General features: G+C 45.7%; 2 protein-coding genes and 1 non-coding gene across 3 annotated transcripts; all 3 read right to left on the bottom strand.

The window, feature by feature from the left end:
- Positions 1–7,734: 7,734 nt before the first annotated feature.
- FAM194C (family with sequence similarity 149 member C) lies at positions 7,735–52,708 on the bottom strand. Its single transcript, XM_027093853.1, is given in 15 exon segments — positions 7,735–8,295; positions 8,916–9,039; positions 14,693–14,824; positions 20,413–20,533; positions 21,302–21,454; positions 31,264–31,501; positions 31,504–31,547; positions 32,539–32,653; positions 37,204–37,215; positions 38,003–38,012; positions 39,380–39,498; positions 40,151–40,255; positions 40,258–40,809; positions 41,010–41,066; positions 52,597–52,708. Coding segments are annotated over 13 exon segments (1,902 nt in total). The 5' UTR covers positions 40,625–40,809; positions 41,010–41,066; positions 52,597–52,708; the 3' UTR covers positions 7,735–7,933.
- On the bottom strand, positions 50,147–73,834 carry CCDC174 (coiled-coil domain containing 174). Its single transcript, XM_027093928.1, has 11 exons — positions 73,716–73,834; positions 70,896–71,000; positions 69,870–69,970; positions 62,743–62,801; positions 60,601–60,775; positions 57,119–57,214; positions 55,989–56,131; positions 55,155–55,249; positions 54,485–54,617; positions 52,597–52,749; positions 50,147–51,175 (listed from the first exon to the last, which is right to left on the bottom strand). Exons 1-11 carry the CDS (start codon positions 73,755–73,757, stop codon positions 50,877–50,879), a joined length of 1,401 nt encoding a protein of 466 aa, XP_026949729.1. The 5' UTR covers positions 73,758–73,834; the 3' UTR covers positions 50,147–50,876.
- Positions 73,835–117,567: 43,733 nt separating this feature from the next.
- LOC113613325 (U6 spliceosomal RNA) lies at positions 117,568–117,674 on the bottom strand. Its single transcript, XR_003430179.1, has one exon. It is a non-coding gene; the product is annotated as a U6 spliceosomal RNA (small nuclear RNA).
- Between the last annotated feature and the right edge of the window lie 11,283 nt (positions 117,675–128,957).

The raw sequence follows: 128,957 nt of genomic DNA, 5'->3' as shown, positions 1-128,957 counted from the left end.
AAATAGAATTACCATATGACCCAGCAATCCCACTACTGGGCATATACACAGAGAAAACCATAATTCAAAAAGACACATGCACCCCAATGTTCATTGCAGCACTATTTACAATAGCCTGGTCATGGAAGCAACCTAAATGCCCATCGACAGATGAATGGATAAAGAAGTTGTGGTACATATGTACAATGGAATATTACTCAGCCATAAAAGGAATGAAATTGAGTCATTTGTTGAGACGTGGATGGATCCAGAGACTGTCATACAGAGTGAAGTAAGTCAGAAAGAGAAAAACAAATATCGTATATTAATGCATGTATGTGGAATGTAGAAAAATGGTACAGATGAACCGGTTTGCAGGGCAGAAGTTCAGACACAAATGTAGAGAACAAACGTATGGACACCAAGGGGGGAAAACCGTGGTGGGGTGGGGATGGTGGTGTGCCGAATTGGGCGATTGGGACTGACATGTATACACTGATGTGTATAAAATTGATGACTAATAAGAACATGCAGTATAAACAAACAAACAAACAAACAAAAAACAACTAACATTAAACTTTCTTTGGGTTATTTGTATGGAAATATGTTAATATAAATGTTTCAGATGTTACATGAAATTTCTAAAAATCTTATATATTCTGGTATAATGTTATAAGTCATAATTCTAGTTATTACTTTAAAATGTGTATCTCAGAAATAACTAAATTTCCTTGTCAACTGCATTATTATGAACTTTCATCAAATCTTTAACCGTGGTCATTTTTAAGTCTTTTGTCATTTACAGACAGTTCTGGGTGTACTCTGATGCTTATGCAAAAATGTTCCTATAAAAGGGTTTCATCTTCAAGGAATTCATGGAAAAGACTCTGACAAGTACAGGTTTCTGGTAACTGACCATACTGCTGAACTGAATGAAGAAGCATTTTCAGAACTCTAATGGAAAACTGATGAATTCATAAAAGTGTTAACAAAAGATCAAGATGAAAAAGAAAATTAATTACATGGGACTGAGTGAACTGATGAGGATGATTATAATTTTTGTGACTTTCTGTTTGAATAAAAAAAAATCCCACAAGGACTCAGAGGCAAGAAATATACAAATCAATTTTCACTGCAAAGTAAAAGAGCTGTTACAGTGGAGGATTACTGGACTGAATATCAATATTATGACATAGTATGAGTATGTTTCATGTTTGGTAATTGCAATCATTGTTGCTTTTGTTGTGGTCATCCATTTACAATGCTTGGTGTCAGTTTAGCTATCTCCTGTAAAAATAAAATACAGTGTGTGTGCGTGAAAAAAAAAAGAAAAGAAAAACGTTTTGGAGGTGGATGGTGGTGATGGTTGCACAAACAATGTGAATGTACTTAATGCCACTGAACTGTACACTTAAATATAGTGAAGTTGGTAAGTTTAAAAAAAAAAAGACGCAAAAAAAAAAAAAGACGCTACAGACATTAAAAAGATGATAAGGGAATACTATAGGCAATTCTGTGCACATAAATTCAATAATTTAGATGAAATAGGTCAATTCCTTTAAAAACACAAACTATCAAAATTCACTCAAGAAAAATAGATGACCTGAACAGTCCTGTATTTATTAAAGTAATTAAGTTTGATTTTAAAAAGCTTTCCACCAAAGGAAACTCCAGGCAAGACCATTTCACTGGTGAATTTTACTAAACATTAAAGGAAAAAAATAATATCAATTCAAAACAAGTAGAAGAGGAGGGACTACTTCCCAAGAAATTTTTAAGGCCAACATTACGCTAATAAACCAGACAAGGACATTGCAAGAAAAAACGCTATAGACCAATAACCCTCATGACTAAGGATGTAAAAAATCTCAACAAGATATTAGTAAACTGGATCTAGCAACAGAGAAAAAGAATAATACATATGACCAAGAGGAGTTCATTCCAGGAATGCAAGGCTGGTTCAACATTTGAAATCAATGTAATTCACCATATTGACAAAATAGAGAGTCCAGAAAGAGACCTACACAAATATGGGCAATTGACTTTTTATAAAGGTGCAAAGGCACTTAAGAGAGAAAAGGATATCTTTTCCCCAAATGCTGCTGGAACAATTGGATATCCATATGCAAAATAAATAAATAAATAAACTTCAACCCATACTTTGTACCTTATACAAAAATTAACTCAGAATGGATTACAGACATAAATGTAAAACATAAAAATATAAAACTTTTAGAAGAAAACTTCTGTGACATTGGGTTAGGCCAGAGTTTCTCAACTGGTACTACTGACATTTTGGACCATATAATTCTTTCCTGTGTGTGTGTGCGCTGGCGGGATCATTTTGTTCATTGCAGGATGTTTAGCAGCATCTCTGACCTCTACCCACTAGATAGCAGTAGCATCCCCTCCCCAGTCTTAACAGTTAAAAATGTCTCCAAACATTTTCAAATGTCTCTTGGGGGTCAAAATCATCTCTGTTGAGAACCACTGGGTTAGGCAAAGAGTTTTTAGACATGACATCAAAAACACAATACAGAGAAGAAAAAAAATATGATAAACTGGACAGCATCAAAATAAACTTTTCTCCACAAAAGCACTACTAAGAGAATGAAAAGTGCAGCCACAGACTGGGAAAAAATATTTCAAAGTCCCATTTCTGATAAAGTACTTAGATCCAGAGTAAGGAACTCTCAAAACTCAACAATAAGAATACAAATAACCCAATTTAAATATATGAAAAGATTTGAACAGATACTTCAGCAAAGCAAATATATGAATAGTAAATAAGCCCATGAAAAGATGTTCAACATAATTAGTAATTAGACAAATTCAAATTAAAATGATATTGAAATATTACTACATATATATTAAAACAGCTAAAATTTAAGGGGAAAAAAAAGCTGACAATATCAAGTACTGACAAATATTTGGAGCAACTGGAACCCTGACACATTACTGATGGGAATGTATAACGGTACAACGACTTGGGAAGACAGTTTGGAAGTTTCTTATGAAGTTAAGCACACCATTTACATGCAACCGAGCAATCCAACTCTTAAGAATTCACCTAAGTGAAATGAAAACCTGTGCTCACATAAAAACCTGTTCTTGAGTATTTGTAGCAGTTATATTGATAATCACTAAAAACTGAAGACAATTTAAATGTCTTTCAATGGGTAAATGGATAAATAAATTTTTGCCCACCTATGTCACATAATATATACAGAAGAGAGTTAATATAGGAGGCCTGAAGCTGCTGTTTTTAGAAGGACCTGCCTACAAGGTTGGCCCCTGGCTGGTGTCTGGGAACTTGGCACTTGAACCATTTCCTACACTATGCCTGCACTGTTTATATAAATAATGTGATTTATGCTAAACACTTGCTTTCCTTCTGGCAGTCTGCAACTTTGATATTTGTTAGGCAGAGAGTATCTACATGACTGTTACCCAATTAAAACCTTGGGCTCTGAGTTGCTAATGCGCACCCCTGGAGAGAAACATCGCACATGTTACTGCAAGTTTTCACTGCTAGAGAATGAAGCACGCTTGGTGTGTCCCGTTACAGGAGGGAGAGCGCATGGGAGAGTCTGTATATGGATTTATCCAGATTCTACCTGTGTCTTTTACCCTTGCTCATCCTATCGTGTATCCTTTCACTGTAATAAACCTTATCCATGAGACAACTATATGCTGAATCCTATGCGTACTAGTATCAATAGGTCTCTAAATGTGGGGGTGGTGTTGGGGCTCCCTGAAACAGAATACTATTCAGCAATAAAAAGAAACCATTGAGGGGCTTCCCTGGTGGCGCAGTGGTTGAGAATCCACCTGCCAGTGCAGGGGACATGGGTTCAATCCCTGGTACGGGAAGATCCCACATGCCGCGGAGCAGCTAAGCCCACGAGCCACAACTACTGAGCCTGCACTCTAGAGCCCACGTGCCACAGCTACTGAAGCCCGTGTACCTAGAGCCCATGCTCTGCAACAAGACAGCCACCACAATGAGAAGTCCTCGCACTGCAATGAAGAGTAGCCCTCGCTCACTGCAGCTAGGGAAAGCCTGCATGCAGCAACAAAGACCCAACGCAGCCAAAATTAATTAATTAACTAACTAAAAAAAGAAACTATTGATACATGCAACAACATGGATGAATCTCACATGTCTTATGCCATGTGAAAGTAGCTAAACTCAAAAGGCTATATACAATATAATCTCATTTATGTGACATTCTGCAAAATGCAAAACCATAGCTACAGAAAACAGATCAGTGGTTGGTAGGAATTACAGGTGAGGGAAGAGTTTGACTACAAAGGGGTAGCATGAGGGAATTTCTTTTTTTCTTTCTTTTTTTTTTTTCAGTCGGTGGGGAAACTGTTCCGTATCTTGGCTACAGTGGAGGTTACACCACTCTATGCATTTGTCAAAACTCATAGACTTTTACACAAAAAAGAGTAATGTTTACTGTAATTAATTTAAAAATAAATTCAACTGAAACAAAATCAATTGCCTTTCTATAACTAGCAACAAATAGAAAAATTAAATTAAAATATAATTTATAAGAGCACCAAAACTATAAAATATCATAGAATAAATCTAATGAAAGACATATAAGACCTCTATGCTGAAAATCACAAAATATTATGGAGAGATTAGAGAAAACATAAACAAACAGATATACCATATTCATGGATTGAAATACTCCAATATTACAAAGACATTAACAATCAAATTGAAATCCCAGGACAATGTTTTAAATCTACAGGATGATTCTAAAATTATACGGAAATGTAAAGGGCTAAGAATAGCAAAACAGCTTAGCACACAAAGACTGAGTACTTACTCTGCTGTATGTCAATATTCATTATAAAGCTATAATAACTGGGTCTTTCCTGGTGGTCTAGTGGTAAGACTCCACATTCCCAATGCAGGGGGCCCGGGGAACTAGATCTCGCATGCATGCTGCAACTAACAGTCCACATGCCACAACTAAGAGTCCACATGCTGGAACTAAGGAAGTCTGCATGCCACAATTAAAGATCCTGCATGCTGCAACTAAGACCTTGTGCAGCCTAAATAAATAAATAAATATTTTAAAAAGTTTTTTTTTTTAAAAAGCTATAACAGGGCTTCCCTGGTGGCGCAGTGGTTGAGAGTCCACCTGCCGATGCAGGGGACACGGGTTCGTGCCCCGGTCCGGGAAGATCCCACATGCCGCGGAGTGGCTGGGCCTGTGAGCCATGGCTGCTGAGCCTGCATGTCCAGAGCCTGTGCTCCGCAACCGGAGAGGCCACAACAGTGAGAGGCCCGCATACCACAAAAAAAAAAAAAAAAAAAAAAAAAGCTATAACAACTAGACTGTTAGGTGTTGGTAAAAGTTTTAACAAATAGGGAACAAAATAGGGACTCCAGAAAAACGACCCTTGATTTAAACATATAGAGCCCCTTGATTCATGGCAGAGTTTGCACCAAAGACTTGAGGGAAAATTACAATCATCTCAATAGGTGATGCTGGATCAGTTCAGTATATACATGGGGGAAAATAAAACTTGGCCCCTACGTCATGTCATACACAGAAATCATTTGCAGGTGGAGGATGGATATAAATGCAAAAGTTAAAAGAAAAAACTAACAGAAGGCAACTTTGGAGAATACCATCATGTTGTCTGAGTACAGAAAGTTCTTAAATAGGTTACAAATAACTAATTACAAACAAAAAGACTGAAAACTGGACATTAAACTTAGCAACTTCTGTGCATCAATAGACACCACTGCCAGAGTAGAGTGGGAGAATCATTTGCAACATGTATAACTGACAAAAGTCTTGTATCCACAATAAAGAACTCCAAAATATAAATCAAGAAAAGACAAACAACCTGTAGAAAAATGGACAAGAGGACTCAACAGGCACTTCGCAAAAGAGAACATCCAAAAACGTCAATGAACAATCGAAAAGGTGCTCAACCTCTGTAGTCACCAGGGCAATGCAAATTAAAAAACATTTCATCATTATAGAATGGCTGTAATTAAAACGATGGACAATATCAAGCACTGTGAGGATGTGGAGCAACTGGAATGCTCATACACTGCTGGTGGGAGTGGAACTTGAAACTACCATTTGGAAAACGGAGTCTCACCAGAACTACAGGATCTAGCATAACATACACATACTCTATGACAGCAATTTCACATCCAGGCATATCCCAACCAGAAATAAGGACATATACAAAAACCAGCACAATTTGTCATTACCAAAATTGTAACCAACCCAAATATCCATCAACATTAGAATGCAAAAAATTTTTAGTTTAGTCTTACAATAGTTTATTACATAGCAGTGAAAATGAGCAGTGGTTCTGCCACACGCAGCAACATGGATAAATCTCACATTGTAACCTTGAGCAAGAGAGGCCAGACATCAAAGAATACACACTGAATAGTTCTATTTAAATAGTTTAAAAATATATAAATCTATGATGTGAGAAATCATCCTGTTGGGAAGGAGGGTGGGATTATTGATAGGGAGGGGACAAAAGAGAATGTCTAAGGAGCAGATAATGCTCTGTTTCTTGGGGCCTATAGGGTATGTTCAATTTGTGATACACATTGAGCTATATAAACTTAGGATTTGTTCATTTTCTATATTTTATAAAATTTTTAAGTTAAAACACAAGAGATATATATCTTATCATTTTTTTCAGTTTTCTAAAAACCTCATGAATCACATGATGTCACTTCCTGCCTTGCAGGTACAGAACGGCTTCCTCTATAACACTCACAAGGCTACCTGATCCAGCTCCTGCCTACCTTTCTGTCCTCAATTTGCATCCCTCTTCCCCCTTCCTCACAATGCTCCACACTGGTCTTCTCACTTTTCCTCACACATACCAAACTTGTTCTTATCTCAAGGTATTTGTACTTGTTCTGTCCTCTGCCTGATGATCCTTCCTGATCCTTCTTTGTGCCTATTTCTAATCCTTCAGCCCTCCATTAAAATATCTCTTCAGAACTGCTTCCCCGACTGTCTACTGAGTGTACCACATCCCACCCCACTTTCCAGTCACTCTCCATGCCTGGGGTCAGTCAGCATTTTCTACAAAGGGCCAGACAGTAAAAACTCTAGTCTTTGCAGGCCAGGTGGTCTTGGTCACAATGACTCAAAATTTCCATCTTAGCAGGAAAGCAGCTACAGACAACATGTAAACGAGTGGGCATGGTTGTGCCCCATTGAAACATTACTTATGGATCCTGAATTTGAATTTCATATCATTTCACATGTCACGAAAAACCTGTCTTTTGATTTTCTTCCTCCCAAGCATTTAAACATGTAAAAATGGGCTTCCCTGGTGGTGCAGTGGTTAAGAATCTGCCTGCCAATGCAGCGGACACAGGTCCGAGCCCTGGTCCGGGAAGATCCCGCATGCCACGGAGCAACTAAGCCCATGCGACACAACTACTGAGCCTGCGTTCTAGAGCCCGCAAGCCACAACTACTGAGCCTGTGCTCTAAAGCCCGTGAGCCACAACTACTGAGCCTGCGCTCTAAAGCCCGTGAACCACGACTACTGAGCCCACGTGCCACAACTAATGAAGCCTGCGCGCCTAGAGCCCATGCTCCGCAACAAGAGAAGCCACCACAATGAGAAGCCCGCTCACCACAATGAAGAGTAGCCCCCGCTCGCAGCAACCAGAGAAAGCCCACGCACAGCAATGAAGACCCAATGCAGCCAAAAATAAATAAATAAATTTATTTAAAAAAATAAAAACATAAAAACGACTTTTAGCTCACGCATAAAAAAGGCAGGCAGTGGGGCCAGATTTGGCCCCTGACCACAGTTTGCCAGCCTCGGCTCTAACCCATGTCCCCGGTCTGCTTTCTTCCCAGCCTTATCCCTAACTAAAATAGTTCAGCTCTTCACATGTTTATATTCTATCTTTCCCCACCCCTAAAATTTCAACTCCAAGAGGGAGGGGCCTCATCTGTTTTGTTCACCATCACGTGTTTACTACCCATCTCAGCATCTGACACACAGAAGCTGGAAGAAGTGAAGGCCCAAGCCCACCTGGGTGTGACCGTGGCCTTGGCCTGGACCTTGATGGGTTTCTTCCGAGTGGTGCTCACAGGAGCCAACACAGGCTCCTCCTTCGAAGACTCTCCAATTGAGGATTCGGGTCGGGCTGACTGAGATTGTAATAAAAGGATTTCTCCTGAGTATAAACTCAGCTTGGTGGCGTGCTCAGGATAGGGCCCGGACCTTAATCTGGTCCGAATGATTTCTGCCTCTTCCTTTACCGGATATTCTACGGTGAACAAGCCTCTGAACAGAAGACACTGGTGTCACTCCCCGGCGTGGCCTGGCCGCCATGCCCTGCTGTGAGACTGCACAGCTCCCCCTCCAGGCCATTACTCTCGCAGTCTGCTGCCTCCCGTTGTCTGGCCCAGTGCTCCCACCCTAGTGCAGCTAGTGGATCAGTAAGTGCTAGCTGAATGGAAGAACAAATCAATCTCAGTTCTGGCCATCTGTCAAGACCCAGCTTTGATCCATCCTCCCCCACGGGCCTGTGTTTCATTCAGCTTTGTGTCCTTTATAGCACTCAATGTAGAGGCTGGGTACACTATGCACTCAATGTAGAGGCTGGGTACACTATGCATCCATGTTGTTCCCTGTGCCTCCAGACTTAAGTCATTTCCATCTATGTTCTTTGTTTTATTTTTCTTTTGCTTTCTCTGCTAGACTGGCCAAGGGCCTCTCATTTCTTCATTCACTTACCAAACATCTACTAAATGTTGGGCACTGGTCATAAAGATGACCCCATACAGGAGTTCCCTGCCTCTGGGAACTCCAAGCAGGAGTGGGGGGCGGGGATGGGAAAACAAAGAAATATTTATAACGCTAGGTAGTAAGATTTATAATCGTACTATATAGTCTCCTTACCTGCCGCCAGCAGGACGGAGTTCATGAACTGGGACGCTGTCTTCTGAAACCGCCTCTTGATCTCTGCCAGGGCCCGACTCATCTTAGATATCTTTTCATCCATGCTGCTGATTCTGCGGGTCATCTGGGGAAAGGCCGAGGGGAAGGGCATTGTCACCTGCCCCGCCAGGAGCCGTCTGCCCAGCCCAGTGACCACAAGGCTAAGCCCTGGCTTAGAGGATGTGCCGCTCCCGCCTGGGACCCACCTCTCTCCCCTCAGCCCAGTGAATCCCCACACACTGACCCAACCCACCTCAAACGTCCCCCCCCAGGGAGGTTGGTTGCACTGGGCAGAACTGTTCCTTGCCTTGGACCCTCACCACTTTCTCTATGCAGCCTGAAGACAGAGGTTAGCCCTTTGTGAAGTGATCAGTTGCGTGGGAGCCTGTCTCCCCAGCCAGACTCTGAGCTCCTAGAGGACAAGGATCGGGTTTTGGTCTCCTTTGTGTCCAAGTGCCCATCACACAGAAGGCACTCAATTAATGCTTGTTGCGCTATGAATAACTGGATGGACAAACGCCTCTCTGGACGTTTGCTGCCTGTCTCCCTCTATCGCACGACCCACAGAACCCTCTTCACCCTGCTGGCCACTCTCTGCTGAGAGACTGCCCTAGGCCAGGGTTACACAGATTGACTGGTTCCCATGGGCACCAAGGCCCAGGCCTCCAGCCTCAGTTCAGGATTACTCCGAAGGGCCACACTGGCTCCGGAGCTCCTATGGGACAGTGAGGCCGCCCTGCAGTTCAACCTCTGCCTCTGCCGGGGCGGAACTAGGTTCAGATTCTGAAGTTAATGGCAATCAGGGTGTGAGTTTTTCTTCAGGAAGGCGTTACAGACTTGCTAAGCTACCAGCAATCACTCCCCACATTGAGCTTGCACATCTGCTCATTCCTGTCCTTCTTGCCCTGGGTTCTGGTCACTTTTTACTTTCTTTATCCCTAAACTTCGTCAGCCCTGAAGGCAGGGTCCATGCAGTCTATATCTCCCACTTCACACAGAGGAGGTGTGAAATAATTTTTCCTCTGCAGAATTGAAGCCTCAGGTGGAGAGAGCAGGGTGAGTGGTGGACAGACTTTCTGAAGAGCGATAAAGTCAGCCACGTATCCCTCTTTGTCCTGTAGGCAGGGCTTCTGTAAACGATGCTCCAATTAATAGCAAAGCCTCAACCATCCTTCTGTTTGTTGGCCCCAACCTCTGCCTCTGGGCTAATTTTATTTATTTATTTATAATTTATACCCAGTCTTGCTTCCCAAAAGGATCTGAGGCAGCACTGGGCTAATAAAGCATTTAAATTGAGGCATTTCCTTGCTTCCAAAGCGCTGTCTTGATAGAAAATTTAGTGAGGAGCCTGGCCGCAGGGCTATAAAAGCTGGGACTGCCATTCTGCCTATCGCTCTGATGGGTGGTTCCTTCCAGGGTGATGGGTTTAACAAGTTTTCCACTGACAGGGAGTGTGAGGGAAGAAACCACCCTACTCCCACCCCTCAGCTTTCCTAGATGGCCACAGGTTTGCTGATGAGTGGGTGACAGCCAGCTCCAAACACACACACACACACACACACACACACACACACACACACACACACGATTGCAGTTGAATGGATTTTTAAAGTCCCAGGAGAGAAGTGTGGGATAGCTGGGTGGGCCTTTACACATCACTATACAAATTGGGAAACTGAGGCCCAGCAAGGAAAGGGAAGGCCTGAGGCCACCTCCTAGCTGAGGCTCTCTGCCAGCCTCGAGATTTCACATAAAAATATTCCAAGATGTTTAACCTGGAAGCTAGGGTCAACATTTGGAAATCCTGTTACCCACAATAAGTCTTCATTTGTTGTTGTTGATCTAGTCAGAAGGTTGTAATATACAGTACACCACCCTGCTCTCTCAAACAGAAGAGGTTAAGACGAGGATGCTCTGGGGCAAGTCAGTCTCCTTGGTCAACATCAACAACTATCCTCTAGAATGCGGTGGTTTTCAGAAGCTGTTTTAATGTATTTGTCTGTTTATCCCTACGCTAGATGTCTCCAAGATGGTTATGCTTTTTGACTTACAATGTTCTTTTTAATAGATAACTTCCAGCCTCCTTCCGCACTGTCAGCCTCTGCAAGCTTCCCTTAATGAGGATTCCACCTTTAGATCCCCACTGTTCACTAAAAATATAATGCGAACTGCATGTGTGGCTTTGAACATTCCTGAAGCCACATTAAAAACATTCTCAGGCTTCCGTGGTGGCGCAGCGGTTCAGAGTCCGCCTGCCGATGCAGGGGACATGGGTTCATGCCCCAGTCCGGGAAGATCCCACATGCCGCAGAGCGGCTGGGCCCGTGAGCCACGGCCGCTGAGCCTGTGCGTCCGGAGCCTGTGCTCCGCAACGGGAGAGGCCACAACAGTGAGAGGCCCACGTACCGCAAAAAAAGAAACAAACAAACAAACAAAAAAACATTCTCAGGGAACTTCCCTGGTGGCGCAGTGGTTAAGAATCCGCCTGTCAATGTAGGGGACACGGGTTTGAGCCCTGGTCTGGGAAGATCCCACATGTCGTGGAACAACTAAGCCCGCGCACAGAAACTACTGAGCCTGCACTCTAGAGCCCGTGAGCCACAACTACTGAGCCTGCACTCTAGAGTCCGTGAGCCACAGCTACTGAAGCCCGCGCGCCTAGAGCCAGTGCTCCACAGCAAGGGAAGCCACTGCAATGAGAAGCTCGTGCACTGCAACAAAGTGTAGCCCCCGCTCACCACAACTAGAGAAAGCCTGAGCGCAGCAACAAAGCCCCAACGCAGCCAAAAATAAATAAATAGATAAAAACATTCTCAGAAGATGAAATTAATTCTAATAACATATTTATCTAACCCAATACATCAAAAATATGATTATTGCAACATGTAATCAAAATAAATGATCAATAAGAAATGCTACATTCTCTTTTCACACTAAGTCTTTGAAGTGCAGCGTGTGCTTTCACTTCCAGCCCATCTCAGCCTGGAATTGTCACATTTCAAGTGCTCAAGAGCCATTTGTGACTCCTGGCTACCATATTGGACTGCACAGCTCTGGACCTCTGATTCTAGCTCTCTAAGGCTGCATTTAGCTAAGAAAACATAAGATGTTAATGACTGAGGGGCTTTCCTAGGCCAAGAGGACATGTTCGGTACATGGAACTTAAGAGTGATTTCTCTCAGCTGTTCATGGGGGCCTTCAATTGCTTACGTCCTGGTTCTTAGCCATGTTCCAAATTTCAGAGATTACCAGACAAGAGGTTGCCAGAAAAACAAAGCATTACTGCAATTTTATGTGAACAAAAATTTTTCTATTATCTATTGCCTTTGATAAGTAAATGCACACTTTTTAAAATACAAATTGACAGAATGGACTCATTGTCATACAAATTGACGGAATGGACTCATCAATCAGCAGTCATCTCAGCCCTGATGGACTCAAAATCCTGGCGTTGTTTTGCTCTTTGGCATGAGGAATGTAGGCTGAAGTCACTGGCGTCTGAGTTTCCTGGGTGCTCAATGAGATCCCTTTAACGAACCCACCAGCTCCCTCAGCGCCCCTCTCTCCCACACACCACACCAGTCAAGCTGGATCACAAACCTGTGTTGATGCTTTTGCCCCTTCCATTAGAGTGAAAGTATTTCAGAGACTAGAGGGAGTGAGGCTTCTTTCACTTCGACATCCCCAGCAGCCAATCCGGCACACGGCAGGTGCTAATACATGTTTTTGGGGTTTTTTTTTTGCGGTACGCGGGCCTCTCGCTGTTGTGGCCTCTCCCGTTCCAGAGCCCAGGCTCTGGACGCGCAGCCTCAGCGGCCATGGCTCACGGGCCCAGCTGCTCCGCGGCATGTGGGATCTTCCTGGACCGGGGCACGAACCCGTGTCCCCTGCATCGGCAGGCGGACGGACTCTCGACCACTGCGCCACCAGGGAAGCCCGCTGATACATGTTTATTGAATTAGCTAATGAACTAATGAAGTTGAAATGCTGCTGAAATGTAAGAGCAGTGAAAAAAACAGGTGCAACGCTTCCCTCCAGGAAAAACACAGGTGTTCTCTGTGTCTTGTTTAGATAACATGGGTCTCCAACAAATGCCAGCCTCGCGTGTCCCCATGTAAAGGGGAGACGTGGGGCTGGCTGCTCCTATGGGCTCTGCCAGCCCTGCGAGCCTGTTGGCATGTGGTGGCAAATGCCCTCACAGTGCAAACGCCTCCTTCAGAGTGACTATAATTTATCAGCCAAACTGGGACACTTCTAAGAGGGATGCTACTAATAACTCCTGGGCTGATAGGCGTAAACCGGGACTGGCCCCGGGAAGACTGGGAGGTGTGGTCCCCCCGGCTCCCACTCCAAGGAGGCTTCTTGAGTGAGCCAATCCCCTGTGTGTAATGCCAGCGGTCAGTGCCACCAAGGAGCCCATGGCCACCCCAGTCTCATGGTGAATGTCAACTATTCTCTTCCAGGCTATAAACTCCTCAGGGATCAGGGACTTTGTCCCCTCATCCTCTCCATCTCTTTCCACAATGTTGACTCTGGACCAGGCACACAGTAGGATCCACAAAGACCCAGTGAATGAAGAACTGAGTTTCCAGACTCCAACATTGGCTCACCTACCCCCTTAGCAAGTGCTTCATTTGAAGCAGTCCCTGTGCTTCAGGGCAACAGTACCTGTAGGAATCACAGGGAATTCCCACTTTGGTAGAGAAGGCTGGCTTGTAAATAAAGCAGTGTTGGAATGGAGGTGAGTCACTGCTGGGAGGGCTGAGCAAGGGGACAGGCAGACTCTACCTGGGATGGGAAAGGGGGTGGTGGAGAGGGTCATCAATACATGGGCAGTTACTCTATCCGGCATCATATCTCCCTTTTCTGGTAACAGCACCGTGATTTTCCTTTATGGAACACACTCCTGCCTAATCACTTGCCCGAGTGGTATACCTGGGGCTGATCACACCCCTCGGCTCCTGGGATGGACATGACTACTCGAGCCTGGCTAGTAAGAGCAACACACATACCTCACCACAGAGAACATTTCAGGTGCAGGAAGTAGATGGAGCCAATGATGTTGGTGTTGGCACCTCTACTGAAGTGCTTAGCAAAGAGAACTCCTCTTTTTCCTGGGGAGACCAAAGCTGGTAGAACAATAAGCCTGGAGAGGCTCATGACCATCTTGTCACCATAATAAGAGAAACTCCTTGGAAACAGAGCCAACGAAGAGGAAGGCAGAGCCAAGAGATGGGAAGATCTGATGGAATCCTTTGAGGGCCTGGATCCAGCCATGCCTGATGCTGCCTATCTACAGACTGACTTTTCAGTTTATTGAGCCAATACAGTTTCTTTTTTTTTTGCGGTACGTGGGCCTCTCACTGTTGTGGCCTCTCCCATTGCAGAGCACAGGCTCCGGACGCGCAGGCTCAGCGGCCATGGCTCACGGGCCCAGCCACTCCGCGGCATGTGGGATCTTCCCAGACGGCGGCACGAACCCGTGTCCCCTGCATTGGCAGGCAGACTCTCAACCACTGCGCCACCAGGGAAGCCCCTGAAAGACTCTTGATAGAAGTTTCACAGAGAAGGTGGTACTAAAGTCAGACAGTGAACGATGAGTACAAGTCCATTAGACAGGTAAAGAGGTGGGGCTTTGTATGGGTAGGGGAGGCAGGAAGAACAAAGGCATTCCAAAGTGACAATCCATGTTAAAACACTCTGGGGTCAGGCCTGGGTGACTGGTCTGTGTGCCTTACCCGTTTATTGTGCGATGTCCCATGTGGACAGCTGTTGGCCGATATGGGGAGTGTTACTGTCTCATTCAGGGAGGTAAAGGTGGCCATGATAGAATCCTGTCCTAGCACCATCAGCTTCATTTGCTCATTCACCTGTGGATGAAGAAACCAGGACTCAGTGGATCCCTGCTTCTGTTGTCCCACCTACCCGTTCCTGACCGGGTAGGGGGGACAACAGAAAACCACAAAACACAAAACCCCTCTTGGCTTGGGCCTAAGAGAGCTGTAAGATCTTTCTGGTTATTATGCTAGAATCCTATTTTCAGAATTCCAATTTTTCTTTGAGGGATAAGCAGAAAAAATAATGATGGTTCTTTACCCCTGCCCTTTCCCTTTCCAACCCAAACCTGTAACCAACTGTGAAGGAGACACAGGGATCCAACAGGCGAGTCAGCTTTGGCTCTGGTAGAGTTGGATAGGAGTCAGAAGCCAACACTGTCCCTGAATCTGATGCTGGGTCCACCCAGGCACCAGGTCTGACTAGGAAAGCACGCAGAGCTACCTTGGCAGGGGGACCAGACCTCACCCCTCTGCAGGTGGGTGGGCAGATGGCAAAAGGGAACCTAGCCAGGGCCGTGCCACACATGCTCATTTCCCTCTCCTGCAGTCACCAAATGTGTCACCACTCCTCCCCTGAGGAGGGGCCACCCTTTTTCATCACTTCCAAAATGGTGGGATTTCCTAGGTAGCAGTCCCAGAGAAGAACACAGGGAGGGTGAGTTGCCCTTATAGCAACTCACTCCTTACTAAGAACTCTGTGGCCTGGAGTGAGTCCCAGGTCTGCCTCTGGTTAGCAAGCCACTGGGCCTCCCTGAAGCTCCCAATCTTCAATATCAGAGTCAAAATGCTTGTGTTAGGTTCAAATAAGATAAAGATTATGGAAGTGGCTTTCTAAATCACAAAGGCCCACACCAAAGACGAGCAGATATTGTCAGGATGTGGCAGAGCAACGTGCACGTAAGGCCCTGGATGGTTCAGGTGTGCAGAGAGTTATTTATGCACAGTGGCCCCACCAGGGCCTGGGCATCTGTAGCTCTACAGCCCCTGACCTACACGTGCCCCAGAACTCCTCGGAACTAAGAAAGTGCTCTCCATCTTCACTCCTCCCATTTCCTTCTAGGATTCCACTTGCTGGTCCAAAGGTCCACACTCAATTTCCTCACCATCCAGCCCCTTCCTCATTCTCTGCAGCCTGAATGCTAGTCCCCTTCCACACTCTGAAAACATCTGATCCATGACCATCTTCCTGACAAGTGTGTGACATCTTCAAACTTGTAGATCACTCTCACTTAAGAGAGACACTACCTGCTCCAGTTCTCCTTCTAGAGACTGTAGAACAGAGCTGTGAGCTGTGGCTGGGAGCTCAAGCACTGTGGTTGGACACTTGAGGCAGGTTGCTTAGCTTCTCTGAGCCGGGGGACAATAACAGAATCTTTCTCTGGGGCACTAAGCAGATCTCACAGATAAAGTAAGCAAAGGGCTTAGCTTGGTAGAGCTGTTTTTAATTATCTTGGCCCCTGGGTGGTTTCTCTTCCTCTTCCCAATGTCCCAACGATGGTGCTCTGTGAACTCAGCCACTGCTCATCTTCCTGGGAGTTCGTGAGCCACATGTATATGACGTGCATATCATCCCCAATCTCTCGTTCTAGGTGAGGATCCCTGTCCAGAGAGAGATGTCCACTGAGCCCAATTAGCACATCAAAAACCATATGGGTCTCTGAGCCTCTCAGAAACTGCTTTGTTTCCACCCAGACACACACACTCCATGTGGAGTCATCTATAATTCCCTCCTCCTCTCATTTATCCCCTACAGCCCATTTCTGAATGCCACTGATTTATTTTACTGAAATGGCCCCTTTAAAAAATATTACTAATACCCTCCATCATGTCAAGTCTGCCTAGTAACTCCTTAACTAGTCTTTCTACTAGCCCCATCTGCTGATCTTTCCCTCTCCAGTCAACCTTCCACATAAATGCTGGATGGAGCATAGCAGCCCTCAGCTTAAAAACTAACCAGCTGGTTATACTCCCACTATAGCTGAGTCAGGTCCTAACAGGCTGATCCTCCCACAGAACTTGGAAAAAATACAAAAAACAACTACTCAAAGGCTCAGAAGAATAAGCAAAAGCAGGCAGATTTCGAAGAGTCAAAACTTAAAAGGATCAACATGGGATGAGTTCTTTCTGGCCCAAAGAACCAAAGGACAAAACCTGGGGTCAACTACAGTCACAGAAAAGTAAGGAGAGAATTACAGAAGGGACAGAGAAGTAGAGTCCCAAATGCTATGATTAAACAGTCCACAGCTTTGGCTGATCCCTGAACCATGTGTGAGCAGTGAAAACTCAAGGCAGTTTACTTCCAGGGAAACAGAAAACTGAACTGAGATTTGAGCTGCTGCCCACTGCGGGTGAGACAAAGTTTGCATTATGAGTCTAAACAAGCCCATTGCCTGTTAAAACAAAAAAAATCAACACTCTTCAGAGAAATACATCAGAACTCAGACACTCTAAAACATAACATCCACAATGTCAGCAATCCAAAATAACTCAACATGTGAAGAGCCAGTGAAGTGTGAGCTGTTCTCAAGGCAACAAATAACCAATCCTGTCTGATATGTCCCAGATGTTGAAATTACCAGACAAGGCTTTATAGCAGCTAACTTAACTATGCTCAATGAGGCAAAGGAAAATATATTTGTAATGAAAGAAAAATTAGGAAATCTCAGCAGAGAAACAAAAAATATAAAAAACAACTAAACAGAAATCATAGAGTTGAAAATAAATATCTGGAATTTTTAAACATCACAGGATTAGCATAACAGCAGAATGAAAATGACAGAATAAAGTCAGTGAATTTGGAGATAGATCCATGTAAATTATCCAATCTGAAAAGTAAACAGAAAAATATTGAACAACAACAAAAAGAACAGAGACTCAGGGACCTTTGGGACAACATAAAAGGTCTAAAATACATGTAATTGGAGTCTCAGAAGAAAAGGAAGGAGACTGGAGTGCATTCTTCCCCTAAAACAACAGCAGAAGACTCCCCAAAATTTGTTGAAGGATGTGAATTTACAGATTAAAGTAGCTCAGTAAACCCCAAACAGAATTTATATGAAGACAACCACATGCAGACACATCATAGTCAAACTTAGAAAACTAAAAGAGAAAATCTTGAAAGGAATGAGAGAAAATGAATAATGATTTGAATAACTACAAACTTCTCATCAGAAACTATGGAGGACAGAGACAGTGGAACATCTTTAAAATGCTGATAGAAAAAAACGTCAACCAGAATTCCATATCTGGCAAAAATATTCTTTCATAAAGACATTTTTCACATGAAAGAAAACAGAATTTGTTGCCAGAAGATCTCCATTTCAAGAAATGCTAAAGGAAGTTTTTCAGGATGAAGAGAAATGATACTGGAGGGAAACTGGATTTTCAGAGAGGAATGAAAATGCTGGGAACGATAAATATCTGGGCAGAAACAAACTTGCCACTGCAGCCTCCAAGACAGCATGCAAATTCCTCAGCATGACATCCAGTGCCTCTCACCTCCACCCCCCTGACACATACAGCTCTTCCCTACTTTTCTTTCATGAGAAGCACTTGTGAACTTTTAACGATGCCACCCTGAGTCCCAACTCCAAGCCTTTACAGATGATATTCCTCTATCCAGAATGCTCTCCCTCCTTCTTATCTGTATCTATGAGAATAATATGCACACACACTCATGTTACAACTCAAGGCCACTTGTGTTCCAGGCCACTCCTGACTGTACCAGCCCCTGTTGTGCATTTCTGTATGCAGCTCTAGGGAACAGAATAATGAACTAAGACACACTGCTGAAACACTTTAGTGTGTCAAAGCACCTTCCCCACCACTGTTTCATTTAGTTCTCACAAAAGCAGTGTGAGGCAGGAGGGAGGCTCTTGTGACCCACCTTGTATTGATGAGCCACCAAGACTCAGAGAAGCTGAGTGGTTTTCAGAAAGCTGCACACCCAGGGTTTGGCAAAGCTGACACTAGTACGTGGCTCCTCAGACCCTCATCCCAGAGTTCTCTGTCCACTTGGCCATACTGACATATAACATATGGTGTCTGCCTGCAACCAATTTATAATCTTTTTGGATTGTAAACTTTCATATAACTACAAAAAGTTAAATAGTAAGGCAATAACTCAATACACTCCTGGACTGGAGATCTTGGACCTGGTCAAGCAATAGAAAGACTTGTGAAAACTACAAACTCCAGAACCCATGACAGACCAACTGAATCACAATCTCTCTAGGGCTGTGCCTGGGATCTATATTTTTGTTAAAGTCCCATGGGTGATTCTGATACGCAGCCACAACTGAGAACCTCTTCATTACATGACTAATTGTACAATGACTGAAATTTGTCATTTCAGTCCGGATTACTTTTTAATCCAGACAGTGGGCACTGGGAGAAGAGAGAAATGGGTGTGGACTGGAGTGCCATGAGAACAGGAAGTCTGAGTAGGGCTTTGAAGGAGGGAAAATTTGGATTGGCAGAGAGAGAAGATGTATTATATTTCAGGACATTGGGGTAGGAAGGGTGATACACGTTCAAGGAATTGAATGTTTCTGAGCAGTGGTATGGTCTACAGGAATCGAGATATAAGAATGAGAATCCAGTGGTCAACATAGAGGATGAACAGGAAGGGCATGAGACAGGATGCTTGAGCCCTACCATGAACTGTAACAGTGCTTCTGTCTGTAACTCTTACCTAGGGTGGATTCTATGTTCTGTGATCTTTCTCTGAATCCCAATCCTATGAGCTTGTCCTTCTCTCACAGCCCTTATACTTTTCTACCACATATTCTTATTATTCCCCTAGATTTCTGAGTTCCTTGAGGGGTATTGTCTATCTTTCTATCCCCTAGATTGGTGATTTTCAACAACAGGTGATTTTTGCCCCCCAAAAACATTTGGCACTGTCTGGAGATATTTTTGGTTGCCACAACTAGGAGAGGGGGTACTCCTGGCATCTAGGGAGATACTGGTAAATATCCTACAATGCACAGTTATTAAAAGGATTATCCATCTCAAAAAGTCAGTAGTTCCAGGGATGAGAAACTCTGCCATAGGTAAAGTGACAAGCACACTTAATTGCTTTATTAGTATATTAAATGTATTAAGTTATTATTTAATATTAGTAATTAAACATTATTTAATAACTCTTTGATGAATAGCTGAACAACCAAATGAATGAAAAAAGGATTTGTGTCTATCAGCTTCCTTTACCTCTCAGATTTTTTTGTTTCACAGATAGTAAAACTATAAAAACAAAAACTGGGGAGACCAACATAGAATTACTTTTCTTATTGCCACACATAGGCATTAAAAATAAAACTATCAACTACTGTAACAGTTACTTCCTAAAATAAAGGACATTTTAACTATAAAATATAATATCATTAATAATAAAAATAAAACAGGAAGCATATTACCAAGAAAGGTCAGTACAGCAGCCAACAGTTGCTGTAGGCTGGTGAAAAGTTCACTTCAGTCAGCCCTGGACCACTGCCCATCAACGTGGGAACCTCTGATATTACAAGCTCCTTGAGGCTAGGGCTCCTGTCATACAGGTAGCCCTCTGGCTCTTAATGCTGGACAGCCCAGTGGCAAGCCCCACCTCTGCTGCCCACCCCTACCTTGTATTCCAGAGAGAGCAAAGTCTCTGTCTTGGAGGTCCAGCTCCACTTGTGGACTACATAGCCGTTGTAGTCGTTGGCGGTCCCACCTTCTTCATCCAACACCAAGACATATGGGCAGCTAGGAGAGATACATAAATGAGGAGCTTCCTCCAGGACCTGGAAGGAAGCCCCCATCACTACAGGCTATAGGCAGGCAGGGCTCTGAGACTCTGCCCCAGGTGGAGGAACTGTGGACTCTTGCAGGTGGCCCTACTTACCCAACCTAACATGGTCTGATGTCCCCTCACACCTCTTGATGCTACTGGGGAGTCTGCTGGGAAGGTCAGATCTGAAGGAGATGGTGGAGGCTCAGGCCTAACCCAAGGGGGAGAGAAATGGAACGTGTGCCCGTAGCCCAGGAGCCTGAGCATATAAGATCTCAGGCACCAAAATGGGAAACGGAACAACCGTCACATGAAAGTAAGTCAATCCCTCCTAGAACAGTTCCTTAGGAAAATCAGACAAAATCAACATTTGGCTACCAAGAATATGTGCTACCCATGGCCTCTCCTACACTGCTTCCTAGTATAAAACACTTCTCTTCCCTAAAGAATTCTTCCATGAATCTAGCTAACAGTGAAGATCTCAGTGCTCTGGCGGGAACAAGTGGAGTAGGACTTGGGGAATTTCCCTTCTCATTGGCTATGACATGAATCCAGCAAGTAAAGGCCTCAAAGCACCTATGTCCCTACAGGCACTGCTTTGGCCCTGCCACACTGTCTTCCTAGATCTCTGGACACTGCCTGGTCCATCTTTTTCCCAGGGGCTCCTACTTTGCACCTCGGTGCCCCACTTTGTCACCCTCAGAGATACTTCCATGGGGCCAAGATTCCCCCAACTGACTCACCAGGCCTTCAGGTTGTAGTGAATGCAGCCCTGGCCTTCAGCATTGAACACGGCCAGGAAGGAGAAGCTGGGTGTGTCATTAAAGAGGCAGGTGATGGCTCTCCCTCTGCAGCACATGGGGATCTGACACACGGCGATGTGTCCAGAGGGATAGCTCGCAGAAATTGTTAAGTAGAACTAACAGAAAACTCTCAGAATTCTGCTCTTAGGTGCCTCATGGAAAGCAAGTCTACATGTCAGTGTTTTAGCTGTTTGGTACATCATTCCCAGTCTTCTGCACTTTGCATAAGTAACAACTAAATGACTATGGAACCAACCATGCCCTGGGTGCTTCCCTGTATCCTCTTTCTACTCCTCACAACCACCCTGTGGTAGGTACTATTACCTTCATCTCACAGATGAGTAGGGTTTCCCTGCATGTAAGGGGTTTCCTGAGATGCATTACTTTCAGTGATAAAACCAGGAAAGTCCCAGACAAACCAGGGTAAGTTATTCACCCAACAGATGAGGAATCCAAGGTGCAGAGAAGTGATCTGCCTTACATCACATCACAGGAAGTGGCAGAGCCAGTATCTGAACTCTGAGGCCAGGATATTTCTAATGCTGTTAGGCTGCTTCCCCTTCTTACCAATCTAGAAGAGTAGACAATGTCTCCCTGTTCATTTCCTACTTAGGAGGCTGCAAGGAGCACTGGTCCTGACTAAAACAGATTTGGTGTGGGCAGCTACTATCCTTTTTGCCAGAATTTCAGAAGTGCCCCAGACAGGAAGAATTTCAGTGATCCTACAATCCCACTCCTGGGCATATATCCAGAGAAAACTATAATTCAAAAAGATACATGCACCCCAATGTTCACTGCAGCACTATTTACGATAGCCAAGACATGGAAGCAACCAACATGTCCAGCAACAGATGAATGGATAAAGAAAATGTGTTATACACACACACACACACACACACACACACACACACACACACACACACAATGGAATATTACTCAGCCATAAAAAAGAATGAGATAATGACATTTGCAGCAACATATAGGACCTAGAGATTAACATACTAAGTGAGTAAGTCAGAGACAAAGACAAATATCATATGATATTGCTTATATGTGGAACCCTAAAAAAATGAACTCATTTACAAAACAGGAATAGACCCACAGACATAGAAAACAAACTTATGGTTACCAAAGGAGAAAAGTGAGGGGAGGGATAAATTAGGAGTTTGGGATTAATATATACACACTCCTATACGTAAAATAGATAACCAACAAGGACCTACTGTATAGCACAGGGAACTATGTTCAATAATTTGTAATAACCTATAATGGAAAAGAATCTGAAAAATAATATACATATACACATATAACTGAATCACTGTGCTGTACACCTAAAACTAACACAACATTGTAAATCAACTATACTTTAATTTATTAAATTTAAAAATAAACAAATAAATTAATTATTAAACCAAAAAATAAATAAAATTCATTAGATGGATTTAGCACTATGCTGGAGCAGGAGAAGAAAAAACTCAGTGAACTTGAAGACAGAACAACTGAAATTATCCAGCCTGAGGAGCAAAAAGAAAAAAGAATGAAGAAAAATGAACAGAACCTAGGAGACCTGTGGGACACCACCAAGTAGACCAATATATGCATAACAGGAGTCCCAGAAGAAGTGAGAGGACAGAAAGAAATAATGGTTGAAAACTCCCCGATTTTTATGAAAGATATGACTCTATACATTCAAGAAGATCAACAAACTGCAAGTAGGATAAATTCAAAGACAGCCACGTTATTATCGAACTGCAAAAAGACAAAGAAAGAATCTTGAAAGCAGCAAAAGAAGAGACTTGTCATGTACAAGGGATCCTTAATAAGATTAGTGGCCAAGTTCTCATCAGAAACCAAGAGGCCAGAGGCACTGGAATGAAATATTTAAAAAGCTGGAAAAAAAAAGCTATCAACCAAGGCTTCTATATTGAATAAAACTATTCTTCAAAAATGAAGGAGAAATTAAGATTTTTCCAGATAAACTAAAGCTGAGACAGTTCACCACTAGTACACCTGCCCTACAAAAAATGCTAAAAGGATTCCTTAAAGTTGAAATGAAAAAACACTTGACAGTAACTCAAAGACAAACAAAGGAAAAAAGAACACCAGTAAAGGTAACTACATAAGTAAATATAAAATTCAGTATTATTATTTTGTTTATAATTCCTTTTTTCCTATATGATTTGAGAAAACAAATGCATAAAACAATACTTGTAAATCTATATTAATGGCAAAGTATGTATAAAGAGTTAATTTCTGTTAACAACAAAATAAAGGAGGAGGAATGGAGCTGTATAGGAGCAGAGTCTTACATGCTACTGAGGCTAAGTTGGTCTTAACTCAAACTAATACGTTGTCAAATGTAATTAGTTTCTTCAGGCTGCTGTAACTAAGTACCACAAACTGGGTGACTTGAACAGCAGAAATTTATTCTCTCACAGTCTGGAGTCTAGAAGTCTGAAATCAAGGTGCTGATAGGGCCATATTCTTGGAGGCTCTGGGGAAGAACACTTCCTTGCCTCTTCCTATTTTTCTAGTGGTTACCAAGAATCTTTAGCATTCCTTGGTTTATAGATGTATCATTCTAACGTCTATCTCAGTCATCACGTGGTGTTCTTCCCTCTCTGTGTGTCTGTTTTCTCTTCTTATAAGGACATCAGTGGATTAGGGCTCATTCTAATCCAATATAACTGCATCTTAATAATTATATCTGCAAAGACCCTATTTCTAAATATGGTCATATCCTGAGGTTCCAGGTAAACATAAATTTTTGTTAGACATTATTCAACCCATTATACCAGGGAAACCAATAAGAAAATAACTAGAAAGTGTGGAGAAAAGGAAATCAGAGAGCTACCATATAATCCAGCAATCCCACTCTTCAACATATACCCAGAGAAAAACATGGTTCGAAAGGATAAACACACCCCAATTGTTCATTGCAGCACTGTTTACAATAGCCAAGACATGGAAGTGACCTAAATGTCCACTGACAGATGAATGGATAAAGATGTGGTACATATATACAATGGAATATTACTCAGCCATTAAAAAGAATGAAATGATGTCATTTGCAGCAACATGGATGGACCTAGAGATTATCATACCAAGTGAAATAAGTAGGACAGGGAAAGACAAATATCATATGATATCACTTATATGCTGTATCCAAGAAGAAAAAATGAAAGAAATGAACTTATTTACAAAACAGAAATAGACTCACAGACTTAAAGAAGGAACTTATGGTTACTGGGGAGAAGGGTGGGAGGAGGGATAGATTGGGAGTTTGGGATTGACATGTACACACTGCTGTATTTAAAATAAAATGCCTTGGGACTACCCTGGTGGCGCAGTGGTTAAGAATCCACCTGCCAATGCAGTGGACACAGGTTTGATCCCTGGTCCGGGAAGATCCCACACACCACGGAGCAACTAAGCCCATGTGCCACAACTGCTGAGCCTGTGCTCGAGAGCCCGCGAGCCACAACTACTGAGCCCATGGGCCACAACTACTGAAGCCCTTGTGCGTAGAGCCTGTGCTCCACAATAAGAGAAGCCACCATAATAAGAAGCCCATGCACCACAACAAAGAGTAGCCCCCACTTGCCACAACTAGAGAAAGCCCGTGCACAGCAACAAAGACCCAATGCAGCCCCCATACGTACATACATACATAAAAATAAAATGCCTTTCCATGAAAAAGAAAGAAAACAAACAGCAAAATGGCAGAATTCAGTCCTCCCATATCATCAATTACTTTAAATATAAATGGATTAAACTCTCCAAAGGCAGAGATCTGCCAAATGGATAAAAACAAAACAAAATATATTACTCTATATATGCTATCTACAAGAGACTCACTTTAGATGCTAAGACACAACTAGGTTGAAAGTGAAATGATGGAAAAGGATATTCCATGCAAATAGTAACCAAAAGAAAGGTGGCTGTATTGATATCAGACAAAATAGACTTTAGTAAAAATTTTTACAAGAGACAAAGAAAGACATTATGTATTGAGAAAAGGGCCAATACCTCAAGAAGATATAACAACTATAGACATATAAACACCTAACAACAGAGCCCTAAAATATATAAAGCAAAAATGCACAGAATTAGAGGAAGAAATAGTTCTACAATAAAAGAGACTTCACTACCTTACTTTCAACAATGGCTAGAAAAACTAGACAGAAAATCAGAGGACTTGAACAATAGTATAAACCAACTAGAGCTACCAGGCATATACAGAACATTCCACCTGACAACAGGAGAATACACGTTCTTCTCAAGTTCACAAGGATTGTTCTCTGGTTTACACAGTATGTTAGGCCACAAAACAAGTCTCAATAAATTTCAAAAAACTGGAACCATAAAGAGTATATTCTCTGACAACAGAATGAAACTAGAAATCACTGGCAGAAGGAAATTTAGAAAATTCACAGACAGTGGAAATTAAGCACACACTTTTAAACAACTAATGGATAGAGAATAAATCACAAGGGAAATCAGAAAATACTTTAAGATAAATGAAAACAAAAACACAAAATACCAAAACTTATGGGATCAGGTGAAAGCAGTACTCAGAGAGAAATTTACAGCTATAAATATTCACATTATGACAGTCTCTAGGCCCAATCCATGTTGCTGCAAATGGCATTATTTCATTTGTTTATACAGTCTAGAGATTGTCATACTGAGTGAAGTAAGTCAGTCAGAGAAAGACAAATATCTTATGATATCACTTATATGTGGAATCTAAAAAAATGGTACAAATGAACTTATTTACAGAATAGAAATAGAGTCACAGATGTAGAAAACAAACTTATGTTACTAGGGGGGAAAAGGGGGGGGAGGGACAAACTGGGAGATTGGGATTGACATATACACACTACTGTATAAAAAATAGATAACTAATAAGAACCTACTGTATAGCACAGGGAATTCTTCTCAATACTCTGTAATGACCTGTATGGGAAAAGAATCTGAAAAAGAGTGGATATAGTAAATCAACGATACTTCAATTTAAAAAAAGATAAAAAGATAAAAAATTTAAAAAACTATGAGTGGATATATGTATAAGTGATTCACTTTGCTGTACAGCAGAAACTAACAACATTGTAAATCAACTACACACTAATAAAATTTTTTAAATATTCATATTAAAGGAGAAGAAAGATCTCAATTCAATAACCCAACCTTCTACCATAATGAACTATAAAAAGAACAGTAAAGTAAAACTAAAGCTAGCAGAGGAAGGAAATAATAAAGATTAGAGAAAAGAAAAACAAAACAGAGAACAGAAAAAACAATAGAGAGAACTGGCAAAACCCGAAACTGGTTCTTTGAAACGATCTGTAAAATTAACAAAACTTTAGCTACACTGACTGAGGGGGAAAAAAAAAGGAAGACTCAAATTCCTAAAATCAGAAATGAAAGTGGAGACATTACTACTGACCTTACAGAAATGAAAAAAGATCATAAGAGAATTATATGAAGATCTGTACCTCTACCAGTTAGGTAACCTAGTTGAAAAGGACCAATTTCTAGAAACATGCAAAGCAAAGTTGCAGGATACAACACCAACACAAAGAAATAAGTTGTCCTTCATGAACATGGGATGTCTTTCCATTCATTTCAGTCCTCTCTACTTCAGCAATATTTTGTAGTTTTCAGTGTACGAGTTTTACACCTCCTTGGTTAAATTTATTCCAAAGTATTTTATCCTTTTTGATGTTATTGTAAATGGTATCATTTCCTTTTGTTTATTACTTTTCTATTGTAGTTGTTGCTCATATAGCATTTCAGATCATTTGTTCCCGGTGTTCATGGATTGGAAGAATTAATATTGTTAATGGCAATGCTCCCCACAGTGATCTACAGATATTGGGCTGGACGAAAAGTTTGTTTGGGTTTTTCTGTAACATCTTAGGGTCTTTTTGGCCAACCCAATACAATGCAATCCCTAACAATCCCATCAATCTTTTTTGCAGCAATGGAAAACTTGATCCTAAAACTCGTACAGAATTGCAAGGGTACCCAAATAACCAAAATAATCTTGAAGAAAAGAATAAAGATGAAGGACCCACACTTATTGATTTCAACACTTACTACAAAGTGATAATAAAACAGTGTGGTACTGGCATAATAGACATATATATCAACAGAACAGAATTAAGAGTCCAAAAATAAGCCCATATATCTATGGTCAATTGATTTTCAACAAGGGCGACAAGACCATTCAATGAGGGAAAGAATAGTCTCTTCAACAAATAGTGCTAGGACACTTGGGAACCACATGCAAAAGAATGAAGTTGGACCCTTACTCATACTATATGCAAAGATCAACTGAAAAATGGACCAGAGATCTAGACCTAAGAGCTATAACTATAAAGCTCTTAGAAGAAAACAGAGGAATAAGGAATAGTTTCTTAGATATAAAATCCAAAAATATAGAAAAACTGGACTTCATCAAAATTTAAATCTTTTGTATATCAAAGGATGCTATCAAGAGTATGAAAAGACACCTCACAGTACAGGAAAAATATATGTAAATTATATATCTGATAAGGGTCTAGTATCCACAATATAAAAAGAACTCACAACTTAATCAAAAAATTGGCAAAGGACTTGAATACACATTTCTACAAAGAAGATTATACAAAGAAGGCACATGAAAATGCTCCTAATCATTAGTTAGTAGGGAAATGCAAGTCAAAACCATGACAAGGTATCACTTCACACCCACTAGAATGGCTGGAAATTAAAAATTGGAAAATATCAAGTATAGTCAAGGATGTGGAGAAATTGAAACCCTCACACATTGCTGTGGGAATGTAAAATGGTGCAGCCACTTTGGAAAACATTCTGAATGTTTTCATAATAAGTTAATAAGTTAAATATAGAATTATCATATGACCCAGTAATTCCACTCCTAGGTATAGACCGAAAAGAAATGAAAACAGTGTGCAAATAAAAGCTTCTCCAAGAATGTTCATAGCAGCATTATTCATACTAGCCAAATGGTGGGAGCAATCTAATGTCCATAAATGAAAGAATGGATTTTAAAAAGTGGTATATCCATTCAATAGAATATTAGTCAGCCACGAAAAGGAAGGAAATTCTGACACATGCTACAACATGTATGAATCTTGAAAACATTAAGTGAAGGAAGCCAGGCATAAAAGGCCACATACTGTAAGATTCCATTTATATGAGATGTGCAGAATAGGCAAATCCATAGAGACAAAAAAACAGATTGGTGGTTGCCCCTGGGGGTAGGCAGAAATGAGGAGTGACCAATTAATGGGTATAGGATTTTCTTTTGGGGTGAACTCAATAGAGGAGTTGGTTGCACAACACTGTGAATGTGCTAAATGCCACTAAATTGTACACATTAAAAGGACTGATTTTATGTCATGTGAATTTCACCCCAATCAAAAAAACAAAAGGAGGGAATTCCCTGGAGGTCCAGTGGTTAGGACTCTGTGCTTCCACTGCCAAGGGCTGGGGTTCAATCCCTGGTCGGGGAACTGGGAGAACTGATGCATACTACAACATGGAAGAACCTTGAAAACATTATGCTAAGTGAAAGAAGCCAGATAAAAAGACCGCATACTGTGTGACTCCATTTATATGCAGTGTCTGGAATAGGGAAATGCATAGAGACAGAAAGGAGATGAGCAGTTGCCAGGGACTGTGGGGGAGGGGAAATGGGGAGTGACTGCTTATTAGGTACAGGGTTTCCTTCTGAGGTGATGAAAAAGTGCTGGAAACTAGATAGTCGTGATGGTTGTACAACACTATGAATGCCACTGAATTGTACACTTCAAAATGCTTAAAATGGTAAATGTTATGTGCATTTTACATATTAAAAAAAATGTGCACCTCACACAGCAGTTCTGAGTGCTCAACAAATCCCTAAAGGAACAGCACTTAGCACAGTACTGGGCACATGGTGATTATGGTTTGTTTTTAATGTGGTGAGTTGTATCTTTGTATGAAAAAAGGGCTTGAGGGAAGTTTGACAGGAGACTCAGCCATTGAGGAGAGAGGTCCAAGGAGATGCTGACAGCCCAAATGAAAGCGATGCCGGGGATGGTTCTGGGGTCTGACACTGACCAGTGCAAACCCACTGGGGCTTGGAGCTTTTTGGCAATCCAAGGGCAGACACATCACTTCTACCTGAAAGTTTTGCCCAGCAGTCTCCGTGAAGACAGAATTAGCTGCCAAGTCCAGGGTTCTGTGGAACCCATGAGGGAGGGAAGTGTCTCCCAAACATTTTCTCTAATCCAGAGGGATCCAACACCTGCACGTGTGTTTTGGCCATTTGATCACAGTAACGCAGATGCTGTCCTTCAAGATCACTGGGTCCAACTTTCTCACCTTATAATGGAGAGAAGTGAGGCCCAGAGAGATGGAATGGCTTATGCAGGGTCACCAAGAAGAACTGGGCCTAGAATCCAGGCCTCTTGGGACTCCCACAGCAGAAATACATTAATGACCAAGATCACTGGGGTCTGAGTCAAGCGCACCAGCATCGATGGCCTGAGGTCTCGGGTGGTCCCAGCAGGGGGTCCTTGGGATTCTGTGGCAGGGAAGGGAACATGGATCCCAGCAGGCTGGTCTGCAGTACCTTGATCCCCTGATCTACACTTGTCCACCCCTCTCTGGTCCTGCCAATAGCAACCTAATTCACGGACACAGCTTCACGAGTTCAGGGTGATGGTCCCATTCAATGCAGTGTTGAGGAAGAAAAGGGGGGAGAGGGAGCCCCATGCCCCCCGTGAGCAGCAGCTGCCTGGGAAGGTGTGTGCTGAGTTCAATGCACAAGGTGCCCTGGAAGCAGGGCTGAGCAGAGGGTAATGAATGCACTCATTTATGGTCAGAGAAACCATAGGACTCCTTTGACAGGCACTGCAATTCTGAATTCCCAGTCAGTGGAGAGGAGGCCAAAGGAAGCGAGGGGGGCCATGGCCAGAAAGGCCTGCCGAGCCGCCTGTTGAGACGGCTCAGAGAGCCACCTCCCTCTAAGGTAAAGTGGTACATTCACTCCATTCCATTAATCATTGCATATAATACTCGATAAACATCTGTGAATGAAGAAAGCAACCTGACGCCATTCATGCTAAAATATGCATAACTCTCAGCCTTTACCCTGCATGTTAGAAATCTTAGTTTTCCTCAGTCTAGGGTTCTTGGTGCATGGACAAGCTTTGAAGGTCTGCAGACCCCCTGCAATCACAGGAAATGTTTTACATGCATGTGTATCAGTTCATATTTCTGGGAAGAGGGTCTATAGCTTTCACCAGATTCTCAACGAGAAAATGTGTCCCCTTGTGCCACTCACACACCCCAAGGTTGGGACCCAGCTGCCCACATTCTCATGAATACCGCCAGACCTCAGCTGCAGATCAACCCGAGCATGTGCCAGGTGGGGTATGTGCAGTGCGGGTTAGACTCCAAATACATGGATCTTGGGGGCAAAGTACGCAAGAACCACAGTACTCACCCATTGAGCCTGGGACAGAAGGACAAAGACCGCCCCCCCCCCAGGATGGAGGGTCTCCTATCACCTTCTCTCGGCTAGAGATGAATTGTTCTGTGTCTCCAATCTCTTCCCACCTGGGAGAGCCTCGAAGGCAGGGACTGCTGCTGCACCCCCAGCCCGCACTGACACGTAATCACAGATAGTTGGGTTCAGTACGTACTGGTTGATCAGGACTGAATTTGAGGCTTGACTCTTGGTACTTCTTCTCTGACCTGAACAAACTCTTAATATCCCAGAGGACCCGTCACCAGACTTCTCTGACCAAATGAAAAGCCAAAGGAAACACTCTGGCTTTGTCAAAGGCTGGAGTTCTCTGGGCTGAGCTGCTGGGGAGAAAGGGAAGCACCAAATAAAAGGATACTAAACGAAGAACGACCCATCATAGAAGGTGTAATGCAACTTGATGGCCTTCTTGGGTGCCTTCCATTCCTGAGAATGCCGGTCCAAGTGAAGATGATGGGCAGGAGGTTGGTGAGGGGTGGGAGTGGAAGTCTGAGCACCTGGAGGGTGCAGATGGTGGGAGCTTGGGATCTGAGCATCCCCTTTGGGGGTAGACATTAGATGAGGGGGCATCTTTGCCCTGTAGTTGCGTAAGATCATGGGTAGAAGATATTCCTCCCTTTCCACGAGACCCTTTCGGCTTCTCTGCAGGGAAGGAGACCAACATATTTTCTAGCCACTTGCCTCTCACTCACCAGGCTCTCTACAGCCCCTCCCCAGCTCCCCAGACTCCCATTCCATTTCCCTGTCCCCAAAGTATCTGTCCCTACCCCAACCCCTCATCCTTACAGAATGTTTTTAGGAAGAACTGGGAAGGTCCCCATACCCCTTTGAGACTGGCCCTGGCCTGATTTCCACCTTTTGCACAGGAGTGGGGACCCATGGAGTGGAGCTGCGTGTGGAACGGGGTGGCAGAGCTGGAGGCTTTGATCACCTCTCAATCCTGAGCTTACAAAGGAAGACAGCTTCCTTCTGGAATGTCACAGTAAGGAGCAAACTGGGTGGCTGCCCTCTACGCATATTCTACAGCTGCAGTGACAGTGGCCTGTGAGCCCCAGGACACATATATGCTTAGATGTAACTAGGTTTGAAATCCTTTATGGCCCATGGTCCAGGCCTTTGGAGGAACGCAGATTCACTTGCTAGGACTTGTGGGACACACAAAATCATAAATACCATTAATCACCCATGTCAGTGTTTTTTGTTTTGAGAGCTGTTCCTTTTTTTCTAAGAGAACATCTGACAAATTATGTCAATAATAAACATTCTTAACTGTAAGGGTGTGTAAACTTTAAGAAGCCATGCAAAGGGGTCTCACTGGTGAGGAGGCAAAGAACATTGCCCTGGGACAGGCCCATTGAGCTGTGGGACCTCAGACAATGCCTTACCATGTGCTTGGGGTACCTCAGTTTCCTCATCTGTAAAACGGGAATAAACCTGCCTTCCTCATAAGGTCATAGTAGGACTGAAAATGACTGTGATTGTGGAAGGACTAGGGACCTGTGTGTGAGGGACAACTATCACCCTGTCACTGTGGCTGGGGGCACTGGGTAGCCAACACGTCCGTGATCCCCCTCCACGCACACACAGGCTGTGCCCTCCTCTCCCATACACCCCCAACCACTAAGGTGCTCACACAATGCGACACATCTCCTGCAGCTTCTCCCGGGCGTCCGGGCAGGGGTCGCTGAACTCGATAACCTCAGAGGCAGAGGTTCCTGCTCCTCGTTGTGGGGATGTCAAGACTACTTCTTCCAAATTTGGGGGTTTGCCTGTAGCTGGAGATGAACAGGTTAGGGAGGGTTTTAGAAAATGGTTTCTCAAGACGTCATGTTCACCTGGGGTGAGGGGGCGGGGAGAGCAGGACAGCTGCATCCCTTGAGAATCAAAATAACTGTGGGAATCATTTATGCTTCCAGGGATAAGAATCCCCAGCAGGTCACTTATGAAACAGAGGCGGTGCTCTGTGAGTCAACCAAGTGTGTGTCAGGAACACTCATGCAGAGTGGTGAATCCAGCCACATTTCCCCAAGGGCGGCCTGGTCCTGGGTAGAGAGAGCACACACATGGCTGTGGTGGATGCAGAAGGGATTCCCTTGTGACACTTCTGACTTAAGACAAAAAGTCCCAGCTCCATCTCAATGGCTCAATGGCTCAAGGGCTTCAACACTTCTCTGATGCTGGCTTACCTCGGCCTTCGGCAGAGGGCAGAGTATATCAGCTGAGACTCAAGACTGTGATGTTTTGCGGGCTTTTGTGTGTGCTTGTGGTAAAATACGTATAACAAAAATTTACCGACTTAAATTTTAAGAGGCAAGTTCAGTGGTATTAAATAGATTCACAGTGTTGTGCAACCGTTATCACCATCTATTCCCGTAACTCTTTTTATCTTATAAAATTGAAACTCTGTAACAACACCCCCCCCATTCTCCCCTACCCCCAGCCCCTGGCAACTGCCAATCTACTTTCTATCTTTATGATTTTGACTACTCTAAGTACCTCCTATAAGTGGAATCATACAGTATTTGTCTTTTTTGTGACTGGTTTGTTTCATGTAGCATAATGTCCTCATGTTTCACCCATGTTATAACATATTGCAGAATTCCCTTCCTTTTTAAGGCTACATAATATTCCATTATAGGTATAGACCAAATCTTTCTTTTCAATTTTTTAAAATATTTATTTATTTGGTTGTGCCAGGTCTTGGTTGTGGCACTCGGGATCTTCATTGCAGCATGCGGGATCTTTTAGTTGAGGCACGTGGGATCTAGTTCCCTGAACAGGGTTCGAACCAGGGCCCCCTGCATTGGCAGCATGGAGTCAACCACTGGACCACCAGAGAAGTTCCAATGATTGAGTTTTATATGTTGAACCATGCTTGCATTCCAGGAATAAATCCTGTTTAGTGTCATGTTGTATAATCCTTTTATTATGCTGCCGAATTCTGTTTGCTAATATTTTGCTAAGGAATTTTGCATCAATGTTCATCAGGTATATTAGTCTGTAGTCTTCTTCTAGTGTCTTTGGCTCCAATATCAGGGCAATACTGGCCTCAGAGAATGAGTTGGGAAGTGTTCCCTCTTCAATTTTGGGGAAAAATTTTAGAACAATTGGCATTAATTCTTCTTTAAATGTTTGGGAGAATTCATCACTGAAGTTATCAGGTCCAGGGATTTTCTTTGTTGGGAGATTTTTGATAACTGATTCAATCTCTTACTATTTATAGGTCTAGTTCAAATTTTCTATTTCTTCATGATTTAGACTAAGTAGGTTTTGTGTTTTAGGAACCTGTCCACTTCATGTAGGTTATCCAATTTGTTGGCATACAGTTAGTTGTTCATAGTACTCTCTGATAATCCCTTTTATTTCTGTAGAATCAGTAGTTGTGTCCCATTTTCAATTCTGATTTTAGGAATTTGAGTCTCCTTTCTTTTTTTCTTAGTCCATCTAGCTAAAGATTTGTCAATTGTGTTGATCTTTCTGAAGCATCAACTTTTGGTTTCATTGATTTTCTGTTGTTTTTATATTGTCTATTTAGTTTATCTCTGCTCTAACCTTTATTTCCTTCCTTCTCTAGCTTTGGGTTTAGTTTAAAGTTCCTTAAGTTGTAAAGTTAGGTTGTTTACTTGAGATCTTTCTTGCCTTTTAATGTAAGCATTAATAGCTATAAATTTTCCCCTTAGCATTGCTTTCATTGTACCCCATAAGTTTTGGTATGCTGTTTTCATTTTCTTTTTTTTTTTTTTTTTGCAGTACATGGGCCTCTCCCTGTTGTGGCCTCTCCCGTTGCGGAGCACAGGCTCTGGACACGCAGGCTCAGCGGCCATGGCTCACGGGCCTAGCCACTCCACAGCATGTGGGATCTTCCCAGACCGGGGCACGAACCTGTGTCCCCTGCATCGGCAGGTGGACTCTCAACCACTGTGCCACCAGGGAAGCCCGCTGTTTTCATTTTCATTTGTCTCTAGTATTTTATAGTTTTCCTTGTAATTTCTTCTTTGATCCATTGATTAGGTGTGTGTTATTTAATTTCCACAATTTTGTAAATGTTCCAGTTTTCCTTCTGTTACTGATTTCTAACTTCATCCCATTGTGGTAAGATAAGATACTTTGAGTGAAATCTATTTCTTTTAATCTACTGAGACTTAATTTGTGGCCTAACATATGATCTATCCTAGAAATGTCCCATGTACACTTGAAAAGAATGTGCACTGTTTTTGTTGTTTTGTTTGTGTTCTGCATGTGTCTGTTAGATCTAGTTGATTTATTGTGTTGTTTTTTATTTTCTTACTTCTGTCTGTTATTCTATCCATTATTGTGAGTGGGTTATTGATGTCTCCCACTATTACTGTAGAACTACTTGTCTTCAACTGGTCAGGTTTTGCTTCATATATTTTGACAGCCTGTCATTAGGTGCATAAATGTTTATAACTGTTGTATCTTCTTACTGTATTGAAATTTTATTATTATAGAATGTCCTTCTTTGTCTCTTGTAATCTTTTTAAATTTAAAGTCTATTTTATCTGATATTAGTATAGTCACCCCTGCTCTCCTTTGGTTACTATTTGCATGGAATATCTTTTTCCATATTTTCACATTCAAACCCAATTGTGTCTCTGGATCTCAAGTGAGTCTCTTATAGCGTATAGTTGGATCATGAGTTGCTATTCATTCTCCCAATCTCAGTCTTTTGATTACAAAATTTAGCCAATTTACATTTAAAGGAATTACTGATAAGGAGGGACTTGCTTCTGTTACTGTGTTTTTTATTTTCTATATGCCTTATTAGAGTTTTTGTTCTTCATATCCTGCATTACTGTCTTAATTTGTTTTAATTTTTTGTAGTGAAATTTTAAAATTTCTCATTTCCTTTTCTGTATATTGTAGTTATTTTCTTTGTGGTTACCATGGGGATTACAACTTCAATAACGTACAAAACTTCAATAACGTACAAAAACTCTCCTCCTTTACAGCATCATCCCCATCACTGTCAGTTGTTAATGTCCTAAAAATTACATCTTTTTATATCGTATGTCCCAAAACATAAATTAACATTTCTTTTAAATCTTTCAAATTATGTAGAAACTAAGATTTGGAGCTACAAACCAAAGTTAACAGTAATACTGGCTTTTACACTAATTTTTTTCTTTAAATATATTAGTCTCTTAAATCATGTAGAAAAACAAAAAGTGCAGTTACAAACTGCTGTTACAATAATACTAGCTTTTATTCTTTCCTATGTATTACCTTTATTGAGGTCTTTATTTCTCCATATAGCTTTGTGGTTCTCTCTAGTGTCCTTTCATTTCACCTTGCAGGACTCCCTTCAGCACTTCCTGCAGCACAGATTTAGTTGTCATGAACTGCCTCAGGTTTTGTATGTCTTAATTTCTTGCTCAGTTTTGAAGCACAGTTTTCCTGAATTCAGGATTGATTCTTAGCTGACAGGTTTTTTCTTTAAGCATTTTGAATGTATTTGCCCTGTACCTTGTATCCTCCAAATTCTGATGAGAAACCTGCTAATGATCTTATTGAAATTCATTGTATGTGAGGATTCACTTCTCTCTTACTGCTTTCAAGATTCTCTTTTCGTCTTTGTCTTTTGAAAGTTTGACGATTAATGTGTCTTGGTGTGGGTTTCTCTGAGTTCATCTTTCTGGGAGCCTGCTGAGTTTCTCTGATGTTTATATTCATGTCTTGCATCAAATTTGGGAAAATTTCAGCCATTATTTCTTAAATATTCTCTCTGCCTCTTTTGATCTCTCTTCCTCTTCTGGGACTCCCACATGCATATGCCACTTGATGGTGTCCCACAGTTCCCTTAGGCTCTGTTCATTTTTCTTCAATCTCTTTTCTTTCTGTTCTTCAGACTCAATAATTTCCATTGTCCTGTCTTCGAGCTGATTCTTTCTTCTGCCTGCTCAAATCTGTGGTGGCAATGTTTTGTGCTTATTTCCATTATTTTCACAGTTATCCCCCATGGCAAGTCTTAGGTGGTATGAGGATATGATGACATAAAATTGTGGAGGTGATCATCCATGGCTGAATTTCCAGAAGCATCTATTCAGGTCCTGCCTGCTTCTGAGCCTCTGCTGCCTACTCAGCTGGAGCCACATGCTCTTCCTTGATATATGTAGGCTCATCTTCACCTTGGACTCAAAAATAAAATGAGTCTTCAGGCCAGGGGCATTGCTTAGGCTCCAACTGAGCCCTGAAGGCCTCAGAATGGAGATTTTCTCACTGTCAGCCAAGCCTCGAGGTTTCTGGTTGCTGCTTGGGTACCATGTCTGATATCTGTCACCTTCAGTGGTTCCTGGTCCCTTTCCTGACTCCTCCAGCCATGAGACCAGAGACTTGACCCTGAGGCCCACCTACCTGCTGGCTGACCTCCTGGAACATCTGCTGGCTTGAGCATCCATTTCTGGCCTGCCTCTAGTTGCTTTGGGTCCCCAAGTATGACAACCAGGAACCACTGTTGACAGATTTCTCTCAATTCTCTGCCTGTAAAGTTGGGCTGTGCTCCAGAAATAGCTGTTGTCTGCTCAGGGAGTAGGTCCAACTCCTGGAGCCTGTCTGCTCCAAGTCTGCATGACCCTAGAACTGCAAAGGGGGCCAGTTGGCAAGGTGTGACAGCACGTGTACATGGAACAGATAGCAGAGGTCCCAAACCCAAAGTGACTTAAAACCACAACGACTCTACAATATGTTCTTTAAGCTAGGGTACTTTGGAGTGAAAGTGGGTATAATTAATAGTTATGCCAGGACAACAGCATAAACTGGGACTTTCCTGGGCAAGCTAGGACACACGGTTACTTATAAACTATTAGGGAAGGTTAACCACCCATCCTAGCACACATGTGTGAGAATAATTTCTAAACAGTATCAGGAACCTATAAGAAATGCAGCAGCGTTGAACGTCCTAGTGAGAATGATGCAACATCATGGGGTAATCACATCCTTGGGTGGCAGAGGAAAACAGCCACATAGACAAAGAGACCAACAGACATGTAACTTTTGTTTTGGAACAACCTTACTCAAGGCATCACCCCTGAGGTCATTAGGAAGAAAAATCATGAAATCACTGGGTGTCCTGAGGATACTTTGTTTCCCCTCAAAGTGACTGCATTGATTTAGGGCCAGCTCAGGAGGAGATATGATAAACCAGGAGCATATAAAGAGGGATGCTGGAAGTGATGCTCACAGTGACAGAAAATGTGTCATGAGAGGTAAAGGAACAGGGGAAACAAGAGTCTGAGGATGTCACCTCCATCAGGGAAGGTGTTCCTTGTCTTAAAATCCACACATGTACCCACAGCATTCAGAACAGTGACTGGGGCTTCCCTGGTGGTGCAGTGGTTGAGAGTCCGCCTGCCGATGCAGGGGACACGGGTTCGTGCCCCGGTCCAGGAAGATCCCACATGCCGCGGAGCGGCTGGTCCCATGAGCCATGGCCGCTGAGCCTGTGCGTCCGGAGCCTGTGCTCCGCAACGGGAGAGGCCACAACAGTGAGAGGCCCGTGTACCAAAAAAAAGAACAGTGACTGACAACTAGCAATTGTTCAATAAACATTTGTTCACTGACTGAAAGGCTACAGGATCAACTTGATATGGAGAGTGAGGCCTGGAAGAAGGCAAATCTCATAGCAACCCGAGGTGGGCTCAGGAATAAAATCCAAGCTTCTCAACTTCTAGCCTTACCTCCAGTGTCTGTGGGAATCACTGGACAGTCTTTGAGCATCCCAAACTTCTGTGGATCCTCCCACCACCACTTTGCGAATACAGTCCCTCCCCTACCCCACCACTCTACCACCACAGCCTTGGGGGCCCTGGAAGTTCCACGAGAGAAAGTTCCTTCTCTGCCCTCTCCAGCCCCAACTCATCTCTCCTCCAAGCTCTGGCTGCACAGTCACTGCTACCCTGTTTGGTCTCACCTGCCACCAGTTCTTTCCTTTAAGCCTTTCCTTCTGCTCTGTGTTTTCTGCAATAGAATAGAAATGGCCTCTATGTCTGTTTTCTGCCCACATAAACTGACCCAGCTGGGGACACACGGTTAGGCTTGGTATCCAAATACGTCCGTTCAGGTACTGGTTCCCCCACTTGCTGGGTGAGTATGGGTAACATAGGTCTCTCTCTGAGAAGAGGGGGTGAGTATGGGATAACATAGGAGGTGGAAGATGTGGGTTTGCTAGGGGTGTTGCCCCAGGTGAGAGGAACCGCATTAACAGAAATGGAGCACTTGTAAACATTCAAACGATGAGACTGCAAAGTAGAGTGACTTGGTTGAGATATGTCACCTTTTATGGGACAGAATCTGTCAATAGCTGCTGGGTCTCCGGCCAGGGCAGCTATATATCCTTCCTATCAGAAAACCAAATCAAATCATCTCATCAACCTACACAGGAAATCTTCTATCCCCCTCCCCATCCCACCCCCACCACCAAAGGTAGGTCAAAAGGTCTTGCTGGGAATCACTGTTACCTGTTTTTTCTTGACTTCCCTTCCGGTTGAGAGGGAAAAGCTCAGACAGCCAGTAGAGGACTCGTAGACAAGCTGGTAAGGTGAGTTCACTCCCATGGCTGGGATGTTTGTGGAAGAATCTGGAGTGGAACAGATGGGATTCTGCTTTCAATTTTTTTATTTTAATTTTTTTAATCAAAAGTATAATAATGAAGTTTTTGTCCTAGTTGTATGGTAGACCAGATATTCTAAAGTGCCCTGTTGTTACAAAACAACAAATATCTGGAAGAAAAAGATTTTTTAATGCTGGAGAAGGCTCAGAGTAATTAAGAGAAATCTTTAAAGTTCTCTTCTACGGTGTTCTCCCAGTTCTCACGACTCTCCTGGTTCTGGCTCTGCTTGGCTCTGTCTTGCTACCCACCAACTGGCCCTCCCGATTTACCCCCTCCTCCTGGGTGCTGCCTCTCTCTACCTTGGCATCATTTCCACAAACTCCCCCTTTCAACACCTCACACTGTTCTCATGGCCAACGTCTCAACCTGGGCTCAGCAAAGCTGGAGGGATGGGAGGACAAAATGGAGAACGGAGAGGGGTGAAAGGATGATTCTCGGGGGTGGTCTCAGGAAGGAGCTGAGTTGCAAAGCTGACCCTTGGCTGCCACCTTTTCACGGCGCATTCTTGTAGACCTGTCTGGGGTGGGTGCAGTGGATACATACACACATGCCCAGGCCAGACCCTTCCAGGCCTAGAAAAATGAGCCAGGATCCGGTGAGCCAGACTTCGCTGACTTACTGGACATGGACTCCAGCGTGGCCTTCATCTTCAGGGTAAGGAGCTCGGTCAATAGGTGGATAGACTGCCTCTGGAACCTGTGCAGGGTCTCCTGGCTGGATGGCCCCGTTGGCCGTGGGTAGGAGAGTGTGTGGAGAATTTGGCCGGCCCAGTGGAAGCGGGCAGCAACAGCAGTGGTAGCACTGGCGAAGGTGGCTTGTTCTGGACAGAGGCCTGCACAGGGGCCGGTTCCATAAGCACCACGAGCGGGGCTCCAATGCTGATCTCCAGGCCCAGGATCTCAGAAGGGGTAGGGATCATGGGGTCAGTGATCAGCTCCTCCCAGGTAAACTCAAAGATGTTTCTGATGCCCTTGGGTACAGAAATGCCTGCACCCTGGCAGACGATGAGCAGCCTGAAGATGCGGGCCAGCAACTTGGGGTCCATGGCGGTGCATTGCTGGTATAGTTCTCGGTTAGTCTTGATGTCATTCATGGTCCTAGAGCACGCATACTACTAGGTAATACTGTCCATCTCAGACAAGAAGGACCTTCAGCTGTGAGGAGGCAGACACCCTGAGAGCTGAATGAGAGCCAAAGTTCTCACCTAAGGTGAGGCCTTGGGGACAGATGGAATGGAAGTGCTGAAATGGCCCTTACAGGTCATTAAGCCAGGGCATCCTATGCGGGAGGATAAATAATTGGTCACTCTCTCCCACAAAGGGATGCCCCCCCGTCACCCCACTTCCCTTCCTGGGGATGCGTCAGAGACCACGTTAGTGAGTCACTTTGGGAGGGGCCTGGGGATGAGCAGGTTCCCCAAACAGACCCTGGGCTGGAGTAAGGAAAAGGATGGGGAAGGGGAAAATGTTCCATCGCACCTTTTGTAGTCAGAGGTCTGAGGGTGGAAGATCTGCTTGTGGTCTCTCAATAAAAACCTGCAAAAACAAAAAGATGTTTCATTGGTTCCTTCTGGGGGTAGGTGATGTGGATGGAAGCTCCTGGTTGCAACGCAAGGATGGGCCTGGATTCAACATGTACATCCAAGGGCGAATGAGAAAGGAGGATGATGAATTTTTTTAGTCCAACGACTAATATCGTTTACCACATCTCCTCAAATCTAGAACTTCTGACAACTCCTGCTACCGCAGCCTTCCAGTCATCAGTTCTACCTGACAACCACTCCCCATGACAACCATCCTGACAACCACTCCCCATGACGTCCATGGCCCTCTTCTCCTGCCAGACAATCCTCATTCTTTCACTCTTCAAACTGTGTCCTCTGGAGCCACCCCAAATTTGCCATTCCAGAACTGCACCGCTGGTGCATACCCTCAGCATTTACAGTGCGGCTGCCCTGGTGTGAAAAGGCTATTATCTTTCTGGTTTCACTGATGAGGAATCGAAGGCTTATAGAGACAGAGCTCTTGGTCACCAGTTGCCTGCCTGCAGACTCTTGGCATAGAGACCTTTCCAAAGACAACACGACTTCCTCACGGGCTTCCAACTGAACTGCCCATCCACCAGCAAAAAAATCTCCTAGGAACAAGAGTCCCACAGAGCAACCCCTTCAGACGTTCTGCTGGTTTGCAGATAAACTGGCTTTCTACATCTATTTGCTAACTCCCTGGCATCTCTATTCCTCAGCTTTGGAGACTCAGAAAAATAGGTTCGTTTTTGAAATGATAAGTCTACAGAACAAAGAGACCACTCAGAATCTTGGTCATCTGGGCAACCAGCCAGAGGGATCTGACCCTGACCATGCAGGGCAGATCTGTTTTAAAGCCAGGATTCAAATGAAGAGAAGACGAATACAATCCTTTAAATGTTAACTGGTTTGAGGAACCCCACCCCACCCCCTACCAGTTCCTTTCTTGTGAGGTTAATTTTGAAGATATGCCTTACAAACAGATAAAAGCTGGGTTTTAAAACAGCTTTATTGAGATGTAATTCACATACCATACAATTCACCCTTTTTAAAGTGTACAATGGTTTTTAGTATAGTCACAGTTGTGCAACCATCACCACTATCTAATTTTAGAACATTTTTATCACCCCCCCAAAAAAACCCATTAGTACTCACTCTCCATTCCTCCTCCCCCCAGGCAACGACTAATCTGCTGTGTGCCTCTATATATCTGCCTGTTCTGGACATTTCATATAAATGGAATCACACACTATGTGGTCTTTTGTGACTGGCTTCTTTTACCATTATGTTTTTGAGGTTCATCCAAGTTACAGCATGTATCAGTACTTCACTCATATACTTCATTATATGGAAAGACCACCATTTGTTGATCCATTCAGTATTGTTTGGACACTTCGGTTGTTTCCACTTTTTGGCTATTACGATGGGACATTCAGGTACAAGTTTTTCTGTGAATGGATGCTTTCATTCTCTTGGGTTGATACCCAGGAATAGAATTGCTGGGTCGTATGATAACTCAATGTTTAACATTTTCGGGAACTACCAGGCTGGTTTCCAAAGTAGCTGCACCATTCTACAGTTCTTTTTACAAAACCTGTAATGTATGAGGTTTTAAATTTCTCCATGTCCTTGTCAACACTTGTTATTATGTCTTTTTGATTTTAGTGCCATCCTAGAGGGTGTGAAGTGATACTTCATTGTGTTTTTGATTTGCACTTCCCTAACGACTAATGATGTTGAGCACCTTTTCACGTGTTTATTGGCCACTTTTCCACTTTTATATCTTCTTTGGAGAAAAGTCTTTTCAGATTGAACAACTGTTTTTTTTTTTGAAAAGAAATGTCATTTTAAATTAAACGCACAAATAACCTCTATTTGTTACCATGTATTTATCTCTGCAAAACTCAGCTAGAGGTGACCACGTGACTCCATTCTGGCCTATGAGATGCAGGTGGAGCTGTTGGGTGGGATCCTGGATATCTTTTCAAGAAGTCTGTCTGCATGGAGAGAACACTTTTTCTTTACTCACTGCCCTTCTCTTTCTTCTTGTCTGGAATAGATGAGATGGCTGTAACTCTGGCAGCCATATGGAGCCATGAGGTTACCTTGAGGAGGGAAGCCATGCATGAAAGGTGGCAGAGCAGAGGCACAGAGCCTGGACTCCTGCTGACATTGTGGCACCCACACACCGGCACTTAACCACCTGCCTCCAAATTTGTTTCACCTGAGAGAACGAACCCCTCATCTCTTTAAGTCCCTTTATTCAGATCTCTGTTCCTGCAGCCAAATGTGATTCCTGACAGACAACCAGCCGTGTGGGAACAGCATCACTCCCTCCTTTCCATATATCTAATTTTCATTGTCACTCGTCCATTTTTCCATCACTGAGACACAGGCCTTGCCCTCAAGTAGCTCAATGTTCAACAGGCAAAACAGACTTACAAAATTGATATAAGGGTCACATTGCCAAAAAAATGTACAAAGGCCATGAAAACCCAAAGCCAAAAGTCTAAAGGAAGCTGCACTGAAGGCTGTCATAGAAGATGAATAAGAAGTCACCAGGCAGGTAGGAGGGAGAAGGCATTCTTGGTAAAAAGAAGAGTATGTGCAAAGGAACAGAGACATTTAAAGCATGGCAGGTTCAGGGAACCACAAAACACATCAGTATGGTTGGGGCCTTGGGGCTCTATGGGAAAGTAGCAGACAAAGCTGGAAAAGTGTCTAGAATCAAATCGTGAAGGGCCTTGCATGCCATGCCAAAGAATTTGCATGCTATGTAATCATATACTCAGTGAAAGTACTCAATGTATCATCTTTAATTGCTAGTTGCATCTCATGTGGTCTCTGCAAACAGAGGGCAAGCATCACGTCTTCTCCCCCTTTTACAGCCTCCACGACACTAAGACACCAAGTAAGCTGCCACATGCCAGAAAGTGAAAAATACTTATAGCATGAAAATCCGACAGATAGCCCAATAGGCCCATGTAGATGGCTATAAACAAAGTTTCAATTAACAATTCCCACAAAGAAATAAAAAGAGTGTGGAAGAAGTTTATAAAGGATATGAAAAATGACGACTCTCATTCCAACATCTTCAAAGTTTTGCGGGCTGTCTCCTCTTGAGGGCAGGACAGAGATGAGGGGAGGAGTGCACACGCACACAGGCTACTATGCCAAGTCTGAGTGCTCTCTGCCAGGCAGAGGGAAATCCAGAAAAGGCAGTGTCACCGGGCGGCTAAGAACTCAGGCCATGTGACCTCGAGCCTCGCACTAGTGGACACTAGGCCCTGCCTCCCAGGACTGTAAGGACTAAATGAGGGCATATGTGTTAAGGAATGGCACAATGCCTAAAAGAGGTAAGTGCTCAATGAATGCTAAGCAGAAAAAGATAATCATTTGAAGTGGTTGAAGAAGGCTGTGCAATGGAAATGACAGAAACTGGTTCAGAAGTAGGTGACTAGTGAACAAGGACAGGAAGAACACTCCAGGTGATGAGAACAGTGCTTGCTCAGGTTGGAGGCTCTAAATTGCCTGGCAAGTTTGGGGAACTGCAAGTAACCTGAGGATGCTACATGTTACTTGGGGGGGCGGGGGGATGTGTGGGAGGGGTGGGCAGCAGCCTGCTGAGAAGAGCTGGTGTAAACCGCTGAACCCTGACTTCATCTTGCAGATGGGAAACCACAGGACTGCTAGCAGAGGTGGCATCTATATTGTAGGGCGCTCCTCCCACGGGCCAGCAGTGTGGTGGGAAGGAGTGTGAGAAATACGACTGCAGTGGGATTAGCCAAGGAGGAGAGCTGTACCCACAGCACCCCAATTTCTGCCTACAGTAAAAAAGCAATTTCCAGCCCATGCACCTGAAAGAGTACTTCAAAAGGCACAGACCCAGCAAACTCCCAGGGGTACACCGTGGGGCGCAAGCAGAACAAGGGTGAAAAGTGGGAAAGTTCTAAACAGGCTTTGGGAAAATCAAGGGCACCCAACGAAGAAGGAAGCTGAGGGGGAAATTCAGGCATGGCTTTGAAAAAGAGAAAAGGGCATGCTTCCTTCTCGTACTGGCACTGATTCAAGAATCCATTTTTGGGTAGAAGTTGTATCCAGCTGTATATTTAAAACCAAAATTAAACTGTGCTCCCTCAAGTAATCTGGTCCTGATTTTCTTTGCTATTTTCTCTAGTCTCCGGCTCTCTCTGGTTTTAACCAGAACGCTTTTGGTAAGGACAGTGAGCAGGCCAGATGTAACCATGTGACTGCCATCTGTGAGTAAGTGCAGCTTCAGGCTGGGACAGGCAAGAGAACAAGCCCGCACCTGATGCACGAAAGACATGGAAATGGAATTAGAAAAACTAATAGACGCTGTCCTCTCCATTCAATATATAAAGAACGTTCTGGACAGATGCTTGAATTCTCTAGCAGATGAGAGGAAGAAGGGCTGAGCTATGGAGAGGAGTGGATCTGAGAGGAAGGAGAGGGGGGGTCATGTGCATATGATCAAGCTTAACTGCCTGCTGCCCAGCAAGGTTTGCTCTCGAGACTGCAACCTCAGTCACCGCTCTTCCTCGAGTTGAATCCACTTGCAAACCACCTGCATCCTCCACCAGGGGGATCCACTGTGGCACCAAAGGGCCATTAAGATGAGTCTCCCGGCAAGACCCATCGAGAGACAAAAAAATGATCAACGCTTTGACCCAGTGATTTTAGTTCTGAAAGTAATGCCCAAGGGAACAGTTTTAAAAGGAGGAGGGAAGATAGTTCTTCAAATGTGGTCAAACCAAACAAAAAGATGCTTATAGCCACTTCATTCCTAACAGTGAAATAACGTAGCCAGCCAACAACTGAGGAACTGTTTGACAACGATGCAGATTAATATGAAGTATTAGGCAGCAAAAAAATAACTTGTGCTCAGTTTTGAGAAATGTTAAATTAAAAAAAAACCACACAAATGGTAGGTCTACATTGATTACACATCCCATAAACACCTATGCTGATCATAATTGGAAGCAGAGATACAAAGTCTTTCAGTTTTAAGGTAAAGATGACACTTTAGGAAAGAAGACAACAAACGAGGGCCCCTGAAAAAAAAGCAGCATGTTCTCAGACAGGCTTGTGACCTGGGAGACCTAGGCTGGGAGCAGGGCCCATTCTTGTATTTCCTGGTTTCCATACCAACCCTGAACAACCGAGACTGTCTGTGCAGAGAGGAGTGGTGTGGGGACTGAGAGGTCAAGAGCTACACCCGTGTTCAAGCTCAGGGAAGCTTACTTGCTGATAACGACCAAATAGAAACAGAACACATCGTACCCCAGGGAAAGTTTTTTACAACGGGGCAAAACCACCACCTAGCAGGTGAGCTTAGAGTTAGAGAGAACATGGCAGTTAGAAATGTAGCGGGGAAAGATGCTGTTTAAATGGAGGGTAGAAAACAAGTAATATTTGTGACCACTCCCATCACTGGACAGACGTACATTTACTGGGCATGGTTACACGAACAGCCGGGATTTACCGAGAAACGGTAACAGAAGATCAATACTCAGCCTGGGTGACAGGTTTTCACTAAAACACCCTGATTCTTTCGATTGTTCTGGTTTTCCCATCTTCCTAGACAATGATCTACACCATCCCACCGTTCTCCCCACTCTGCCCTGCCCCCCACACATGCTCTGAACGTTAAGCCAATGTCCGGGTCCACACCAGCAAATGCCTCACCACCTACCAGCAGGGCAGGTGCCAGGACCACGGGAGTTTCATTTTCTCTCATGGTTTTCAGCAGGTTAACAAATTCTTTTCAATTATCACGACTTACCTTAGCCATATAGTTTTTTACAGGAACTGCCTGACGTATAACTGACTTAGTTCAATTCACTGGCTGAAAAAAAATTAAACACATATGGCGTGGCTACTCTGTGTTGTATTAACTGTAAAGACCAGTACCCACTCCATTCCAAATTCTAAATTCTACTGCCTCATCTGTGTGTCACAAAAAGGTCAGCTGATAGCCATCTCCCAGGCTGCACTATGGCTTTAAGAGGAAATAAATTATCCCACAAGTCTTCAGCAAATGCACCGCTAAACATAGCAGGAATCTCATGTATATGGATTTAAAGTTTCTCCTTTGGGAATTTTGCAAGCAAACAAAATGATTTATTTAGCCAATTCAAACGAACTGTATCAAAACACACAAAGGCCTGGAGAAAAGATTACAATGAAAACAAATAATTCAAAGCAATTTCTGATCCAAAATATTTCGCTTAGCTCCACAATGCCACGAATGAGGTGTGGTCATGCTTTCTGATAGATTTCAGCACTGCTAGCTCCCAAGTCAAACAAGCCATAGGAGTAGCGTGAATGCTTAATGTATGCTTGGAAGAGATGTGTTTGCCAACCCTTTAGTTACTAACAGGAGAGTTATGTACAGTCAGACCACAGAACATGTAAAAACAGATCATTTAGAGTTGTGCTGTGCATTCAGTAGCACTAGACTTGTGTCTTTTGAGCATCTGAAATGTGGTGTAGTATGACTAAGGAACTACATTTTATTAAACTTAAAACTTGATAATTCAGTTATTGGCAAACTCTTAAATGTTTTCAGTATGTTTGGATGAACCTGGGTATGTGAATCTACTTTCAAATGTATTTTATGAAATCTAAATACAGATCAAGTATTCCTCATGAAAATTTAGCATCTGAATTAAGACGGGCTGTAAGTGGATACACAGATTTTGAAGACTTGGTGTGAAAAGAAATGCAAAATATCCCATTAAACGTTTTGTATATCGATTAAATGTTGAAATATTTTGGATATACTGGATTCAATAGAGTTGACCCTTGAACAACATGGGTTTGAACTGTGAGGGTCCACTTATGCGCGTATCTTTCAATACTACTACAGCACTACAGGATCCACAGTTGGTTGAAACCAGATACAGAACTGTGGGTACAGAGGGCCGCCTGTGGAACTTGAGCATCCACGGATTTTGGTTTCCATGGCAGGTCCTGGCACATACAGAGGGATGACTGTATACCACAAAATTAATTTCACTTTTTAAATGTGGTTCCTAGAAAACTGAAACTGACACACACAGCTTATACCTCATTTCTACTGGGCAGTGCTACCAGAGCACGGGTCTGCAGCCTAAGAACTCCAGTGCCATCTGCTGGACACACTCCTACAAAACAGGCCCACAAGAAACACTAAAACTGGAATTGTGTTAACGCTGAAGGACCCTGAGTCTGAAATGGAAGAGGATAAAACAACTGGGCTCATAAAACACTCAACATATGCTGTTAAAATGAGATTAGAAAAAGGCTTATACAGTCTTTGAAATCCTAGAGAATATCCAACTTACAGTTATTAGTCGACAGTGACCCTGAGCCAGCATGCACAGGCTGCTCTGCCGTCCAACGTGGGTGCCCTGGGCAAGGACAAAAGGTTATTTGGGGGCCCCTTCCGTGACCACTGCCTCCTATACTCATGTGCTTGTTGCTGCCTGCCTAGTCTTCCCATCCCTTCTCTACACTATGCCTCTCGAGACCTTCTGCTCTACCTTATAAACACAACCTCTTCCCATCTTTCTCTAGTCTATTATTCACCTTCTCTTTTCTTCTATTTTTCCTTATGATTCTAGGATATCTAATAATTGTTTTTTCCTTTTAGTATTCCAATTTTTCTTTTTGTCTCCTCTCCTTTTGTCCTACAAGCTGTTTCAGTTGGTTTTACACTTTTACATTTAAGCCTTTGGTCCATTTTGAGGTGCTTTTGTTTTTTATGTGGTGAGACGTATGAGTCCAAGTCCATTGTTTTGCATGTGGCGAGTCAGCTGTCTCAGAACCATCTGTAGAAGACTGTTCTTTCCCTACTGGATGATTTTGGCACCGTCAAAAAATTAAGTGACCATAGATGTATGGGTTTATTTCTGGACTCTCAACTCTGTTTCAGTGATTTATCAATATGTCAGTACCACATTGTTTTTTTTATAAATTTATTTATTTATATATTTTTGGCTGCGTTAGGTCTTCGTTGCTGCACGCAGGCTTTCTCTAGTTGTGGTGTGCAGGCTTCTCATTGTGGTGGCTTCTCTTGTTGCAGAGCATGGGCTCTAGGGGCCCGGGCTCTAGAGTGCAGACTCAGTAGTTGTGGTGCACAGGCTTAGTTGCTCCGCGGCATGTGGGATCTTCCCGGATCAGGGCTCGAACCCATGTCCCCTGCATTGGCAGGCGGATTCTTAACCACTGTGCCACCAGGGAAGTCCAGGACCACATTGTTTTGATCCCTGTAGCTTTGTAGTAAGTCTTGAAATCAGGAAGTGAGTCCCCCAACTTTGTTCTTATTCAAAATTGTTTTGAATATTTGATATTCTGGGTCCCTTACAATTCCATATGAATTTTAGGATGAGTTTGTCAATTTCTGCAGAAAAAGGCAGCTGGGTCAGTTGGTTTTCATTTTTGTTAGGAGAGATATTTGCCTGATCAGGCTGACAAAATGACCATTTAATAGGTCTCGCAACTCCACCCTTGATCTGGACTTCAGAGGTTAAGTTTGCAAGAATTTGGAATTTTGTCTATTACTGATCCATACTGGGGCAAAAGACTGAGAGCAGAGGGTGCTGAAGAAAACATGAGTCTGAAGCAAACATGCACCTAAACAATCTGCCACTTAGATATCACGTGACTAGTCACGGACCCTCTCTGTGCTCCCATCAACACCACTGTGCTGTGGGAACAGAGACCACAGGCTCCAGCAGGTGCTTTGAGGACCTGCTCTAACACCTTCTTACAAGACTCACTGGCCTGGGAGGCAGCTGTAACAGCCCTGTGGACCTGGCGGTCAACTTCTACTGCTTGTCTGCAGCTGTGAAGAGAACACTGAGGTGTAGTAGGTAGAGGACGGGAATGGTACTCAGGCACAGGAAGTCCTTCTGGAGTTCTGCTCACCCACTTGTTAGTAAAGACAAAAGGACCTTGCTGTCCCTCACTCCAGCGCAAGTCCATCCTACCCAGGCTGAGATGACTCAGCTCCCAAGAGAGATCAGGGCCCAGAGCGGGAGAACCAGGGAGGCAGGTGGAGATGAAAATCCAACCCTGGTGGCTAAGGAGCACAGCTCTTACCATGCCCAGCAACCTCCACATGTGCCCATCACTCAATACACACTTAATGAACGCCCACTAAGCGTGGCTGTGATAATCGCCACTCAAAAAGGAGTGATAGTAAGAGCAAGTGACGTCAATGTCTACCTTTCTGGACTGTGAAGTCCTCCCTGGTCTTCCTGTTCATTTCAAATGATATGCTTAATTCTCCATTAGTGTCAGGGTCCTCCTGGAGACTAGATCACTTTGCCTCCCAGTGTACCCTCATGTGCCATCATTTGACAGGCTAAAATTCTTCCTGACAGATGCTCCACCAAATGACCTGGAAGCTGAATGCTTGGAACAAAGACACCTACAAGCTAGTACTGGCAAAAGGAAAGGAGTGGAACCCTTAAATCTGAATAAGTCTTGGGAGTGGGTATGAAGCAGACAGGATTGCAAACACCTTAGTATCAAGTATTACAGAGTATGTTTACTCTACCTCAGCTCACATGTAAATCCAGATGAACTGGTATCTCCATACCAATGAGAATGAAATGAACAGCTAAGTGGCCGGAGTTCCCACAGTACCATTCACTTTCTTCCCTGCTGACAAATACAGCCTGAAGTCTGGATCTTCAGGGAAAAGACAGGAAGAGAAAGTTACAGTTCAGTCCCTAAAGTTAAGTTATTTTCTCTGCTCTGGGAGAGGAAGGCACCATCAATAGTACAGACCCAAGTTATAGTGTTTTTAAGTTCATGTCACTTGTTTATAGTATGAAATCATATCATCCAGAGTTTCAAAAGTGACCGCCTGGGCTTGTGGTAGGCCGCTGGGGGCTGGAGTGGATGATGTATGTGAAGAGCTGGGGTCATGGCTCTGGCCAGGGTGCTGCCCCGGGTCACTCTGTGCAGGTGCAGGTCTGTTCCATGCCTGGCTACTCAGAGAACCAGTTCTTTTTTGGTCCACAAAGTAATTCGATGGTGGGGCAAACTCAGGGTCTCTCTCAGCCCGGAGATCTGATTGCCTCTTCAACCAATACCCAAAGGAAAAGTCTAGTAAAAATAAGAAAGAGTATTATTAGAACTGATGATTGAATCATTGAATGTTTATTGTTATTACTTTTTAATTATTGTATATACTTCTTAAAAGCCACCTTAAATTCTCTGGAGAACAAGGACAGTAATAACAGAACTATAATACAAGGTATATGCGATGCCTACAAAGGATAAGGAACCAGGCCAAGAAAAAGGAGTGAGAACTTCCATGTGGAGAAAGGTTCAAGGAAGGTTCTGTGGAGAAAGAAGGCTGACAGGCTCTAGAGACAATGCCAAAAAAGTACTAAAATTGCATGTGAGAGACAAACATAAAAAATCAAGCACTTAAATCATTTGCTTGACATAATGTTACAGGTACTTCATAGCAAAACACAAGTTTTGTCTTTTATTGAGTTTTAGAAGACACAAAAGGCACCTGTCCAGATCTATCTTGGTATTCCATCTCTATTTCTAACAGTAGCACTAACCAAAGGCACTCACCCATCTGCATATCTTTTACTTTAGTCGTGGATCTCATCAGTTCCAACAATTCACGCTAATGTACCACTGAAATGATCTTTTTCAAAAAGACATAAACCAGAGTCTTCTCCCAAAGAGAGGCTGCTGTAGGGACCGTGATGTATTTACAGAAAAAATTTACAGACAATTCTGCATAACCCAATGGAACCATATGTGAATCCGAGTTAATACACTGGGACACAGACTGTTTTCAACTGAACATAAAAGAGACTGCTAAAAACACGGAATACATTAAAGTACCAAACCTTCATAAGGTTTTAAAAACTGGTTCCTGAAAAACAGCATCCCAGGGGCTTCCCTGGTGGCGCAGTGGTTAAGAATCCGCCTGCCAGTGCAGGGGACACAGGTTCCAGCCCTGGTCCGGGAAGATCCCACATGCCGCGAAGCAACTAAGCCCATGCGCCACAACTACTGAGCCTGCGCTCTAAATCCTGCGAGCCACAACTACTGAGCCCACGCGCCACAACTACTGAAGCCCGCGTGCCTAGAGCCCATGCTCCACAACAAGAGAAGCCACTTCAATGAGAAGCCCATACACCGCAATGAAGAGTACCCCGCTCACTGCAACTTGAGAGAGCCGCGCAGCAATGAAGACCCAAAGCAGCCAAAAATTAAAAACAAAAAACAAAAAAAAAACAGCATCCCAAAGCTGTAAGACCACATGGGGGCAGCGGGAATTTCAGAAACCTTCCCCCAAGTGCTTCTCAAAAAAAAAAAAAAAAGAAACTCATCCTTTAGGCATGACGCCTTGTAGACCCTGGTCTTTTATAATCACACTGTCTAATGCTCCTGGGTATTGAGAAGAAACAAGCTCAACGATGTGGAGAATTCCTTAAGCTTCCAAGGACCAGTAAGACTCACCAGAATCACACTCTGTTCAGGAGAACTGACCCCCTTACCTTTTCCTCTGTCCCACTCCCGGATGTGTGGCACCCCAGGCCGGGTATCCTTCCTCTCCTGAACGATGACTTCGACTTTGCTACTCTGGGCAGCTGTATGAGGAGCTGGCATGACCTCTGGTTCTGGTGGCAATGGCCCAATAACATCTCCATCTATTTTTGGCAATGGAATAAGACTTCATTATAACAAAGCTTAAAACTACTTTAAAAAATTAAATAGAACATGCTCATCCTGAGAGTACAAACAATAACCGGTATTTATTGAGTATCTATCATGTGCCAGGCAGTGGGCTAAGTATTTTGTATACAATAGTTCACTTAACCCTGTAATAACCCTAATAAAGTCAGGACTGGTATTCCCACTTTATACCCATTTTATAGATAAAGAAAATTAAGATCAGAAATGCTACACAGGTGGACAGTGACAAGGGCCAGGATTCAAACCCAGGATGGATGGATTTCCAAGTCTCTGTTTGCCACTATGCCACCCTGCTTCCCCTGACCAACAATCGAAGGACCAGAAACCCCCCAATTACTCAACTAAAGTAAGAGTCTCCGACTAAGCAAGGGGACTGAGGGTGATGAAGAGCTGGAGCCTGGCGACAGGCTGTGTGCTATTCTATTTTGGCCATATTTTAAAAGAAAATAGATTTTTAAAAAGCACTGGTGGCACTTTACATCTTGTGGAAATGACAGATGTTCAGGAGTACAGCAAAAACAGAGAAACAAAACAGAGTTTAACATGTCACAGGGAGACAGCATTTATACAAAACTAAATGGACCATTTTCCGATTCCCAAGTGTTCTGATCTCCTTCCAAAGCTAAACTGAAGTGTGTTCAGAATTAGAAAATGGCCCGTGGCTTAGCACAGGCTTCCAGGAGAGCTGGAGAAGCTTCTATGTGCCCCTAACACCCACACCCCCTTCTTCCTTTTGGGACTACAGTGCCCCCCAGCTTCAGCTGGATATGTGTCACCTCGTCAGAGAGGCCATTTCCCAGCCTCCCCTGCAGCTAGGCATGGCCCGTGGATTCTGGCCAGTGGGATGTAAATCCGTAGGTTGTGTGTGATCCTGACTCACATCCCTAGAATGGAAGCTGGGTCCCCGCCCCTTCTTCCCCAGGGCTGGATCATGAACAGGTGCTGGGGAGCTAGCGACCGTGCAGGTGAGAGGAACCCTCTATGGAATGACAGAAGGATTAAGACAGGAACAGGCCAGGGAAAAGGTGACCGTACAGGGCAGAGCTACTACCTGCCCTGGACACCCACCACCTCTGAGGTGTTAAACTAGAGAAGCAGACGTCCACCTGGTTTGAGCCAGTCTCTGCAGTGTCTCTGTTGGGGAGTTTATCCCAGTCTAGCATAACTCTCACAGTGAGCAAGTCTGACCACAGTACTGAACGGTGCTCCCAGCATTTCAACAGTCCCTTGGTAAGCTGTCTATACCCATATTTGTAAATCCTTTATTTTATTACTTTCTGAATGCACGTCTTCTTTAAAATACATTACTTTATAATAACCAACAAAAACCGCAGCCATAGCAAATGAAAATAGGTCTAAAACATGTACGTGCACAACTAAATTTTATCCTAAGATACCTTTTAATTATTTTACTTAGGTATTTTACTCCTAAGTCTCAGTTACTAAACCATGCTGTTCTATGAAACAACACAATATACTGCTAATACCCTTGTCTACAGCCTAAAATTTTCTTTGGAGTGTAATTCCATGCCACTTTGGTTATAAAAACTGTTCCTGGCAATATCTCCAAGGTGCACTGCTTGCTTAGAGAATAAAACTAGATGGCTGATTTCCACATTGCCAGTCCTATTATTGAGACATCAACAAAATTTTTCCTTTTGTGGTTTAGAAACACGAGCCAAGATATACCTCTAACTTCTTCCTCTGCTCCATCCTCTTTAGATGTTTTCATCTTTTTTTGTCGGAGTTTGGCAAGTCTTGCTTCTAACATAGCCTTTCTCTTTTCCTTTATATTTTCTCGTTTTGTTCTCTGATCTGTTGTCTGAACAGAACAGAAAATTAGAAAATGATTAGCGTATTCACAATATTTCTGTTGAAAAGGATGAAATAATTAATTTTATTCTAAAAATAGACTAATTGATTTTCCTGCCACCTCTAAGAAGCCATCCTTGAGATCTTCAACATGACGACCCGTTAAGTCCTCTTACACAAGCCCTCTGATGTCTTCTGAAGTTTAGTAAGAGTTCAGAGTATCCTGGAAGGCTTACCATTCAAGAAAATTCTGTCCTACTCCTTAACCACCCTCTAATAACTTTCTATTTTCTCACCCAGGCCGCTCCAAAAGTGCCATATTTGAAACCAAGTTTAAAACATCAAAGTTATACAAGTTACTTTTGAACAACTATAATCTTAAAGTCTGAAACACCAAAATAATATCGCAATTACCTTTATGAAACCGATAATTGCATTCTGAATAGCAATGTAAATTTCTAATTAATTTACTAGATTTTTTTGCAGTACGGTACAACAAGAAACCCAACCGCTCAAATCCTTAACATCAACTGAGTTTAATTTGTACCTGCTCACGCAGCATTTCTAAAGTTTTCATCTGCTTGTTTCTCAACTCTTTATCTCGGGCAAAGGCAAAGTATCCAACACCAAGTTGCCGGGCCTCTGAAATAAGTCAAAATTATCCAAAAGGTTAGATTTCCCTGATCAGTGAATTAAATTCAGACCAAATTCCTACCACAGCAAAAAGTAACACAATGATGTCTCACACATTTTGTTTTGTTTTTTCTAAGAAGCAGCTAAAACAAAAGTTAGAAGTTGTTTCCATCCTGTTTGCCAAGTGACAAATATTCATTAACATTTTAGTCATAGGCTGTCTCCACTTCTCTTGGGGAGCAAACTCGGATTAACAGACCCTCTGTTAGGAAGATACTCCCAATATGAATATTTTTAGGCTATGAAGTGAAAAAAGGGGTATTTTCAATTCCGAAAGCAGAATCTTTTATTTCCACATAAGAGCTGCTGCTTCACGAATACTTCCTTTTATGCTTGTCATTTGTTCAAGATAAAAAAATGATTTAAAAAAGCTGCCAGATGGGGGCTTCCCTGGTGGCGCAGTGCTAAGAATCCGCCTCCCAATGAAGGGAACACAGGTTCGAGTCCTGGTCTGGGAAGATCCCACATGCCACGGAGCAACTAAGCCCGTGTGCCACAACTACTGAGCCCATACGCCTAGAGCCCGTGCTCTGCAACAAGAGAAGCCACCACAATGAGAAGCCCATGCACCGCAACGAAGAGTGGCCCCCGCTCACCGCAACTAGAGAAAGCCCGTGCACAGCAACAAAGACCCAATGCAGCCAAAAATAAATAAATTAAAAAAAAAAAAGCTGCCAGATGACTATACCATTTTCACGAATGTCTTCGTAATGTACGGGCCCCATTGGTCTTCTCAGGGACTCCCTCTCTTCTTCCTCCCATTGCTGGCGCTGGAGTTCTTTTCTCATATCTTCAGATAGTAAGGTTTTTTCATTTGCAGGACTAACGAAACTAGGAAAATCGAGCAAAAACCATCTTAGATAAGAGTTGTGACACAGCAATGCTTCAGTTCAGGAGTGCGATCATGGATGAGTAACTCTAGTTATGAAGAAGACAGTTTCTTACAGAGGCTTCTGACCCACAATACCACTGGGAACCTGCAAAAACTATTTTCACCTTTCTTTAATCAAAGCAAGCAACATGTTACATTAGCATAATGAAATCTTGCCTCACCACTCAGACAAATTACTTTCCTTCCCACCCTGGTCTTGGGCTGAATGGAGGGGGCAGGAGAGGCAGAGAGGAGGAACTACGGGCCTCCTGTGGACGGCCTCCCGTGCAGGACCTCATGTCCTGTCAGGTGGCTCAGGGCTTCTGCACTTTCTTCCCTGTGCCAAGCCCAGGCCTACCTGAACCTGGATGATGTGGACAAGGTGGACCTTCTCCCAACACTTTCCACACAACAGCTGCCCTTGGTTAGAATTTTATTCCCTGGGATGTTTTAGCAAGTTACCTCTTGGGTGTGTCTTAGGCACCACAGAAAAAATTCTAGCCATAAAGCCCTTACTTCAAAATGCAAAGGTGTATAAACAAAAAGTTAAGCTAACTACCTGCCTGCCCCCACCTGCTGTGGGATAACCAAGAGTATATTCTTAAACACTTTCTCCGCAGTGGTTTGTTTGTTGGCTTGGTCTGGGCTCATTCTCTATTTGTTACTCTGTAGGCAGACATCCTTCCAAGTAAACAGATAGGCTCTAACTCATCCCTTTTAGTAGCTACACAATCTGGATGATCAATCACTCAGGTTGTTCCCTGAGTGTGGACTATGTGTGTATGTGTATGCTAACCCCAAAAAAGTGCTTCCACTAATATTCTTATACATTAAAAAAATACTCTTACAGCAGAGCACCAAAGAAAATAAACTAAAAACAGCCTTGCGCACAAAACAATCCCCGTGTCTGCATGTCATGGGCAAAGCTTTGCATGTCACACACTTACAGCCTCCCCTGAAGATTTTTATCCATTTCCAGCAGATGTGGCAAATCCTTTCTCATACAGCGCCGGGATCGCCCTAAAGAATCCACATAATCCACCCTGAAATAAAAGTGAAAAGACGTGGAAAATTGTACATGACATATGGTTCCGTAAGTTAGGAAGTTGGTGCACAGTAAAAAGTTAATTTAGGCCCCATCACCAAGAAAAACCCTCAACCTGAGAGACCACTACCATTGGTAAGAACATGTTTTTCAAAGTTAAAAGTTGACACACAGTAAGTTCATTGAGCCCTTTATTAAATCTTAGTTTTAGAAACTGTAGAAAATGATCATGTACATCTCTGACCTCAAGACAAATACGCCACAAAGACCCCTGCTGCAGCATCTCAGAACTTACTTTAATTTGGTTTAAACAATTCCAAATATTTTATCAGCATCATAATAACTTTGCTCCGTACCATATTCTCAACTTGCTCACTTCCTTACAGTCTTCCCAAATTTGACTTTTTATTCTTTCCTGTATTTCTTCAAATTGGTACAATTCTTCCCAATGAATTAGAACTTTCTTAATATAAGTATTTTGAGAGACTCTTTTTGACTAGGAGGAAGCCAAGCAACACACATTTTATACCAAAGAAGCACCTCAGCAGTGGGCCAGTCTGTTATCTTTCACCCCTGTTCCTCTTTCCTCATCCTGGCCCCAAGTACCTTTGTCCAGGTATGAGGCAGGGGAGCCAGGCAGCCGGCAAGGCCAGTGAAATACTGAGACTCCCCCATACAGGAAAAGGGCAGGTTTTCATGAGTAACATTTCATTTGCATTATGATGCAAAACATTTTAAATTTTTTAAATTATGGGCAAGGACTCCCTCACAGCCTTTGGCAGGAGGCTGAAGAAAGCACAGAAGGGCCAGCGCTGCTGCTGGACCAACTCAAGGTCAGATTACCATGCATGTGGCTTTGCTTTTGTTAGCCTTTTCTTTTGTCTCACACCTGCCGATTCCAACTGTCAGCCTATGATTTAAAAACTGAATGTTTGGGAATCCACAACTATAGTCCTAAAACTGATGACCACAGAAATAAAACCTCCAACAGCAGAGAGCAGGTTCTTTCTCCCTTTTCTTCTTTTCCTTTTTTCTTCTTCTATGAATGGAGAACAAAAAACATTGAGCCAGATGGTCTGAGTAGTTATTTACAGTATTTTTGTGGAAAGATTTTCCACCACCTGGAACTTAACTACTTAAAGGATTTTACAAGCAGTTACAATTCTGGAACCTAATTTAAAAACAAAAAAAGTGTCAGAACTGCTTGCAGTGCATCTTCCTTCACCATATGGTGGCATGTGACACCTTCAATTGCCCTCCAAACTCTTCAAATCAGTAACAAATTGATTGTAATCATACAGGCATTAATATGAGGGGAAAAAAAAGACATTAAACCTTTCAAAGGAGATGAGATTTCTCCTATGAAAAGCAATCACAGGCCATTCTGTCTCTGGAGAAGGCCTCCAAAACATTCAGATCCCATCAAAAAGAAGTGGCAGAACAGCAGCCAGCAACTGCCCCATGTAATCAGCAATCACTGAGCAAGCTCTCAGAGAAACAATTACTCGAGGTACAAGGGGGACACAGGAGGGCTCGGAGTCATGCCCTCTTCACAGGGCTCTAGGGGGAAGTTAGGGCACACGCTCATGAAACACTCCTAACAGGAGCAGGCAGGGTGTAAAAAGTACCAGAAGTTTGCCTCAATCTTCTTCTGGTAATGAGGCCAGTTATGTGTCAATATAAATAAAAGGTAAGACCCAAAGGAGCAGAAAGTATGTTTAAGTGCTACCAGAGTTGAGATGAGGGAGAAACCACTTAGACTAGAAATGATGAAGAGACCATGACAGAAGGGATGGCATCATACAGGCTCCTCTTCTGGTTGCTATAGCAAGTGTGTGGCCACTTAGCCCACCCCAAATATAAGTGTTTTAGAAGGTAGGTAAGAAGACCCCTCCACAGCATGAAGATGCACGTTCTCTGTGTTCCCAAGCAGTAAGACTGCTCTCCTCACTCATAAATGACTCCTGCCCACAGGGGCAATGGCTGACAAAAGGTCAACGAGTGCTGCCAACAATCCTAAGCAGTTCCTAACAAACACCCCCATAAAGAGGACATTTGAGCCTTGAAGTGGGGGAGGGGTGGGCTCTGCACCAGCAGGAGGGGAACAGGCAGGGTTACTCCCAGGACACAGCATCAGTGCATCTCCATGCAATTTCAAGCCCTTTTGAACAAGTTTCTAAACAATGTCTTAGGTACAAAAAATCATAATGGAATTTTCATTCTGGTCTCTTTGTAAAGAAAAGACTAGTTTAGTTTCCCCATCATTCACCTACTAGGCATCACCATCCCTGTTCTACAGATGAGGAAACTGAAGCTTAGAGAGGGTAGGAACTTGATCACAACCATATCACAAGTGAAAGGCAGAGCTACTGCTGTCCAGATCCAGGTCATGATGCCTAGACCACACTGCCAGAAAATGTCACAGCCAGAGTAAGGCTCACTGGATCAGCTCTGCCAGCCTCTTTTCACTGGAAATAGAGATAACACTATCTACGTGATGACTCTCCATGATGCCCGAATAAGGACATGGGTAAGGTGGCATGGGTAACAAAGGAACATTCTTCTGCCTAAACAACTTTTTCACATCAATGAAACAGGCCTATCAATGCCTCCATACCTGGCACAGTGCCTGGCACATGGCAGGAGTTCAGTCTACCTGTAATTATTTCCTTATTGGAGCTACTCCTTCTATACCTATAAATCCAATCCTATTTAAAGTGGAGTCTCTAAAGAAAGAAAACTGATTAAGAACAGAGAGAAAGGGACTCCCTTGGTGGCACAATGGTTAAGAATCCACCTGCCAATGCAGGGGGCATAGGTTTGAGCCGTGGTCCGGGAAGATCCCACATGCCATGGAGCAAATAAGCCCATGTGCCACAGCTACTGAGCCTGTGCTCTAGAGCCCGCGAGCCGCAACTACTAAGCCCGCATACCTAGAGCCCGCGCACCGCAACGAAGAGCAGCCCCTGCTCACTGCAACTAGAGAAAGCCCACGCACAGCAATGAAGACCCAATGCAGCCAAAAAAAGAGAGAGAGACTGGGACTTCCCTGGTGGTCCAGTGGGTAAGGCTCAGCACTCCCAATGCAGGGGGCCCGTGTTCAATCCCTGGTCAGGGAACTAAATCCCTCATGCATGCCGCAACTAAGAGTTCACATGCTGCAACTAAGAAGTCTGCACGCCACAACTAAAGAGCCCGCATGCCTCAACAAAGAGCCCACATGCCACAACTAAGACCCAGCACAGCGAAAATAAATAAATAGTAAATAAATAAATATTTAAGGATAGAGAGAAATGGCTTGATATCAACCAAACAACATAACTCTCAAAAACTAAACGCAAGTCTGACAATGTTAACATGACCAAATGGCATAATATCACCAACCATTCTTCACTGGGATCCTGGGGAGGAGGGATATCTTTTTCAGAAACGGTTTCTTCATCATCATCTCTTTCTGTCTTTCTATAATCTCTATTGGCACCAAGCTCTTCCATTTCTTTGCGTTTGTCTATGATCTTCTGTGTGAAATCCACAAGGTACATATCCTCCACTTCTTCATCTAGGACATAAAAAATAATTTTCAGATTCTTGACATCAAAGAAGAAGACCACACGTGTAATTGACAGGAAGCAGTCACATTCAACACTAGGCAGCTATATTACCCGACAATTCAGTAGTTGATGTCTCCACCCACCCCCTAAATGCTCACAAAGACACAGAGCCACCTCGAGACTGACAGGGAAGCTGTAAATAGACCACTGGACACATGTACCACATAAAAAAATCTTTAAAAGCCTAATGTTTTCTGCTGCCTTGTCAATAACAAAAGGCTTTAAGATAACAAAACCATTTGATTTCAAGAGACTCATATAGCCAATTACATAATACAGAAGCAGAACTGTATTTCTCAGTAGTCTTTGTGGCTATCAGTAATACCCCTCTCTAATCATGTGGGCCATATCCCATAACCCTAATTATACTGCTACAGTATGGCAAATGTTTGAAGGGTCATAACACAAGTAAATGAAGTCATCTGAATTCTTTTCAATCCAAAGAACACCACTTTCAGGTAAGGCACGGTGCCAGGATCTGCAGGGCATACAGAGATGTGTAAAGTGCCATCTGCCTGCAGGCTTCATGATCTACTTGAGCTAAAACATACACTGAAAGTTAAACAGCAATCCATGATTTTAATTTAACACAGTATAGTGGGTGTATTCACAATGTTTCATGAAGTTTCACTCTGCTAGATTTAAGCTCTAAAGAACAGATAGTAGGTTCCCTACTACCAGGGGCTGGTGTTACCCTCACTGTACAGTGGAGAAGAGCTGAGGCTCCAAAACTTGACTAGCCCGAACATGCTGGTCCAATATGCCTATCAGGAGGTGGGCCTGCCGGTATGGACAGAACCAAATCTCCACGTCTACACACTCCTTTGGACTTGATTTCTATATTAACAATATAAGTAAAGTTTGAATCAAACGAAAAAAGACTTTTTTTTTTAAGCCACAAAAACATGTAACTCAAATGGGAAAGAGATACACGTTCCCAGAACTGAGGTGTAAGACCATGTAACAGTGAGGCCTCCTGCTGACTGACACCCTGCTGCTTCTTTAGGAGGAAGGCAAAGCCTCTCCCAGGGCCCTCAGCTTTGCGCGCACCCAACCTGCCCAGGCTGGGCTCCCCACCACACAGGGAACAGGCCTCTGCTGTCTGGGCCACCCATGACCAGGGTCCCGCCCCGCTACCCTCCTGCTGCCCCACTACCCCCTCTCCCTGCCCCTCTGACCCAGCCCTGCTAGTCGGCTCTGCCAGCTCTGGCCCTCTCCTCCCTCCGATCTGCTCTCTCCATTCTCCCCCTGCAGAATCCCTTTCTCCAGTTTTCCAACACCTTCAAGACCCCCATCAGAGGCACCTTCTCCCTAGAGACTTCCACACATGCCTTTTAAAGGCAATAAGATATGTACTGCCTTGTAAAATCTCTTCTACTGCTGTTGAACTGTAGGTTGGGTTTTATTTTTCTGGGGCAGGTATGAGGAAAGGGGGATCTTTTTATTATTATCTTAAAAGCAACTATAAGCACATCACAGAAAAAAACTAAAAATAGAGAAAAACAGGGGAAAAGGAACCATAACTCCAGTACCCTGATATAACCATAATTCCTCCCAGGTTTTTTTTAACATAGCAATAACTGTAATTGTGGCCTATTTAGACCTTGCTTCCTAAATTTGTTTTGTTCTGTGCCATTTTCCTCCACTGATGATATACCCCCCCTTGAGGGCAGAGGCAGAGAATCTGGCTTATACCGTACTAGCTTGTCCCTTCATAGCACCTATCATGGAGCCCAGCACCCACGGGGCAACTGAAAAACTATTGCTGATTTTCTTGTTTCTGTGCTGGCACGGAAAGTAATCAATTTTATTCTTTAAATTTCTCCCTATTCTTACAATTATTTTAACAAATAATAAAATACCACAGAGGTATATGAATTACAGAAAATAAAGATACATAAATAATCATATTTACCTATAAAGGCTCCTTTAGTCATTTTTTCATATAATTTGGCTTTTTCTTCCAATTTCTCCCTAGTAGTAAAAAAAAAAAGCAAGTATTAGAAATGGTCTTTATCACTGCAACTCCTGGTAAGTCTGCCCCATCCCCAGCCTTACTGCTGCAACCTGCCCAAGGGACCCAGCCTGACTACAGCTGAAACCCCGCCCTGAGGGGACCCTCAGGCCCAGCCAGGTCTGCTCTGCCAACCAAACGCAAGCTCCGTGAAAGCCTAGCCCATGTTTCTCTCATTCTTGACTGTATCCCAGGGCCTAAAACAGTATCTGGTGCATAGCAGATGCTCAGTAAGTATTTGATGAGTGAATACATGAATGAATTAAGATTCCAATTTAATTTAAATGCCAAATGTAACTTAAATACCAAAAAAAGAGAGATGTTTAAACAAAAACATTTTCTATTTGCAACCTTCCAAATGGATCAACAAATTCTATTTGTTTTACAAATTCCTTGTCTTATACAAGGGTCCCTGGTCTCCCTTGGCTCATCAGGCCTAAGGGAGGTAGAGACCAACTTCTTGGAAGTCTGTTAAAAATATATCGTGTCTATTTTATACAGAACATGAATAATGTATTCATGACAAATAGCTAATAAAAAACAAACATCAACCCTGGTATTTCAATACAGCAGTCTCCCTGCTCATGTTAATTCTAGAGACATTTATTCTTTCGTGGGTAAGACAGCTGACAATTCTTTTATTCTAGAAATACCTATAATGGTAAAGAGCCCCAAACAAGTCATCTGAGTTTTTGCTTGTGAAGGATCACACTTAATCATAATAGAAAATTTCATTTCTAATGGTGTCCCAAGGGAATTCCCTAGTGGTTCAGTGGTTAGGATTCTGTGATTCCACTACAGGGGGCATGGGTTCGATCCCTGGTTGGGAAACGAAAATCCCACATACCATGCAGCGCAACCAAAATAGTATTAACAATAATAATAATAATAATGGTGTCCCAAGGCAATGAAGTTCCTTGGTCACACTGCTGTGTGCTCTGGAATAAGTGACTTAACCTCTCACACACCTCAATTCCCACATCACAATAGGAAAGATAGCACTGCCTCTTAGGTTTGTAATGAGAATCAATTAGATAATACACGTAAAGCATGCCACCAGTTACAGCCTCTTCGCGTCTATGTCAGAAAGATTCCTCTTTCATTTTACAGATTCATTCGCAAGCACTGACTACATAAGTGCCAAGCACTGTTTTAGGTGCATAAGACAAAGTTCCAGCTCTCATGGGGGTCACACTCTAGAGAAGGAGAAAGACAATAAATAAATCAATGAAAAAGAGGATTTCAGACAGTGAGAAGAAGGGAAGGAAATAAAAACAGGTTATCCCAATAGAAGCCCTTTGTCATGCATTGATGGAGTGCTCTGTGGACCAGCTTAGTCATATCAACTTCTAAGAGGTTAAGTTGCTCTTTTTCAGATGGAACTTAATGTAACAAGCAGTCTTGTTACAGAATCTCACCTTAGTAAAAATAAAACTTCAAAAAATTTAGAAAACAAAATACACTGTCTGGACAGAGAAAATGGGCAGGACACTAAGATAGGGTAGTCAGGGGAAACCTCTCTGAAGAGGACGTTTGGCCTAAGGCTTGCATACCAAGAAGTCAACCATGGAAGGAATCTTCAGGGAGAAAGCATGTCAGGCAGAGGAAAGATGAAGAGGGAATGAACTTGACATGTTCAAGGAGACATCAGCGTGGTAGAGGGTGCTGAACAAAGGGGAGACTGGTACAAAATAAACACAACAGAGACAGGTGGGGACAAGAGTGCATGGGAAAGGATAAGAAGTTTGGATGCAGTGTAACAGAAAGAAGACAGTTTTAAGATGGCAGGAAGAGTCTTCAGATGAATAATGGAGGGACTTCCCTGGTGGCGCAGTGGTTAAGAATCCACCTGCCAATGTAGGGGACACGGGTTCGAGCCCTGGTCCAGGAAGATCCCACATGCTGTGGAGTAACTAAGCCTGTGCGCCACAGCTACTGAGCCTGCGCTCTAGAGCCCGCAAGCCACAACTACCAAGCCCGCGCGCCACAACTACTAAAGCCTGCGCACCTAGAGCCCGTGCTCTGCAACAAGAGAACCACCGCAATGAGAAGCTCGCGTACCACAACGAAGAGCAGCCCCCGCTCACCACAACCAGAGAAAGCCCATGTGTAGCAACGAAGACCCAATGCAGCCAAAAAATATACATTAATTAATTAATTAATTAAAAAGTAATGGAGATCAAGGAAGATGTCAGGGAAATGGCCACTGGATTTAGTATATGAAGAAGTCATTGGTGACTGTAAAGAACATTTCTTCAGTCAAGTAGTGAAGATGGAACTCAGAGGGCAAGGGTATGGGACACTTATCTGGAACCCACTATGTGCCAGACACTATGTAACTCCTTTAATCTCTTAAAGGGCTTCATGAGTTAAGTATTAACCACCACACAGCACAGACAAGGAAAGCGTCTCAATGGAAAAGTAACTTGCCTGAGGCCTTAGATCCTCATGGACCTACCTCGGCCTGCTGTAAGCTCTGGAGAGATGCAGAAGTCCTGCAGATCATGGGGAGACTTGATTCCCCACGAGCACAATGAATGTATTATGTAAAAAGTTACTGGATAGAAAAATCACAGCAAAGTACCAAGGAATACTCTGTTATGCAGAGGAAACTAAAAAAGATCATGCCCATAGTTAATACTCAATGGTGAAAAGGTGGAAGCTTTTACTCTAAGGTCAGAAACAAGACAAGGATGCCTACCCTTAACATTGTTATTCAGTGTAGTATTGGAAGTTCTAGCCAGAACAATTAGGCAAGAAAAAAAAAAAAAGGCGTCCAAATCAAAAAGGAAGAAATAAAACTATCACTATTTGCAGATGACATAACATTATACACAGAAAATCCTGGGCTTCCCTGGTGGCACAATGGTTAAGAATCCACCTGCCAATGCAGGAGACACGGGTTTGAGCCCTGGTCCGGGAAGATCCCACATGCCATGGAGCAACTAAGCCTGGGCGCCACAACTACTGAGCCTGCATGCCTGGAGTCCATGCTCCGCAACACCACTGCAATGAGAAGCCCGCCCACCGCAACGAAGAGTAGCCCTTGCTCACTGCAACTAGAGAAAAGCCTGCACGCAGCAATGAAGACCCAATGCAGCCAAAAATAAATTTAAAAAAAAGAAAATCCCAAAGACTCCACCAAAAAACTGTTAGCACTAATAAATGAACTCAGTGAAGTTGCAGGATACAAAATCAATACACAAAACTCTGTTGCGTTTCTATACACTAATAATGATCTATCAGAAAGAGAAAATAAGAAAACAATCCCATTTACAATTGCATCAAAAAGAACAGAAGAGACTTCCCTGGCTGTCCAGTGGTTAAGACTCCATGCTTCCACCGCAGGGGGTGCAGGTTTGATCCCCGGCTGGGGAACTAAGATCCCACATGCCATGTGGCACAGCCAAAAAAAAAAAAAATCATAAAATACTTTGAAATAAATTTAACAAAGGAGATGAAAGACCTATACACTGAAAACTACACAGCACTGATGAAGAAACCAAAGATGATGCACATAAGTGGAAAGGTATTTACAGATTAGAAGAATACTGTTAAAATGTCCATGCTACCCAAAACAATCTACAAAATCAAAGCAATCCCTGTTAAAACTCCAATGGCATTTTTCGCGTAAATAGAATGAACAACCCTAAAATTTGTATGGAACCACAAAAGATCCCCAAAGAGCCAAAGCAATTTTGGAAAAGAAGAACAAAGCTGGAGGCATCACGCTCCCTGATTACAAACTATATTACAAAGCCATAGTAATCAAAACAGTATGGTACCGGCATAAAAACAGCCACATAGATCAATGGAATGGAAAGAGAGCCCAGAAATAAACCCACACACATGATCATTTAATTTATAACAAACGAGCCAAGAATATGCGATGGGAAAAGGACAGTCTCTTCAATAAATGGTGCTGGGAAAACTGGACAGCCACAGGCAAAAGAATGAAACTAGACCATTATTGTACACAAAAACTAACTCAAAATGGAATAAAAACTTGAATGTAAGACCTGAAACCATAAAAATCCTAGAAGAAAACACAGGCCACAAGTTCCCTGACATCCGCTGTGGCACTGACTTTTTTTGGATTTGACATGAAAAGCAAAGGCAATAAAAGCAAAAATAAAGAAAAGGGACTATATCAAACTAAAAAGCTTCTGCAGAACAAAGGAAATCATCAACAAAATGAAAAGGCAACCTATTGGATGGGAGGAAATATTTACAAATCATTTATCTGACAAAGGCTGAATAGCCAAAATAAACAGAGAACTTACATCTCAACAGCAAAACAACAATCCAATTTAAAAAATGGACCTGAATAGATATTTTTTCAAAGACATACAGATGGCCAACAGGTACATGAAAAGCTGCTCAGCATCACTAATCATGAGGGAAACGCAAATCAAAACCACAATGAGATATCACCTCATACCTGTTAGAACAGCTACTATCAAAAAGACAAGAAATAACAAGTGTTGGTTGGTGAGGATGTGTAGAAAAGGAAACTTTCATGCACTGTTGGTGGGAATGTAAACTGGCATAGCCACTATGGAAAAAGAGTATGGAGATTCCTCACAAAATAAAAATAGAACTACCATATGGGGACTTCCCTGTCAGTTCAGTGATTAAGACTCTGCACTTCCAATGCAGAGGGAAGGGGTTCCATCTCTGGTTGAGGAACTAAGATCCCACATACCGCACAGCATGGCCAAAAAAAAAAAAAGAACTACCATATGATCCAGCAATTCCACCTCTGGGTATTTATCTGAAGTAAATGAAAACACTAATTCAAAAGAAACATGCACCCCCATGTTCATTACAGCATTATTTACAATAGCCAAGATAAGGATACAATCTAAGTGTCCACTGATGTATGAACGGATAAAGAAAAGGCGTCATACATACACAATGGAACACTATTCAGCCATAAAAAGCAATGAAATCTTGCTATTTGCAATGCTATGGATGGACCTTGAGGGCATTATGCTAAGTGACATAAGTCAGACAAAGAAGACAAATACCGTATGATTTCATTTATATGTGAAATTAAAAAAACAAAAACCCAAACAAACTAACAAAAAAGCCCTAAACAAAAAAACTAACAAGTTCATAGATACAGACAACAGGATGGTGGTTGCCAGAGGGTGGGGAGGAAATGGGTGAAATGGGTGAAGGGGGTCAAAATGTACAAACTTCCAGTTACAAAATAAGTAAGTCATGGGGATGTAACATACAGTATAATGACTGTATTGCATAGTTGAAGTCTGTTAAAAGAGTGGATCTCAAAAGTTCTCATCACAAGACAAAAAAAACTGTGTGGTGATAGATGTTAACTAGATTTATTGTGGTGATCATTTCACAATATATACAAATATCAAGTTATTATGTTGTACACCTGAAACTAATATAACATTATACTTCAATTATATCTTAATAAAATACATATATAAAGCATTAAAAAGTTATAGCATCTTTCAACAAAATTAAAATTCTAAGAATAATGTCCAGTAGTGAGAAAAATGTCTCAAAAATGAACATACCTTTAAGTCAAGTCTCATGTCTGTTGAGGATAGGCCAAACATTAAGGAAAACAATCCCCCAAATGGGCTAATATTCTGCCCTTTATTCTCAGACCCAAAAGAGCTGAGGAGCCTTAGCAACCACTGTTTTCAACTTTCATTATGCAATAGATCCAAAAGCACATGTGGCAGTCATGACAGACATTAAAACTTGGGATTCTGAGTCCAGGGTGATACTGCAAATAAGGGAAGAGCTCTTCTTTACAGAAGAATGCCAGCTAATAAACAGAATGAAAAAATAATAAACATGGAAGGATAGAATTAGAAAAATCCTAACTTTGAAATCATCACTGTAATAACTGACCCATCAGTGAAGACAAAACCGTCGCATAAAAACATACTGGCAAACAGGATATTCACAGTCTCAGTTTCCCTCCTTAGATTATTATTAATTACAAATGCGGAAGAGCATCTTTACAGTGGAAAAATCTAGCAGACCTATCTTAACTGAGTGATCAAAGTTATCATCACCAATAATGACTTAAACTGACATCATGAACCTCCCGATGTGATTCAATGGGAGGACATATCATTACCTATATATTCAATAGTATTCTTACCAACAACAGTTAGTGTGACCCTAATCAGATTGTGGGACACTGTAGAAACAACTGGGCTGGACTCTTTAAAAAACATTAACGGCATAACAGACAACAAAAAGGCAAGGGAACTGTTTTAGATTAAGAGAGACTAAAGAGATATGAAAATTAAATGCAATATGTACTCTTTGATTGACTCTTGGATTAAATGTTTTAAAAAACAATAAAGGACATAACCTTTATTTAGGATAAATGGTGAAATCTGAATATGGACCATATGATAGTACTATTTTATCAGTGTCAAATTTCTTGGGTATGACAGCAGTATTGTGATTATGCAAGATAATGTCCTTATTCTTAAAAGATATATGCTGAAATATTTAGAGGTAAAGTATCATGATGTTTAACGAAGTTTCTCTACACACACTGGAGAGAGGGAGGGGGAAAAAGAAAGTAAATTTTAAAAGATGTTAATTGGTGAAGCTAGGTGAAAAGTATTAGAATATTCATCACACTCTTCTTTCAAATATTCTGTCGGTTTGAAGTTTTTCATATTAAAAAGTTGAGGGGGAAATTCACTTTCTAAATGCTAATAGCATGCCACCTAGTAGCCCCAAACCACACCACCATGGGGACACTTCTTAAACACTTGTTGATAACCTCAGTGCCTAACAGGGGCTCAAAGTGGGACTGTTTCATCTTTTAAACTGAGGCTTTCTCTTGTCTTCTTATAAGACTATAAATATGTCTGCAAATTATATTATTTTCAGAGTAATAAGAGTATTTGGCTATAAGGATGATAAAAATTAAAATTGTAAATCAAAAAGAGTAAAAGTTGAACTTTCATTCCTTTGCCTGGGTAGCCACAACAGCAGCTACATTTATCAGAGCGAAACTTTACCTCGCTTTGTCCAAAGTCTTCTGTTCCTCAATCTTCTGTTCAGCATCCTTCTCAGCTCGATTCGAAACTCCTGTGTTTTGTCTGCTCCAGATACTTGGTTTCTGGAGAATAATTTAAAAAGACAAGACAGAATCACCAAATGATCGCAAAAACTCTCTACTTGTCTTGTACATCAGAAGGAAAAAAAAGATAATTAGATCTTATGAATCAGTGGAAATAACTAGACTTCTGACAGCCAACCTATGTCCTGTAAATACACTGTCCATAGCAAAGCTGGAGCTGAAAAAAAAAGCCCTAATTACATAAAAAAAAATTTCTTTATACAATTGCAGTTACTTCTCTTTTATCTCCTGAATGATTACAACCTAATTCAAGACTAATGAAAACATATATAACAGAGATTTAGTAACACAAGTAACAGATACCATTAGCTATAAAATTGTAAAAACATTCACAACTCTTAAAGACCCAGCTATATTTCTGCTATATTTCTATATTATCTAATTGTTTATCTCTGTTTGGATTTATAACACCTGTAAAACTAGATCATCTTCCATGGAAATGTAAATAAACACATTCTAACAGCATGTACTATTCCAAAAGAAGTGGCTAAAGAATTAGATCATTACAATGCGCTTTTTTTTTCTTTTTTTTTGCAGTACGGGGGGCCTCTCACTGTTGTGGCCTCTCCCGTTGCGGAACACAGGCTCTAGACGCGCAGGCTTGGCGGCCATGGCGCACGGGCCCAGCCGCTCCGCGGCATGTGGGATCTTCCCGGACCGGGGCACGAATCTGTGTCCCCTGCATCGGCAGGCGGACTCTCAACCACTGCGCCACCAGGGAAGCCCATAATGCGCTTTTAAATCTTACCAATTTCTATTAATATTTAAAACATTTCATGCATATGTTCAAATACAAGACAGGGATTTTTATGTAGCAGACACCATGAACACTTTCAAAAGACCTAAGTACAGTGTAATTTCCCTATGTTTGGAATTGATGGAGATAATTAGATCTTATTTTTACCTTAGTAGTTGGTTTTGGTTTCCCCAAAACTCCAGCATCTTTTAGAAGTTTTTCTTGTTTGAATTCTTCTTGTTTTCGGAAGAGTTCAGCCTTAAGGTCTACCAACTAAAATAAAACCAATAAGCAAACAAAAACAATTAATTCTAATGAGTGACTGGATTTCTAAGTTTTATAATTCTCAAAACAAGATTACAAGCTCCTATAAATGGACAAAACTGGATATAAAACTAAAAGTTTAAATGTAGAATCTAGTACAAAATAAAACCAAGTCATATTTCATTCCAGCTCTGTTGTAAATGCATTTAACTTTCAACACTTCAAGGCTTTCCTCTGGGCAAGGGGAGAGTGATAAAGCAAGGTAAATGAAATCTGCATCTTTTAGATTCAGATTCAACTAACATTATTAACCACCTTCTGTCTGACTGGCACTGTCCTTGGCTTTTTCTTGTAGTAATTTCACTTAAACATCACAACAATTTATTATTTCTATAGGAAAACGTCTTTGTTCAGCAACAATCTGAGCACCAGTATATGTCTGGCACTTAACATTGAAGAGCAGGATACCAACATGAATTAGACATAAAGCTGCCTCAAAGAGCCTACAATCTCCTAAGAAATGTAACTTACAATACCAGTCCGTTGTAAAAAATGACGTGAAGAGTGGAATTAAGTAGCAAAAAGTTCAGATAAAGGAGTATTTCCTTCTGGCCAGAGTGATCAGAGATGGCTTTGAAATGAAGCTTAAAGGATAGGCAAGGTTTCAATAGCTAGAAAGAAAATGGACTGAGTGAATTTTGTTTCAGCGTGTTTTGGAAACTGCAAGTTTAGCTGAACAACAGGGTTCAAGAAGAGGAAAGGCCAGAGCAAAGGGTACAGGGGAGTTGGATCAGTCACCACTATCTACTCCAAAAAAGGATGTAATGACTGCTTCCTTTTTAAGGATCCAAGTACAGCTGCTTATACACATGGTCATTTATAAAGCAGATACTTATAAAGCCCAGCATCACAAACTGACTTTTAAGGTAAATCAAAATGACTGAGCTCAATGATTTCTATTTTGGAAGGAAGCAATTTAAAAACAGGCTTGGCAGGGTTTTTAATAATGCCAAGGGCAGGTTCATTCTAGGGCCTAATACTCTAAATTAAAAAAAAAAAATTTAAAACTTAAGCCTTGGGACTTCCCTGGTCGTCCAGTGGTAAAGAATCCACCTTCTGATGCAGGGGACGTGGGTTCGATCCCTAGCCGGGGAACTAAGATACCCACATGCCACGGGGCAACTAAGCCCACGTGCTGCAGATTACAGAGCCCACGCTCCACAACTAGAGAGAGAAAACCCGCACACCACAATTAAGAGAGAAGCCTGCGCGCCACAACGAAAGATCCCGCGTGCTGAAACTAGGACCTGACGCAGCCAAAAATTAAAAATAAATAAAGTTACATGTATCACTAAAAAAAAGACTTGTACATTTAAGGAAAAAAACTTAAGCCTGTTCTTCTAAGCCGCCTTTTTTTTTTTTTGATGTGGACCATTTTTAATGTCTTTATTGAATTTGTTACAACATTACTTCTATTTTGTCTTTTGGTTTTTTGGCCCAGAGGCATGTAGGATCTTAGCTCCCCAACCAGGGATCGAACCCACGTCCCCTGCATTGGAAGGCGAAGTCTTAACCACTGGACTGCCAAGAAAGTCCCTCTAAGCCTTCTTAACTACATTAATTTTCTAGCCAGACATTTTCCTATTAAACTTTTGAACTTTAAAATGAAGATGCTCAGAAAAGTGTCAATTCCCAGATGGCATTCACATTATGATTATTGCTAATTTTAACCCGTCAGGAAAGGATAACTTTAATTTTACAGCTTTTTGATTCCTAATCCTCAAACATAACAACTAGTACCAATTTTCAGTATTAGACGGGGGAAAGGAGCTCAAATATTGGGCTACTTCCATCTTTTCCTTCATATCGCGTGCATCCTAACATTCTGCAGTAAATCCGAGATTAAACCAAAGGTTAGGCAATTTGCTCTGATATAACGGAAAAGACAACAGCTTTGGAGTCAAACAGATGGAGTGAGCCTAGTTCTACCACTAAGAACTCAGTATGTAAGCTGGAGAAAGCCACTTCATTTTCGGAGCCTCAATGGCATCACCTATAAAATGGGGATATTACTAGCACCTGCCTCCTAAAACAGTCAGGAAGATTCAATGAGGTAGTGCATACAAAGTGCTGGCACAAAAGTACTCAGAACAGGTTTTCTTCCTAGAAGCAACTAACTTAACAATGCTGTTTACATTCTGTTAGACCTTACAGCTTCCGGGCAGCGCAGCCTACGGGTGTATTAACAACTGTTTAGTTCCTGGTGGGGACTCTGGGCATCTCGGACCCTGGGGAACAAATCACACTAATGTTCTGGGGGGACCATGCCCGTCCCTGAACTAAAGGGAGACATATCTGCACAGCTAGCAGAGGCTGCGTTCCCCCTCCGACGGTAACGAAGACAAGGCTGGCAAAGAGACCTGGCCTGTTGTCGCGGAGGGGAGGCAGGGACATTCCAAACCCGGAAAAGACACCAGGTTCTGGTCCGCGTCTGAGGGGCAAGCCTGGTGCCGGTGCACGGCGGAGAGGAGACGTCACGTTCAGGGTTCTACAAGCAAGAAGTGGGCCCTGGCTTTTTCTGGGAGAAAAGCCAGGTACCGGGGGTCCTGTCTGAGGGGAAGCCAAGTTTGGGTCCCCGAGTGAAGAAACAAACGAGGTCGAGATTCCTGTCCGGCAGAAGCGAGGAGACGTGGAGCCCGCAGCATCATCTACACCCGTACTCACCGAGGACGCCGTGACGTCCAAAGGCTTTTTCTTCCGGTCCATGGTCGCACCAGAGCGCCCCAGCACAAAGTGAACGCCTCACCGGGTCTCCGCAGGCCTCTTATACAGGCTTCCGGCGTAACCGGAAGTGTCCTCATGAGAGCGACGCTGTTTACGACGCTGGCGCCATCTTGAGAAGGTCAGGATGTGGTGCGCGCTGCGTCCTTCACCATTTTGAGAAGATCACCGTACCCAGGAGTGAAGCTAACTGCTAAGGCCATCTTGAAGAGGGCGGAAGGTAACAGGGCTAGTATTGTCGCCATCTTGAGAAGGGCGGCATACGTCTTGCAGAGCAATGCACGCCAGCTTGAGTGGGTCAGTTGCGCGGGGCGGGTGTGTGTGGCGATGGCGCCATCTTGGAAGGGCAAGGGAACTGAAATGAATGTCTTCCAGTGACAAGAAAGATAGGTTAATCGGACTGCAAAGATCTACCTAAATACCATTTTAAGACCTGATGTATGCTGGGCACTGTTTGGTGCTTCTCAAAGGTTAATTTATTTAAATTCTTACAAGAGTCATATGAGATAAGGATTATTATATTAATTTTAGTAAAAATAACAACAATAATAACAATATATATATTTTATATATATATATATAACAACAATAACTAACATTGATATAATGCTATATATGTATAGTGTGTCACTTTACATATTTCAGCTGGTAAGAACATGAACTCCAGAAGCCAAGTTCCTCAGCTGGAATCACTGCTTCACCACTTATTGACTGTGTGACCTTGCAAAAGTTACTTACTTGGTGCTTCAGTTTCCAAATGGGAATAAAATAGTATTTACTTCATGGGGTTCAGTTAGTGTTAGATGAAGTAAATGAGCTTGGTAGACAGACCAATGACACGTGCCCCCCCACACACACACACATACAAGATGTCCATCTTCTAATCCCTAGAACCTGTGACTGTGTTACCTTATATGGCAAAAGGGAATTTGCAGATGTGATTAACGATTTTGAGATGAGATTATCCAAGTACTGTAGGTCCAATGTAATCACAGGGTGTTTATAAGAGGGAGGCAGAAAATTCAGAATCAATGAGAGATAAGAAGTAGCTACACTGTGGGCTTTGGAGAGGGAGGATGGGACCACTGCCGAGGAATGCAGGCAGCTTCTAGAAGCTGAAGAGACAAGGAAATGAATCCTTCTCTAGAGCCTCCAGTGTAGCACTGCTGACACTGAGATTTTAGCCTTGTAAGGCTCATTTCAGACTTCCCACCTCCAGAACGTTAAGAGAATAAATTTGTGTTGTTTTAAACCACTAAGTTTGTAGTGATGTGTTACAGCAGCAGTAGGAAACTGATACAAATGATAATGATTGCAGCAATAGCATATGTGTGTACCTCTTTTCATGGATTATCTCATTTAATCCTTGCAAGGATCCCAGAGGTGGGAGCTATTTACACCATGTTACCGAGGAGAAAAGTGAGGCCCAAGAGGTTAAGTGACATGCAAAGGACATTTGCCAGCTACCAAGTGATGGACCCTAGGGTCAAAAAATAACTCAAAGGCATTGAGTTAATTATTTGCATGCTATTTACTTGTAAAGAGGGGAACCCATATAGATTGACTTCATCTAATAAAGGCTAGAAGAGGATTTATATAAAAGAAAGAGGGGAGAAGGAAAAGCCATAAATAGATTGGAAACCATGAACTTCAGTTTCCTTGCCTAGTTGGCCACTGGTAATGAGGCCAGTCAGTGTACTGATCTTGGGCTGCTAGAAAGCAAAAACTTTCAGTTGTTTATGGATGCCGCAGAAGACCTTGAGAGTTTAGCTTTCTCTGTATAATGCCTGTCAGTGTCCTGGCTGTCATCTCCACGTTCATTAGGCAGGTTTGTACCAATACCATCCTCCGAAGTTCTCGCTCCCGTGGCATCCAGCTGATTTCAGTTACCTACCAAGTCATTTAAATTACTGGGAGCAAACCAGTGAGTCTCCTCTGTTCCCCCAGCCCTCGCACACACCCAGGTCTGGAGAAGCACAGAAAGCTTAATCCTGGATTGGCCAGCATGCCCTCCTGGCACATCAACCGTTTTTCACATATTCCGTTCCTCAAATTCTCCTCTTCCTTTTATACTTTGCAAATGTCTGGGTCTGTCTGGAATTGCCTTCCTCTACCATGTACGAAAATTGAGGCCACAGCCCTCTGTTCTTTACCACACCATGCTCTCTTCCTGGGGTGTCATCCTCTAAACCAGATCTCAGTCCACTGGGTCTCCTACACAGACCTGGGTTTGTTCTGGAAGAAAGGGGGTGGTCAGGACCCTCATCTGCTGAAAAGCACAGGATTTCCTCCGAGATCAGGCTCAGCCGAGCTGCACCCCTCTGGTTACCTTGAGAACCTCACATCAGCCCCCTCTGAGCCTCACTTCTCGCACCCAGTTGGGTGCACGGATGTTTGAGATAAAGAGGAGTGTGGAAATGGTCTTCTGGCTGAAAAGTGCTATGCATGCATCTCTCGAGGAATAGAGAAGTTCACTCAGCGCCAGTTTTCTCGCCGCAGAAGGCACGTGCCTGGCGACAGTCTGTGTTATGATGCTGCATGTTTTGCAGCGCTATGAGCTCAGCTTGTCCCCCTACCCCTGTTGGGTCCCACAGGGGTAAGGCTGGGTGGCAGAGCTAGTATCTTCTTCCTTTTCCTCTCCTATTGGCCTTTAGTTGTCTGTCAAATCTCCTAGGTACTTTAAATAAAGGTGGAGAGAGGCGGCCTTTGGAAACACACAGCAATTATTTCCCTGTGAGCACGGCCACCCAGGCATGCTCTTATTTTAAAGGGGGACCCCGCAGTCATTTTCTGGCATGAAGATTCATAGCGACAGAGTTGCAAGTTGTAGCCTGTGCTGCTATTGTAATGTTTTAATTGGTAATTAAGTCAAGAGGTTTAATTCAGCCCAGGCTCCTTTTGGCAAGTGAATGATTTCTCTCCACCCCGTATCCTGTTTCCTCATACTGAAAATGTGTCTCTCCCAGATGTGTCCAGCCTGCAGTGTCTTAACATTTGTTCAGTCTCCAACACACTGTCTCTGATAATAAATTACGCAGCAGTGGATGAATTAGCCAAGTCCATTGTGTGAAAAAAGATTAGGTCGGATCTAAGGAAATTTAGGTTCTAAGTATGAGCATAGGATGAGGTATAAAGATACCGAGCCTCGTGCCCTGGATGACAGAGAAGCTAACATTTATTAGTCTCAGGCACAAAATCAGTTATTGGCATTATCTCATTGAATCCCCACAACAGCCTCAAGGGTGGGTGCTATTATTATTTTATTTGGCAGATGAGTAAAATGAGACACAGAGAAGTTAAGTAACTAGTCCAGGGTCACACAGCTAGTCTTGGCCCCAGGATTTGAACCCAGGCAGCCTAGTGCCAGGACCTCACACTGTCCTCCCTCTGTGGATCTGAGACTATATTCGCTTTGCATTAATTAATTAATTCATTTATTCATTCATCCATTCAACTTTACTGGGGAAGGGGCAAATTTTTATAGGAGCTGGCCTCAGAATATTTCTGCAGGAGGGACCTGTCATTAGGTCATTGCAGTCAGAAGGGACCCACTAGGTGAACGCCAGGAGGCCTGATGGGGCAAGCTGGGACCGGACAAGGACCACTTGGTGCCCTGGAAAGCCCAGCTGAGCTTGCAAATGTGGAGTAACTGGATGCTGAGTGGGGCTTTTCCTGCAGCCTGGGAAACTGGTGCTTGAAGCCATCACTGAAAAAAAGAGGTGCTAAGAACTCTACAGCCTTGAGAAAACTGCCAACAAGTAGGGCCCAAGTGCTGTCTCCCAACTTCAACCGAGCAGATTATTATGAGCAGGGGAAGATGCTTCACTATGTTCAACCCCACCCAGGCCCACTGCATAAACAGAGGCAGCTGGGAGGGTCAGAGGGAGCCTGAAGCCCAATGAGGCCCTGCAAGGGTGGGGCACAGAGGGCAAGTCAGGGACCTGGTAAGGCCGGGGCAGGGGTATCCCTCAGAGTGTAACCGAGCAGGACACCATAGGGCCTTCCCAGGACAGACACCCCCCACCCCCAATGTACTCTGCCTACCTCTTGCCTGTAGAAAAACTTTAGCCTCCTAGGTCTTCCCTGAGTTCCAAAGAATAAATTTAATCAGAGAAGTGAGAAAATGCAGAAACAAAGGAAAACAGTCAAACACAACAAAATAATAATACTTTGGCCATTAAACAAAGTCAAGGACCTTTTCTTCCTCCTCAAGGGCTATAGGTAACATGCTGAGCCATATCCTTTGAGCTGTTTTACAGAGACCCCCCCACCAGCTGGAAGAAGTTAAATGTATGCTGCCCACAAGCATGTAGACCACAGGATGGTTGGAACCAGAAGGTTGATGAGGTTGACTGCCAATTATCTCACCAGCTACCAATCAGAAGTATGTCTATGAGCTGATCACGCACCTGCAACCCTCTCCTCAGCACCTAGCCCCTTCCTCTTTTCCGTACATTATCTCTGAGCTAAACCTGGGGTGTTGGGGGTTGGTTCTTTGGGATATGAATCCACCTTCTCCCCAGGATTGCTGGGTTCCTCAATAAAGCTGTCTTTCCTTTTACCCAGCACTGTCTCTCAGTATTGGATTCTTGAGCCACGAGCAGCTGAACCTGAGTTCGGAGACAAGAGGGTCTTGAAGGCCACGAAGTGGGGAAAAGCAGAGAAACAAAGGCTGCTTTTGCCCTTGCTCCCTGCTCCCCCCTTCTGGTCCTGAGTTATGTTCCTAGGGCCAAACTAGGGTACTTAAAACAACGGAAACGTATGGCTTCACAGTTCTGGAGGCTAGAAGTCCAAGGTCGAGGTGTCGTCACTGATATTAACATTGATCACCTGGCTTGATGCAGGATTTGCCAGGTTTCTCCACTAGACAGTTGTCTCAATCCATGCTCTTTGGAAGTACGTCACCTGGATCAGCCCACCCTCAAGTGGCACTTTGCGTATTTTAACTCATTTAACTTTCACAGTAACCTTACCAGGCAGGGCCTATCATCATCTCCATCTTACAGTGGAGGGGTCCGAGGGAGGTCAGGTGGTGACGGAGGCCATGGGAGCTCTCCTGCCTCTCCAAGCAGACGGGGCGCCTGCACCCATCTCTTGCCAAGTCTGCCACCTTCTCTGCATCCTGCCTGCAGTCCTCACCCATCACACATCCAGAGGTGGAAACAATCCAAGTTTCTTTGTGACCCCAAGTCTGGTGTGAGACTGTACCTGAAAGAAAGAGGCCCCGAACCACATTCCTTCCTGTCGGCACTCTTGGGTTCTGGAGTCTGGAGCCTGAGCTATTTATTGTGGACACCATGCTGCCCACTTTCATTTCCGGCATGGTCTAGATGGACACAGACAGAGACAGAAGGGGGGAAGCGTCCTCAGCGGATGAGCTGTGAAACTCACAAGAGGGACTCTAACAATGGCTGCGTCCCTCCTGGATCCTGCAAGGGAGACGCAGGCTGCAGGGAAGCCGGGCGTCAGCCGGGACCATGATTTTGGCATGAGGAAGCTAGGATCATGGTCTTGAAGGGTGGGGGAGGAATCATCGAGACAGGGAGAAGCAGAGGCTGCCTGGGGGACTAGGGCTCTGTTTGGGAGCACACGTGCTCCATCCCTTCATTCCAAAGAGCCTCCCCTGCACCCCAACTCCATCTTCTTCCTCCCTGAGAATTCACCCTCAAAACGACTCACACAGGGAATCGACTGTCATGCTTTTACTCAAGCATTCTGTACTCAACACACAGCTAACAAGGGCCTGCTCTGTCCTGGGAATCGTGCCAGGGGTTCTGCACATGCTCTCCCCCTTTATCCATAGAGCGGCCTGGGGGCTGGGGGAAGGATTTTCACACCCATTTTACAGATAAGGGGACAGAGGCTTGGAGAGTGAAGGTGACTCACAGCTGGTGTTGGAACCAGAATTCAATTCAGGGTTTGTTTGGGTTTTTTTTGGCCGCACCGCAGCATGCAGGATCCTAGTTCCCCGACCAGGGATGATCAAACCCGGCCCCCTGCAGTGGGAGAGCGGAGTCTTAACCACGGGGCTGCCAGGGAAGTCCCTCAATCCAGGGGTATTGACTGCAAAGACTCCGCTCTTGCCACCCATGACTCATCCACTCATTCATTCAGAAAAGTTATTTTTGGCCCGTGCACATATGCCAGCTGTTGTGCAAGGCACTGGAGGTACAGAAATAAATGAGACGGACATGGTGCTTGTCCGCGTGTCCTCACCTTCCAGGGGGAAGACAGACCCCTCCCTCACCCGGCAAGCAGCACATCAGCTCATTGTGAATCACGGTCATTTCCATGGAAGGATGATGGCGATGTGATGTGAGAACAGAGACGCATGAGGTGGTGGGAGGGGATCTGATACAGACTGTGTGACCAGGGAAGCTATCTCTGGGCAGATGACATTTAAACTCTCCCCGAATAATTGGAAGAGCAGCAGGAAAGGTATTTAAGGAACATCAAGAATGAAGGCCGTGGGGTCTGAAACAGGACCAGAGGGAAAGCAAGAGTGAGTGGAGTAAAGTGAGGAGGCGGAGAAGGTAGGATGTGCAGTCACAGAGGTGGCCAGGGTCCAGGTCCCGCAGGGCCTTGTAGATCAAGGTAAGGGGTCCAGAATTTATCCTGGGTGTGACAGACGCTGTTGGAGGGTTTTAAGGCAAGCAACGAGTCCCTTCTTTCAAGATGCCCGTATTTTAGAGCAGAGGTTCTTAACCTCAGTGCTGCTGACCTTTTGGACTGAGTAACTCTTTGTGGTGGGGCCTGTTCAGGCTTGTCTGGAACTGGAGGATGTTTAGCAGCACCCCTGGCTTCTCCCCACTAGATGCCAGTCACCCCTCCCCACTCCACCCCACCCTTAGTCATTACAATCAGAACGTCTTCAGATGTTACCAAATGCCCCGCCCCCCACCTTGAGAACCAATGACTTAACATATTAGTGGTTTACTTGCTGCTGTCACAGCAAGGAAGGGGCTGGATCTGCAGGAGAGACGACCTGTAGACCCAAAATGCTTGGGAATGCCAGACTTGGAGGCAGGCAGCTGAGCTCCAGGGCAGCTAGAAATTGTAATCTCTCTAATATCAGGACAAAGTTGCCTGACAGGACACCTTGACTTAGAAGTCCAAACAAAGAAAATAATATCCAACACTGTTCTGGCTTATGAATCACTAACCTAACCTGACCACAACCCTGAGAAGCAGTTACCTCTGAGATCCCCATTTTACAGGTGAGGAGGCTCAGAGAGGTTAAGCGACTGACCCAAGGTCACCCAGCTAGAGATGAGAGGACTGAGACCCAAAATCAGATTTCTCTGATTCTACAGCCCATGTGTTGCTTTATGTGTGTGTATGTTTACGTAATAAATTCTAATATCTTTCCCGAGCTTGTTTTAAAAAATAAAGCCAGGATAGCCTTTTGTTTTCATCCAAGCCTGGGATTTATCAGGCTGTCTATCCAGGTCACCCAGGGAAGGCTTGCGAAAGCCAGAGTACCCCTCCCTTCTCCTCCCTCCTCGGGTCCTGTGTTTGGGTAACTACGCCTTCCATAGAGAGTACATATTTAAGCATTTCCAGGGCCCGGAACATCTGCTGCATGGGATGCTCGCGTTCCCTCCTGCAGGTGCATGGTTCTGCGTGGGCGAGACCGAGCGTGTAGAAGACGTGCTATAAATGTCAGCACGATATTCACACCCGACTGTCTAAGAATTAACAAGCCTTTGCCGAATGGCTTCTGTCGGCAGCCCCAGGCATGGGGGACACACCCACTTCAGGGACCATGCGTTCATGGTTTGTGCCGATGGCATCTCGAACGCGAACGCGTGGGGTTGTGTTTTGGAGAGGTGGGAGCACACGCACGTTCATGTTCACACAGCCCGGCCAGAACCCAACCAGCCTGGTGGAGCCCAGCCAGTGAGTCAGCCGGCTGCCGCCCAGGGAAGGGAAGCAGGGTGGTGGTGATGTCTTCAGATGGAATGCTGCTTCCTGCCACCAACGGAAGAAAAAGAGTCTTCCTGGTAATTTGGAGGAAACAAAAAACCAAATCAAACCCCGACTCTTAACCAGCTCTAGGGAGACTCATTAGTGTGAGAGGTACTTTATCACAAAGGAATTGCGCTTCTCTTCACAGAAGTAATCAACGTGAAAGCCTGTTTCTCACAACCAATTTTGAAAACAAGCCAGAGTGAGTCTTACCAAGGCTTCTGTTTCTTCCTCCCTTGCATCATTAGGCAGACAGCTCTTCATTCTCAGTGTCCTTACCTGAGGTGTATTCCCAGCCTTTGGTCTATCACATTGTCCTGGGATGAGACCAGAGGGTGGGTGTCTTGCTAGGGCATTGGGAATAGGGACAGACTCCTGGTAGCCAGGTCTAGGGGGTCCAGTGGACACCTGAGGTCTCTCTCTATCCTGTGTCCAATCTCCCTTCTGGTGAGAACACCCCAATTTATTGTGGGGAACCACCATTCCCTCACTCTAAGTCTACATGGTTTGGGAGGAGCTGGCCCCCTCCTAGTTCTGAAGATGAAGATGTGACCCAGGCCCAGCCAATCAGCAAATTCCATTGCCATGGGCTCAGTCATTGGTTTAAGGATGGGTACATGACCCATTTAGTCCAGTGAGCGACAAGTCTGGGACCTTAGTTGGAACTATTGGGAAAGGGAAGTCCTCTTTTCACTGGTGTTGCCAACAGCAAAGAGAGCAGGCTGGGGCTGCTCAAAGTCATCTTGCCACCAAGAGGGGAGGGTCTGTCACAGACTAAAGCCGACCTAGAGGAAAGTAGAGCTCAGAATATGAGCAATAGAAAGCTTCCAGATGATATCTCTAGGGCACCTAGGTCCACCCATGCCTGAAGCTATCATGGCCCTGGGCTGTATTAGATAAGTGAGGCCATATATCCCTCTGTGCTCAAGCCATTGTAGATTGGGTTTCTAACACTCTCCACCAGGAGATTAACTCACACCAGACATTTACTTAACCAAGGGATCTGATGCTCCCACGAAATTAGGGCAGGGCTCAGTTCAAGGGCAGACTGAGGGTGCCTGCTTATAGCTAAGAAGCTTGAGTCTGGTAGATGCTAAAGGTCCAAGCCCAAGACTAGGAATTTTCCTCCATGTTGTGTGGTAATCAAAACCAATCCTCTGTGTAAAGATGCCCAACATCATTAGTTATCAGGAAAACATACGTCAAAACCACAATGAGATACCACTTCTCACCCACTAGGATGATCAGAATTTTAATGGAAAAAAGCACATCAGCAAGGGTGGAGAGAAAGTGGAGCCCTCATGCGCTGCTCTGGGGAATGTAAAATGGTGCAGCTACTTTGGAAAGCGGTTTGGCAGTTCCCCAAAAGGTTAAATATAGAGTTACCATATGACCCAGCAATTCCCTTCCAAGGTCTATACTCTAGAAAACGGGATACATGTTCACACAAAAACTTGTACACAAATGATTCATATCAGCACTATTCACAATAGTCAAAAGGTGGAGACGACCCAAATGCCCATCAACAGATGATGGGTAAAAAAATGTGGCCTATCCATGCAATGCAATATTAATCATCCATAAAAGGAACGTATGTTGGTACGGCTACAACACGGGTGAGTCCTGAAACACTGCACTAAGTGGAAGAAGCCAGACACAAAAGGTCACATATTATGTGATTCCATTTATAGTTAATGTACAGAATAGGAAAATCCACAGAGACAGAAAGTGGATTAATAGTCGCCATGGAATGGGGAAGGGAGAAATTTAAACTAACTGCTAGTGGGTGTGGGGTTTCTTTTGTGGGATATGGAAATATTCTGGAATTAGTTGCACAATATAGTGAATATACTAAAAAAAACATTAAAATGTATACTTTAAAATGGTGAATTCTATATTATGTGAAGTGTTATCTTGAAAAATGCTATATAAGAGAAGAAAAGAAAAAAACAGCTCTGCTGGGAGGAGCTGAAAGAAACCAGGCAAGACCTCGTTCATGAGAAGGAAGTTGGTTGGAAGGGAGTGGCCCAAAGATGAATAACTAGGTAAGAGTATAAGGAATTTTAGACCAAGCTTATTTTTTGTACAAAAACCCCACGTCTGCATGGGTTGAATGCCCAGTACTCAGCCACCGAGAACCCAGCGGTGGCTGCTCCAGGAAGTTAACCTGCCCCTAGGTTTGCCTCAGTGGGCGGAAGTGAGCCGGCCTCCAGCCTGCCCATAGGTGTCGGTTCCCCGAAGAGCTGGGGCATTGCCCAGATCAAAGATTAGGAATGGCGTACTTGGGTCCCAGGGGAAAACAATCATGCATGGCAGATGAAAGCTGAGGTCAAGAAACAGTGGGGAAACGGGGTGCCAGGATTTGTGGACTGAAGAGTGTGAGGACCATGCCACGCAATTCCAGCTCCCCTAGAAAAGACGCTTTCTTAAAACCATCCCTTATGTGTACACAGGGCTCTATAGCTTACAGATACTAATGATAACATTTGCAGCCCACACTGTCCCTGCCCTCCTGCCTGTGGCTTCTTGCTGCAAACACCTGTGACTCTGCCTGCAGGTGCTTCTCTGGCCCCAGGAGTAAACTTGGACCAGGCGCAAGGCAGGCTGGAAATGCCTGGGAGGTAATGCCCAGAAGGAGCCCTCAAACAACTACCAGTGGCAGCTGGTGCATCAATACCCCAGCCCTCTTGCCCCCTGGGAAGTGTACAACTCTTGAGCTGCATCCTCAGCCATCTCTCGGAGTTCCCCAGCAGCATCGAGTCCCATTGCCCACAGCCTGCACATTATTGCACCTCCTCTTCCCTGTCTCATGACCCCGTTCCTTTACATTAACAACCTGGATTACCTCCAAGTAAACTACTCGCGTGGAAATCTTAAGTCTCAGAGTCTGCTTTGGGGGAACCCAAACTGATAAGAGCTGACATTTATCGAATGTTTAGGAATTAAGCTAATTTTTACACAGATTATCTCACCTACCCTTACGACACCTCTGAGGTCAGCATTGTTATACTCACTTACCACATGAGAAAACTGAGGCTCAGGAAGGTGAAGCAACTTACCTGCTGGCTGACAACTCAGATTCAAACCCAGGCAGGCTGAGCAGTTTCCAATAAAATCACCTCTTTCTTACACCATGAACCTCCCTGTGGTCTTGATCCAAACATCAAACTGACTTTGCCTTGAGAGCTGACTCTTGTCACTGTGTTGAGAAGGATTCTGAGGCTTCATCTAGGCTCTGTAGTGAGGACTTAGACCTTCATCACTGGTGTCTGCCCAGCTTCTCTTTCTCTTTTCATCAGGAGGATGGCTCCTTCCCGACTCTTTGTGATTCTGTGGGCTGCCAATCCTGGTAACCAACATCCAGCCCCACCACTGAATACATGACTCCAGCTGGCCAATCTGAGACCTTTCCTGAAATTTTCAAATTGGAGGAAGAGGGGCATGCTCTCAACCTTTCCTCCAGGTTAGGAAACAGAAAGGAGGTAACCTCAGAGCTGCCAGCTGCCAGTCACCAAGAGCCTTGCCTGAGAAAATAATGCCAGCAAACATCCAATCACCTAGACGAGAAATGAGGAGGTGACGGAGACCTGATGAGGTTCCCAGGAGGGCCCAGAGCTTCCCTGCTGCCTGCAGCTCCTTCTCTGGCTTTCTGAGCTACTCCAGTAGCTGTACAACAAACCCCTTTTTGCTTAAGCTGGGCTGTCATTTCTAACCAAAAGAGTCCTAACAGAATGCCATGATTGATTAGTAATGTCTGCCTTTGGGAAGTGAGTGGGGAGCAGAGGTTCATGTGGCAGATATATCCCATTCCTGGCTAAGGGTTTGTTTGAGACACTGAGCATGAACCATGATTAATACTCTTAAAGCAATAAGAATATTAGTCATCAAACCATTAATAAATACTTATTGAGCCCATACGCTTGCCTAGTCTGGTGCTAAGTACCCGGGGACCATAACATGAGAAGGGTGAACAGAATTAGCATTGAACATCTACTGTACGCTGGATGCTTTATGTGTGTGTCCTCTAATTTCGTTTCACCATCATAACACCCAGTCCTGAAAGATTTTATTAGCCCCATTTTATAGATGGTGACCTGAGGATCAGAGCTAGTCAAAGGCAAATCCTGGATTCAAATCCAAGCCTTTGATCTCTGGTCTGAGGCTCTTTCCACCACACCAGTTGCTTATTGCACTCTTTCATTTATTCCATATACAGTGATTTGGCTAAAAGCAACAACAACAGCATGACAACACCATCATAGCAGCTACACTTGCATAGTCAGGCATGGCTCTAAGCACTTATTATACTTAATTCACTTGCCAGTTCCTATGTTAACTAGAAAGGCAGAAAAATAGGTGAATAGGTGTTTCCTGCCCTCAAGGAGCTTGTTATCCAGCCAATGACACAAACACTTAGGTGGGTAATTAATAATTTCATGTTCACGTCCACACTCTCAACCTAACGATGTCAAGACTCAACTTAGGCATCACCTCCTCCAGGAGGCCTCCCTGGATTCCCCCAGCCTCTAGGTGCTGGGGAGTCCTGGGTGGTCCATCTCTGATCTCCAGTTCCCAACACCAGACCTTTCCCAGAGTGGGTGTTGGGGAGTATTTGCTTCGTGAACATACACATAGAAGTCTCTGGGGATGGATGGATGAGGGAAGGGGATGGATGGATGACTTTCCAGGGTCAACAGGAAAGCAAATCTCTGGGGCCTTTCAGGGACCAGGACGCTAAGCCAGCCTGATAGACTAAACAATGAAGAAATGGTGTCACAAAGTAATATATTTTGGGCTTCCCTGGTGGCGCAGTGGTTGAGAGTCCGCCTGCCGATGCAGGGGACACGGGTTTGTGCCCCGGTCCGCGAAGATCCCACATGCCGCGGAGCGGCTGGGCCCGTGAGCCATGGCCGCTGAGCATGCGCGTCCGGAGCCTATACTCAGCAACGGGAGAGGCCACAACAGTGAGAGGCCCGCGTACCACAAAAAAACCCAAAGTAATATATTTTAAATTATTCGAATGAAAGAATGAACATTTTAAACAGCACAACGCAAAAAACACAACGAGGAGTGTGTGAGGAATGTGTTCCGGAAGACCGTGCATAATTCAAAACTCTCATAATTCAAGACCCCCAAGCACCGGAGAGACAACTTGTTTATGGTTTGAGTGGCGCCACCGTGTGGCAGCAGTGCAGTATGACTTAGAATTGTGGAGGCCTGCCTGCTATGAAAATGCTTGACACTCGCTGGTGTGTGTGTGTGTGTGTGTGTGGGTGGGTGGGTGTGTGTGGGTGTGTGTAGGGGGCAATATTTGTATTACCTCCAGTTTTGCATTTAAAATAGGGCTTTGTTAATGTTGTACAAAGCACTGCCTCAAATTAACATAGAATGTGACCCCTCTGAAATGTCACAGTCTGAATGTGTGAAGCCCCAAATTGCTGCTCCCTGACTGTGACAGTTTCCACAAGGCACCACGGTCAGTGGACCATTGCCTCTCTCTCGGGTCCAGAATCCAGGACATGGAGGCGTGAAGCCAGGGTGGCTACCCAGCCCCAAGGGGCACCATCCACACTGTAGAAGTGCCCCTGCTCAGAGGCAAGCCCGTTGCTCTCAGCTCTGGGGTAGCCCCACTTTAGTCTTGAGTTTGGGATTCAAGACAACGTCTCAGACTATCCAATCACTTGTCCAATAAGTGAATATGGATTGGCACTTACGATGTCCTGGCTGCTGCGCTGGTGCAGAGAGGGTCCCTGTTCTCACTGAGCGCCGTCCAGGAGGCTGCTTTCCTACCAGATCCCGCTCTTGACAATCTCTATCTTATGCCGGCTATGTGGTATTCAGGCAATTCTGGTCCTGTACTTTCTTGGGGGCAAAGAGAAATCATTCAATGTTCAATAATATTGCAAGAGCATCTATTGTTGCCGGCCACCTACCCCTCGGGCTCCTCGGGCTCTGGGAATGAGGCAGGTGGCTGAGCTGCTCCACCATTAAGGGTCTGGGATGGCCCCAATTTCAGATATTTTGGTCTGTGATTCTACAGAGTAGTTCCCAGCTTGGGAGGACAAGGGTCCCAACAGCCTCTGTCAGTGTCCTGCGAGGGCCCCTGGCTTGTCCATCTGGTGGGGCCTGAGGCCTTTTTCTGGCTGCCGGACATGCTGGCAAAGCACCGCCCCCTGGGAACAGCCCCAACCAATGGCTGCAGAGAGTCGGGGTGTAAGCATGCCAGCTCCCTCACCCCTCAGGTAGGACAAATGTGAGCTACTTCCTCCCTGACCCTCAGCTAGTCCCCATGGCTTTCCGCTCCAATTGTCCCCAGCAGTGTCCACATCTGAGCAAGTTTCACTGGCTGCTTTCCTCTCTCTGTCTCACTTGGGCTCTGTCAGCCATGCACCCTGGATCCCCTCCCAAGAAAAATGCATGCACTTAAATTCTCCACTCAGGGTCCGCCTCTGAGGGAACTCAAACTAAGACAGAGGAATATTTTCAAAAAGCCCCAAAGGTGATCCCAAGATCCTTCCCTCTGTCCCCCTGAATTAACAACCCCTTCAGCAAACCATCAGAAACTCTTGGAAAGTCAGCTTGCCTGGGATTAACTCCCAGCAATGCCACTAGCCAGCTGTGGTACCTTGATAAGCTACTTAAGTCATCTGGGCCCCAGTTTTCTCACCTGTCAAGGAGAGAGTCTCCTTTCCCAAGTGTTGTGAGGATTCCACGAGAGGCATATGGACTCACCCTATATGGACACGGACACTGAGAAAACACTCAATTTATGATGTTTTAAATGTCAGGAAGTATTACCTTAATATACATGTCACAAAAATCTTTGTCAGACTCTGTTCTGATTTACTTGCTATGTAGGTCACATAGCAAGGAAATGCCTAAAACGTACAATTTAATGGCCACTTAATAAGCTCTTCTTCCCTTGGACTGGAATGATGTTCTGGAATTATAAATGAGAAGGACCCTTGTTCCCTACCAGCTGGCGGACAGACATATGAACAAATAATTGTACAGTGTGAAAAGGGCTCTAAGAGGCGTCTGTGGTAGGCACTTGTGGGTTCTGGCTGCTGGGTACCCACTTGGCCTCAGGTTCCAGAACCATGATTTTTCCCTCCAGAAGCTGCCCCTCCCCATTCTAGTTCCTGGACTCCAGGGGTGTCATGCGACTCAGGCTAGGCCAATCAGAGTTGTCGATCCCCTGGCCACAGTGACTGGTTCAAGGACCAGCACATGACCCAAGCCAGACCAATGAGACTCAATTCTGGGACTTTTGCAAGGCTGCTGGGAGATAGGAGCCTTGGGCTGAACTTCAAGCCCTGGGCTGAACTTCCCACACAAAGGAACTCAGAGAGCTTCCCTGGTGGTGCAATGGTTGAGAGTCTGCCTGCTGATGCAGGGAACACGGGTTCATGCCCTGGTCCGGGAAGATCCCACATGCTGTGGAGCGGCTGGGCCTGTGAGCCATGGCTGCTGAGCCTGCGCGTCCGGAGCCTGTGCTCCGCAACGGGAGAGGCCACAACAGTGAGGGGCCCGCGTACCGCAAAAAAAAAAAAAAAGGAACTCAGAGCCAGTCGATGCTAGAAGCAGAGTCTCAGCGGCTCAGTTTAACCCTTTGTCTCAGCTGTGTTCAAAGCAGTTCTACCACACGGTCATTTCCATTAAATAAACCAATGATGTAAAAGGAAAAAATCTTTTATCTTAAGCCATCTACTACCAAGAGTCATGCTAAGGAGTGTGCAAGACACAAAGGAGGCACAGGGCAAGAGGTCAGCCACTGCATGAAGGGTCTGGAAAGCTTCTGAAGAAGGGGGCCTCTGATCTAGGTTCTGAGGGATGAATAGAAGTTTGTTCTTCGATGATCAAGGCAGGGAAGGACTTTTGAGGCAGAGGAAGTAACATGGCAAAGGCATGGAGGTGGGACTTGGGAGTCCTTCAGTATGGCTGGAGTATGGGACATAAGAAGATGAGGCAGGGATGTTAGAAGGGGCCAGATCATGGACAGTCAAATGCCAGGCTACCAGGCTGGTCTTTTCTCCTGTGGGAGTCCAGGGGAGCAGAGGGTAAATGCCTGTGTGTGGTAAGCACAAGGGAGGGTGGATCAGGCCTCACCAGAGCTGTAGAGACTTACTGAACATCTCTTGTAGAAAGTACCCTCCTCACAAGCAGATATCTTAAGGGCTTAATATGCTAAGATTTCAGTTTGGGTCACATCCAGTGAACATGGGTCAAGGCTAAAGTCTGAGGGACTCTGGACAAGCTAACTATCTCCCACCTCAGTAGCCAAGGTTAATGCAATAGGTGTTTGGCATTCATGTGGCAGAGGGGCAGATGTTGTATGGGAAGGGGAGAGGAAGATGTGGGTGGCAGGTTCAACCTCTGCTCCCCACCCTGAGCAATTCCACTCTGGCCCCAAACTTGCATCCCCCTGCCTCAGTAAAACAGAGCCCTGCAATTATGGGGCCACCCTTCTTAAAAGGCACGAGGGCCCAAACTCCTTGGAGCCTCCCACTAGGGCAGCCTCTTCAAGAATCTCACCCCCACCTCAGAGGCTATGCAAACCCACCCAATTTCCTAGTGACATTTTAGCAGCACTTACACGTTGGTGCCTTGGGCACCTCCTATTGTCTGGCTCTTTAATCCAGTCTGGGGGTCAACAGAAGACCCTTGAGAACCCGGACTCATGGACTGGGGCAAAAATGCTGAGTGGGTTGCCTAAGGCCACACAGCCTGCAGTTGACCTCAACTCTGCGTGGTTCAGTGCATGGTCTGGAACGGCAGTGGCATCTCCCGCAATCTTATTAGTAAGGCAGAATCCAAGTCCCCACCCCAGGCCTACTAAGTCAGAATCTGCATTTTAACAAATCCCTGGGTGAAAAGCGCTGCGCTATATGCTGAACGAAACTAGCCAAGGAAAAAGACAGAAGAAAAATAATACCCAAAACTAACTTTTTCAATTTGAGGTTGAAATGAGGGAATTATAAAGGGTTATCTTTTTTCTCTTCTGCACATCCCAAAATGTGGTTATATTACTTTCATAACGAAAAAAAAAACACTTAAAATTTAAGATAATCTAAAACACAAAATTACACAAGGTTATAAACTGTAAATTAAGAAATGGTTATTTGCATTTAAAAATAGGACTCATTTTTGGTCTGTTATTACTTTTTTTGTTTTAATTGTCCCCTCCCTTAAAAATTTTTTTTTCTGCCTCCAAAGCCAGAAGCAGAAGTGCTTTTGAAGGCAGGCATGGACCTTGTCCTCTGGGAATGTCTGTGTAGGGAAGGGTATCTTTTTGTCTGCAAAGGGAACTCATTATAATATAGGTCTTAGCAAAAAGCATTTCCATGTTTGTTGAAATGAAAGACAACAAATGATTTAAGTGTAAGTGTGATTCGGGACTTAACCTTTTCCCCATAATGATCTCCCCTCATTTGTCCTTTTTCTGCCTGCACAGCATGAAGGCTTCTCCCCTTTCCTGAATTCTCAAGGGTTTCAAGCCAAAGCTGCTGACTTCAGACTTGGCCTCTTTGTCTAGTTCACTCTTACCCATTCTTCAGCAATCAGAGTGAATGTCACTCCTCAGGGAAGTCTTCCAAGACCCCATTAGTCCTGTATTAGGCCAAACTCTCAATTGCAAGTGGTGGAAAAACAAACTTAAACTAACTTAAGCCAAAAAGGGTGATTTTTGGTTCAGATAAAGCCTGGGGGGTAATGGCTTCAGGTATAGCTGGATTTAGAGTCTCAAATGACATCACCAGGAAGCTGCCCGATATCAAATCTCTCAGGCTTCCTCTAGAGAACTCCAGGTTTAGGCAGGCTGTGCCTGGGGCGCCCATGGAAAAGCCAGATTTTTGATCCTCCAATTTAGAAACCCCAGCAGAAAGAGAACTGTCTTTTCCCAACTGTCCCTACAAAAGTCCCAGAGTTGAACGTCATTGGCCAGATTTAGGTCACAGGTATATCTCTGACCAACCATTGAAGTGGTCAGGGAATGGAATGCTCTGACTGGCCAGGGTCATGTACCTACCCTAAACTCACCATCACCACCTGAATCATATGGACTGGTAGAAGGTAAAAGTGGGTCCCCAAAGGAAAATTGAGAAAATGAGGGCATGAGGCTGGGTGGGCATTAACTCCAGTAGTTTACAACAGACCACCTGTTACAAGTTTTCATGGCACCCTGCAATTGCCTTTGTAACATTTGCTGGGTTTTAAAACCTATATATTAATTTGAGGGGTTACTTGATTCATGTCTGTCTCCCTAACTAGACTGAAACTGTAAGGGCAAGGATTATGTGTGCTCAGAGATAATAGTATTCACAATGCCCCACACATAGTAGGTGTTCATCAAATATTTATTGAATGGGTGGATTCTTTTCAGCTGCTTTAACAACAGCTATGTTTACTCACATTTGCCAGAGGCAATTCTGGAATGCATGGTAAACACAGCCAGAACCTCTGTTCTACCTGTGCCCTAGGACAATCTGTGACACAGAAATGCTGCCCTGCAGAACTGGGGACATCTGCCGTGCAGCCAATGGCAGCTAGAGACTGTTGTCAGATAGTACAGACCCTGGGGTGGGTTGGCAGCAGACAGAGTGGTGAGACTGGGGTAAGATTTTGAATTCTGTTGCACTGTAGCACCTGACATCTCAAAGTAGACTATCTCAAGCCTTACAGGCTTCCTGTATGGTAATATGATTACATCCATTTATTTTGAGCAAGAGACTGAGGTTCAGAATAGCCCACAAGGTCTGCGGGCTCATACCCAACAGAGCCTGTACTTGAACCAATATTTGTCAGTACTTGGTGTCTTCCTGACATCAGCTCTGCCATTAGCTTTTTGCGTCACCTTCAGCAAGTCTCTTTACCTCTGGGAGCCTCAGTGTGCCCATCTGTAAAATGGGTGTGGTTATCCTCACCTGAAAGGGGTGTTGTGAGATGAGATGAACTCTTATACAATATGCAGAAGTCCTGGGCACATAGTGGGCATTGTGTTCCCCTCCCTTTAGACATTTCTCCAGCTAAGTTGTGTAACCCAAGTGCCTCCCTAGCTGGACCTGAAATAGAGATGTGAGCTAATGGGGGGAAGCCACCAGGGGGGGTCTTCTCTGGGTTCAACTAGACAATGAAATTCATATCTGACCATAGGTCGCTCAAGACACAGTCCAAGAAACAGCCTGCCTGAGGGCAGCACCAGGCCTTTCCCATCCCTGCGACTTCCCACAGCAGCTCAGCAGCTCAGGAGTGTCTGGTCCTCAGGTGACAACTTAGGTCCAGGAGATGAAGTCCACACTAGGCAAGAAGTGTGGATCTCAAAGACTCATGCCTCAGGAGTCAATGTCTTTTTTAACAAAAACTCCATATGCAGAGTTTCCAGGGAGCCTGCAAGGGACACGCCCAGTTATAAGACTCTTTGTACACGGGGAAGCTTAACGTTTTGGCGTCCCCATCGGGCATTTATAATTCATTCATGGTCCTTCCAGTCCAGATGCAATTTACCAATCAAGAGTCATTTTTAACATAAGCAATGTTGCCTGGCAACACAGCTGACATGCCACCTTTCTCCGGTTTCTAGGGTTAACAGAGATAGTAAGTGAACCCAAGGTCGGATTTGTTCTTAAGAGAAGGAGAAAGGGTTTCGTTAACCCTTCATGCACAGGTATTTACGGATGTTCCTCCCCACACATATGAACACACACACACACACACACACACACACACACACACACAGAGCCGCCCTTTCCCCAGTCCTTTGCTCTCTCCCATCTGACATTGTTTCAGAAAAAGAATGATAAACAGAAACAGGGCAGGGGCGGGAGGGCAGGGCGGGTGGTGGTGAGGGGAGTGGGGAGGAGCTTTGAGTTTTAAAAGCCTAGACTTTTTGGATTCAAATGCCAAGAATTTCAAAAGCAAACACTTTCTAGTTTGAAAGTTAAGACTTTTGAGTTTCAAATGCTGGGAACTTTGAAATCCAAGGCCAAGACTGATAAGTTTCAAACGCCATTTTGATTTTCCTGAGTTTGGCCTTTTGGGTGAGTCAGTGCACAGGCTGGTTGGTGTTCTAATCGATAGATTTGGGAAGAACAGATGAAAAGCCAGGTGACCTGGGCCTCAGAATTTTGAACGGTTTTCTAGATTGAGAAAAGGAGCAGAAGACGAGGCATGAGGGGCTGCAGACAAGGGGCCCAGGGCTGAGGGGGTCTGCCTGTCCTCTTGGGCAACCAGTAAGGACCACTGCTGAGAGAGCAGCAGGAAGGACCTGTCTGGTTCCATCTGACTTACCCCGTGTGCACAGCCCCTGCTCATCACTCCATCGGAGATGGTGAAGGTGCCTGGAGCTTGGCAAGGTGCTGGTGGCCTGGAGGGAAACCTGTGACCTAGCCCTTTGATGGTTCTGAGCAGAGCCCACCTGTGGTCTCCCGGCCAGGTGAAGCAGCAGGGGAAACCCAGCCCCACCCTCCTGGAAGCCCACATCCCACGAAGATGAGAGCAATGAGTCCTGCTGCTATTGTGTGTGTGAGGGAGGGGATGGGACTCTTGACCCCAGTTCCCCTGTGTGAGCTGGGAAAAGGTCATTGATTCATTCAACAAATTGTCTTTCCTCTCTGAACACAGGTTTGGGGGCCAGACTGCCTGGGATTCCCAGTTTTGCTACTTCCTTGAGCAAGTTGTTTCATCTCTTTGTGCTTCAGTTTCCTCACCTATAAAATGGAGACAAAAAATACTACCCAAGTTTTTTTTTGGCAGTATGCGGGCCTCTCACTGTTGCGGCCTCTCCGGCTGCGGAGCACAGGCTCCGGCTGCGCAGGCTCAGCGGCCATGGCTCACGGGCCCACCCACTCCGCGGCATGTGGGATCTTCCCGGACCGGGGCACGAACCCGTGTCCCCTGCATCGGCAGGCGGTCTCTCAACCACTGCTCCACCAGGGAAGCCCACTACCCAAGTTTTGAAGGGTCATTTTGAAGTCTAAAAGGATTCGTATATCGAAAGAAATCACAAAAACACCATGCAGCTGGTAAGCCCTCCACAAACGTTTAGTACTATTATTACTACGTGTCAGACCTTTTTCTATGAACCGGGGGTACAGTGGTGACAAATCAAAGCATTGGCCTCACGGAGCTTAGTGAGGGAGACAGGTAGTAACAGACACAAAACTAATGTCTGTGTTTGGAAGAAAGATAAAGCAGGAAAAAGCCAAGGTGGGCCCTTTACTCTGAGTGCTGGCCCCTCTGGTGTGGGCAGCAGCACCCATGCACCTGGACTTACTAGCACCCAGGCAGTGCTCACTGAAAGGGGCCCCGCCCTCCTCGCTGCTGCCCAGGCGACCAGCCGGAGGGCTGGAGAGCCGTGGCCCTCAGGAGCACCAGGAGAGATGACAGAATCACAGATACAAAGGAAATTCCCGGAAGCTCTATTCCTGCCAACCAGATGTTCCCACGCCTTTCTCAAACAGATTAGTGTCCTAGCAACTGGAAAAGGGGAGAAAAGGTCTGTTTCTCTCTGGGAACAGAATGGACAAAAGACATTTGTTTAAGTTCAACCTCTGGGAAAGACCCCCGGCGGTGGGGGGGGGGGGGGTCGGGGGAGGGGAACGCACTGGGGACGGGAGAATTCAGTTCAGGATACCCCTTTCCTTCCCGTCCCAGGTCACTGTCCTGCTTCGAGAGCCCTCAGTGACTCGCTGTTGTCCTTCAGAGCGAAAAGAACGGGACTTCTGATCCTCTCCACAGACCTGCTTCCTTGTTAGCCTCCAAAACCCCTCTTCCTTGTCTTTATTTAGGGGACGCCATCTACCCAGAAAACTGGGGTCCTCCAGACTCCCCCCACCCCTCACTCTCACATACAAGCCTCAGCAAGGTGGTCTGGTTCTATCTGCCAACCCACCCCAGGGTCTGTACTATCTGACTATCTCCGTAGTCCACCCCCCAACCCAGCCGCGGTTTCATTTTCCTTGGTTTCAGTTACCTGGGGTCAACTGTGGTCTGAAATTTTAAGTGGAAAATTCCAGAAATAAACACTTCAGAAGTTTTAAATCGCTTACTGTTCTGAGTAGTGTGATGAAATCTCACGCCGTCCTGCTCCCTCCCACCTGGGACGTGAATCATCCCTTTGTCCAGCACATCCACACTAGATTCGCTTCCGGAGTTAGTCACTTAGCAGCCGTCTTGGTTTCAGATCGGCTGTCCTGGTATCACAGTGTTTGTGTTCAAGTAGCCCTTCTTTTACTTAACAATGGTCCCAAAGTGCAAGAGTAGTGATGTCAGCATCTCAGATATTTTCTCTGACAGTGCCTAATTTCTAAGTTAAATTTTATCATAAAAGAAGCATAGTCTATATAGATTTTGGTACTGCTCGTGGTTTTAGGCTTCCACTGGGGGTCTTGGAATGTATCCCCCAAGGATCAGAGTGGGGCTCCTGTACTGCTGCGTAACAAACAACTCCAGACCTCAGGGAATCCAATGATAGCATCTGTTCATGTGCCCAGGATCAGCTGGGGGTGGGCTGGGCAGTTCTCTGATCTTGGATGGACTCTCATGTGTCTGGGGGTTGCTGGCTGGCCATGGATCTAGGCTGGCCTTGGCCTGGGGCAACTGCACACGTCTCCCATCCTCCGCCAGGCCAGCCCAGTGCATAGTGATGGCAGAGGCTCAGGGTGAACATCCCCCAAGTGCATGGGCCTATTTTAGGCTCTGCTGCGGTCACATCTGCTGACATCCCATTGATTGGAGCAACTCACGTGCCAAGTCCACCACGAAGGAACAGGTGCTGCAAAGTTAAAGTGCAAAAGGGTAAGGCCTCACGAGGTAAAGAGTTAGGACCAGGTGGTATAGCTTCCACCACCTTTTCTGCGTCCCCCTGCTTTGCCCCAGACCACCAATTAGCTCAATTTTTTCCCCAGCCTCTGATGACCACCCCTCTTTCATCCCCTCTTGAAGTCCATTCCTTTGCAGAATGGACCTTTGCACGCCATCCCAAAGGAATTTCCAAAAGAATCCCAAAGGAACTTCTGGCAACGTGAATCTGACCATGTCTTTCCCTATCAGAAACCCTACATGGCTTCCTGTTGCCCTGAGAGTGAAATCCAAACTCCTTACGGGACCACAGAGCCCTTGGGATAAGGCTTTGCCATTTTTCTCAACCTCATTTCTGACCATGGCCTCCTTTCCTCTAAATCTTGCAGCAGCCAGAGTCCTCATTTAGTGCCTCCAACTGGCTCAGCTTGTTCCTCTCTTCTGGGCCTAGAACATGCTCCCCTTACCCTCTCATGACTGCCTTCTCCTTGCCATTTAAATCTCAGCTGAAGGGCCACCTCCTCAGAGGAGCCTTCCCTGATCTTCCTCTCAAAGTAGATTCTACTTTGCCTCTGTCACAGCCTGTTTGTTTTCTTCTAACCACTCATTATATCTCATTATACCTCATAACTTTCCCCCATTTCCCCCCTTCCCTCTAGAATTTAAGCTGCATGAGGGCAGGGACTTTTTACACCTCATTCGCCCTTTATGCCCTGCACCAACACCATAGATGGTGGCTATGGACTTAACTGTGTCTCTCCAAAATTTATATGTTGAAGCCCTAACCCCCAATGTGATGGTATTTGGAGTGGGGCTTTTGGGGGTGATTAGGTTTCGGTGAAGTCATGAGGGTAGGGCCCTCAAGATGGGATTAGTGCCCTGATAACAAGAGGAAGAGACACCAGAGGTCTCTCTCTCCATGGGAGCATGAGGAAAGGTCACATGAGGATGCAGTGAGAAGGTGGCCGTCTGCAACCCAGGGAGAGAGCCTCACCAGACACTGACCCTGGTGGCACCTTGACCTTGAACCCCCAGTTTCCAGAACTGTGAGAAAATAGATTTTGGTTAAATCCTACCAAGTCTGTGGCATTTTGTTATGGCAGCCCTGGCTGACAAAGACAGTGGTCACAGTGGATGTAGAACCAAAGCACACATTTCTCATTCTAGCACCCAAGGCACTAAATACCATGTTCCTACAAAGACACCAGGGATGGGGGAAAGGGGGAGGAGGACCGCTGGGGTCTGGCATCAGACCTGTCTACTGGGGTGGGGACCAAGGACAGGATGGCAGCCCTGGGGTCTGTATAGACACATTCCCTAACTCAGCGTCCAGCTTAGCCACAGTGAAGAGTGAACAGAAAACAATTTCTGAGCCCAAATCCAGCCCCGGGGACAGCCACTTCACAAATTCCTACTGAGCACCTTACTCTGTGTCAGGGATGCAGCAAGCCCTTGGAGACCTGGGGGGACTGGGAAGGACATTCTTCTGTCATTCACCAAACACTTAGCCCCTCTCCTACATGAGCACAAGGCCAGGTGCTGGGACTACTCCTGGGGTATTTTGGCCATTCTTGTGACCCATTTGCCTACATGTTTGTGTCCCTCACTTGTCCCCCAGCACCTTGGGGATTCTGGCACCTGCGGGCCTGGCACACAGTATGGAGCTGGAGAGAGGGGCATTGGTCGAAAGCAGATGGACCCAGAACTTGCCCTCAGAAGGCCACACACAGTCCAGGCAGGAACAGACACTCACATACAGGATGGCAGGGCTGCCATCCAGGGACAAGACAAGCCCAGATGTGGGGAGAGCACTTGGCTCACAGTAGGTACCAAATCAGTATTTTTAATTCCTCGCTCTTGGAAAACTCTTATTTTTTGTGACCCTGGTCAAAAACCTCTCCTGCAGGAAACTTTTCTTTCTCTCCACTCATAGTAGATGCTGCAAGCGCTCCACCCAGATCCCTGTCACCAGACGGTGCACCCACCTCCCAGCTGCTGTGTGTGTTGGCTGCTAACAGCTCTGGCTGCACCTTCTCCTGAGAATGGCTTTCAGCCAACAGGAGCCTCCTGGGGGTGTGCGGGGTGGCATCTGGGATGTTACACTCTTCCCGTGGGATGGGGGAAAGTATTGTTCCCTCAAGTATTGTTCGTGCTCCAGAGCAACCTGTGGGGTCAGGCTGAGGCCAGATTTCTCCTGAAACCACCTCCCTGCTTGGTTTCTTCCCTGCCTCATCCGGCTTCCCTCCCTCCCTAACCAGGTACTCCTGAGCTTTCCCTAAATAAATGCTTGCACCAAGCGTCCCTAAGGCTTGGTCTAATCTAAGACAGTGTGTGTGTGTGTGTGTGTGTGTGTGTCTGTGTGTGTCTGTGTGTGTATTGATACTATATATCTATATCTGTATCTTTTTTTCTTTTGCTTAACGTTAGGTTTATTTTTTTATTACTTTTTAACATCTTTATTGGAGTATAATTGCTTTACAATGGTGTGTTAGTTTCTGCTTTATAACAAAGTGAATCAGCTATACATATACATATATCCCCATAACCCCTCCCTCTTGCGTCTCCCTCCCACCCTCCCTATCCCACCCCTCTAGGTGGTCACAAAGCACAGAGCAGATCTCCCTGTGCTATGCAGCTGCTTCCCACTAGCTATCTGTTTTACATTTGGTAGTGTATATATGTCTATGCCACTCTCTCACTTCGTCCCAGCTTCGACTTCCCCCTCCCCATATCCTCAAGTCCATTCTCTACGTCTGCGTCTTTATTCCTGTCCTGCCCCTAGGTTCTTCAGAACCATTTTTTTTTAGATTCCACATATATGTGTTAGCATACGGTATTTGTTTTTCTCTTTCTGACTTACTTCACCCTGTATGACAGACTCTAGGTCCATCCACCTCGCTACAAATAACTCGATTTCGTTTCTTTTTATAGCTGAGTAATATTCCATTGTATATATGTGCAACAAAAAGAATATATCTATATCTATATTATGTGATGTAAGCCTCTTCCAGGCCTCTCAAACTTCCCTGACTCCTGTTTCCCTTTTCACCAGCTCAACTTATATAACCATGTGGAAATAGTGGGGTCACAACACAGAAGAAACTTGATCTCTGAATCACTGCATGGAGAAGGTGGTTTGGGACTTCACATGAGTTAAGAAATAAGCTTATATCATATTTGAGCCACTATGCATTTGGGGGTCTGTTGTATACAGCGGTAATGTTCTTGTAATTAATACATTTGGGTCGAGTCATTTGTAAGCCTGGTTGATGCTGTGGACCAGCGTGAGCCTCGTAGTAGTCAAGCTGGGGCTCCAGCTCTGCCACACTTTGCTTCCCTGGGATTCAGTTCCCCCGGCTGCAAAGGAAAAAGCACAAACCCTCCTCTGAGGGTGATCAGGAGCATTGAATGAGATCACTCCTAGCCATGGTGCTTAGCCTGGCGCAAACTTGCCAGAGGCTTGATAAATGTTAGCTCCTTTCCCCAGAAGGTTCACAATGCCATCACCTTGAGTTTGGGGGCATGATTTCACACTGTGTGCTCTGGCCTAGGCTGGCCTCTCCTTGAGTGTGCTGGGTAGAGGGGCCTATGGCTAACGTGGCGTGATGGTTAACTTCATGTGTCAGCTTGGCTGGCCTTAGGGCGCCCAGATATTTGGTCAAACATCCTGGGTGTGTCTGTGCGGGTGTCTCTGGATGAGATTAACATCTGAATCAGTAGACTGAGTAAAGCAGCTTGCCTTTCCCTGTGTGGGTGGCCCTCACCCAATCCACTGGAGGCCTGAATAGAATAAAAGGCTAAGTAAGAAAGAATCCTTTCTCTCTGCCAGTCTTTGAGCTGGGACACTGGTCTTCTCCAGCCTTAGGACTCGAACTGGAACTTACATTAGCTTTCCTTGGTCTAGACTTCTCAGTCTCCAAAATCACGTCAGCCAATTTCTTATAATAAATCTATCTATCTATATCTATCTATGTCAATATATCTGTATATCGATATATCAACATCTATCTGTCTGTATGTATGTATACACACACACACACACACACACACACACGCACACACACACGCACACACACACATCCTATTGGTTCACTGGAGAACCCTGACTCGTTCACATGGGGTTTTCAGGCAGCCTTCATTGCTGGAGCACGGCCACATCACACAATGTCACCCATATGTGCCTCTTCCCCTTCAGCCATCTCCAGGATCCCTGCCCCAGGGCAGGGCCCCTCACCCTCACTTGGACCATCACACACCCCTCATTGGTCTCCCTGCCTCTGATTTTGCCTCTCCAATCCATCCTCCCCAAGGGCCACAAGAATGAGGTCTCAAAAACCCACATCAGTCCATGTTATACTTGTACTAGAAAGCTTAATAGTTGAGCTTACAAGCCTCAATTTGCTCATCTGTAAAATGGGAAGGTTGACTAGATGAACTCGATGCCTCCTTCCAGCTATTTGTTTTCATGGTTTGGAAATGTGGTCCTTACTCCCTGGGCTGGACTGAGGGTTACTCCTCATCTGGCCCAACGGGTCTTCATTACTTTCTCTCCTATGAGTCACATGTGTAAACATTCTGCCCCATCCACACTGTTCTGCTCCTCTGACACCCAGGGCTCCTTACTGCCACTGGCCATTTGCCCACATTGCCCATGTCCTCCTACCAAGCCTGCTCTACCTCTTGTGAAAAATCTTTCCCATCCTTAAAGGCCCAGTTCAAATGCCACCATCTTCATGAAGCCTCCCTTGAATTTCAACAGGAGATGACAAGATTGCTCCCTCTCCTTAAAATCCCAACTAAATTGCATGGTGGAAGGGACTGTGATTTAATTGTCTGTGTGTCTTGCACTGAGCACAGTCCTGCACTTAGTAAGTACTTTTACAGTATCTGTTGCATCGATTCTATTTTACATCTACAATGTCAACATTTGTTTTCCATCTGTACCACCCACTTTATGTTTTGTTTCCTCTCTCCTTGTCTTGGACTAATCAAGAATTTTTTATTATTTCATTTCCCCCCTCCGTTAGATTATTAGTTATATATTCTTTGCTGATTAATTTAGTGGTCACCCTCAATATTATGACATGCATCTTTAGAAGAGTCCAATGTAAATTAGTACTTTTATCACATTAGAGACCATGCTAGGACCTCACAGTATTTTACCTGGCCCGTTGTTTTCATGCATTTTAATTCTACATGTATTTTATTGTGTTTTGTTTTGTTTTGTTTTTTGCAGTACGCGGGCCTCTCACTGTTGTGGCCTCTCCTGTTGCGGAGCACAGGCTCCAGACGCGCAGGCTCAGCGGCCATGGCTCACGGGCCCAGCCGCTCCGCGGCATGTGGGATCTTCCCGGACCGGGGCACGAACCCACGTCCCCTGCATCGGCAGGCGGACTCTCAACCACTGCGCCACCAGGGAAGCCCCTGCTACATGTATTTTAAACCCCAGAAAACATTATAGCTTTTTTTGTGCAGTCAAGTTCCATTCCAATTTACTCCAAATTTACCCTTCATTTCTTTCTGCATGTTCATATTTCCATCTGGGATTATTTACCTTCTGCTTGGAGAACTCCCTATAGAATTTCTCTTAGTGTGGTCTGTGGGTAACATCTCTCTCAGTTGTATGTGTCTTTATTTTGCCTCCTTTTGGAAGGATATTTTCTCTGTGTACAGAATTTTAGGTTGGTAGTTGATTTTTGTCAGTACTTTAAAGATGCCATCCATTGCCTTCCACCTTCCAATGTTTCTGTTAAGAAGTTAACTGTCGGGCTTCCCAGGTGGCGCAGTGGTTGAGAGTCTGCCTGCCGATACAGGGGACACGGGTTCGTGCCCCGGTCCAGGAAGATCCCACATGCCGCAGAGCGGCTGGGCCCGTGAGCCATGGCTGCTGAGCCTAAGCGTCCGGAGCCTGTGCTCCGCAACGGGAGAGGCCACAACAGTGAGAGGCCCGCGTACCGCAAAAAAAAAAAAAAAAAAAAAAAAGAAGTTAACTGTCAGTCTGACGGCTGTTGCTTTGAAGGTAATGCGTCTTTTTCCCTCAGACTGCTTTTATGTCTTTTCTGCTTGTTTGTTTTTTGCCTTTGGATTTTTGCAATTTTACTCGTACGGGCTTAGGTGTTGTTTGCCTTACATTTATCCTGCTTTGGGTTTGTAGCATTTATTGGAACTATGGCTTGATGTCTTTTTATCAGTTTTGGAAAATTCTTGATCATTATCAGGACTTTTGCTTCTGTCCCATTATACTTCTCTTCCTCTTCTGGGACTCCAGTTCATGTACGTTAAACCTTTTCACCGTGTGCCGTACATCTCTTTGCTGTATTTTCCATCATTTTTGTTTTTTATATTGGAAGTATTTTTCTACATATTTCTACTGACCTATCTTCCAATTCACAAATCCTCTCTTCAGAGGCACACAGTCATCTGTAAACCCACCCATTGAGTTCTTGATTTCAGTGATTGTGTTTTTCAGTTATTGAATTTCCAGTTGGTTATTTCTTATAGATTCCAATTCTCTGGTGAAATTCAGCATTTGTTACATATTCTTGAACATATCAATCACAGTTGTTTTAACGTCCACAGCTGATGACACTAAAATCTGGGTCACCTTTGGGTCTATTTCTATTGGCTATTTTTTTTTTCATTTTGGTTCGGCTTATTGGTGTGTCTGGTTTAAAACAATTTTTTAAAATTGAATGCCAGACACCGTGCATGAGAAATTGAAGATGGTCTTCATGCTGTTAGCTTCCTCCAGAGAAGACTTGTCCTTTCCTGTGACATAGCTAGAGTTAGGGTATATTGCCTTAATCTCATCAGGGGCTCAGCTGATACAAGTCTGGGTCGCTATATTTGTAAGTCTTGGCCTACCTGTGGTTCCCCCTTACTCCTGTGCTAGAATCCCCTCCTCCCCTGCCATGGTCCCAACGAAAACCCTGGATGGTTCCTAGCGCTTCTCCTCTCTGATGGGCTCCAAACTGCAACTTTGTCTCCTAAGTGCTGTGAGACTGGAGAACACTTCAATTCTGCTTTTCAGTAGCAAATGCCTGTGGGAAAAACTGGTAGCGAGGGTTGGGCTTACTTCTCTGTGCCTCCCTTCTCTCTAGGATCTTCAAGTCTTGGTGGCTTTGGTAGCCCTGAACTTCGAACTTTGTCTAGTCAACCCCAGGAAACTACTTAGAACTCATTTGGCTTCTCCACCTCCCCCCCACTGTGCAGATGACCCAAAGGAGAATGTTGGGCTCATCTCAGTGAGCTGCCCTCTGTCTAGGATCTTGACCCCTCGAGTCCTGGATGCCTGTGCAGCCCTCTGATACAAGCTACATATGGAATGGAGCGATTAATATCTTCCCTTCTCATGGTTTTTGAAGAAGGGACAATGATTGGTTTAAACAAACAAACAGACAAACAAACAGAGCTTCCCTGATGGTGCAGTGCTTAAGAATCTGCCTGCCAATGGAGGGGACGTGGGTTCGATCCCTGGCCTGAGATGATCCCACATGCCAGGGAGCAACTAAGCCCACGTGCCACAACTACTGAGCCCACATGCCACAGCTACTGAAACCCGCATGCCTAGAGCCCGTGCTCTGCAACAAGAGAAGCCACAACAATGAGAAGCCCGCACACCACAACGAAGAGTAGCCCCCACTCACTGCAACTAGAGAAAGCCCACACACAGCAACAAAGACCCAACACAGCCAAAAAATAAATAAGTAAATACATAAATTTATAAAACAAACAAACAAAAAACCTAACTGTGCAAATGTGACAGGGCAAACAGAGATGGTTTGGGGCAGTTCTGGCCACATCTCAAGTATGGAATCTGCTTATTTAAAGACATTTCTCTGGAGACGTTTAGTCCAAGCCCATAGACAGTGACCTGGATTGAGGGTCAGGCAAGGAAGGCAGTTTCCTGGTCCCCCAATCTTAGGGTGTAAAACATCCCTGCAAATGTATCAAGATGGAGAAAATTATATATCCCAGGGCTCTGGAGTAGGGTCCTCTGTGGATTCAATGAAATCATCTTTTGATGAGCCCCCGTAGCCAGAGGAAGGGTGAGAGCATGCCCACCGACTCGTCTTCAGACAGGGATCAGGCTTTGGTTTTCCTGGGTAAGATGTGCTGGTTTGTGGTTGGAGCTGAGCTCCTGGTGCTGCGCGTGCCTCCTCACCCTTCCGCACGCTGTGCTGAGCCTCTTCCCTGAGCATCTGAGGCTGGACTGGTTTTTTGTTTTTTGCTTTTTTTTGAATTTTAGAATTTTATTTATTTTTTTATACAGCAGGTTCTTTTTAGTTATCCATTTTATACATATTAGTGTATATATGTCAATCCAAATCTCCCAGTTCATCCCACCACCACCTCCCGCCACTTCCCCTCTTGCTGTCCATACATTTATTCTCTTCATCTGTGTCTCAGTTTCTGCCCTGCAAACCGGTTCATCTGTACCATTTTTCTACGTTCCACATATATGCATTAATATATGATATTTGTTTTTCTCTTTCTGACTTACTTCACTCTGTATGACAGTCTCTAGATCCTGTGGTACCTATATACAATGGAATATTACTCAGCCATAAAAAGGAATGAAACTGGGTCATTTGTAGAGAAGTGGATGGATCTGGACTGGTATTTAAAGAATAGTTTTTGCCATGTGACTCAAAGGCTGGACTGCCTGGGGCTCCCACGGGTTTTTCCAGCCCAGACACTTGAAGTTGCTATTTCTCCAGCGGAGCCGGGGTACGTTTCCCCCATGACCCCTCGGGGGGGTAGAGTGAGAGGTAAGAAGTTGGCAGAAGCAGTCAAAGTGCTTTCTTCTGCCCTGGAATATCATGGGCCTCAGTCCTGGCTGGACCAGGCAGACAGCCTCAGACTGGAGGAAAGTACAACAGATGACCCCTCGGCCGTTCTTGCTCTGCCCCCACCTCACTGAGTGACCTTGGACAAGTCACTACCCATCACTCATCTGCTTTTCTCAATAGCTGCAGAATAGAGGGTTGGGCTGAGGTTCCTTCCAGGTCTATGCCCCTGAGAAGACATCCCTCAAATGGCCCAGACTCCAGACCTCCTTTCATCACAGCCGTACTGCAAGGTTGGGGGTTATGAGCCGCACTTCACAGATGAGTAAACTGAGACTCAGAGAGGTACAGTGACCCTGCCTGAGGTCATGCAGCAAATCAGCTGTTCTCTTAGGATGTAAGCTGTAAGAGCAAAGATTTTGTCCAAGTGGCTGATCTATGCCTGCACAAAGTGCAGTGCCTTGCACATAGTAGGTGCTCGGCAAGGATCCACTGAGTGGAGCTGGGATTTGAACCTAGGCCTGGGTGACTCAGAAGCTTATGCTTTTTCCAGTGCCCAATGCTGCGTCTTGGCAGCCCGTCTGGAAATATTTGGATTATTTTCTTGGAAGGGGAAGGACATATAAAAATGTAGAATGCCAATTTTTTGATGGCAGTAATCAGGGAAGGAGTGAAAGAAAAGCTCAGGACGATGGGGAGCCCAGCCCTAGACTCAGGGCTTAGAAAGAGAAGCAAGGCCCAGAGAGGCCTTGGACAGGCGCTCGGAGCCCTGCTGGGGCTCTGCAGTAATTGCAGAGCAATTGTTAGGGCGTGACTCCACGCAAACTCCCCGGAGGGCTGGCTGGCTCGGGTATGATTACCTTCACACACGGTTCTCTGAATTTTGTGGTCTCAGCCCCTTTTGGTAAAACAATTTGGGAGCATGTACCCCCTAAATATGTATATAGTATAAATTAAATATATGTACCATGCTCAATCCATGTATTAAATACCAGTAAAGCTTACTTTCTTTATATTTTCAACGATAAAGAGAAAGATAAGTAGTAATAGTTCCTTCCTGCAGCCGGTGGTTTGCTCAGCCCCCTCGCTTCACCGGATCAGATTGTGCCTGCCCCTCACCAAAGATTGGCTGGTTCCCAGGAAGTGCAGGCAGAGTCTGGGGTCACGAATGTTCTAGGGCACCAGCCCTGAGCACCTGGACCCAAACCTTCTCTCCTTCTCCCCAGAGAGCCCTGGCCTGCGGCCTGGAGGCCTGGGTGCGGCCTGGGTGCCATCCCTTGGTGAGTGACCTTGGCTGAGTTCTGCCCCGACTTGTTCTCCATGGCAGGGCTTACAGTCCTCATTCTGCTGGTCCTGCTTCCCTGACAGGCCCCCCTGCAGCGACTGTCGTGGACTCGGGATACCTCTCCCATTTCCGTGGTCTTAACGGAACTAGTAACAGTAGCTAACACTTACACAGACCCCGTATAAGCCAGGCACTAAATGCGTTACACAAATTAACTCATCAACCCTCACAACAGCCTCATCAGGGAGGTGTGATTACTATCGCCATGCCCATTTTACTGATAAGAAAACTGAGGTAAGGTTCAGAAACTCACCAGAGGCCACGCAGTTTGGAGGTGGATCTGAAACCAGGCACCTGTTTCCAGAGCCTTCTGGGTCCTAAACCACTCTTCCACACCACCTCCCGTTACTGCTTCTCCCGCCCTCATCATGCATTCATTTCTCCCACACTATTGCTCCTCTTCCCTTTTCTCCTCCTCTGCTTACAACGTCCCATTACTACTACCTTCCTCCTCTCGTCCTGTTACATTGCAAGGTTATTCATTTGCTGCCATTCTTATTACTACTTCCTTGCATCACTCCCCAAATATTGCCCTGCTGTTTGCACAACTTCGCTTTCTCCTCTCCCCGCCGCCCCAGGTATAATGGCCTCTCCTATTTTAACCCTCCCATTCCTACTACAGTTCCTCCTGTTCAGGCTGCTACTGTTTTTCTTGTCACTATCCTTAATGTTACCTCTCCAAGCATCACTCATCTTCCTATTACCACTACTTCTCTGATCACTCCTCCTGGCAAATGACTTCCTCCGCGAGTCTTCCTCATCCTTCTTACTTTTTCTGTCTTCTCTTTCAGTTAATAGGATTTCTTCTATTACTCTTCCTCCTCTTCTTTCCTCTGACATTTTTTCCCTTCTGCGGGTTTCAGAAATGCTTGCAAATGCTTTGACATTCCTCCCACAAGAGGGGGAGTCTGTGCCTGGAATTCGGAAGGCTTGTGACTGCTTCGAGGATTAGCAGGAAGTGATGCTCGTGACTCCTGACGCAGGGTCATGAAAGTGGAGTGGCTTCCACCTGTCCTGCTGGCACACTTGCTCTGGGACCTCTGAGCCCCATGTGAGAAGTTCAGCTGCCCTGAGGCCGCCATGCTGTGAGGAATCCCAGGCCACAGGGAGTCATTCCAGCTCGGGCACCAGCAAGGCAAGAAGCCTCCAGATGATTCCAGCCCCCAGCCTTCCCAGCTGAGGCCCAGATATCATGGAGCTGAGACATTCCATCCGCCCTGCCCAAGTTCCTGACCTGTAGAACTCACAACCATAATAACATGGTTGCTTTATGCCACTTAAGTTTAGAGCGGCCTTCTATGCAGCAGTAGGTAACTGGAACACTGTCCCCTCACTCACATGGCCCATCGTCCTCGTATCACTCCTCTTCCTCTCCCGCCACTGGAGGGGTACCAGGCCGCTGTCCTGCCTTCCTAACTGACCTTTTCTGTCACAGCCTCCTGACCTGGGCGCTGGCACCTTTGCCTGTCCCATCAGTGATCCCAGCCCCGTCGTCCTCTGAGCAGCGGGCATCCTGACTATGAGGCCATCAATCTGGATGCAGACAGCAGTGATTCACAGTTCTGCTGCGGGGGGAGACTCACTTCCTGGTCAAAAGCTCACGGCCATTAAGACAAGTTGTGGAGTCAGCACTCTGCAAACACGGGCCTGCGTACTGATATGCCCGTCCCTCGCCCCAATCCCCTGGGCCTGCTCCCTACTTACTGAGGTGATTAATAATTCAAGATTAATATGGGGCTGGGATGTGACCCGTCTGAGGGTCTTAGGAGCACAAATAGGCAACAGTTATATCAGATAGACTGTGTGGGCAGCGCTGTCTGGGGGTGCTTGGAGCTGGGCAGATATGGGTTTGAATGCCAGTTCTGCCAACTCCTGGCTGTGTGACCTTGGAAAAGACACTTAAGCTCTCTGGGCCACATTGCCCTCCTTTGTAAAATGGGCTTGCAGATGTATCGGGGATCTAAGATCACATAAGAGCCCACCCTTACCTTACAGAAGGGGTACTTCTGAAGGCCAAAGTTTAGGTGGCTTCCTTGACAGGATAAAGATGCCTGGGTTCCACCATTGGACTCCCTTTTGGAATACAAGCACCTGGCTCCAGCTTTCCTGGATCCTGTTAGGACATTATGATGGTCCCTAGTTTGCAGGTGGGGAATCTAAGGCTCAAAGAGATAAAGTCGTTTGCCCAAGGAAACCTGGCTCAAAACAGACTAACCCAAGATGCAAGCAGAGGCCAGTTGTTTTCCTCCCAGCACTCATGCGTGGTAGCGTGCTCTACACTGACCCCCACGTTCATATTTCACTCTGCTGTTGACTAGCAAGACCCTCTCCCTCCCACAGCAGGAGGTGGGAGGGAGGGCATCCAGGCAAACAGGCTTACTTGATTGGGCAGCGGGGAGGCAGCATTTCCTGAGGTACAAATGCTTTTTCATATTGTCATAAAATTTAATTTATTTAAAAACTTTACATTTTAGATGGGTAATGCATCTCCAGGGTTCAAAATTTCAAGAGGCACAAAAGAGGATTCAATGAAAATCAAGTCTCTCCCACCTGCCCCCAGCCACCTGACTCCCCTTGCCAAGGGCATCGGTGTGTCCACTGGAGATAATTTTCCACACACTAGAGGAAATATGAAGGTAGAGCCTACCCCCCTTTGTTCTGCGCATATTATAAACACGTACTTCACTTTGCCCTCTTCCAAAGAGTACCTTCCTCCTTTTTTTATAGCTGTGTAGTACTCCTTTGTCTGGATGGCTCACACACCTCCCCTCCATCCCATTCTAATGGAAGAAGCAAATCTGACTTCCAAGGATAGGACCCACTGTGCCCCTTCCCTGCCTGTTCTTCCTCAGAGCCTCTGAGACCTGGTGAGCTCAGTGGCTGCCGTGCTGATGGAGGGGAACTGTGATGGGGTTCAGTGGACAAAGCTTGCAGACAGACACACCTCCTCACCACCAGCCTCCAGCCTTTGCTGGCTCCGCGGACAGGCCCTGCCCTCTCTGAGCCCCCTGTGCCTCCTCCACAAGATGCAACTGGAACACCCCACTCTCAGGGCAGGGGTGAGGGCTCCTGTGGAAGGTCCTTTGCCTCGTACAGGCCTGAGGCCTGGGAGCACTCCCTCACTAATTGATTCACCCATTCATTCATTTACTCAGTCATTTATTTACATATTCCTTCACCCATTTATTCACTCATTAATTTACATAAATCATACATCAATTCACTAACTCATTCATTCAGTCAGTCACTCAGTTATTCATTCATTCATTCCGTCACCATTTTCTCACTCATCCGTACACCTGCTTATTCAACTCATTCATTCCCTCATTCATTCCCTCACATATTCACCCATTTATTTAACCATTCATTGTTTCGCTCGTTCATTAACTAATTCGTGGTAATTAGCGTTATTGGGACGTGCTGTGGGCTGGACAGTGGGAGGCTCGCCCGGCGAGCCGGCTCAAGCAGCTGCAGGTACCCCACGGTCTCGCTCCGCGCCGCCCCCGCCCGCGCCCGCCGCCCCGCCCCCGCGCCCGGGAAAGCGCGCGCTCTCCGGCAGCGTCTGCTCAGCCGCGGGCTCCGGAGCTGAGCCGAGCGCCTGGCGGCCGCCCGGACCCCACGACCCTCGGCAGCCGCCCATGCCCGCCGCGCCCTGGGCCCGCGGCCCTCCCCAGCGCTGCGCTGCGCCGCCGGGCCCGGCGGGGGCGGGGCCGGGGCCGGGGCCGGGGCTGGGCTGGCGAGGCCGGGCCGGGCCGCAGGGCGGCCGCGGGGATGCGGGGCTGGCGGAGGAACCTCGCGCTCTGCCTGCAGCGGCTGCCGGACGAAGGTAGGACGCGGCCGCCGCCCAGGCCGGTTAGCACCTGCGCGGCGAGGCAGGGGGCGAGGAGGGCGGGCCCAGCGCGGGGCTGACCGCGGGCGTCCGCTGAGGGTCCCGCGTGAGGCGAGGGGGCGGGCGTCCGCCTGCCTCCGAGGCGCGGGAGAGGAGCGCCTTAAGCTGGGAGCTCGAAGGGTCATTGCAGGAAATGCGGTGCGGAGCGCATCCGGGCCGGGGGAAGCCGGCAAGGGGGCTGCACGAGGCGCGCGGAGGTGGGACCCGGGCAGTGCGACCGCGCCGGACTGCGGCGAAGGCTCTGGACGCTCCAGGACGGGCGCGCGGGTCCGGTTCCTGGAACGGCCGGGGTCGGCTCGGCGACCCCGTGCCTCCTCGTCCCCCGAGAGTTCGCCGGCGCTTCGAGTGTGCGGGCGCTCACGGCGAGGGCCTTGGGATCCCGAGGCTGCAGTCGCTGGGACCCAACTTTCCTTCGCACGCCCTGCAGCAACCCCGCCCCGACCCCGGAGTCTGCAGTTGCTCAAAGTTGCAAAGAGGCCAGAGGCGGGAGCGGGTGCGGGGCGGGCGAGGACCCGGCCGCACTGCCCCCTGCGCGGCCTGGCCCTGCAGCAGCGCTGCGGCGCAGCCCCCTCCGCCCGGCCGCCTCCGGGGCTGCTCCACTGCTTACCTGTCGTCTGAGCCGCTGGCCGCGGAGGGAGGAAGAACGACCCGCGCCCAGGTCCTGCCACCGCTGAGGGAAGTTCGGCTTCGGTGCTGATTGAGAATTGCCAGCACCGCGTCGGGGGCAGAGTGAGGTGGGGATGGCAGCTGCCCACCCTCTGCTCACTTAGTGGGCACGATGGCGGACTTACAGGCAGTGGGCACTGTGTACCCAGGCCCTCACTTCCGCCTGTGTCTTTAACCTTCACTTCTACGCCTCAGGAGGGCGCTATTCTTTCCACCTTACAGGTGAGGGCACTGAGCTTCAGAAAGAATGCCTCTTGAGCAAGGTCACACAGGCAGTAGGCGGTAAAGCTGGGAGGTGAACCTAAGTCTATGTTACCGGCAAGATTTTGGTAGTGCCAGTCCCCCGCCGTCCCATCTGCCCCCCGAGCTGGGCCTGGCTCAGTGCATGGGAAAGGATCCATTTACAAACGAGGCCAGAAGCTCCTGTTTAGGGCATGGGGGGAAGGGAGGAGGAGGACAGCGAGAGCGGGTGCCTGCCCCTCCTGTCCTGTTCGCAAGGCTAAGTCAGGTGTGTAACTCCTGCACAGGGGGTGCCCAGGTTTCCTTCCTTTCCGGTGACTGAGGAGGCAGATGGACAGGGCTGCCAGTCAAGGAATGGAGTAAATTAAGAAGGAAATCTTGGGCTTCCCTGGTGGCGCAGTGGTTGAGAGTCTGCCTGCCGATGCAGGGGACACTGGTTCGTGCCGCGGTCCGGGAAGATCCCACATGCCGCGGAGCGGCTAGGCCCGTGAGCCATGGCCGCTGAGCCTGCGCGGCCGGAGCCTGTGCTCCGCAACAGGAGAGGCCACAACAGTGAGAGGCCCGCGTACTGCAAAAAAAAAAAAAAAAAAAAAAAGCAGAGCCAGGTGCCCATCACCAAACTTCAGAAAATGCGGCAATCAGCCACAGGCGTGCTCTATGGTCTTGGACAAGTCATTCCCTCTCTCCGAGGTTCACTTTCTGTGTCTGTAAGGGAAGGGCCTAGGGAGGATGAAATGAAGTCTTGGCCGGGGCACAGCGCACAGCCCAGAGCAGGCTCAGAAGTGGGGGCTGTGATATCCTGAGAGGGAGGTTGTTGCTCTCTTGCTTCTGATCCCCACTCCCCATGTGTGTGTGGCATGGGTGGCGCATGTGGGTGGTGTGCGTGCAGGCTCATGGGTGGCATGTTTGAGATTCATGTGGGTGTGCACGAGGCTCAAGGGTGACACGTATAAGGTGTGTGGGTCTTGTGATGCCTGCAGCCCTTTTGCCTGCCACTGGCCACATTCTTGAGAAGAGGCCACTTCTCCCTCCCTCAGTGCCATGAGGTACCCAGCATTTGAGTTTTCCTTGGAAAATCTTACTTGAGGTTGATCTTTGACCTCAGCACTAAATCAGAGGGTGGCTGGTGCATCCACCCGTGCCAGTAGGGAATTACTTTTTTAAAAAGACAAAATCCCCAGCTTTCTCTGGGCCATGGGAAAATTGTATCCCATGGGCTGAGTCTCACATGAGAAACTCTGAGATGTAGATGTGGGTCCAGCTGGATGAGAGGCTTGTGGTGGGAGGTCATCCAAGCTTGAGTGTGACAGAGAGAGATGCAGAGATAGGGGCACAGGCCTGACATCCTCAGAGGAGAGCTTCGGCCAGCAGGACATTTTGAACAAGACCAGCTTATCTGCTTATCGTGTGGTGTAATTTAAGGCCCTGGGGAAAGAAGAGTGGACTTGGAGACCAGATTTATGTTCCCAGCTGAGCCCCTCTGCTAGCTAGCTGTGTGACCTTGGGCACACTACTTAATTCTTCTGAGCTTCAGGTTTTTTCATCCATAAAGTGGGAAAGGTAACCTTGCAGGTGGTCTTGAAGAGTCAATGTTAACAGGGCCTAGCACGTAGTAGGTGCTCAAGAAATACTAATCCTGCTCTTCCTTTCTGGATCTTTACATCCACTTCAGAAGTGACCTGGTGTACTGGTCATTGGAGAACTCAGGACTCGGTGCGTTTCTGGATTCTGAATGATCAGCTTGAGGCTCCCCACTCCTGGGGTTTGGGGGGTCCAATCTGGGTTGTGTCTACCATGTGGCTACTTGAATCCATCTCCCAGCCTTGCCCAGTGAGGTTGGCCAAAAGTGTGGTTGTGCTCAGCACACACTTAGACAGCATATGTGTTTGGATCACTGCACAGTTTTTAGGACCTTACGTAGTAGTCATGTCCCTTGAAGAGAAACACATGCAGCCACGGGGATTGGGGAACCCTGTGATTCTAGCTTCATGATGCTTTTGAGTGTGTGTGTGTGTGTGTGTGTGTGTGAGAGAGAGAGAGAGAGAGAGAGAGAGAGAGAGAGAGAGAGAGACTTGTGTTCTAATGAACCTCCACCTTGAGGCTTTTGGCCCTGTAGATAGCGACACCTTCTCTTCTATTCACTACAGTAAATGCTTCTAGAGGGCTCCCTCCCCCTCCCCCAGGCTCTTCCTGGTCTCTTTGTGGGATCAGAAAAATAAAACCCAGTCCTCAGCTTCAAGTTGCTCCCAGTCCCTCAGAACACAAAAGTTCAAGGTGCCCAGTGCCTGGGGAACGTGAAGTTGAAAGCAGCAGCCAGTCCTTGTCAGGGAGGCCACTCAGGGGAGGAGAGCGCCGTGACCCAGTGGAGAAGGTCAGCTCTCCACCGGCAGGTTCTTCCCGTGGTGTGGCCTGATTAATTTTCCTCCTTATGCCAGTCCTTTCTGCTCTCTAATGGACTCTTGGAATGTTAGCCAGGAGGCTTAGTAGAAGTCATCACGTCCAGCTCTCTTATTAGAGAGAGGGGGAAATAAAGAAGCAGTCAGGAAGAAATGACTTTTTATTCATTCAACAAATATTTATTGGGTCCTGTTCTGGGGGCTGGGGATACAGCCATGAACAAAACAAAGACCCTGCCGTAACAGACTGTACGTTTTAATGGTGGAGACAGAACAAGTAAACAAGTAAATAGGAGTGGGATCGTTTCAGAGTCAGCAGTGTAATGAAGATGACACAGGAACATAAGGTGATGTGGTGGAGAGTCCCAGGGGAGGGGACTTCTTCAGGTAGGGTGTCCAAGGGGATCAGGGGAGGCCTCTCTGAGAAGGTAACTTTTGAGCCAAGACTGAAGAACAAGAAAGCTCAGCCATGCCAAGAGCAGAAGGAAGAGCTGTGTAGGCAGAGGGAACAGCAAGTACCACGAAGAGCCCTGGTCTGCAGGGGATAATGTGGGGAGGGCGGGTGTGACCTGTTGGAGGAAGAGAAAGGAGTGAGGGAGGAGAGTGATGAGCGAGGAGGCTGGAAGAGCCAGATCATGAAAGGCCAGCTCACCACAGGGGAGGAGCGTGGATTTTATTCTGTGATGGGAGCCATCGGAAGTCTTGACCAAGGTCTTGGGCTGGATCCGAAGATGAGCAAGGTTTTGAGTGATGGAGATGGCAGTGGGGAGAGGCATGCCCGGCAGAGGAATGGCATGCATGCGTAAAGGGGCGGAGGTGGGAAAGCTGTAGGAGCTGTGGCTGCCGGGTGCGCAGGAACCAAAGGCATTGAATACCTTTGGGGAACTGTCCAGGGTTCTGACAGGCACATTCAGCGGCTCTGCAATTAGGGACTTTTAGAGGATCTTGTGTGTGTGTGTGTGTGTGTGTGTGTGTGTGTGTGTGTGTGTCCCAGTCCCTGTGGTATCCAGCTAGCTGATGTGGCCCTTTGCCTGTTACCTAGGAGACAGCGGGAAGACGATGGGGTGGGATCTGATTGGCTATTTACTCCCGCTGCTCATCTCTGTGTCAGAACTGCAGGCAGAGGTTACACATGGTCCATGCTGGCATGCCAAGTGCTGGCAGGGGAGCTGCGAACGTTTGCTGCCCCAAGTCCTCCGTGTGTGTGTGTGTGTGTCTGTGTGTGTCTGTGTGTGGTGTGTGTGTCTGCCAGTATATATATGTGCACGTCTAGAACAAAGCGGCGGCATCTGGAGCTAATGCGCTTCCTGCTGTGAAACATCTGCTCATTGCCTTAAATCAGGTAGTGGGGGCCCAGATAAATTTAAGAAGAACCAGCCAGACTTGGGAAAGGATCTTTTGTTTGGTTTTAACAACTGCAGTGTCAACACTGAAGCCGATTTTAAACATTTCCCTGTACCTTCAAAAATGCACGTAAAGCTTTGAGTGGCGGAAGTTATGTCCCGTGACACAGACTATGATGTCAGTGTGCAGAATCGCCTCCTTCCCCTGGCGCAGCCAAGAAGAATGGTATAAGATTGTAGGGTTTCTCTCCTCTCCTCTTTTAAAACAATAGTATCTCTTTTTCTTTTACTTTGTGGGCAAAAGGACAAGGAATCTACCCTTTAGTTTTGCTTAGAAAGGGGATGGGGAGACAAAAAACCCAAACCCCATCAAAGTGTTTACTTTGCAGTTGACTTTCTAAAGCAGCAGCCCAGGTAGGCTTGGGGGAAAAAAACACAACAACCACAGCAAACAGCTCCAGGGCTGCAGGAGATTTATCATTATCTGTCTCTCTCCTCCCACCCCTGCTTCCCACTTTGCAGGGCTTGGCAGGTGATGCAGCTTGTGAGGAAGGAAATGGGGATTTCCCTGCTCTCACTCTTGGCTTCTCTGTCCTGGGCTCAAGTTTGAATGTGCCACGTACGATGAACCTTCTCTGCCTTTTCCTTGTCATCCTATTACTTTTTTCCAACGGGAAAAAACCATGCAATGCCTTCCACCCATATCCCTATTTCCCATGCCTCCCTCACTACTGGTCAGAAGTGTTTTATCTGAAACATGCATCTGGGGGTGGTTTACACCTGCTTACCCATTACCCATTATGCTCCATTACCTAGAGTAGGGGTCTCACACTTAAGTGCTTAAAGGGGCAAGGCAAGTGACCCAAAAGATGAAGGAGGCCGCAGGGCCTTTGTATTCGATGATCCTTTTTCTGGGTTGATCTTTCATCTTATATGGGCATGGTTCACTCACTACATTTAGATCTGCACAACTGTCTCCTCCTCACAGAGGCCTTCCCAGCCATCCCATCTAAAATTGCACCCTTTAGTCCTGTAACTTTCTTTTCCTTCCCAGCTCTTTGTACTGCCTGACCTTATGTCATGTTCTTGTTTATTGCCTTTCTCTCCCACCAATATGTAAGTACCATGAGGGCTATGACTATGCCTGTCTTATTCTTCATTGTATCCTCAGGAACTAGCACATTGCCTGACACGTAGTAGTTGCTGAATAAATATTTGTGGGCAAAGGGAGTGAAATGGGCCTGGGGGACAAAGTTGAACCAGAGAGTTAGACTTTATAGGAGCCCTGGCTCAGCCCACCAGATCTTCTGATTTTTTTCTAGAGAAGCTAAAAAACCAGAGTTTGACGTACTACCTCCCAACTTTAAAATGCTGAACACCAATGCAAACGCACTCTGAGGGGTCCAACGACACTCGCTTTGAAGCTGGAGACCTCTGATATTCAAAGCCCTCTGGCATCTGGCTGCAGTAACCTTTCTTTCCTCCTTAATTGTGCACAGACCTTGCTCTGCCCCGGACCTCTGAGTCTTTGCTCAGGCTGCTGCCTCTGCCTGGAGTGCCTCTCCCCTATCGTCTCCTTCACCCAGCAAATTATCGTTTCCTCTAGTTCCGATCTGAGACCAGGCCAAGGTGCAGCTTCCTGTTGCCCCCTCCCCCTGTCTCCCACCATGTTTTTGTCCTGGCCCCTCTCCTGTTGGAGGATAACTGTGTGTTTGTTCATCCGTCTCCTCTGCTAGATTCAGAGCTCCATGGGGCAGAAACTCCATCCCATCCATCTGTGGGTCTGCAGTATCCAGCCCAGGGACGCCAACCTGGGAGCAGGCCAGCAGAGGCCTGAGTGTGGAGGCGGCAGCGACCCCGCTCACGGGGAGCTGCATTTGTACGGCAGTTTATGCTTTGCAAAGCATCCTTATTTGTATTATTTAAGTAATAATCCATTCAGTTGGCAGACACTTTTTGAGCACCTATTGTATGCCAGACATGAGCACACAGTACTGAAGGCCAAGAAGGCCTCTCATCTCACGGAGCCTACAGATGTGGGGCTGAGCCCTGTGGGCTGCTGCCTCTTGCTGTGCTTCCCAAACACCAGCGGCTTGGATGTGCCCACTCTTCTTCCTTTGGCTGGTCTGCCTCAGTTTACACTCCAGGGACTCAGTCCTCTGCAGTCCTTGGCTTGAATGGCTCCTCAGAGTGCATGCCACTGAGGGCTAGGTGGTCCACGGCCTTCTCTGAAATCAGGAGATAGCAATAAAGGGCAGGCACAGGAGTTTAGATAACCCCCAGGCTCCATTCCGGAAAATTAGCTAACTTTTCCATGTGCTGAGTTCAGAGCATTCTGAGGAAATATTTGTTCCTTTTTTTTTTTAAATATGGAACGCTTCACGAATTTGTGTGTCATCCTTGTGCAGGGGCCATGCTAATCTTCTCTGTATCGTTCCAATTTTAGTATACGTGCTGCCGAAGCGAGCACTGTTTGTTCGTTTTTAAAGTTTATTCTTTCATTCCGCAAACTATTATTAAGTCCCTACTATGTGCCGTGTCATTCTCTTATACCGTTTCATTTTCTCTTCCCAGAAACCCAACCACGTATAGGGCTCATCATCTCTGTCTCACAGTTGGGCGCCTGAAGCACAGAGAGGTTAAGTCACTTGCCCAAGAATGCACTGCTGGGACGTGGCAGAGCAGGAATTTCATCCCAGGAATGTCTTTCTCCCGAGCCAGGGCTCTTTCTGTGACCCCAGGTTGCTCCCTTTGGAATTCCAGTCCCAAGAGTCATGAGTGATGGGGTGCTCAAGGAAGGAGCATGGAATTCTGTCTGGGTTGGGGAATTGAAGTTGACACCTGACTTGAGTTTCAAAGAGCAGTGTTTCAAAGAGCAATGATGAGTTATCCAGGAAGGAAAGGAGCAGGGAAGGGCATTTCAGGCCAAGAGATCAGCATGTGCAAAACAGAGTTCAGAAACACATGCTGTGTCCACAGCTGTGCAGTGTGGCTTGCATGTCAGCTGCATGAGGTATGTGTACGTGCGGGGAGTGGGGCACAATTCGGGAACGGTGGGTTGGGGCTAGATTGTGAGGGTAGAGATGGCCACATCCAACTCGTAAATAGACCTCGCTTGACGCTGGCAGTGGCTTAAAAAAATTAGTTGCCATTAAATTTTAAGTGTGTGTGGGAGAAGGCAGGGGGAGATTTCACATAGGAAAAACAGATGTGCAGCTTTCTTCAGAGGATCTGGCAACCCTGGACTTGCGTTTCTGCTGTTCCTTGTGGAGCGTGTGCACCACAGCCCCCATCCCACCGATGACACATTCAAGCACTTGCCCAGTGCATGAGACCTTGAACTCACCCACTAAAGGAGTTTAAGCATCATTTCTTTAGGTAGCTGAAAGGTTTCAAGCAGGAGAGTGATTATCTTCAAAAAGCTCCTGCTGGCTGTGAGGGGGCTGGGAGGCAGGGTGAGGCAGGGAGACCCCCCCCAAATGACTATCCTTGTCATTTGCTCAGCATTGCTAGATGCCTGATTCACTCCTTGTATCAACCCTGCAAGGCCAGGTTAGCAGATGAGGAGATAGAAGCTCGAAAAGCAGATGCCATGAAAGGAAGAATGGAGAGATTGGACCACATAAAAATGTAAAACTTTTATATGACCAGGGAAACCATTCCCAAGGTTCAAAGACAAGCCACAGACCAGGAGGAAAAGTCTTTAAAACATACACCCCTGATAAAGAATAGTATCCAGAGTGCAAGGAGGTCTGCAAATCAGTAAGAAAAGATAAGCAGTCTAGGAGGATGTAATGGATGCAAGCAGGAAGTTACTAGATGAAGAAACACAAATGGCCAGAAAGTGAATGAAAAGATGGTCAACCTCACCACCTCAGGGGATGATTCTGTTAGCATTAGGAAAATGCTCATAGAAACCACAGCACAATATCAATGTTGAGGGGAAATGAAAAAATGAGTAGCGTCTACTGTTGGTGAGACCATGGGGGAGCAGAGACTGACGTATGCAACAAGCGGGTAGGGTCATTTGGGGGGCCAGTTTGACAGTTACCTGTCAATATGGAAAGTGCTCATATCCTTTGAGCCAGCCATCCTTTTTCTAAGTATTCTCGAGACAAATCTAACATAGATGCATAAAGCAAAGTGGATAAGGATGTTCATTGCAGTGTTAATGAAGAAAACCAAAGGGCATAAACCAGCTGTCCATCAACAGGGGACTGGCGTGAGAACTCAAGGGTCACATGGTTCAGATAAAAAAAACAAAAAACACCCCAAAACATCAGCCAAGAGTCATTCTGCAGCGTCTGTCTTCTGTTTGCCAAGTCCCCGCCTCTCTCACAGGAGGTAACCACCATCATCTGTTTCTAGCGTATTCCTCTAGAAGTTTCTTCTATGCATAATAAGCAACTGTACATTCCTATTCTTTCCCCTTGTTTTACACAAGTGGTGGCCTGCTACCATGCATTTCTGCACTTTGCTCTTTTATTAGGAGATATATTGGACACAAAGAAGGGTGACTCAAACATTGGTACTTTTAAAAGATCAACATAAAGCGATCACTGATACATCCGACTGGGGATGAGAAATAGATCACTCCCAGCCCCGAGGCCACGAGGCTTTCCAAAATGGCTGTTCTGACTTACACTCCCTTAGGGAATTTGTGTGATTTTACAAAAAAGATAAAGATTTGAGGTGGTTTTTCTTGTTCAAGGTCCCCCAAGCTAGATAGGTAGCGGCTTTGGTTTGGCCTCAGGCCTGTCTGTCCAGCAGAGTGGAGGCTGAAGCCCCAAGCAGAGGGAAGCAGGCAGCGCAATAGGCCAGACATGGCAGAGGACCGTGCGGGGGACCTGGCCGACCTGGTGACACTCAGGGTTTCCTGACAGGGATTCCTCAGGGCCTGGGGGGTTACGCCGGTGTCTTTCACTGCGCTGGGGGATGTGCAGGAATGCGTTTTAGGGCGCTGAGTGAGAGGGGCCTGCCGAGAGACCCCAGTCCTGGAGGCATCTGGCTGCGTAGCCCTGGGAGCTGACAGCCCCGCTGGGGAGCCCCATGGGGGTGCCCTTCAAACAACCATTTTTTTCAACCGAATAAACAGATTCTTCACCTCTCCCCTCCAACAAGGGTAATTTATCCTAGGGTGAAAAATGAATTCTCCCAGGAGGGTCTGCTGCCGGAGGCCCTGGAGCCATGAATTTACTGTCTGCCTTCTGTCCTGATGGAACTGGGTCTCGAGATTTACGTCTGGGGTTTATGGGCAGCTGGCTCTGGGTTGGCAGGAGTCCTGGAGGGCAGCTGTATTTTATAGTGAGTCTGGGCCCTAGGAGGGGGTAAATCACTGTGGCCTCCCGGCCTCCCAAGAGAGGCCACCTCCTTCAAGTGGGTGGGGAGGGGCTGGGGGAGGGGTGATACCTGGGGACAGCAGGAAGGACCCCCCTCAGAGATTACCTGGTCCAGCTCTCTCAGGTTCTTAGTGGAGGGGTCAGATTCTGGTTTGAGTGATTTACTTTTTGCGGTTGTTTTGTTTCTTTCAAATGTAAACCAGCCAGAACCCCCCTCCAAACTGCTCTGGAGTGAGCATCAACAATTTGCTGGGACGATTTGCTGCCTGAGCCCTCGGTGACCTGAGCCCTGCAGGAGCTCACAGGTTCAGCTAGTGGTCCCCATCGCGGGGTGTGGCTGCCACACCCGGGACATTTCTTGAGGAGGAAGATGGAGAAAATATTAAGAGTTTTGCTTTACGTTTATGTTTTATCACAATTTAATTTTTTCTATGTCTGTGTGTATCGTATGATGTGATACACAGATATAGTGAAACATGGGTATTACATACATAATATGCATATGTTACTGCAGAGGAATGTACATTTTCTGTAGATGGGAGTGCAAGATCAAAAGGGTTTGGAGACTACTCCCTGCCTACCTGATGGGAGTGTAGCAGTAGGGAGGGCCCTGGCTGGGGTCTCCTTTTCTTGGAGGGCAGAGGGCACCAGCATTTACTGAGCATCTGCTAAGTACTGGACATGGGCACACCATTTCTCTAGAGGCCTGGATCCTATAGCAACAATGGGAGGCAAAGATGGTTAACCCCATTCTACAGACCAGGAGACTGAGGCCCAGAAGGGAGAAGGTCCCACTTGGTCCCTGAGCTGGGACTGGCCTCCTGTTGACCAGTTTCCTGGTTCTTCCTTTGTCTATATTTCCAAAAAAGAAATCTTGTAAAATGTTTTTGGGCATTCAAACTATTTAAAATAATTAAACACAGCGATATCAATTTAAAAAAAGATATTGCAGAGCCCCCCACCCCGTGCAGCACTGGTAAGTGCACACTCCTCTGCCCTCTTGCTATCATTAAAAAAATAATAATAAGAGTATCATTTTAAATTAAGTTACTTTCTCCCTGATTAAGCATGCAATTATTGTTAAATGTAGACCATTTTGAAAAGAAGGATAAAGACCAAGAAGAAAACTAAAATCATCCTCCACTAACTCATTATACAGGGACGCTTTGGTGCATTTCCTTCCAGTCTTTCTTCCACTGTCTATTTTTGTTTAGATCATATGACATATACCATTTTATGTTTTGCTTTTTCTTCACTTAGCTTTATAGGGTCACCATCTCCCTGGATTATTCTAGCTGCAGAATGCCCATCAAGTGGCTGTGTGGGGCGTAGTTTATTTACCTGCTCCTCTCCCCTTCAAGTTGGATAACAAAGTTGTTTCCAGCATTTTGCTGAGGCGCAGTGAGACTCAGCTTACTTGTGGTTGTCATCAGCCTGTAAGGCAGTTCCACTTGGGCTTTTTCCTCTGCAGATGTTATTTCTCACGCTTGTCACTTTTAATGGCTACATAATCTCCTAGAGTGTTGCTATTCCTCATGTTCTAGACCATTTCTCCCTCTCTGTATCCCATGAGGTCTCCCTGCTCCCTCTGGGAAGCCACCCCCTCCCCTGAGCACCTTGGATTCAGGGAAGTAACCTTGGCGGGGTGGGGGCAGGGAAGGGGCTGTCGTCATCTTTCAGGACCCCAGGCATTTGCTGCCTCCCTCCTGCCTGTGTCCTGGCCCCGGCACCAGACCCCGTGTGGGCTGATTCCTTCCTTCCCTGCTTTCATTCATTCTTCAGTTGTTTAACCACAACCTGTTAGGTGCTAGTCACTGCTCTAGGTGCTGGGGCTACAGCAGCGAACGAGACAGTCTTCGTCCTTACGGAGCAGGGGCGCTGGGCCATGAATAGGTGAGCAAGTAAATAAGAGTTCACAGAAGCAAAGGAAGACAAGGAAATGGGATGAGATGATAAAGGGTGACGAGGTGGTCAAGGAGGGCCTTCTGGAGGAGATGACATTTGTGCTGGGACCAGCCAAGGGAAGACCTGGGAGAGAAGCTCTGCAGGCAGAGGGAAGAGCAGGGAGAGGCCCTAGGCAGGAATGTGCCTGGTGTGTTTGAGGAATGGAGGCCAGCGTGCAGGAGAGTGGAGCGGGGTGAGGCCAGAGGGCTCAGAAGGGCCCCGCAGGCCGAGGGGAGGAGTCTGGATTTCTTCAGAGAGTCCTGGGAAGCCTTTGCAGGGCCTGGCCCACATTATGTGCCCAGTTGAACAACTGCTGTTACTGTTGTTCCCTCCTCGTGAAGGAGTCGGAGGGCTGAGACTTGCTCGATGCACAGTGCACCAGGGTTGCCGTCTGGCCTCCTTCGAGTCTGACCTGTTTCCTTCCTGCTGCATCTCACACCTGTTCTCTCTGACAGTGGCCCTAGGACAAGCTGGCTCTGCGCGTCTGCAGCTCCCCACCCCCTAACTCCCTCGGCCCAGGAACTGGGGACCCTGTGGGCCTGTGTTTGCTCTGAACTGTCCCTCTGTGTGAACTGGGCCGATTCTGCCTCCTGGGGCTTTCAGCGGGCTGTGCTGGCACCTAGTGGGGGCTCACTAATGTCAGCTGTGAAGATACTAAATCAGACATCTTAAAAAATTATTTTTTAGGGCTTCCCTGGTGGCGCAGTGGTTGAGAGTCCGCCTGCCGATGCAGGGGACACGGGTTCAAGCCCCGGTCCGGGAAGATCCCACATGCCACGGAGCGGCTGGGCCCGTGAGCCATGGCCGCTGAGCCTGCGCGTCCGGAGCCTGTGCTCCGCAACGGGAGAGGCCACAACAGTGAGAGGCCCGCGTACCGCAAAAAAAAAAAAAAATTATTTTTTATCTAGAAATCTCTATACTGTCTGTGAGGGTATGTGTGAGTGCCCTGCAGCAGCCCTGGCCCTGCGGGCACCCTGGAGGGAGGTGGCAGGTGGTCACTTGGGGAAAATAAAAAGCAATTGCATTGGATTCTGCACTTAATTTAATGAAAAGGGCCTGCAGGCAGGCAGAGGCAGAGGCAGTGAGGCAGAGCTTGCGGGTTGCGGGCAGGAGTGATTCTGGAGAGATTTATGGCGCTTCATAAAACATTCAGATCCAGGCTGAGCTTGGATGGTGCTGGGCTCAGTGCCCTGGGCTGTCTCCGCAGCCTGGGAGGCAGATGGTCTGAGACTCCCCATGGCTGTGATTGCTGTGTGGCCCTGGGCAAGTCACAGCCCGTCTCTGGGCTCTGGAGCACCATCAGGCATTCTGGGTTCCCTCCTGCCCCTCTGTCCTTGGCCCCAGCCTGCTGCCTGCCTCCACCAGGCCTACAAGGCTTTCCATATCCATGAGATCCTCTTCCCCACAGCCTGTGCCCTCCCCAACCCAGTTGTTTTTCCATTTTACAGAGGAGAACACTGAGGCTCTGAGAGGTTCACTGATGTGCCCAGAGCTGTACAGCAAGTCTGGGGCAGGTGGGGGGGGGTTGTCTGGCCCCTTTAAGTGTGGGAAGTCAGGAACCTCCATGGTGTGCTTGAAGGCCACTCAGGTTTTCAACGGAGTGGGGGCGGCAATTTGCCTTTCCCCCATGTGAAGTCTGTCCTATTGTGTTTCATTTTCCCATTCAACAGAGAAGGGCCAGGAGAGTTAAGGGATCAGGCTGGACCCCACAGCAACTAGCAACAGAACTAGAATATAATTGCCTCCTGGTCCAGCCTTTCTCCCCAGTACAATGCAGAAGTCTTTCAGCCTCCCCTGTCTTGAGCTCAGCTCCTCCACTCATTTGCTGTGTCACCCTGGGCAAGTGACCTGACCTCTCTGAGCCTCCATGTCTTCATCTTTAAAATGAGGATTACAGTATGCCCACCTCCCAGGCTTGATGGGAGGATCAGCTATTGGCAAATGGCCTAGAATAGTACCCGATATCAATTTCTTTTCAGAAAAATTGTAATTCTAGGGCTGTTCAAACTCTGGAGAAAAATCTTACTAGAAAGGAGCCCCTTCTTTACAGGACCTGGGCTTTGCTGGTGTGGCCCCTCCCGAGGCGGAGGAGGAGGGAGGGAACTTAATGTGGGCTGGTGGTTGCAGATGGCAAGCAGCTAATTTATTTACTTCTTCCTAATAAATATGCACGACACATACATAAAACATCTCACTTGTACTGTTCCACCCAGATCCCGGCAGACAGCGACAGTAGGCAGCGTCGCTCTGAGGCAGGCTCTGTGTGTGTGTGGAGTCTAGCAAGGGGGCTAATGAGCTGATTGTTCCTGCTTTAACCTAATTTCTTGCCATGTATCCAGCAGCGCTCAGAATTCCCAGTTCAGGAAGTGCTGGGCATCCCTTCCAGGCTTCCCAGCTAAGCTCAGGTTAAGGAAGGCCCCAACACCTCTTGCTGCCCTCTGAACTGGGCCAGACTGACCTGGGAGGGGGTGAGCTCCCCGTCAAGGCTGGTGGGGTTTGGGCTGGGGGACTCCCGGGGCATCTCTGGAGATGCTTTGGCCACTCTGGTGGGCCAAGTTTTTGCATACTTGACCTGTTTCTGGTTCGTGCACTGGCGTCTTGACGGGCCCCAGCCTCACACTCTGCCCGCTGCATTCAGTTCTTCTGTTCCCCTCACCCAGCTCATCTGGGAGCCAGGAAGTCCAGTTATAAGACAGGATAACAATTCAGGGAACTGCCACCCCCAGAGCCGAAAGAAACGTGGAGAGGGACAGGGGGCAGGGGCAGCCTGCAGACTCAGAAGGACTGGGATTCCCCTCACTCCTTCTGAGACCTTGGACAAATTACCCGACTCCTCTGAGTCTCAGTGTCTTCACCTGTGAAATGGGCAGTGTTGGTATTTGCCTGACAGTTTGTCATGAGACTTGTTCATTTGTTTGTTCGACAAATGTTTGCTGAGCAACTGATATGTGAAGACACTGCCTCAGGCCCTGCGGGTACAGTGTGAATAAGACAGACAGGACCTTGCCCAATGGATCTTACGTCCTAGTGTGCGAGCCAGCCAAGCGCCTTGTCAACAAATGGATGTCCACTCTAGTGACAGGCCGTGAAATGAGAATGTAGCCAAGGCAGGGTGTTCAGGGAGTGGAGACCCCCCTCAGCTGTGGTCCTCAGGAAGGCTGCTCTGAGGAGGTGATGGTCAAGCACACACTTGGATGATGAGAAGGAGCCCACTCTGCAGGGAATTGCACAGGCAGAGGGAATAGCCAGTGCAGTGGCCCTGAGGTGCGGACAGGTCTGCATGTTCTGGGAAGGCCAGGGCTGCACAGGCACATGAGGCAAAGCAAGTGACACCTCTGGCATAGGGCCTGGCACAGGGCAAATACTTGTTGGTCCTCTTCCTCCTTCCCCGGCCCTCCTGCTTTCTTGCTCTCCCTGGCCTGTACTTGAGTCCTTCATGTAATCAAGGTGTGAGGGTCAGAGATTCCTAAAATATCTAAGCTTTGCAACTTGACCTCTTTTAGACTCATCCTGAATAAGCCTGAGTCTCTTGAATGGCCTGTGGTCTCTCTCTGTGCCCACCTTGCAGTCATATGTATCATGTATTGCCAGCAGACAAAGGACTCATCCAGAATATATAAAGAGCTCTTATAAATCAACAAGAAAAGGACAGACAACCTAATAGCAAATTGGCCAAGAGACCTGAACAGGCACTTCACAAAGGAGATCCAAATGATCAGTAAATGTGTGAAAAGGTGCTCAGCAGCATCTCACAGAGGGAAATGGGAATTAAACCACAGAGAGGTACCCATCAGAGGGCCCATGTTGAAAAGGCTGAAACTGCTGAGTGTCTGTGTGGAGGTGGAGCAGTGGGACCATCATGCACTGAGGGTGGGAGTGGAAACGTCACTTTACTGCAGGTTCCCTGGAGAGAGGAAGTGCAGGTATATCACACCCACAGCAACACGGGATAAATTCACCAACTGCTGTCTCCTGTCTCCCAGCCTGTCCCCCTGGCAGCCCGGTGCTGGGTCTCTTTTCCCACTCCTCCCTCCTCAGCCTTCCCTTGGCCGCTCTGCTCATCAGCTCTGCTTCAGGCTTGCACACACCAGGGTCCAAAACAAACCAGGCCCTCTCAGCTGAGCCATGGCCACCTGCTCACTCTCAAGCCTGCAGAGGAGGCAGTATCAGGCAGGAAGCTTTGGGTTATAAGTGACAGAAACCCAACCCCAACTGGCACAAGCAAGAAAGAGAACTTACATGCTCATAACAGCTTCAGGAGGGGCTGAATCCAGGGGCTCAAAGGATGACATCAGAGCTCTGTCTCTCTACTCCCTGTCTTTCTTTCTCTGTGCTGATGGCTTTGCTCCAGACCCATACCATTCTCCAGTCCGGTGGAAAAAGAATGCACAGATGGCTCCAGCAAAAGTTCTGGGGCCGTCCCCCACTGGACAGTGTTGGGTCACATGTCTTTTCCTCAGCCAGTCACTGTGGCCTGGAGAATGAACTGCTCTGACCGGCTACACCTGGCTATGCCCGCCTTGGAGGCAAGGTCAGCCCCATGAACTGCATGGACAGAGGGTGGGGGAGGGCATCTCCCCAGAGCAAAATTAGAGTGTTGTTACCAGAAGGCCAGAGTCTAGATGTTGGATGAACAGAAACAACTGACATCCACGGTGGAGGCCTCAGTTCATTAGGATGAGGAGAGTGGGCTCGGAGTGTATTAGTTCCAGAGAAACAGAATGGATAAGAGATCTATCTATTTATATATTTATCAGAAAAGCGATTTATTGTAAAGAATTGGCTGACATGATGGTGGAGTTGGCATACAAAAATCCATAGGGCAGCTCAGGCAGGCTGGAGACTCAGGCAGGGTTTCTACGCTGTACTCTTTAGGCAGAATTCTTCTGGGGGGAACCTCGGTCTTTGATTTTAAGATGTTCAATTGATGGGGTGAGGCCCACCCACATAACGGAGGGTCATCTGCTCCACTCAGAGTCAGGTGATTGTAATTGTCAATCACATCTACAAAATATCTTGACAGCAATGTCTAGACTGGGGTTTGACCAAATGGCTGGGTACCATAGCCCAGTCAAGTTGACACATAAAGTGAACCATCACAGAGCAACAAAGGTGCTTATTTAAATAAGCACCATGTGGCAATGTAAAGATGTATTTGTCCCCTTCTCACCTGAGGCTGGGAGAAACCACTGAGGGAAGGTCAGGAGAGGCCACATGACCTCAGCAGAAGGAGAAGGTCGGAGAACCTTTTGGGGCCACTGGGAATTGCGTGTGGTTTTCATTCCCTACTCATTAACAGGTGTTGGTTCACATCTGCTCTGGGTTCTGGGGTGCAGGGGTGGCCAGACCAGCTCTGTCCTGCAGGGTCCTCCAGCTGGCAGGGGACGCAGTTCGCCCTATGAAGTCCCCCAGGCTGCTCGGGAAGCAGCTCCTGCATCGGCATGAAGTCCCATGGTAGGGTCAGCAGCTCTCTGAGTGCCCTGACGTGAGGTGGTTTAGCCATCAGCCGCTATGCTGGAGGAAAGGGGGATGCTGTGACACTGACAGGAGAATTACGGTAATTAGTGGCAGAGGAGACCATTATGCATGCGATGGACAGGCCTGCCTCACTGCCCAGAGGAATGGTGTGGAAGAGCTTCTGGCCACCTGTGCCACTGTGGAGCTGGGAGCCTCTGGGGAGGTGCTCCCTCTCTGTGCTGGTCTCCCGGTTTAGATGAGGGCTGACTGCATGCCTGGTGTTCAGCCCAGAGCCAGGAGCTCTGTTCACCTTGACCCAGAGGAATGTTCCAGAAACTGAGACTCAGGAAGAGAAACTGCTTTGCCCCAGGTGGCATAGCAGGTTGGTGAAGGCGGGAGGCTGGATTCCAGTCCATGTCAGCCTGATCCCAGAGCTGTGACATTGTCACCTTCATGGGGGAATCCCAACGCAGCCGCCACCCTGGGCTTCTTTTCTGGTACCACCCAAAGAAATGCCCCCAGTCCTTCCCACCTGTAGAGTTGGTTGCAGGGTGACAAAGTGCAGCCTGTCCACTGTCACGTGATATCCGATCACAGACCGGCCCAGGAAAGTTTGCAAGAAGGTTGTCTCGGGAACCTTCTTAAAATTAACTGTATTGAGGTATAACTTACATACAGTAAAATGTCCTCATTTTCAGTGTACAGTTTGAAAGTTTTGACAGTTGTATACACCTGCATAACCACTGCCCCAATCCATGCATAATTAGTGTTCCCATCACCCACCAAAGCTATCTTGTGCCCCTCCTTTTCCTGCCTCTCCCTGGCAAGCACCCATTTGCTGTTCATCAGTATAAATTTGATTTGTCTTTAAAAAAATATATTTATTTATTTAGGCTGCACCGGGTCTTAGTTGCAGCACATGGACTCTTAGTTGTGTATGCGGACTTCTAGTTGCGGCATGCATGTGGGCTCTAGTTCCCCAATCAGGGATCGAACCCCGGCCCCCTGCATTG

Source organism: Aethalodelphis obliquidens, unplaced genomic scaffold (assembly GCF_003676395.1).
Source record: "Aethalodelphis obliquidens isolate GAN/ISIS:26980383/991018 unplaced genomic scaffold, ASM367639v1 scaffold86, whole genome shotgun sequence".
NCBI classification, from domain to species: Eukaryota; Metazoa; Chordata; class Mammalia; order Artiodactyla; family Delphinidae; genus Aethalodelphis; species Aethalodelphis obliquidens.
The sequence above is the reverse complement of the archived record's forward strand: the minus strand, read 5'-3'. Positions and strand labels throughout refer to the sequence as shown.

Bases quoted from the DNA above. Each gene is read 5' to 3' on its own strand.
- CCDC174 (XM_027093928.1), bottom strand. From the start codon at position 73,757: ATGGACCGGAAGAAAAAGCCTTTGGACGTCACGGCGTCCTCG. The intron at 52,750-54,484 runs GTATATCTTGGC...TGCCAAAAATAG, and splicing joins AGCAGAGGAAGAAGTTAGAG to ATGGAGATGTTATTGGGCCA. The intron at 51,176-52,596 runs GTAAGGGGGTCA...TATTTTTACTAG, and splicing joins GGAGTGGGACAGAGGAAAAG to ACTTTTCCTTTGGGTATTGG.